Source organism: Myxine glutinosa, chromosome 11 (genome assembly GCF_964187855.1).
Source record: "Myxine glutinosa chromosome 11, kmMyxGlut1.1, whole genome shotgun sequence".
Taxonomy (NCBI): Eukaryota; Metazoa; Chordata; class Myxini; order Myxiniformes; family Myxinidae; genus Myxine; species Myxine glutinosa.
In genome coordinates this window covers 34,729,949-34,873,494 of record NC_136271.1, presented here as the reverse complement: position 1 = coordinate 34,873,494, position 143,546 = coordinate 34,729,949, and the positions used below count along the sequence as shown (strand labels likewise).

The following is a 143,546-nucleotide window of genomic DNA, read 5'->3' as shown; positions in this document are numbered from 1 at the left end:
CCTTTGAAAGATTGATGGAACATGTACTAGGCGGCATGCCATGGCAATCATGCCTGGTGTACCTGGATGACGTCCTAGTACATGCCAAAACGTTCCCCCAGGCAGTAGCTAATTTGGACCAGGTGTTCGGGTGCCTCAGACAGGCAGGGTTGAAGCTGAACCCGAGTAAGTGCACTTTGTTTGCAAGAGAGGTGGCCTATCTAGGTCACGTGATCGGCCGCGAGGGGGTAAAAACGGACCCAGAAAAAATTAAAGCGGTAGAGGCGTGGCCCGCACCACGTACCATCAAGGAGGTGCGGGGATTTTTGGGACTCTGCTCCTACTACCGGCGCTTTGTGGCGAAATTTGCGGAGTTGGCCCGTCCCCTCCACCGGCTTACGGAGAAGGGGACGCGATTTAATTGGACACGGGAGTGCCACGAGGCCTTCCAAAAATTGAAGGGGTGTCTAACATCCGCACCCCTTCTAGCTTACCCCACTAGTGACGGGACATTTACCCTGGACACGGATGCGAGCCAGGAAGGATTGGGCGCAGTTTTGTCTCAGACACAGGAGGGCGTGGAGAGGGTGATTGGTTACTATAGTCGGGCCTTAAGTAGGCCCGAGCGAAATTATTGTGTCACTCGCAAAGAGTTATTGGCTATGATGGCTGCCATGAACCATTTCCACCCGTACCTGTACGGGCGGAAATTTTTGGTTAGGACTGACCATTCCTCCTTGCAATGGCTCCTTCGGTTCAAGGAACCGGAGGGCCAAATTGCAAGGTGGTTGGAAAAGTTGCAGCAGTACGATTTTGATGTGGCCAATAGGGCCGGGAAGGCCCATGGTAATGCGGACGCACTCTCTCGGCGTCCTTGTCTGGGGGAAAACTGTAAATTTTGTGCGAGACACGAGGAGAGGGAGCAATTGGGCGATTCCGCCCCGATTCTCGTCGTCCGGGCAACCCGGGTGAGAGGGCCAATTTTGCCACTAACCGCGGACGAGGAATTTGGAGATTTGGCATGGAGCACGGCCCAGCAGGAGGATCCTGTCCTGGGACCGGTGTTCAATTGGGTCAAATTGGGGCAAAGACCAAAGGGGGAAGAGGTCACCCCCCTCGGGGCGCAAACAAAGGCGTATTGGGCTCAGTGGCAGACCCTGGAATTGAAAGGCAACATCTTGTATCGCAAGTGGGTGGAGGTTCCCTCTGATAGAACTTCCTGGCTGGTGATAGTCCCTGACAAATTCAAGAACGTCATATTGCAACAGGTGCATGGTACCCGCTCCGGCGGCCATTTGGGCAGGACAAAGACAATATCTCGGGTCCGCCGGAGGTTCTATTGGGTGAATATGGGGCGCGACATACAGGACTGGTGTCGGAGATGCGACGCCTGTTCTGCCAAAAAGGGACCAGCACGGAGGATGAGGGCCCCCCTTCAATTACATCAGGTGGGGGCCCCCCTTGAGCGGGTGGCTATGGATATTCTAGGACCGCTGCCCCGCACCCGCCAAGGTAATAAGTATATCCTCGTTGTAATGGACTATTTCACCAAGTGGCCGGAGGCCTATGCCCTCCCCAACCAAGAAGCAGGGGTGGTAGCACAGGCCTTCGTAGAAGGATTTGTATGTCGGCACGGGATTCCACAGGAGCTGCACACCGATCAGGGTCGAAATTTTGAAAGTCAATTACTAAAAGATGTGTGCAGACTCCTGTCAATTCGAAAAACCAGGACCACGCCCTTGCGGCCACAAGCTGACGGGATGGTGGAAAGGTTCAATCGAACAATGATCCAACAACTGGCATTGTTCACCACCACCCGTCAGGATGACTGGGACGAACATCTCCCGTACCTGTTGATGGCCTACCGAACTAGCCAGCACGGGGCCACCGCATGCAGTCCAGCGTTGCTTATGTATGGGCGGGAGTTACGGGCTCCCGCCGACTTGCTATGCGGTGCCGTGCCAGACACCACGGACACACCGCCGAGGGAGGGTTACGCACGTCACCTGGAGGAAGGCATGGAGCGGGTCCATGCCTTCGCCCGCCGCCAGCTCCATCTGGCGGGGGCCAAGATGAAGCGCAGGTACGACGACCGGAGCCAGGGGAGTCAATACGCTCCGGGGATGAAGATTTGGTTCTTTAATCCCCGGAGGCGGAAGGGAAGGTGCCCAAAACTCACCTCCCCCTGGCAAGGCCCAGGAGTCGTCCTGTCGCAAATCTGTGACGTGGTCATTAAGATCAAAATGGGGCCAAGGACCCCCCCTCGGATCGTCCATGCCGACCGGATAAGACCTTATGCCGGCGAGCAGGCGCCCTCATGGATCGCCTCGGCTCTAGATGCCGAGGCAGGACCCAGTACCTCTTGCGACGGGGGCTCGTAGCGTCAGAGGACTGGGGGGATGGTAGTGAGAGATGCCCGCTGTGGTGGGATGGCAACGCTGCCATCCCTCACAGAAGGTGGGGCAAATGCGCAATAGCTTATGGGGTGTATGGCAGTGAAAACTAGCCCGGGTGGGTTAGGATATTGATAGGGATCTAGCGAAGCTGACATTAGGTAACGTTAAGGTTAGTTAGTGACTGATACCTGTAGTGGGGACGCAGGTAGATTAGTGTGGATTATAATGACGTGGGAGCGCAATAGTTTAAAGGGACGACTGGGAAGCGCAAGTTTCAGAAGGGAGTAGTTAGCTGAGATGATGCCGTGTGTGTGAAGATTGAACAGGTGAGAATTGAACAGGTGTGATTGCACAGGTGTGCAACTGAACAGGTGAATGGACCAGTGTATGAGGGAGTAGTGGTGATTGCGTGTTGTGCTGACCAAATGGTCCAGGAAGAAAGGAGGGTGCAGGTGGCACCAGGTGTGAGGGCACAGGTGTGCAACAACAGGTGTATGTGGCTGTGTGGAATAAATGGTAGTGTGGAATATCTGGAGTATTGGAATGGATGGTCGTGGAGTGAGAATGGTGGAAATTGTGGAGTGGAGTGGATGGTGCGAAGGTGTGAATGGGGGAAGAGTGGACCCCCATCACGGATACCCGGGGCGGGTAGTGTAAGTGTTAGGTAGAGGGTACAGGTAAATTGTGGTTGGATATTGGCATCTGTGGTGCGGGTGACAGAATGGTATTTGGATGGGTGCATTAGTGTTGTGGAAATGGCTGGGCGTGTAGCCTGTTAGTGTGTGTAGTTGGTTGGGCGCTCCACCACTGTGAGGATGTCGGCCAGGTGAGGCCGCAGGTGGGCTCTGGGAGCCGGTAGTAGTTGTTGTGGATGGGGCCCGAGGATCCGGAGGACGGACCCGGGTAGCCCAGTGCCAGAGGGCACCGAGTGGGGTGACAGAGCCAGGAGGGGCCTGCCCCAGTTAGATAGGTTAGGGTGAGGAGCTAGGTAAGCTCGGGTGGCAACTACAGTGGTGGAGGTGTGCAGGTGGGTAGACCTGCTGGGAGAGCTACACGTCGCAGCCCAGAAATTGTGCGAGGGCACCGGGAGATGAATCGGGGGAGTGAGGCCCCAAATTGAGAAGCACCACAGTTTGGCCAATGGGAATTGGTTATTAGAACCCATAGTGTAAGTTGGCCAATGGATTGGCAGGGAAAGACCCCGGGTAGTGTAAAGTGTGTTAAAGTCATTTAGAAAATAGTTAGGATGAAGGATCTCCTCGCACCATCTGCATCCACTCACCTGAGGTGACAGGTACTCCACACCATGCCATGTTTTGATTATTTTTTATGATGCAAATGTTTGGATTGTGAGACGCATCATGACGTGGGTGTGACATTGTGCTTTGATGTTCCATCTCTGCCTCCTTATGAGGATTGATGACGAATTGGGTGATGGCAAATTTTGGTTAGAGGGATTGTGGTGACGAATTTGGTATAGGGGAAATATGGGGAAGACGTGACAGTAGTGACGAATTGGTAATGTGTAGATTTTGTACATATGGGGTAAGGGCAAGGGTAGGGTAGGTGACAGGGGGGGTGACGTACGGTAGGGACGAGCTTTCTCACTTCGCCCTCCGTACGCATTTCGCCTTGCATTGCCTTATTGACGTGTACCCTTGTGACCTTACCCCTCGCTCAATTGTCTTTCTTTTGTCTCCCACATGACCTGTGCACCATTGGGTGCCGAGGGGAGCGTGCGTGAGGTGGCCATTGTGCGCCCGAGATTCCCAGAACCAGCATGCATTGCGTTGATGTACCACTTTATGGACCGCTGTTCTGCGGCCAAGTACCACTTGATGGACCCCAGGTTCTGGGGCAGGGCACCTCTGTTGGAGACCGGCCATAGTGGCCAGGGAATCTTGCTTGCGGACCTCGGTAAGGTGGCACCTATGCCAAACAGGTGGACCACCCTTAGTTGGCCCCTGAGGCCCTAAATAAAAAACGAACACAAGTTGTGCTTTTTTATATTTCCAAGTAGGCCGCATGAAGCCAGAAGACGTCGGGAAGAACATCGGCCCAGCAGAGAAAGAGAAGACCACCACCAGTTGTTTTGTTGTGTTTATTAAGAACCATGGTGACTGCGCACCGAGTGGTGCTTTTGGTGCTTTGTGGTGCTTGTGGTGCTTTTGGGTGCTTTGGTGGTATTGGTACTGGTGCATCGATGCAATGCGTGCTGTCTCCTCCCTCCCAACAGGAATTTCTTTTTCTTGTTCCCTAAAAAGAAACAAAACAAAAAAAACACAGGTCCTGGGTTGCGTTGTAAATAAGAAATAACGTCATTGTAAATAATGCTCCCCACCGTAAATGTATAGTTTGAGAATAATTCCGTAATTCGGTTAGCTGTGGGCTTGAGTCTGTTAGACAGGGTGCAATGCAATAGGAGGACATACTTATTTGTGTTTTAAGATTGTCACACTCAGGGTCAGGTTAATTGTAGAGGGAATTACACCTACGTGTCACACTAAGTTAAAGTTTAGTAGGCCCGAGAACGGGACTGAAGAAAGGAGGGTGCAGTGTAACGGTTTTGAGAAGTGTGTAACGAATTTGAGAAGTGTAACGGTTTTTGAGAAGTGTAACAATTTTGGAGGAAGTGTAACGAATGTGAAAACGTTACAATGTGAACGTTACAAAAGTATGGTAACACCCTGGTAATGTAAATAATGGTCACAGCCGTCCTCCTAGTTAATTCCATGAAACTTACACGCAGGTCACGATATATTTTTTAAATAGTGTATTTCCTTATTCTATGTAGGCTAAATATGTGTTTCCCACTAGATTGACTTTGCATTGTATCAAACAAAATAAGCATAGGCCCTTGCAATTTCCCCAAACATCTCCGCTCTCCAAAGTTCCTTTCAAAAGGGTGGGAGTTGTGTTCAATCCCGCAAGCCGCCATTGCCCATGTGCTAATCTCGGAGAAGAAAGGCGTGTCTCCACCTCGTCATCGAGGGGAGGAGTGAGCCAGAGGGTCGAATGGCCAATCAGCACCGCGGTGAGCGACCCGGTAGGCGTGCCCTCACAGCCGGCGGCTTGATTCCGCCCGAGGTGATAAAAGCGACTGTAAGGGACTGCTTTACCAGATGACCTGGGAGATGAGCAAAGAGGCGGCACCAAGAGGAGCGGTGAGATGCGAAACGCTCCAAGCCAAAGAGGAGAGGTACTCGGCAAGGAAACCAGCTTTGGAGAGACGCGCTGAAAGGAGGGAGACGGCTCCACCACAAGTAGAGGAGCAGGTGTGCCGAACCAGCGCGTGACGTCTACAGCAGCGGATACGCGACGAAGGGTTTTCCCGCCAAAAACCGCGAGGAATTGAGAGCTGCTGCCTCCGACCTTGCCTCCCTCTCAAGCAAGCCACCTCAAGCCCTACCTGCCTGCAATATCCCCTGTGTAAGTGTGAACGTCCTGTCCTACTCGTTGTCTTGGGATTAAGTAAATTGAGTAGAATAAGCTAACGATGCACTGTGTGACTGCTTTTTCCATCCATTGCTTGTAAATAATTTTGGTCGCTCTTCCTTTTTGCTTGTGTGTGTATAATAAATCTGTTCTTCCTCCGTACTCTGTCTTTTTCTCTTTTCCTTCTCTTTCGGTCGCTTTAGAGGTTTCCCGATTGAATATCTGTGGGGAGATCTGGTCAACGTCGGGTGGAATCGGGTTCTAATCGTGGAGTAACTGTTCGGACGCGGTAATACGCCACCGCTCGGTCAATATAACATCTAAAACCGCATCTGTAACAATATATATATATATATATATATATATATATATATATATATATATATATATATATATATATATATATATATATATATATATATATATATATATATATATACACGAGGTGTGTTCAAAAAGTATCCGACCTTTGTTCATAAAAAATACTCGTATCCAGATACAACAAACTTATACTGATGTCTTTCAAAGTAGTCCCCTTGGGCTGCCACACACTTCTCCCAACGGTTCTGCCACTGTCGGAAGCAGCGCTGGAACGCCTCTTTTGGGATGGCGCGCAGCTGGTCCGTCGCATTCCGCATGATGTCTTCTCTGGACTGAAATCTGGTCCCTTTTAATAATAATTCATTTATAATAATAATTCATTTATTTTGTATAGCGCTTTTCCAGAAGCCCAAAGGCGCTTTGACAGAGTGGAAAACATAATGCATAACAATACATGAAAACAACAATTGCAAAAAGACAAGAATCAAGAAAACAAACAGCAGCGATATACGGCATATATATAAGACAAGAATCAAAAAGACAAGACAAGAATCAATAGGGAAATATTTAAAGCAAAAGGAGGGAGAAGGAGAAGAGATAGTCAGGGGTTAAATGCTGTGGGTTGAATGTTGAATGCAGCGTTGAACAGGTGGGTCTTTAGTGATGTTTTGAATGTGGTGAGTGAGGAGGAGTCTCTGATGGTGTGAGGTAGTGAGTTCCAGAGGGTGGGAGCAGCGATGGAGAAGGCCCTGTCCCCCCAGGATCTGAATTTGGTCCGGATGGAGGGGGTTAGGAGGTTGGTACCAGCAGAGCGGAGGTTGCGGGTGGGAGTGTGTCTGGAGAGGAGGTCAGCCAGGTAGGATGGGGCCAGGTTATGGAGGGCTTTGTATGTCAAGAGGAGGATTTTGTACTGGATTCTCTGGGGGATGGGGAGCCAGTGAAGCTTGTAAAGGACGGGGGTGATGTGGTCACGGGTCCGGGAATGAGTGAGTAGACGGGCAGCGGAGTTCTGAATGTATTGGAGTTTATTGGTGATTTTTGAGGGTGAACCATAGAGGAGGCTATTGCAGTAGTCCAGACGGGAGGTGATGAAGGCGTGGATGAGGGTTTCTGCAGCCGTGGAGGAGAGGGATGAGCGGAGACGGGCAATGTTTTTCAGGTGAAAGAAGGCTGACTTTGTGATCTGTTTAGTGTATTTGTCGAAGGAAAGGGTTTGGTCAAAGATGACGCCAAGATTCCGGATGTGAGGGGAGGTGGATACTGGGATACCGTCGATGTTGAGGGCAAAGTTATGGGTGGATTTTGTGAGCGTTTTTGGGCCAATGATGATTATTTCAGATTTATCACAGTTAAGCTTGAGGAAGTTGATTTGAAGCCAGGATTTTATTTCAGTGATGCAGTTTGTCAGGATAGAGTGGGTGTCGGTGGAGACGGACTTGGTGGAGATGAAAAGCTGGATGTCATCGGCGAAACAGTGGAATTGGAGACCATGACGGCGGATTAAGTGACCGAGCGGGGACAGGTAAAGGATGAAGAGGAGGGGGCCAAGAACTGAACCTTGGGGGACACCTTGGGGGAGGGGAGCAGTGGGGGATTTGCAGTTATTGATGGAGATGAACTGGCATCTGTCAGAGAGGTATGATTTAATCCAAGAGAGGGCAGTGCCGGTGACGTTAAAGGTGGATTCAAGTCGGGTGAGGAGGATAGTGTGATCGATGGTGTCAAAGGCAGCGCTGAGGTCGAGGAGGACGAGAATGTTGAGGTTGCCAGCGTCAGAGGAGAGGAGAAGGTCGTTGGTGATTTTGAGGAGAGCAGTTTCAGTACTGTGGTTGGAGCGGAATCCGGATTGGAATGTTTCATACAAGTTATTGGCAGAGAGATGATGTTTGAGTTGAGTGGCTACAGCGCGTTCCAAAACTTTTGACAGAAAGGGTAGGTTGGAGATGGGTCTGAAGTTGTTTAGGGTGTCAGGGTTTAGACCAGGTTTTTTTAGAATGGGGGTAACAGCAGCAATTTTGAGGGAAGGTGGGACGATGCCTGTAGACAGGGAGGAGTTTATTGTTGCAATGATAAGTGGAGAGAGAGCAGGGAGGGAGGCTTTGACAAAGCTGGAGGGGATGGGGTCAAGAGTGCAGGTGGCAGTTTTCATTCCTATGAGGAGTTCAGAGAGGTCAGTAGGAGAGATTGGGGAGAACCGAGACAGGGGATGGCAGGACAAGGGGGGGCAGGTGGTTGGAGGGGGAGCGGGTGCGGCGGTGGTCAAGCTGTTGTAGATGTTGTCAATTTTGCGTTGGAAGAAAGAGAGGAAGGAGATGCAGTTGTCTACTGTGAATGACTGGGTGGTGGTGTTCAGGGGGCGGAGGAGTTTGTTTATTGTCGAGAAGAGTGCTTTTGGGTTTCCGGAGCCAGAGTGGATAATTTGAGAGTAGTAGGCAGAGCGGGCGCGGGAGAGGGCATCTTTGTAGTGTTGTATGTGGTCCTTGTAGGCTTGGGAGTGAACTGTGAGACCCGTTTTATTGCGGAGTCTTTCAAGTTGGCGAGCACGAGTTTTCATCAGGTGGAGTTCAGGGGTAAACCAGGGAGCAGAATGGGTGAAAGAAACTGTTTTGGTTTTTACAGGCGCAAGCTGGTCAAGGCAGGAGGAGAGAGTGTGGTTGTAGTAGTCAGTGAGGTCGGAAGGGGTGTGGAGGTCAATGAAGGGAGAAGTGGACATTTTTTCAGAGAGGGTGGATGAGAATGAGGTAGGTGAAAGAGCGTTTAGCTTACGGAAGTTGATTGTGCGATAATGCCTTGGTGTTGGGGCGGGGATGTTGATGGTCAGAGTGATGGCTAAGTGGTCAGAGAGGGTGAGGTCGGAGCCATAGAGATGGTGCAAATTTAATCCAGTGGAGCAGACAAGGTCCAAAATGTGACCACGGATATGGGTAGGAAAGTCGACATGTTGAGTGAGGTTAAAGCAGGTGAGTAAATCAGTGAAGTCAGTGGTTATTGTGGAGTCAGTGGAGTCCATGTGGCTATTGAAATCACCAAGGAGGAGGATTGAGGGGGAGAGGGAACATAGCTGGGTCAGAAAGTAGGAGAAGTCAGACAGGAATGATGGGTGTGGTTTGGGAGGGCGGTAGACGACAGCCATGACTGACTGCGTGTGACCAGAGAGTTTTAAAGCCAGGTGTTCAAATGATGGAGCAGATGAGATGGAGATGAGGTTGGTCTTGATGTCTTGACGGTGGATAACGGCAATTCCACCACCTCGGCCCTCCGAGCGTGGTTTATTGACGTAGGAATATCCATTGGGTGTGGTGAGGTTGAGTGTGTAGTAGTCCAGAGGTTGTTGCCAGGTTTCGGTGAGACAGAGAAAGTCCAGTTTGTTATCCAGGATGTATTCGTTCAGGATGAGGCATTTATTGTTGAGGGACCGGGTGTTGAACAGGGTGAGCTTGATGTTGTTTTGAACAGCAGGGATGAATTCAGGTGATTTAGCCAGGGTTCGTAGGCAAGAGGTGCGATCGTGTGGGTTGCTGTGACCAGGTGCGCTGGGACGAAGAGTGAGAGTGCGCTGAGCCGACCAGAGGACGGGGATGGAGTGACCTGATTGCAAATAAACAAACTTGCGACCGGAGCCACGGTGAATGTACCTGGGTCGTCGGAGGAGTCCATTTGATTTGATGGCAGAGATGCATGATGGGGTGGAGCGGGTATTGAGCAGAAGAAGCCTTGCGGCGGAGTACTTCAGAGCCATGCCAGGCAGGAGCGAAGGGACGAGTACGAGGCCAAGGTCGAGGAGGCAAAGCGGCAAACGCAGCGGCAAACGCAGCGGCAAACGCAGCGGCAAACGACTGCAGCCGCTAATCAAGACCACAGCGGCAAACAAGGCCACAAGGCCACCGGCAAACAAGGCCACGGCCACAATCAACGGGAGCGGGCCTTTCGAATTCCGTATTCCGTACCATCAAAAGCAGATTCCGTTATCCAGCCGGAGAACACGCGGCACGTGCGGGTGTGAAAAGGCAGGACAGGTGTGAGATGTCAGGTCAGAAAGGTAGAAGCAGACCCTGTACATCCATCCAGTCGGAGAAGCGGCGAATATGCAACGCCAGCGTCCTCTCGCAACCGAACCCGGACCAACTTTTAGGGGCATTTTCAGCTTGGAGAAAAGCCAGAAGTCACACGGAGCCATGTCGGGAGAGTAGGGAGCCTGACGAAGCACAGGTGTGTTGTGTTTGGCCAAGAAACTCTATCAAATGTGAAGAATGGGCGGGTGCGTTATCGTGATGGAGCTGCCAATTGCCCGCTGCCCACAGGTCCAGCCGTTTGCGTCGCACAGCGTCACGAAGGCGACGCAGAACCTCAAGTACAACCACAAGTTTTCACTTCATTCCATCTATCTGTTTAAGAGCGCATTAAAGTCAAACAAACAAACTGAAACTTCTTGAATTATATAATTATAGTACTAGTGGGTACACCGGCCCTCCGGATGGTGGTGCCCTTCTCGAACAATGCGCATTTGGTGTTTCCCATCCTATCTATATATGGTCCTTCATCTTGGAGTAGTTATCAGGCAAAGTGATGGGACTGGCCCATCAGTCCTAGACTAGTTTTGCAAATTTATTAAAAAGAAAAAACTGAAATATCACATTGACATAAGTAGTCAGACCCTTACCTCAGTACTTAGTTGAAGCACTTCTAAAACTAAACGAAACTTTCTTTTCTAAACTTTCTAAAATCCTGTTTTCTCTTTGTCATTATGGGGTATTGAGTGTAGATTGATGAGGGAAAAAATGAATTTAAATGATTTCAGCATAAAGCTGCAACATAACAAAATGTGAAAAAGTGAAAGGGTCTGAATACTTTCTGAATGCACTGTATATTTGGAGTATTTTTGGAGCTTTGTAGTATCTTTGGAGTGTCCCAAAGGAGTATCTTTGGACTATGGAGCTCCTAAGATACTGTCGTGTGTCTATCCTGTAGTGAACACCGCAAGGCGACGGATGGCCAAATTAGCTTTAACTCTGAGGCGTTCAGTCAATGGCGGACCTTCTTTATACGCACGGGGGGGGAGGTAGGGGGGGGGAGGTAGGGTGGGAAAGGCCACGAGCGTTTACCTGTACGGGTCCGCAAGACGTCTTCGAACATGCGATAATTCCAAGCCGACACAGGATGTAAAATGTACAAAAATACCGGCTTTATTGAAGAAATGCCGGAAACAAAATAATGCACAATAATACTGAGGTTGCTAAATGGAACGTCCCCATACAGACTCGTATACAACACAAGGGGAAATGTAAAAGAACGAAAGTAAAAATGTGTGTGTGGGCACTTAGCTCTAAGTAAAGTGGCTCTTGAACCCCATCGGGAATCGTCCAGGCCCCGAGCGCGCAATCTGGGCACGGCACAGGCCCTGGCGGGAAGTAGGCCTCAGCACGCCCTCGTTCACTCAGCTGCGCTCGTCCTCGTCGTCCGCCTCACCAGCACCCACGTGTCCCAGTGCAAGAGCGCTATGAACTGTGGCTGCCCGGCACCAATGTTCCAACGCAAGAGATAATTGGCGACCGTTCACCTCTGGTCCACAAGCCGGGAGAAAGCCAAGAGCGCTCGTGAACTTTGACCATTCGTGGTGAAATCCCGAAGCAGAGAGAGATATAAAATCGTGACCGTTCTCAATGAATGTCCCTCGCTCAAGAGCGCACCGTATATGTGTCCGTTCGCTATGGAGGCCAGCCCGGAGAGGGTGATCAAACCAAAGAGACAAAATGTCGGGAACACGACCGTTCGCCACCAAACCCAGAAACAACAACAACAACAACATGCATTTTAAGGCCATTTTCCCTGCTAGAGCGGGGGTTAGCCTTGCGGTCCCCATGACAATCTTCTCCATTTTGCCCGACCCCTGATGCACTCCCACCTTCACCTCAAACTCACCACTGTTCCCGTCCTTCGTCCTTACAGCTGTGCGCGCTCTTTTGTACATTGCCATCACTACTCTGATCAACCATTCCTCCACTTCTAACTTCCTCAATGCCCATGTCAATACTTCGCGTGGAACCCTATCGAATGCTTTCTCCAGATCAACAAACCCAAGAAACAACTTCTTCCTCTTCTCCATGTACTTCTCCTGCAACTGCCTCAATAAAGAGCGCGTCTGTCGTTCCTCTTCCTGGCATAAATCCAAACTGCATTTCGTCGATCTTCACCTTCTTCCTTATCCTCCTCTCCAACACCCTTTCCAATACCTTCATTCCATGCTCCAATAACTTTATCGCTCGGTACGAGCCACACTCCAGAGGGTCACCTTTCCCCTTGTATAGAGGGACGAGGGTACTCAGCTCCCAAACCACTGGAATGCGGCCTTCTTTCACCACCAGATTACAGATCTCTGTCATTCTCTTCACACCCCAACTTCCTGCTGCCTTCAACATATCTCCCACAACTCCCGTCGGCCCTCCCGCTTTTCTACTCTTCATTGCTTTTATCGCTTCCTCAACTTCCTTCTCAGTTATCTTCTCTGCCGGTCCTAAAACTGGGTTACTCTCTATGTTGCCATCCCATTCATTCTCTGTATTCAACAGCATTTCCATATATCTTTTCCATCTTCCTTTAATTCCATCTGGGTCCACAACGATTTGTCCCACTTCATCCTTCAAGCAACTCACCCCCATCACATCACACCTCTCTTTCGCTATCTGCTTTGCAATCCTGAATACCGCTCTCTGACCCTCTTCCGAATCCAAGCGTTCTCCGAACATTTTCCTACATGCCTCCTGCGCCTTTGCTACCTCTTTCTTTGCAGCCTTCTTGGCTGCCTTATAACTTTCATGCTCTGCTTTTTCTGCTCCCGTACCCTTCGCCTTCTGCCACTCCTTGAACTTCTTCCTCTTCTCGTCTATCCTCTTTCCAACTTCATCATCCCACCACCATGTTTCCGAGTGCCTCTGTGGTCCTTTTGTCCATCCACATACCTCACCAACGGCTACCAACAAACTATCTTTCATTGACATCCAACCACGTTCAAGCTCAACCACATCATCCTCTACCCTACTCAGCCTCTCTTTTAATGCCTCCCTTACTGTCACCTCTTTCAACCTCCACACCTTCATTCTCGGTTGGTATAACCCAGCAAATGAGAGATAAAATGTCGGTCCTTCAACTCCTTTGTACTCAAGGCTCTGACATCATCCGACGACGTCTGCGTGTCCGCTCCTATCAGCTAGTGCCATCTCATCGCTCTTGGTGTCCTGACCAATCACTGCCCTTCGGAGCATGGCCTTACGGGCCTGCCTGCTTGATGTGGTGATGTGGCTGCTGGCAGCGCCAGCGGTATTGTTCAATGTCTTGTTCCGGTCGCTTTTATTTTGTGTTATAAATGCACGATTTCTTGCTATGTGTGCGTGCTGCATTGTCATAAGGAACAGAGGAAAAATAACAGAGGCCATTACATACAGGGGATTAATTAACCATAATCCCTAACTAATTAACATAACCCCACCCTTCGTGATGGGAACGAAGATACACACTTACACGACAAAACACTGTCTAAACAAATTTCCTACTTATGTACATGGGGGTTTCTTCTTCATGGCAGTCGGAGCACACTACCTAAACAATTCTACCTGGACTAAGGTAATCATGGCCTACCTACAAACATCACAATACTTTGGAGTATCTTTGGAGCATCTTTGGAGCTTGCCCCATGAAATGCCACAATAAGCTATTTATAAACGTTAAATGGCGTTTTGTCCAATAAGGATAAACCCCTTAGGGAGACGAGATATTCAATTAGTATTAATCAATGTTGTTTTGTAATAACATTAATATTAATAATTATGCTATTATCATTCGTGTTATCATGCCTCCGCTGCCAATGAAGGCATTATGTTTTCAGGTTGTCCGTCCGGCTGTCCGTGCATCCGTCTGTTCGTGATAAGCTCCCATTACCGCAAAAAGTTGAGAATGGCTGAAGGGATCTAAGTCAAACTTGGTACAGGCATGTATAATGATGTAAAGAGGAACTGATTAGATCAAGAGGCCATGTTAGGTAAAAATGCCGTTACCGCGATAACTTGCAAACCAATGATGGGATTTTGACCAAAGTTGGTACAAGTATGTATTATGATGCAAAGACGAGATTTTGGGGTCAAAGGTTAGTGTCTGCAATATGTTGTCATTACCACGATAACTTAAGAAGGGCTGAAAGGAACTAAGTCAAACTTGGTACAAGTACACATAATGATGCAAAGATGAACTGATTACCACCCCACCTAAGGTAGATGGAGATTATGTTTTCACCCCTGTCTGTTTGTCACTTGCAAAAATCGTAGATTTTTCAAGTGTATTGGTTGGTCTTGTGCATTATTCTGTCTGTCTGTCTGTCTTTCTGTCTGTCTGTATGTCAGTCACCTGCAGGTCACAATTTTCAACCGATCTTCACGAAACTTCACCAAATGGTAGAGTTGGTCATAAGCAAGAATACTATTGTTTTTGGGGTCAAAAGGTCAACATAGGCCAACATAGGTCTCCCTTCACACAAAGCCCGAAACAAGTGTGTGTCCACCCTCAGGAGAGCCAGGAAACAATATCTCTCCGTTCTCAAGACCGAACTCTCCTATCTGTCTCCCTCTTCCAAATCCTGGTGGCGTCTGGTCAAATCTGTTTCTGGTGTTTGTTCCCCTCCATCCCCTCCCTCACCTCAAACGGCTACACGGCTGACTCCGCACGTGAAAAAGCTGAATGCCTCAACTCTGTGTTTGCCTCTAAATCTTGTGTCCCAAACCCATCCCTCTCTGTACCCACCGTACCCAGTCGTACCCAGCTGCTCCTGGACTCTGTGTCCTTTCCTCCTGACAAGGTGGAAAAGTTTCTGTCAACCCTCGACTCTGATTCTGCAACTGGTCCTGACGGCATCAGCCCACGGGTCCTAAAATCATGTTCTTCCGCTCTTTCACTCTCTCTCTCTCTGTTCTCTTCACCCTCTCTTTTGCTCAAGGGCATCTGCCATCTGCTTGGAAATCAGCCAACATCACCGCTTTGCACAAAAAAGGTGCAAAAACAGATCCTAGCAACTACAGACCAATCAGCCTTCTCCCAATTATCAGCAAAGTCATGGAATCCATCATTGCTTCAGATATGAAATCTTTCCTCTTCTCCAATGGCTTGATCTCTGACCATCAATTTGGTTTCAGACCTGGTCACTCTACTCTGGACATGCTGCTTCTGCGTTCTCAACAATGGATGGAGGTCCTCAACGCCAAACAGGAAATTAGAGCTGTCTCCCTTGACATTTCACGTGCCTTCGATACGGTCTGGCACCCCGCTCTGCTCACCAAACTCTCCTCCTTTGGTATCCATGGAAATCTCCACGCATGGCTGGCGGACTTCCTCTCTAGTCGTAGTCAACGTGTGGCCCTGAATGGGTTTCTCTCATCTCCTCTTCCTGTTCAGGCTGGAGTTCCCCAAGGCAGTGTTCTGGGCCCTGTGCTTTTTCTGGTCTTAATCAAATCTGGCCTCCAAAGCCAGTTGCCGACTGGGCATCCTCCGTCGTGCGAAGTCCTTCCTTGGCACACCTGAGCTCCTCACCACTTACAAGGCTTTCATCCACAGCTCTATGGAATACTGCTCTCCCCTCTGTCCTGGTGCTCCTGCCTCACACCTAGCTCGTCTTCACGCTGTTGAAACCAAAGCGTTCAGAATCATTGGAATCTCCCACGATGAAGCTAACTCCAAGGGCCTTTCACTCACTCACCGCAGGCAGGTTGGTGGTCTTTCCGTCTTCTACCGACTCCTCTCTGGCCTTGCCCCCCCAGCTCTCTCTGGGCTCTGTCCCCCAAATATTCCTACAGGTCGCACAAGATCTGCCTGCAACCCTCTTGTGGTTAAACTGCCAAAATCAAGACTTTCTGCTCACCTTCACTCCTCTTTTCTCCCGCCTCTGGAACAAACTCCCTCTCTCTTCAATCCCACTCCACCCTCCAGGTCTTTAAAACAGCTGTTCACCACCATCTCTTATCTTCCCCCACCCAAAACCTTGATTTTTTCTACCCCCGCTAATTTCACCCCAAATCCTACACTTTTTTGAAATACCAACTTCTGGCCTGGAAGTCCTTGGTCTCCTTGTGTTTTATACCTCTTCCCCCCCCCCCCTTCCCACGCCTCCTCCCCCCAAGCCCTCTCCCTCCCACACTTCTCCCTGCTCTCAAATGTTGTGTTTGTGCGCTTCCCCTTCTCTCCCCATCTTGTCTTCTGCTACCTCTTTTTATATATTTTGTTTGTCTGGTTGATTTGTTTGTGAAATAAATGTTAGCTCTTTCACGAGCCTCGATTCAGTATACAAAAAAAAAAAAAAAAAAAGATCACCAACTTTGTCTATTTTCTAAAATCCTCAATTTTCACCGGTTGACTTGAAATTTGAAGGGGCTTTGCAAATATGGACACTGAATTCAACCACCAATTATTTTTGAAGTCATCATAGGCCAACAACTTATTTTAGGGATTTCGTAAGTATCGTGCTGTGCATGACATATTTCTTGTTTGTTTGTTTGTCTGTGAACAAGATATCTGAAAAAGTTGTGGACGGCATTTGGTGGAGAAGTTGGGTATGTGACAAAGACGAAATGATTAGATTTTGGAGAAGATCCAGATCCGGATCTGGCAAGTAGAATTTTTAAAGTGATTCTTCACAATTGGAAGATAGGGCCAAAAACGATATATCGCAGGATATGTCAAAAGGTTATGGACAGATTTGGACGAACCTTGGTGGAGAGGTTGGGTGTGTGACAAGACCGACTCAATTCGATTTTGGTGAAGATCTGAATATGGATTCGGATGCGAGTATTTATTTAATTTTTAACTGATTCTTCACCATTGGGAGATGAGGCAAAAACCGACATATAGCACGATATCTCAAAAAGTTATGGACAAGTTATGACTAAACTTGGTGGATGAGTTGGTTAGGTGACAAGAACAAGCCGATTAGAATTTGGTTCAGGTCCGAATCCAGATCCGGCCTATCAGTGGGATACAAAACATAAACTGTTCAGCCTGGCAGTGGTATGCGCTCAGCCAAGTGCCCTTCTCATTTGATTATGGGGACAAGAGGTCAAATGTCAGAGATCCCATTCGGTAAAAAAAAATTCTATTACTGCGCTCACTTGTGAACCAGTGATGGGGTTTTGACCAAACTTGGCATAAGTATATATTGTGATGAAAAGATGAACTGATTAGATTTGGGCAAAGGTCAGATGATTGAGATGATTAATTGATCAAGGCAAATACTCAATCGATCAAGAGATGGTGCAGAGTAAGCGAACTTAAGCTTTGAGGTTTTCATCTTGAGTACGTCGACAAAATATGTTCAATTATAATCTGAGTACGTCTGCAAAATATGTACAATTAGAATGCCAGCACGTTGGGATTTTGCTGGACATTCGTGGGATTTTGCTGGACATTCGTGGGATTTTGCTGGACATTCGTGGGGTTTTGCTGGACATTCGTGGGGTTTTGCTGGACATTCGTGGGGTTTTGCTGGACATTCGTGGGGTTTTCCCGGACATTCGTGGGGTTTTCCCGGACATTCGTGGGGTTTTCCCGGACATTCGTGGGGTTTTCCCGGACATTCGTGGGGTGTTTTCCCGGACATTCGTGGGGTTTTCCCGGACATTCGTGGGGTTTTCCCGGACATTCGTGGGGTTTTCCCGGACATTTGTGGGGTTTTCCCGCACATTCGTGGGGTTTTCCCGGACATTCGTGGGGTTTTCCCGGACATTCGTGGGGTTTTCCCGGACATTCGTGGGGTTTTCCCGGACATTCGTGTGGTTTTCCCGGACATTCGTGGGGTTTTCCCGGACATTCGTGGGGTTTTCCCGGACATTCGTGGGGTTTTCCCGGACATTCGTGGGATTTTCCTGGACATTCGTGGGATTTTGCTGGACATTCGTGGGATTTTGCTGGACATTCGTGGGATTTTCCTGGACATTCGTGGGGTTTCGCCGGACATTCGTGGGATTTTCCTGGACATTCGTGGGGTTTCGCCGGACATTCATGGGATTTCGCCGGACATTCGTGGGGTTTCGCCGGACATTCGTGGGATTTTCCTGGACATTCGTGGGATTTCGCCGGACATTCGTGGGATTTTCCTGGACATTCGTGGGATTTCGCCGGACATTCGTGGGATTTTCCTGGACATTCGTGGGATTTTCCTGGACATTCGTGGGATTTCGCTGGACATTCGTGGGATTTTCCTGGACATTCGTGGGATTTTCCTGGACATTCATGGGATTTTCCTGGACATTCATGGGATTTTCCTGGACATTCGTGGGATTTCGCCAGACATTCGTGGGATTTTGCTGGACATTCGTGGGATTTTGCTGGACATTCGTGGGATTTTCCTGGACATTCGTGGGATTTTCCTGGACATTCGTGGGGTTTTGCCGGACATTCGTGGAATTTTCCTGGACATTCGTGGGGTTTCGCCGGACATTCGTGGGATTTTCCTGGACATTCGTGGGATTTCGCCGGACATTCGTGGGGTTTCGCCGGACATTCGTGGGATTTTCCTGGACATTCGTGGGATTTCGCCGGACATTCGTGGGATTTTCCTGGACATTCGTGGGATTTCGCCGGACATTCGTGGGATTTTCCTGGACATTCGTGGGATTTTCCTGGACATTCGTGGGATTTTCCTGGACATTTGTGGGATTTCGCCGGACATTCGTGGGATTTTCCTGGACATTCGTGGGATTGTCCTGGACATTCGTGGGATTTTCCTGGACATTCGTGGGATTTCGCCGGACATTCGTGGGATTTTCCTGGACATTCGTGGGATTTTCCTGGACATTCGTGGGATTTTCCTGGACATTCGTGGGATTTTCCTGGACATTCGTGGGATTTTCCTGGACATTCGTGGGATTTTCCTGGACATTCGTGGGATTTTCCCGGACATTCGTGGGATTTCCCCGGACATTCGTGGGGTTTCCCCGGACATTCGTGGGGTTTCCCCGGACATTCGTGGGGTTTCGCCGGACATTCGTGGGGTTTCCCCGGACATTCGTGGGGTTTCCCCGGACATTCGTGGGGTTTCGCCGGACATTGGTGGGGTTTCGCCGGACATTCGAGGGATTTTCCCGGACATTCGTGGGATTTTCCCGGACATTCGTGGGATTTTGCCGGACATTCGTGGGATTTTGCCGGACATTCGTGGGATTTTGCCGGACATTCGTGGGATTTTGCCAGACATTCGTGGGATTTTGCCGCACATTCGTGGGATTTTGCCGGACATTCGTGGGATTTCGCCGGACATTCGTGGGATTTCGCCGGACATTCGTGGGATTTCGCCGGACATTCGTGGGATTTCGCCGGACATTCGTGGGATTTCGCCGGACATTCGTGGGATTTCGCCGGACATTCGTGGGATTTCGCCGGACATTCGTGGGATTTCGCCGGACATTCGTGGGATTTCGCCGGACATTCGTGGGATTTTCCCGGACATTCGTGGGATTTTCCTGGACATTCGTGGGATTTCGCCGGACATTCGTGGGATTTTCCTGGACATTCGTGGGATTTTCCTGGACATTCGTGGGATTTTCCTGGACATTCGTGGGATTTCGCCGGACATGCATGGGATTTCGCCGTACATGCGTGGGGTTTTCCCGGACATTCGTCCCACGTGGGATTCCCACATGGACATTCGTGGGGTTTTCCTGGACATTCGTGGGGTTTTCCTGGACATTCGTGGGGTTTTCCTGGACATTCGTGGGGTTTTCCTGGACATTCGTGGGGTTTTCCTGGACATGCGTGGGATTTCGCCGGACATGCGTGGGATTTCGCCGGACATGCGTGGGATTTCGCCGGACATGCGTGGGATTTCGCCGGACATGCGTGGGATTTCGCCGGACATGCGTGGGATTTCGCCGGACATGCGTGGGATTTCGCCGGACATGCGTGGGATTTCGCCGGACATGCGTGGGATTTCGCCGGACATTCGTGGGGTTTTCCCGGACATTCGTGGGGTTTTCCCGGACATTCGTGGGGTTTTCCCGGACATTCGTGGGATTTTCCCGGACATTCGTGGGATTTCCCCGGACATTCGTGGGATTTCCCCGGACATTCGTGGGATTTCGCCGGACATTCGTGGGATTTCGCCGGACATTCGTGGGATTTCGCCGGACATTCGTGGGATTTCGCCGGACATTCGTGGGATTTCGCCGGACATGCGTGGGATTTCGCCGGACATGCGTGGGATTTCGCCGGACATGCGTGGGATTTCGCCGGACATGCGTGGGATTTCGCCGGACATGCGTGGGATTTCGCCGGACATGCGTGGGATTTCGCCGGACATGCGTGGGATTTCGCCGGACATGCGTGGGATTTCGCCGGACATGCGTGGGATTTCGCCGGACATGCGTGGGATTTCGCCGGACATGCGTGGGGTTTTCCCGGACATTCGTCCCACGTGGGATTCCCACATGGACATTCGTGGGGTTTTCCTGGACATTCGTGGGGTTTTCCTGGACATTCGTGGGGTTTTCCTGGACATTCGTGGGGTTTTCCTGGACATTCGTGGGGTTTTCCTGGACATTCGTGGGGTTTTCCTGGACATTCGTGGGGTTTTCCTGGACATTCGTGGGGTTTTTCTGGACATTCGTGGGGTTTTCCTGGACATTCGTGGGGTTTTCCTGGACATTCGTGGGTTTTTCCTGGACATTCGTGGGATTTTCCTGGACATTCGTGGGATTTTCCTGGACATTCGTGGGATTTTCCTGGACATTCGTGGGATTTTCCTGGACATTCGTGGGATTTTCCTGGACATTCGTGGGATTTTCCTGGACATTCGTGGGATTTTGCTGGACATTCGTGGGATTTTCCTGGACATTCGTGGGATTTTCCTGGACATTCGTGGGATTTTCCTGGACATTCGTGGGATTTTCCTGGACATTCGTGGGATTTTCCTGGACATTCGTGGGATTTTCCTGGACATTCGTGGGATTTTCCTCGACATTCGTGGGATTTTCCTCGACATTCGTGGGATTTTCCTCGACATTCGTGGGATTTTCCTCGACATTCGTGGGATTTTCCTCGACATTCGTGGGATTTTCCTCGACATTCGTGGGATTTTCCTCGACATTCGTGGGATTTTCCTGGACATTCGTGGGATTTTCCTGGACATTCGTGGGATTTTCCTGGACATTCGTGGGATTTTCCTGGACATTCTTGGGATTTTCCTGGACATTCGTGGGATTTTCCACAAATCGGGAACCAACAGGAACCGATTCCCCCACATCCGCTGTTCTGACTTTTTCCAGGAACATATCCCCTGCGTGGTGTCTTACTGTATTTAAAAATAAAGTAACGAAATAAATATTTAGGTAGTAGACATAGTAAAGTTTATATAAATAGATAAAGTTTGTAAGTAAATAATTCAGGGCAGTATGTCACTTAGGGTTAGGAAACAAAAACGTGTGTCCCACGAGTTTTGGCTTCAATCCCCAAGTAATTTCACTTGCCTCATGCCCAGATAAGATTGCATACCCGTTGTAATGAAATCAATCTGAAATCTCTTTCCAATATATGAGACTTTATTGAAATCAATCTTCACTTATCCTACAACACAGAATAAACGTATCATTAGAACTACGAAGCAAAGAAATAAAAAGCATTCCTAACTCATTTGTATGCATGCAGGCAATTAGTAGCACCCCTTTAACCAACTCAAGAGTCCATGCACAGCGGTCATCTCAGCTCACAGCAAAACAGTAATTTCCCCCCTTTTCACACTCGGCGCTCTAATCTATCTATAATTCCAGTAATCTCTGTGTGTGTGTGTGTCTGTGTGTATGCGACCGCTGTTTCTCGACAACTACCGGTCCGATATACTTGAAACTTGCCAGGTATATTGCTGGGGACCCGAGGATGTGCCTTTTCAAGGTTTGAAATTAATCGGAGAAGTAGTTACCGAGCTATGTCCAAAAAACGATTCAACCAATCAGAGAGCAGCGAGCTATCACGTGTGCCGAACGTGGCGAACAGACTGTGCCTCGGACGGCACATTTGAGAGCGTATTCATTTATTTCACGTTGGCAAACTATGTTGGCGTTAAACTATGTTTTACAACTAATTAAAACTAATTTGCGATTCCTTCGCTTTCCTGCGCGTTTGTGCACGCTATGGCGATTTCTTTACCAAACTCCGCAAGCCGTTCGCTTTGGACCAAACCATTTCATGTAAATAGAGGGGGGGGATTGTCACCGTACTCGCAAGCCGTTCGCTTTGGCTTTGCGAATGGACCAAACCATTTCATGTAAATAGAGGGGGGGGATATAATTTTAGATATCTATATAGTACGGGCATGCCCTAGTATATATAATCACCTGCAAGTCGCACCTCTCAACCGAATCTTCTTCTTCCTTTTGCATCACACCCGTGCCTAATATAAAATAAATCCGTCCAGTCATTTTTGAGCGGAGGCCTAATACAGACGGATGGACTGACAGCACCCAAAATATAAGCCCCAAAATAGGCTGACCCTCAGTTAGGGGCTAAAAATGTATGGCTTATGTAGGTATCTTCATTTGAAGTCTTTTATTTATTGTTTTCCCACGTGTTTCAACTTACTGTGTTTGTCCCGCAGAAAAAACACTGTTCCTGTGATGCCTGAGTCTTCATGCTGGCTCCATCGTGACCTGCGTGTCCGGTTCATTGATCGCAGTTACAAAGGGGGCAAATACTACAACTGCAAGGTGTGTATATTGGGTGGAGATAACTTGCATTAACTTGCATTTGATAACTTGCATTGCTACTTTGATCTTCTCACTTCGATATTTTATTTTTATCAAAGTTTTCTGTTTATTGTTTTACAATACATAAATGTAAGAGTGGAAATGTTGTGTTGCTGTGAGTTAGAGGTTCATGTTCTCCGAAGTTAACTTCACCGACTGAAATTGATTCCCATCGTTTCTAGTATCTGTCAGAGGATCAATACGATCAATAAATGCGGATAAATACTTCTTTTTTTAAAAATAGTTTCACATGCAAGTTTAGCACATGCGGCTTTGTTAATCATTTCAAACATGCAGATAACGAAGCGCAATCAGGGAAAATGGCATTTTTATTTGTTGACATGTTGTCTTAGCCATGTTGATACCACCACACTGGTTGATTATTGTTTTTAAAGGTCCACAGACACAGAATTTTTTTAAAATGTGATTATATTGATTTTTAAGTGATAAACAAAGAACTGAATCTGGCTTTATATTGTCTAAAACATTTTGAGGTGTTACAGTTTAAAAAGGAAACCCGACGGGTTCCACCCCTAAATTCCAGAAAACCACGATAGTCATAACATCATCTGTGTGACGTAATCGAGGGAAAGGTTGTCTCAGCACGCAATGGATAATGACCGCACAACTCGCTTAATACTCGTCAGTGCATTTAATGAAGTTTTTTCTTGATCAAGAATCCTCTGATTATGACGATGGTCACTCATTATGTAGGATTTGTCAGACCGTATATGTATGAACCCGAGGTGGAAATTCGGAATGACATCGGTCATGAAATACCTCATGTTCACAACAATTGGGACGACGTCGAAGAAAGACTCGGCAATAACAACTGTTAGAGGAGTAAATCGTAGAGCTAGAACTTTGGAAATGTGGATTTGAGTGGTGGTTGATGTACCACTTCTCTGTAATTGTTGTAGTAACTACATCGGGCGCTCTGCTAGGCTGAACAGTTTACGTTTTGTATCCCACTGATAGGCCGGATCTGGATTCGGACCTGAACCAAAATCGAATCGGCTGGTTCTTGTAACATAACCAACTCATCCACCTGGTTTTGTCATAACTCCTCCGCACATTTTGAGATGTCATGCCCAGGTTTTTGGCCCCATCTCTCAATGGTGAAGAATCGCTTTAAAAGGTTTTAAAATTTTCGTGTCCGGATGTACACTAGACATATAGATGCTTATTAGCATACTGAATGGGACTATCCTCACAATGTGCATGTGGTGAGTTATGTACAACAGGTTAATTGACACTGATGGAACATAACTTTACAACCGCCAGGACAACAGTATACATACATGTGTTCATACATGTATACAACTGTATACATACATGCATAAATATAAGTTGATGCCGATATCATTATACTTGCATGTATTGAATAGGTGTATAATTAAATACTTGCATCTTTAAGTAAAGGGTTCATGGAACAAAGTTATTGACTAGCTGAAGTACCCGCCATTGCCAGGGGAGGGGGAAGGGAGGCGGGAGGGAGCGGGGATGGGGACAGATATATATAATCAGGCACACAGCCATGCAATCTCTGTAGACAAACATTGGTAGTAGAATGGGCTGCACTGAAGAGCTCAGTGACTTTCAACATAGTACCGTCGTAGGATGCCACCTTTCCAACAAGTCAGTTCGTCAAATTTCTACCCTGCTAGAGCTGACCTGGTCAACTGTAAGTGCTGTTATTGTGAAGTGAAAACGTCTCGGAGCAACAACAGCTCAGCCCCGAAGTGGTAGGCCACACAAGCTCACAGAACGGGACCGCCGAGTGCTGAAGCGTGTAAAAATCGTCTGTCCTCGGTTGCAACACTCACTACCGAGTTCCAAACTGCCTCTGGAAGCAACATCAGCACAACTATTAGTCGGGAGCGTCATGAAATTGGTTTACATGGCCCAGCAGCCGCAGACAAGCCTAAGATCACCATGCACAATGCCAAACGTTGGCTGGAGTGGTGTAAAGCTCGCTGCCATTGGACTCTGGATCAGTGGAAACGCGTTCTCTGGAGTGATGAATCATGCTTCACCATCTGGCAGTCCGACGGACTAATCTGGGTTTAGCGGATGTCATGAGAACGCTACCTGCCCGAATGCATAGTGCCAACTGTAAAGTTTGGTGGAGGAGGAATAATGGTCTGGGGCTGTTTTTCATGGTTCGGGCTCGGCCCCTTAGTTCCAGTGAAGGCAAATCTTAACGTTGCAGCATACAATGACATTCTAGGCGATTGTGTGCTTCCAACTTTGTGGCAACAGTTTGGGGAAGGACCTTTCCTGTTTCAGCATGAAAATGCCCCCGTGCACAAAGCGACGTCCATACAGAAATGGTTTGTCGAGATCGGTGTGGAAGAACTTGACTGGCCTGCACAGAGCCCAAACCTCAACCCCATTGAACACCTTTGGGATGAATTGGAATGCTGACTGCGAGCCAGGCCTAATCACCCAACATCAGTGCCCAACCTCACTAATGCTCTTGTAGCTGAATGGAAGCAAATCCGAAGCACGACGAGCACTTCCCACGTCTCCATTCCTCATCCCTCAGACCGGCAGTCTGCAGCCTCCTCACTCTCTGCAGACCTAGACAAAATCATAGACTGGTCAAACAAGTGGAACATGTCTTTCAGTCCTGACCAATCTCACACTCTTACTACGTCTCTCCGAAAAGACCGACTGGACAACCCTCCCATCCACTTTCTGAATAATCCTCTCCAAGAAGTTCTGTCACTCAAGCTTTTGGGTCTCACTATGTGCCATGATCTTTCCTGGGAAAACCACATTTCAAATCTGGCCTCAAAAGCCAGTCGCCGACTGGGCATCCTCCGTCGTGCGAAGTCCTTCCTTGGCACACCTGAGCTCCTCACCACATACAAGGCTTTCATCTGCAGCTCATTGGAATACTGTTCTCCCCTCTGGGCCGGTTCTCCTGCCTCACACCTAGCTCGTCTTCACGCTGTTGAAACCAAAGCTTTCAGAATCATTGGAATCTCCCGCAATGAAGCTAACTCCGAGGGCCTTTCACTTACTCACCGCAGGCAGGTTGGTGGTCTTTCTGTCTTCTACCGACTCCTCTCCGGCCTTGCTACCCCAGCTCTCTCTGGGCTCTGTCCCCCAAATATTCCTACAGGTTGCACAAGATCTGCCAGCAACCCTCTTATGGTTAAACTGCCAAAATCAAGACTCTCTGCTCACCTTCACTCCTTCATTCCTCTTTTCTCCCGCCTCTGGAACAAACTCCCTCACTCTCTTCAATCCCACTCCTCCCTCCAGGTCTTTAAAACAGCTGTTCACCACCATCTCTTATCTTCCCCCATCGAAAACCTTGATCTTTTCTACCTCCGCTAATTTCACCCCAGATCCACTTTTTTGAAATACCAACTTCTTTCCTGGAAGTCCTTGCAATGTCCTTGTTTTATACTTCTCCTACCCCCCCCCCCCCCAAGGCCTCTCCCTCCCACAGATCTCCCGATGTCCCTGCTCTCAAATGTTGTGTTTGTGCTTCCCCTTCTCTCCCCATCTTGTCTACCGCTCCCCTTATTATATACGTTGTGTGTCTGTTTGATTTTTTTTTTGTGTGATAAATGTTAGCTCTTTCACGAGCCTCGATCCTGAATACAAAAAAAAATAATCCCCGTAGCAATGTTCCAACATCTAGTAGAAAGCCTTCCCAGAAGAGTGGAGGCTGTTATAGCAGCAAAGGGGAGACCAACTCCATATTAATGCCCATGATTTTGGAATGAGATGTTCGACGAGCACATTTGGGTGTGATGTTCGGGTGTCCACATACTTTGGGCCATGTAGTGTATGTGTATATACATTTTTTTTGATATATACAGTACATATGAAATTGTGCTAATTTAGCCACAGAAAGGTACAAGTCCTTACAAATATCCTGTGCAATGATACCACATCCTGTTTTGAGATGGTGGTGAACAATTTGTGACCAATTTTAATGTTCACGACTTCACTATAGGAATCCTCTTCGTTCTGTGCAGGTTACTATAGAAGATGTTGTGACAGCAGATAAATGTGATTGTCGGACGGACGAAGGCAGGTTGCTGGAGGGTAAGGTGTTTAATCCATTATTTGTTTTCTGTACTAGCCATGCCTACCCGTCGCTTCGCTGATGGACAGCGTGTTGCACTTCACAAACGTATTGCATGTCTATCTGTGAATCTCAATGAAGATGTAAAATGAAGAAAAAAAGGACAACTTATAACACGTAATTATTGTTGCTGTAGTTGTTGTTTTTTGTGTGCTCCTTTTGTGTAGTATTATATATTTTTCTATTGTTTCAAGAGGTGTTACTAAATATTTTTTGTGCTCCTTCCATGCTTTCCTTCCTCCTTTCACGCTTTATTTTAAAGGGATTCTGCAATCGTACCATAGGAATCGCTACAATAAAGCTCCACGTCCTGCTCCTTCATCTTCCATCCTGAAAATACATAAGCAATTTAATTATATATAATTGAGATTAAACGGACACAAATTTTTGTTCCAAGTAAATTGATTATTAGCTTTCCGTACGAGAGCAGGAACCCTTTGGAATATAACGTGTTCCAAAGGAGCATATAACGGAACAGGAGCATTAGCCAAAAATGAAGCGGAAGCCTAGAAGAAATTAGTAGAAAGCTGATTTTTTGCACAGAGCTCCAGAATGTCATGTGGATACCCACAGTACAAAGTCCCACGAGTCCCACCTTGTGGCATTTTCAAAATTCAAAATGTCCACCGGTTAGACGGAAAATGCATAAATTGCGATAACTTCAGCCTAGAACCTCATAAAAGTATACTTTTTATGTCTAAATATATTTTTTAGCATCCTAGGATTTCAATAGAATATCTTTCAGTGACCCCAGATAATGATATGCAGAGATAATCCAAGATGGCCGACAAAATGGCCACCGCCGTAATGCGGTTTCTGAATAAGATTCATATTCTGCCATTCATTAACCAGGATCCATCTCAACCTGACTCCATCTATTCTGCTTTGTGTTTTGCCCAGAAGCTGTCTGAAAATTATGGACTGGGTCTTTGTCCTGTCACATTTGACCAACCCCTCTATATCAAGGCAGCTGAAATTGTGAAATCCTCTCACCCAGGTCTGAAGAATATTGTTGTAAGACTTAAGGGTTTTCATATACTCATGTCATATATGGGAGCAATTGGATATGTAATGGGTGGTAGTGGTTTAGAGGATCTGTGGGAGACCGTGTATGCTCCAAACACTGTGATTCATATGATGACAGGTCATGCATATGCTCGTGCACTCCGCGCGCATCTTTTGTCTTCAGTTGCCATAATGTCAAAATTACTTGACCAACCTGAATTTCTCAGTGGTGTGGATCTGCCCCATCTTAAGGCTATTCACAAAGCCCTGCTGAATGGGGAATGCCCCACGTCAAGTGTGGAAGATGAGGAATGTGTCAACCAGCTCAGTGATATCATGGATGCTCTCATGGTAAAGGCAGAAAAGCAAGGTAGAACCGGTAAACTATGGATTGAATATTTGAAGCAAGTGTCCATGATCAGGCGTTTCATCCGAGCAGAGCGCACTGGGGATTGGGACTTGCATCTGCAGGCAGTCAGTGAAATGATCCCCCTGTTCCATGCTGCTGGTCACCTTGCGTATGCTAAGTCTGCCCGCCTCTACCTTGACCAGATGAAAGACCTTGAAAGTACCATGTCTTCAGTGCAGTTCGATAACTACACAGAAAGAGGGTTCTTCACCATTCGACGGACAGAAAAGTTCTGGAGTGGCAATTTCAGCGACCAGACAATCGAACAAAATTTGATGCGATTGCTGAAAACATCTGTGGTCCATTCACGTGAGTGACATTCAGTTAACACGGTACTGTCCAAAACACTAGAATCAGGTTGGGATGACTGGGATCAAAGAGTTGGTCTGCTTTTGTGTCGTATTGTAATTAAATGTCAAATCCCCATGTGTTGTTTACCTCTTGCAGGCCTTGTGGTCACAATGTGAAACATTTTGCATTAAATAAAATAATAGCAAATTAAACTTATCATGATTTTGATGTTTTTTGCATTACAGCAGTGGCAATTTTGTCAGCCATCTTGGATTACATCTACATATCATTATCTGAGGTCACTGAAATATATTCTATTAAAATCCTAGTGTGCTAAAACATATTTAGCCACGAAAAGTGCACTTTTATGAGGTTCTAGGCTGAAGTTATCCATATTTATGTATTTTCCATCCAACCGGCGGCCATCTTGAATTTTGATAATGCCACAAGGTGGGACTCGTGGGACTTTATATTGTGGGCATCCACATGGTATTCTGAAGCTCTGTGCAAAAAATCAGCTTTCTACTAATTTCTTCTAGGTCCTAACCTAATGCTCCTGGGCTAGTGACAGATATGTACATGGACGGACAGACATTTCTCCTTTCAGTAATAGAAGATTAGTATAAATCTACGATGTCTTCATTTTCTTCTCCAGGTTTGTGTCAATTTACCAAGGTGGTTGGGATTTCGGTTTTTGTTTTTCACATTTTGCTATCATTTGTGCAGTTTGGCTGTCACATTTGCCTTGCACTTTCTTGTGAAAATCCATCACAAATACCAGTCCTCTGCCAAATGAGATTTCAGTATTTTGCCTCAAAATTGATGATTCATTTTCGTCTTTTTAAATTATTTCATTGATAACATCAAGAAAAGGGCCAGGTGTTTGGGTGTTTCATAATTGAATGTTTCAGTGTTTTTTTTTGGGTTTTTTTTGAAATTTAACTTTTTTGCACATGTGAATTTATCAAATAATTTGAATATTTCCAGCCTTTTATTTTTCTCTTCCCAAAATAATTCTTAATCTTTTGGAAGAGTTTTCACATGCAAATCACACTCAAAACAAAAAACAACAAACTTGACTTCAAACAAACTCAGCCATTGAACACAGCGGCAGTAACTTACATCAGACTGGATGTCGGTGGCACCATCTATTGGCAGCGTTTTTCTCTCAATAGTCGGCAATTTTTATGGAGAAATCTCACAGCCCTCTCCATGAGGATGCCATCCCACAGGGTTTACCCATGCTCTGTCCTCTAAATGTTGACAGTCAAGCAAGGAAGCGGCACGTACCATTTTTAAAGTCTTGTTACAATTCGGCCAGGGTTGGAATCGAACCGCTGTCTTCCCAGAATCAGAGCAGCCACTCTACCTATAATACAACATACAACAACATGCATTTTAAAGGCCATTTTCCCTACTAGAGCGGGGGTTAGCCTTGCGGTCCCCATGACAATCTTCTCCATTTTGCCCTATTTTCTGCATCTCTCCTTGTTAACCCCCTTGCCCGCATTTCTTCTTCCACCATCTTTAGCCAAGTCTTTCTCGGTCTTCCCCGTCTACTTCCTTCTACATTCATTTCCATCACTCTTCTCAACCAGTCACTTTCATCCTTCCTCAACACATGACCAAACCATCTCAACCTGTTCCTCTTCACAGCATCAATCACAGGCTCTATTCCCATCATCTTTCGCAATTCATCATTTGTCTTCCTCTCTCTCAACGATACTCCGCACATCCGTCGAACCATTCGCATTTCCACCCTTTCCAACCTTCGTTGCTGCTCTACGTTCATTACCCATGTCTCGCTCCCATAAATCATAACACTTCTCACACATGCAGCATACACCTTTCCCTTCAGCTTCAACGACACTCCCCTCATCATCAGCACGCCACTCAGTTCCCGAAACTTCTTCCATGCACATCTCACTCTAGCAACCGTTGCCGAGTCTGATCAACCTTCTCCATTCAGCATGTCTCCGAGGTAGCAAAATGTTTTCACACCTTCCAGCTTCACGCCGTCTCCAAGATCCAACTCAACATTTCCTCCATCTGCAGCTCCCTCTGTGCACACCTTACATTTGAATGTAGCTGCCACACTGGTTAATGACCCTCTCAGACCACTACATTTTTGATGAACCCACTCAGCGCACATTGTACATTGATTGGAGTTCACTCCGACACCCTTCCTACACACAGCACAGGGCCACTTCCCAGTTCTTTCCACCTCACCACATGCTTTACCACTTGCCATCACCTTCGTCTTTCCGATATTCACCTTCAGACCTTTTGTCTCCATACATTCCTTCCACTTGTTCATCTTTTCCTTCAGTCCATCCATACTTTCCGCAATCAACACCAGATCATCTGCATACAACAACTCCCACGGTAAACCCTCCTTTACGTTCTGAGCCAGCACCTCCATCACAGCTACAAATAGTAGTGGACTTAGTACCGACCCCTGATGCACTCCCACCTTCACCTCAAACTCACCACTGTTCCCGTCCTTCGTCTTTACAGCTGTGCATGCTCTTTTGTACATTGCCATCACTACTCTGATCAACCATTCCTCCACTCCTAACTTCCTCAATGCCCATGTCAATACTTTGTGTGGAACCCTATCGAATGCTTTCTCCAGATCAACAAACCCAAGAAACAACTTCTTCCTCTTCTCCATGTACTTCTCCTGCAACTGCCTCACAATGAAAAGCGCGTCTGTCGTTCCTCTTCCTGGCATAAATCCAAACTGCATTTCGTCGATCTTCACTTTCTTCCTTATCCTTCTCTCCAACACCCTTTCCAATACCTTCATTCCATGCTCCAATAACTTTATCGCTCGGTACGAGCCACACTCCAGAGGGTCACCTTTCCCCTTGTATAGAGGGACGAGGGTACTCAGTTCCCAATCCACGAATGCGGCCTTCTTTCACCACCAGATTACAGATCTCTGTCATTCTCTTCACACCCCAACTTCCTGCTGCCTTCAACATATCTCCCACAACTCCCGTCGGCCCTCCCGCTTTTCTACCCTTCATTGCTTTTATCGCTTCCTCAACTTCCTTCTCAGTTATCTTCTCTGCCGGTCCTAAAACTGGGTTACTCTCTATATTGCCATCCCATTCATTCTCTGTATTTAACAGCATTTCCATATATCTTTTCCATCTTCCTTTAATTCCATCTGGGTCGACAACGATTTGTCCCACTTCATCCTTCAAGCAACTCACCCCCATCACATCACACCTCTCTTTCGCTATCTGCCTTGCAATCCTGAATACTGCTTTCTGACCCTCTTCCGAATCCAAGCGTTCTCCGAACATTTTCCTACATGCCTCCTTTGCCTTTGCTACCTCTTTCTTTGCAGCCTTCCTGGCTGCCTTATAACTTTCATGCTCTGCTGTTTATGCTCCCGTACCCATCGCCTTCTGCCACTCCTTGTACTTCTTCCTCTTCTAGTCAATCCTCTTTCCAACTTCATCATCCCACCACCATGTTTCTGTGTGCCTCGGTGATCCTTTTGTCCATCCACATACCTCACCAACGGCTCCCAACAGACTAGCTTTCATTGACGTCCAACCACTTTCAAGCTCAACCACATTATCCTCGACCCTACTCAGCCTCTCTTTTAATGCCTCCCTTACTGTCACCTCTTTCAACCTCCACACCTTCATTCTCAGTTGGTACTTCACCCGCCGAGCTCTCCTCGCACCTTTCACCCTTATGTCGCAGACAACCAAGTGGTGCTGTGATTCAGCCTCCTCCCCCGGGATCACCTTTGTGTCCCGGAGGTGCCCCCTATCTCGCCTACGCACCATCAGGTAGTCAACGGTTGTCGTCGACCCACCTGACGTGTATTTTAACAAGCTTATTATCCTCTTTCTGGAACTGAGTATTACAAATCAGCTCCATCAGCAAACTCCAAAATCCTTTCACCTTCTCCATTTCTCACACCATATCCGTAACCCCCATGAACTCCGTCAAAACCATCCATACTCCTTCCCACATGTCCATTTAGGTCTCCTCCTACCACAACAACTTCCTCATCTTTCACGTTTTCCATCAGCTTCTCTATCGCACACCAGAACTTGTCCTTCTCTTCATCGCTTCGACCAACCTGCGGAGCATATCCCGAGATGACGTTCACCAAGAGCTTTCCAATCATCATTTTCACCATCATCAATCTATCACTCACTCTAGTCACACTCACCACACTGTCTAGAAACTCCTCAGAAAACAGGACACCAACACCATTCACGCCCTCCAGGCACCCTTGCCACATAAACTTGTATTTCTGTCCCTGCCTACCCTTCACCATTCTCACACCACTTCCCTTCCATCTCGTCTCTTGCACACAACATATGTCCACTCTTCTTCTGACAAATACTTCCACCACTTCTCCTGATCTCCCAGTCATTGTCCCTACATTCCATGTCCCAAACCTCAGAAACCGATCTCCACTCCGGGCTGTACCCTGCCCATATGTAGTTGTAATTGTCATGGTTCTCTTTCTGAGGCAATGTTTTATGGCCAGATGCCCTTCCTGACGCCAACCCTCTTAGTCGTCTCTTACGACACGCAGGGATACGGTGTACCTATTCTAATCCAGGGTACACACTGGGAAACGTTTAAAACATGGAAATTCTGGGGGGGGTGGGGGGGAGGGCGGCGTCAGCATCACGGCTGCGGTTTAAACATATTTAAATAATATTTAAACAAAACCATGAAAAACAATCTGGGAAAAGTCTCTAAGTGAGAACGTGGATTTGTGAAAGAAGGAGCAGAGGTGGAAGAAAAACGAGATATAGGGGGCGGGGCACAAGTCGAGACGAGGAGGAGAGCGAACAAGCACGTGTCCGGGAGGAGAGAAAGAATGAATATAGAATTTTTTTTGTTTGTTTATTTGTTTGTTCTGTTTTCAAAACGCTGGACAAAGGGTAAGATGTTCGTGAGAGGTAGGGGGGGAGAAAAGAAAATCAAAGAAACAAGCAAATACTATGAAGGAAAGAACCCATATTCACAAAACACTGACGTGGGGGAGGGAGCCTGGAGAGACCAGGCCGCACAAGGCGCGAACAAAAAAAACGACTAATTACACACAAATTTGCAACAACTACAAAACCAAAACCAAATAGAAACACACAATAACACATACACAACAAAATACCCAGCGGAAATTTGACAAAGAAACGAACGGGAAAACACTCAAACTTTGATGCCGTGGAGAGATCGAAGCAAGCCTCGTCGCTCGAGGGACCGGAAGTCCGGTTCTATGGTTCTACCTATAATGTCAGAGTATTATTTCCTGAAGTGGTATTGACATGTACATAGAGATGTCATTTTATTACCTCCTGATATCTTCAGTCCCCTACTATCCTCTTGGGCCAAACATCCCTTTTGCTTCTTTCCCTCATTCCCTGTGCATATATGTAAGTGTAAATGATCTCAAGTACATTAAACTTGTAATGGCCAAGTATTCTTTGAAGATAATGTGTTCTCATTTTATCTTTTCTGAACAATGAACTGCAGGAATCACAGAAGTGATGGTGGAGACCATTGTGCCCAAGAATGACACCGAGTCTATCCTGGTCGTGCTTGGGAAGTTCAAAGGAGAGGTACGTATCTTGGTCCCTACAAGAAAAAAGACATTTTGATTTAGTTCTGGCTGTCAAAAACATGGTTTTGGTTGGTTTTCTTTGCACAAATGTGAAGGACTGAAAACAATTTAAGCAAAAATTTGGTTGTTCCGTCGACTGGGTGGCTGTTGGGATTTCGGTCACCATTGTGATGACATTAGTTGTGTATTTCCACATAGCAGGATGGGATTCAAACAGGCTGTCATCTTCCACATGAGCAGGCTATGATGAAAAGACGGGTGAACATAGTGCAAAAACTCGTCGGAACGGGCTGGGGTGCCAACGCGGCAGTACTTCACACCTCAGCTATGGCATTGGTGTACTCAATGGCTAAATATTGTGCAACTTCCTGGGCTGCAAACACTCAGCCCAGGAAGTTGCACACTAAACATGTAGAGGCCCAGATGAATTACGCAATGCGTGTTATCACGGGAACTCTGAAATATACACCAGTAACCACCTTTAGAGGCCATTTTTCCCCGCAAAGCGGGGGTTGGCCTTTTTCGGGAACCGTGGTTGTTGTTGTTTTTCGGTCCCCTATTTGAAGCAATGTTTTACGGCCGGATGCCCTTCCTGACGCCAACCCTTTTTGCCGCCTTTAACGACAAACAGGGAATTACCAGTGAACTGGTACTCAATTAGCCGACCTCGGAAGGATGACAGGCTGAGTCAACCCCCCTGGCGTTAATTCAGCGATCGACCAGGATTCGAACCCAGGATCCTTGGATCCTAAGCCGGCACCCTAGCCGCTAGCCCAACACCAGGGATTGAAATATACACCAGTGCTGGACAATATAGCACCTCCCCCCCCCCCCCCCCCCCCCCCCCACCACTCTCAAACATTCACTGAGATGCACCTACATAGAGAGGTCATCCACACAAATGATAACCCATTCATAGAAAGCTATTGAAGCTTCCAACTCGCCATATGGTTTGTTTCTCAAAAACGTTTCTGTACATGTACCCAAGCCCTTGCAGGAGAAGAGTGCAGTGGCCTGGAGGAAAGTGTGGGATGAAATCACCGTTCATACCAATCATCCAATTTCTGACCGAGTCATCTGTGGGATGAAAGCTACTCGGTTTTGACCTGCCTAAGAAAATATAGAAGCCCCATAATCAGATGTGAATGAGACATGGTCACTGCAGCCACTGGATGCACAAGTAGCATAATTAGGAGTTCCACAGGATGTGACTGCAGCAACCCTGATCAAATTATGGACCACTTCACATTTGGCTCCTTAAGAACGTTAGATTGCCAAACAAAACTCAAACTGCTTGGAAAGATCATTTTGTTCCATAGTCCATCTTCACAAATATCTTTATCAAGATTGTACATGGCTTTTAACAATCCAAGGTTCATGTAAAAACTGGTCTATATGCAACATGCAGGTCATGCCCCCACTAAATGGTTGGTATTTCCTGTTGTTCAAAACACCAAATACTTTATTGCATTCGTGCTTCATGTATTGCGAGTTTGTGAATCGTTCAAAAACAGAACATCCAGGGAACACTGGCCTGGCTTAGCAAAGCATGTCATTTTTGTTGACCCCTCTCAATCATCATGGTAGACGTGAGCAATTGTAAGTGTTTTTTCTGAAACACTACAAATTTGCTGCTGTCAGAGCTGTTTCTTCCATCCATCCAAAGCAAGGTTTGCTCCATTTACAACAAGCTTACGATACATTCCCATTTTATTTTTTGGGATGCCTTTGACTCATGCATTATCATGACAGATGGGACGCCCAGATTAACATCCATCTGAGGGACGGCACACACACTGATAAATCACCCTGGCTGTCAAACACCGGAATGACAGTTTATAGCTGGGTCAGGATTCAAACCCAGGCTAGACAGCTTGCAGACGAATGTGCGGACCATTTGGTACATTCGTGCAAGCGCATTTGTCCTGAGGAAATTACACCTATTTTCGTCATGATAAAAGTGAAGATTTGCAATTTAATTTTGGACTACTTTATCACACTTCAAAAGTGTTTGTTTGTTAGTTTAGTTATATATCTGACTTGTGTAAATGTATTACAGGTATACCTCACTTAACACTGCCCCGTAAACCGCTGTTTGTCCTCGGGGATTTTTTTTTAAAGATTTTTTTTTATATATATGAAGAAAATCCATACCACGCAGCGCACCTGCCGTCATTAATTGTACTGTATTCACACACTGAGCTAATCAGCACTGTTTACTTTACCTCCATCTGTATCTGTCTGTCTCTCTGCCTTACAATACTGTATTTCCATGTTTTGTGAGCATTTTACTGCAAAGTAAAGTCTTATTTTACTGCAAAACAAAGACTTAATGTCTGCAAAGAAGCCTGCAAGTATTAGTGCTGGAAACCTGACAAAAGTATCGAGGAAAAGAATCACTTTGGATGTGAAAATGCAAGTGTTAAGGCAGATGAGCGTCAGGTGGAATTGGGTCATACTTTCAGGTGGAAGTAGGTGGAAGTTGGAAGACTTGGCTACGTAGACTATGAGAATAATTCTCAACAATGCAGACAAGATAAAATCTTCTGCCCATCCATCACCTCGTTACGTAACGAAAACAAAGTGAACTCGTTCAAGGAGCAGAGTAGGGGAGCGAGAGCAATATCTATTTTTATTGATGTTTGTATGTTGAGGAAATGTTGAGTTGGATCTTGGAGACGGCGTGAAGCTGGAAGGTGTGAAAACATTTTGTTACCAAGGAGACATGCTGATGGAGAAGGTGGATCAGACTCGGCAACGGTTGCTCGAGTGAGATGTGCATGGAAGAAGTTTCGGGAACTGAGTGGCTTGCTGATGAGGAGGGGAGTGTCGTTGAAGCTGAAGGGAAAGGTGTATGCTGTATGTGTGAAAAGTGTTATGATTTATGGGAGCGAGACATGGGTAATGAACGTAGAGCAGCAACGAAGGCTGGAAAGGGTGGAAATGCGAATGGTTCGGTGGATGTGCGGAGTATCGTTGAGAGAGAGGAAGACAAATGATGAATTGCGAAAGATGATGGGAATAGAGCCTGTGATGAATGCTGTGAAGATAAACAGGTTGAGATGGTTTGGTCATGTGTTGAGGAAGGATGAAAGTGACTGGTTGAGAAGAGTGATGGAAATGAATGTAGAAGGAAGTAGAGGACGGGGAAGACCGAGAAAGACTTGGCTAAAGATGGTGGAAGAATAAATGCGGGAAAGGAGGTTAACAAGGATAGATGCAGAAAATAGGGCAAAATGGAGAAGATTGTCATGGGGACCACAAGGCTAACCCCCGCTCTAGCAGGGAAAATGGCCTTAAAATGCATGTTGTTGTTGTTGTTATATTGATGTTTGTATGTACATATTTTATGTTTTTGATAACACGGTATGTACTTACTGATGGAATTATATTTTAAAAATATTCTTTTTATTCATAAAATTACATGTTTACCATCTGTATTACTGTTACCGATACCACAAATGAAGCCCTCATACATCAATCATACGTAATCTTACTATAATTCACCAAATGTCCGTCCATCTGTCTGTCTGTCTGTTCGAAGGTACTGTAAAAACTGCTGAACCGATCGCAAAGATATTTTGGGTGGATAATCCTGGGATCTCCAGGAGTAAAATAGGCTATTTAGTTCTCCCAATTTCAGCTTTGGTCTCCAGCATTCTCAGGTTTGGACTCCCGCATAACATTCGCGTTCGCATAACATTCATTGTTCTCATTGTGACTATGTTGCTTTCCCAGGTGCCACGCGATCGGTGCAGCTGTTTGTGCAGCACCCGGGAAAGCAACATGTCTCCATCGATCTTGCCAAGGCCGTAACAGCTATCGGCTGAAAATCCTTTTAACTGTTGATTTGGTACAGTTACACGTATCGGGAATTAGGTACACGTATCGGGAGTACATACGGTATCGCGATTGTGAATACGATTATCGATCACGATCATCACGATCATAGTGTATCGATCACGATTTGAAACACGATGGAATAATATTTACCGATATGAACAGTGATGTGGCTTTTATTGAAATTCTAAAGATTCTGTTTAGATTTTGATGATTTGCGTGTGATATGATTCAACAGATGTTTATATGAATCGTTTAAAATAAAAAAACTTTCAATTTCTGATATTTTGCCTTTTCATTTGGGCCTCCCAATTGAAGCCCCGCCCATAGGGCGGGTACCGTTGCTAGTGTAAGAAATAACGCTGTCGGGAACGCATCTCCATATATAAATAATGGTATTTATGACCTCTTTTAGCACATTTCCGATTCGTGCTCCTTTCTCCACAACGCATCCCGAGCACTAAACGATGTATTAATCTACCTTCATTAACATGCCAGCAATAGTGATCAGTTGCATCATTAATCATTGTGAACAGTCAGCAATTGTGCTTACAGGGATAAGATTCCCATCATAGAAATGTACACACAGGTGAATCGTGACTAAAACACTTTCTGAACTCAAATGAGTTGGGCAAATGCAGACTTAACCAAGTTACCTTTTTAGAATTGCCTAAAATTGGAATAAGGCCAGTGTGTAATCATGCCTGTCTTGCCACAAAACAGGTGGGCCATGTACTGAAAAGGGAGAAAAGCAGATGCCGGGCTGTCGTACAACTGGCACATGTTTCTGATTTGCAGACCTTCGACTACGACTGTATCTGCCATTACGTCGGTCACGTTGATGACTGAGGTGATATGCCCTCCCACACCTCCCCTCCCCCAAACACCCGGAGCATCACCAAACTGAGGTGATGCACAGCGAATCACCATGCTGTTCTGCACATGAACTGCTCAAATTTGAGGCAATAGCACATTGTGGGGTGCTGTACGTACTGCCAAGTGAACTTTCATCTTGATGTCCTTGCAGGCGTCGGCATTTATACCGTTCATATATAGGTCGAACAGTAGAAAGTCAACAATATGAGAATATGCCCAACGGAATTTTTCTTTTCCCTGTTATCAGAAAGAGATGTATACATCTTGTCCCTATTAAAACTATACAGGAATAAAATACAACACTCCCTCTGGAAATGTGCTTCTTCCTGCTTCTCATGATGAATTATAACAGTAAATGGTAATTGTACTGCACTTTTGTACTCGGATTTGCTCACGTGCTCTGTGTAAGTAACTTTATTTGTATCGTTTTTTGGTTACACAAAATGTTTTGTACAAGCACAACAGTGTCATGTATGGACCATTTTAAAGTAGTAGTACAACTGTATAGATGTGATCGCTTTGAACACGTGCCTCAATGCACAGGAGAAATTGTCCACGTCGTGTCTCGAAATTGAACTTTTGGACCTCCATACTCCCCACTCCTCCAACCAAGTCAGTAAGAAACTTTGCAGCAGGAGGAGGTTTCAAAATGATGATGGCTGCTACTAAAAAACAAGTTGTACATCGAAATTTCTACAATTATCAGTAGCCATGGCATTTTACCGTCACCCAGAAACGGGCAGCTCTTATCCCCAGATTACAAATTAGCGTAATAGCGGGTCCTGTTTTGGAGGGTGCGGAAGGCGTGGTCGGCACGACACTTGGTGGATGGGATGCACCCGAATGGCTCGAGATCGTTGAGGCAGCGCTGCAGGACTCTGTCAACGGAACTCTTCACCTCGACCCAGCTCACTTGCCTCACTGCCATGACGGAGCGCAGTGCGTGCCTTCGTGCACATGCCTGCACAGCATGGCATTTCAGGTGATTTTTGCAATAAGAAAGCTGTCATTCTTTACCCATTGTGCTGACGTTTTTGAAAAACAAAACTTAAAATAAAAAGGAAAATCTAAAGTTTTGGTCATGCCATGGTCTTCATGTTTGCATGTTATAAAAACGATAAGACCACTAAGGAACATGGAAATTTCATGTGAAAAGACGATGTATTTTCTCTGTTCAACAAAATATTGAATTGCAAGGCTTATTGTGTTTAAGGTAGCACTGCTCGCTTTTCCACAATTTGGCCAACCCATCTGAGCACATGATCCAAGATTCAGATTGCATAATTGTCCTTGTTCTGCATGTGATTTGTATCAAAAGCCCCATCCTCAGGTTTAGGTTATTGTTCAAACAAAATAATAAAATCCAATTCCATTTTAGCTCTTCCAACAAGACGTTTACCTGATGATGTCTTTTGAAGCCGAAGTTTAAACGAGAGAGCTCGTTGAAGAAGGAGCATTCGCCACTCAGATTTGCAGCTCGAATCTGTAATTTGAGAAGTCTATGAATAACACTTCTCCATATACACAAGTGGCAAAACAGAAATCCAACACTATAATAGGGTAATTCTAATCAAATATGGCTGAACAAATAACATCAGGTGGAGTAAGTGTCAGAACATTTAAGCTTTAGCACGGCGAATCACCTGATTTTTATTTTATTTTTTGTGGGGGGGGGGATGGCAGGGGGTTGAGGGTTAAACAACTGAGCCAAGAATATAGGGAAACAACTCGACAGGAAGTACAAAATTCTCACCTCTGAGCAGGCCAGATGGTCAATGCTTCCAAACCAGTCCACTTGGCCACGGCAGTGATCGTAGGCATGAATAAGTTCGTGGTTTACTATGCGGTTCATAAGCGATTGGTTCGATATCACATTTTTACATAACACCAGCTGAAACAAAGTTTAGATCAAGATATGAAATGCAATCGTGCAAAAAAACCATAACATCTGGCCCATTTCTTAATTAACAAAAGTTATTTTTAAAAATATACAAGGGTCATGCATGGAGAAGCTGTTACGTAATATGGTCCGGACATGGATATTAGGATTTTGAAGGAAATTAGTAGACAATTGGCATTGACTTATAGTATACTAGCCAAAAGTACCCGGCGTTGCCCGGGTTCTTTTTGAATGAATTTACTACAATTCAGCTTTTACTCGCGGCCGTAGAAGATTGACTACTATAATTCAGCTCAGCTTTTAATTGCGAAATGGGCCCAGCCCGGCTGAAGTGGTCTCGACCTGGCCACCTAGCCTATAACCTTCCAGGGGCCCGTCCCGACATTTTTTGTTTTAGAGGTTTACTCCTATCTTTCACCGTTCAGGAGATTAGCGCGTGCAGACAAACAAACAAACAAACAAACAAAAACTTTCTTTTATATATATATAGAAGATATATAGATGGGGTTCAACCCTGAGGTCCCAACATCATGAAACTTGCTGAGAGGAGCACCCTAAAGGTCATTTAAAATCGGTCTTTAAAGGCAGTTTAAGCTATAAATTCATTTCATTCAACACTTGCTTCCTGTTTGTTATTCCCATCGAAGCACTCTCTTCAGAATGTGCTGTTGTATGAGGGCATGTTGAAAAGAATGCCTCTTATAGTTTTTCTTCAAATAAGGGTAAATATATTTGAATGAAACAAAGCACAGTTCACACATTAGTTCTTCCCACCACTGGGTGCCAAGTTTCATGATTCTGACGCAAGATGTCTCGGTGCAATGTTAGTCAAGAGGGCAGCACAACATCAGTGCTGTGAAGCATGAAATGCTGGAAATGGGTGTCGGTTGCACCATTACGATCCTTTGAGTAAGAGGTGGTCAATGGAGAACCGCCACAAAAGATCACCAGGCGAACTCCGTCAAATTTTCATCTCTTCACCAAATAAGGAACACCGTCATGGAGAACATTTTTCTTCCGATGATAATAATAACTAGAGGTTCCAGGGAAGCAGAACTCAACTGAACTGACTGGACAACTTTAAAGTAGGTCGGGTCTCACATGCCAAGTTTGATGAAAATTCATCAATATATGTGGACGCTAGATTGTTAACGTCGTTTCAGAGCTGAAAAAATATACTGGCCTATGGCGGCCATTTTGTGACAGATCGGGTTGACATGCGACAGCAACCTACCTTGTGTGGTAAGAGTCTCAAACACCGAGTTTGATCAAAATCCATAAATATTTGTGGACATTAAAGTCTTAACGTCGTTTTGGAGCTGAAAACAATATGGCGGCCATTTTGTGACGGATCGGGCTGAAATGTAACACCAACCTGGTCCTTGGGGTAAGGATGCTGCATATCAAGTTTGATCAGAATCGGTTGATATTTGTGGTTGCTGGAGTGTTAACGTCGAAAAGCTAACGGACGACAGACGCCGGACGACGGAGGGTTCAGTATGTAATGAACTCAACTGGACGGTCGTCCAGGTGAGTTAATAATTGTATTTATTTAGCGCCTTTTGCCAATAGATAGAGGAGGCTGAATGTCGAGCTGCTCTGAAGCACTGATTAAGTCAGCAGGATGCAGCAGAACCGCTGTGGTGATTATGTTGAGAAATAGATGCATGATGGTAGAAAAAAAAGATTGATGTTAATGTCTTTCTTTGTTTCATTCAAATATTTGTACTTGTTTCAGAGAAAAACAATAGGAGGCATTACTTTTCAGCATGCCCTCGTAATAGTAGTAATAACAAGCGTTACGCTTAGGTCCCCCGTCGGTGAAGTGATGTGAGTTGACAAAGTGGAAGACGCAAGGCGGCCATCTTGGATTTTGACTTGGCGACCCAATTTTCAATGGCGGTCTCCCTGATGCGTAGATACACCCACACACCAGATTAGAAGTTGGTACTTCGCTTATTTTTCAAGATATTTCGCTCACAAGGTTCAGACATATATATATACAGACTTGGCATTTAATATGGAATTTTTTTTTTGTGGGGGTGAACTTACTTTTCAAGATGTCTTAGAACCAAGGTTCATTGGAATTATGTTGAAATTGTTCTAGATTTTGTTAATGTGACCTTTAAAAGAAACAAAAACCACATTTGACATTTCAAAACAAATAAATTGATCCTTGAAAGTGATGTAAACCGATATCGAACTCAATTCACGGACAGTACTGTGTTAAACTTCTGTACGTTTTCCAGAAGTATCTCTTTATTTTGCACATTAGCCAAATTTTTTTTTAACAAAAACAAAAGTTAAATTACGACTGGGATTACGGATAGTAAAATTACAGTTCAGTCCTTCGTCTAACCCCCACGAGCATTCAGGAGAGCACGTACACGTTGAGGGATGCTGTTCACGAGATTTGCCAAGGTTTGGACAGGAATCGCTTGCCATGCAGTGACAATAGCCTGCTGCAATTCACGCACAGAGGTCGGCTGCTGGTCCAAGTGGTCGATTTGACGTGTTAATTCTGCCCACAAGTTCTCTATCGGATTCATATCCGGGGACATGGCAGGCCACTCCATATGCTCTACACCACGGTCAGCAAGAAAGTGTTGGATCATGCGAGCACGATGAGGCAGTGCATTGCCATCTTGGAAGACAATGTTTCCTCGAAAGGCTGCATGAGCAAATGGAAGCAATGTTTCTTCCAGAATGGCCCTGTACTTGAACTGGTTCAGGTTTCCATTCAGAACAACCAGGTCAGTTTTGCCCCCTGCATGAAAAGCAGCCCAAACGGTCACCCCACCACCTCCAGCTTGGACTCTTGGCACTATACAATCTTTGTTGTAGGCTTCATGCACTTGTCTGCAAACTCGGACGTGGCCATCTTGACGATAGACCAGAAATCTAGATTTGTCACTGAAGATCACGTGATTCCAGTGTCCTGGCTGCCATTGACGGTGCTCTCTGGCCCACTGCAATCGGCGCTGGTGGTGTTGTCTGGTCAGGCGTGGCTTTCTCAGGGGACGCCTGGCACGATAGCCTGCTTGAACCAGTCGTTGGTTGACTAGCCTTCTGGATACAGGCACATTTGTCAGTTGCTGCCACTCAGACCTAAGCCGATTAGCTGACTTGGTACGGCCATTGCGGACTAACCGGTGCAGCTGGTGATCATCCCTCCTTGTGGTTCTGCGGGGACGTCCTGGCCTCAGTATTGGAGTAGGGACACCCCTCTGAGCATTTCGTTTCAGGATCTTTGACACCTGACCTTGAGTGATGCCATACTGCCAAGCAATAGCACGCTGTTTCATGCCGTAATTTCGTAAAGCCACCACTCCATGACAAACAGCATTGTCGAGTTGACGGACCATCTCCAGAGGAAGCGGCAATAACTTTTGGAGACGTGCAGCAGTTGTTTTCCACTAATACAGAACGCAACAACCCTTGTATACCCGACTGTGAAGCCAATCATCAAATGCACCTGTCCGTACATTTTGCCACGCCACCTGTGATATAATCCTGTTGACTTCTTGCTGCGACAGAATCAGTGACATGGTTCTTTTAACAAATAAATCACCAAAGTGTAAAAGAAACTCACCAGATTGATATACTGATTTAAGAAAGTAAACCCAAGTCAAGAAAAAAAAAAATCCATATTAAATGCCGTCTATATGGTGGCGGCCATCTTGGATGTTGACGTGGCGACCCAATTTTCAATATCGTTCTTCCTTATGCCTGGATACACCCACACACCAGATTAGAAGTTGGTACTTCTCTTATTTTTCAAGATATTCCGCTCACAAGGTTCAGACATACATGGCGGCGGCCATCTTGGATTTTGACGTGGCGGCCCAATTTTCAATAGCGTTCTTCCTTATGCCTATATACACCCACACACCAGATTAGAAGTTAGTAGTTCGTTTATTTTTCAAGATATTTCGCTCACAAGGTTCACATATATGGTGGTGGCCATCTTAGATTTTGACGTGGCGACCCAATTTTCAATAGCGTTCTTCCTTATGCCTAGATACACCCACATATTAGATTAGACGTTGGTACTTCGCTTATTTTTCAAGATATTCCACTCAAGGTTCAGACATACATGGCGGTGGCCATCTTGGATTTTGACATGGCGACCCAATTTTCAAGAGGGTTCTTCCTTATGCCTAGATACACCCACACACCAGATTAGAAGTTGGTACTTCACTTATTTTTCAAGATATTCTGCTCACAAGGTTCAGACATGGCGTCAGACATACATGGCGGCGGCCATCTTCTATTTTGGCGTGGGTTGCACCCACACACCAAATTAGAATTCGGTCCTTCGCTTACGCACGCACGCACGCCCGCATGCACGCACGGACGGACGGACGGACACACGGGCGGATGGACACGGACGGAGGGGAGAACCATAGTCCGCCTTTCGCTCCGCGGTGTGACGGGGGACAATTAACGCAGATCTATACTGAACACAATTGACATTTGCAGCAGCTTAGATTGGTGGAAACCTGATTGTCAATTGAAATTACCCTCTGTCATCTTGCTCTTCCACAAGCCTCGATGTTGATTAAAACAATCCCGCTTTAAATGATTAGTGTCCAAGGTTAAATTCTAGTTTTTGATCGCAGTTCAGCTGCGACAACTTGTCTTTTTTGCCTTGCGCTTCCCAATCATCAGTCGTTAGGAATTATATTATTCCGCAAGTACAATTACCGTACAGATATTACAAATCGGCTTTGTGAATAATACCTGGCAAGTTTCTGAATCGAATCCTCCAGCAACTTTCCTTGTACACTCCTCGCATGAAAAGTGACGTTCCTTAACCATCGGGCTGTGGATACAACGCATCATGTAACCTGGAGAGCCCGGTGAACAGAGTGTACCATCAACGCCGTTTCCAAAGTAAATAATTCGGAGCCTCTCTGTTTGTGCACTTAAGTTTGTGACGCTTGAATTAAGAGAAAATTGACAACCGGAGAATTTTACGCTCGGGTGTACATGTTACTCATTGACGGTTAATTCATGTTCCATTCATTAACCTCACAGCAAGAAATCTTTAAATTCTCCAGCATTCATTTTCTCTCTCATTTTTTCCCTCATTTGTTAGTTAATAACATCTTAGGTATAATGCAAGGCCAGGTTCATTCATCTTGTTGTGATACGAATGCAAGCTTACCAGCCTGCTTCCTTTAATGCTTCCAAAAGCACTTTTGCAATAGGGTCTGTAAGGTAAAGAGCAAATATAATCAACAGTAAATGTAATTTTCCTCTTAAACAGCAAGAATATTCACAGATAGTTCTCTTTAAAATCGATTACATTTTAAATTTGTGAATGCATATTCAACAAAATTGTGAGAACTGTAGAATGGAGAACAAAAGTAAAACCAACTCAAAGTTTATATATATATATATATATATATATATATATATATATATATATATATATATATATATATATATATATATATATATATATATATATATATATATATATAATTCATTTATTTTGTATAGCGCTTTTCCAGAAGCCCAAAGGCGCTTTGACAGAGTGGCAAACATAATGCATAACAATACATGAAAACAACAATTGCAAAAAGACAAGAATCAATAGGGAAATATTTAAAGCAAAAGGAGGTAGAAGGAGAAGAGATAGTCAGGGGTTAAATGCTGTGGGTTGAATGTTGAATGCAGTGTTGAACAGGTGGGTCTTTAGTGATGTTTTGAATGTGGTGAGTGAGGAGGAGTCTCTGATGGTGTGAGGTAGTGAATTCCAGAGGGTGGGAGCAGCGATGGAGAAGGCCCTGTCCCCCCAGGATCTGAATTTGGTCCGGATGGAGGGGGTCAGGAGGTTGGTACCAGCAGAGCGGAGGTTGCGGGTGGGAGTGTGTCTGGAGAGGAGGTCAGCCAGGTAGGATGGGGCCAGGTTATGGAGGGCTTTGTATGTCAAGAGGAGGATTTTGTACTGGATTCTCTGGGGGATGGGGAGCCAGTGAAACTTGTAAAGGACGGGGGTGATGTGGTCACGGGTCCGGGAATGGGTGAGTAGACGGGCAGCGGAGTTCTGAATGTATTGGAGTTTATTGGTGATTTTTGAGGGTGAACCATAGAGGAGGCTATTGCAGTAGTCCAGACGGGAGGTGATGAAGGCGTGGATGAGGGTTTCTGCAGCCGTGGAGGAGAGGGATGAGCGGAGACGGGCAATGTTTTTCAGGTGAAAGAAGGCTGACTTTGTGATCTGTTTAGTGTATTTGTCGAAGGAAAGGGTTTGGTCAAAGATGACGCCAAGATTCCGGATGTGAGGGGAGGTGGATACTGGGATACCGTCGATGTTGAGGGCAAAGTTATGGGTGGATTTTGTGAGCGTTTTTGGGCCAATGATGATTATTTCAGATTTATCACAGTTAAGCTTGAGGAAGTTGATTTGAAGCCAGGATTTTATTTCAGTGATGCAGTTTGTCAGGATAGAGTGGGTGTCGGTGGAGACGGACTTGGTGGAGATGAAAAGCTGGATGTCATCGGCGAAGCAGTGGAATTGGAGACCATGACGGCGGATTAAGTGACCGAGGGGGGACAGGTAAAGGATGAAGAGGAGGGGGCCAAGAACTGAACCTTGGGGGACACCTTGGGGGAGGGGAGCAGTGGGGGATTTGCAGTTATTGATGGAGATGAACTGGCATCTGTCAGAGAGGTATGATTTAATCCAAGAGAGGGCAGTGCCGGTAACGTTAAAGGTGGATTCAAGTCGGGTGAGGAGGATAGTGTGATCGATGGTGTCAAAGGCAGCGCTGAGGTCGAGGAGGACGAGAATGTTGAGGTTGCCAGCGTCAGAGGAGAGGAGAAGGTCGTTGGTGATGTTGAGGAGAGCAGTTTCAGTACTGTGGTTGGAGCGGAATCCGGATTGGAATGTTTCATACAGGTTATTGGCAGAGAGATGATGTTTGAGGTGAGTGGCTACAGCGGGTTCCAAAACTTTTGACAGAAATGGTAGGTTGGAGATGGGTCTGAAGTTGTTTAGGGTGTCAGGGTTTAGACCAGGTTTTTTTAGAATGGGGGTAACAGCAGCAATTTTGAGGGAAGGTGGGACGATGCCTGTAGACAGGGAGGAGTTTATTGTTGCAATGATAAGTGGAGAGAGAGCAGGGAGGGAGGCTTTGACAAAGCTGGAGGGGATGGGGTCAAGAGTGCAGGTGGCAGTTTTCATTCCTATGAGGAGTTCAGAGAGGTCAGTAGGGGAGATTGGGGAGAACCGAGACAGGGGATGGCAGGACAAGGGGGGTCAGGTGGTTGGAGGGGGAGCGGGTGCAGCGGTGGTCAAGCTGTTGTAGATGTTGTCAATTTTGCGTTGGAAGAAAGAGAGGAAGGAGATGCAGTTGTCTACTGTGAATGACTGGGTGGTGGTGTTCAGGGGGCGGAGGAGTTTGTTTATTGTCGAGAAGAGTGCTTTTGGGTTTCCGGAGCCAGAGTGGATAATTTGAGAGTAGTAGGCAGAGCGGGCGCGGGAGAGGGCATCTTTGTAGTGTTGTAGGTGGTCCTTGTAGGCTTGGGAGTGAACTGTGAGACCCGTTTTATTGCGGAGTCTTTCAAGTTGGCGAGCACGAGTTTTCATCAGGCGGAGTTCAGGGGTAAACCAGGGAGCAGAATGGGTGAAAGAAACTGTTTTGGTTTTTACAGGCGCAAGCTGGTCAAGGCAGGAGGAGAGAGTGTGGTTGTAGTAGTCAGTGAGGTCGGAAGGGGTGTGGAGGTCAATGAAGGGAGAAGTGGACATTTTTTCAGAGAGGGTGGATGAGAATGAGGTAGGTGAAAGAGCGTTTAGCTTACGGAAGTTGATTGTGTGATAATGCCTTGGTGTTGGGGCGGGGATGTTGATGGTCAGAGTGATGGCTAAGTGGTCAGAGAGGGTGAGGTCAGAGCCAGAGAGATGGTGCAAATTTAATCCAGTGGAGCAGACAAGGTCCAAAATGTGACCACGGATATGGGTAGGAAAGTCGACATGTTGAGTGAGGTTAAAGCAGGTGAGTAAATCAGTGAAGTCAGTGGTTATTGTGGAGTCAGTGGAGTCCATGTGGATATTGAAATCACCAAGGAGGAGGATTGAGGGGGAGAGGGAACATAGCTGGGTCAAAAAGTAGGAGAAGTCAGACAGGAATGATGGGTGTGGTTTGGGAGGGCGGTAGACGACAGCCATGACTGACTGCGTGCAACCAGAGAGTTTAAAAGCCAGGTGTTCAAATGATGGAGCAGATGAGATGGAGATGAGGTTGGTCTTGATGTCTTGACGGTGGATAACGGCAATTCCGACATCATCGACGACATCGATAACGGCATCGACGAATATATATATATACACAAAGAATTAAGTTAAGCACCCCCCCCCCCCGTTTTTTTACAACCTCGCACATTACAAGTTTGTTGTCGTCAAAACAGTGTAATATACCCATGATATTGCTGTATTTTCTGGAGAAGTGATATTATGGTCACATAAAAACATAACAATCATGCCGTTTTCAATATTTTATTCTGAATAATTTAAGGTGTAATTTTTTGGGAATTTTAGGCATATTTGCACCTCAATTTAAGTATGGAGCTATAGGTCCATCACGGACAGTGTGGATGACGTTTATGTTTTCTAACGTACAGTCATTGTTCTGAGAAGACCTCTAGCGATCTTTGCATCAATAACGTGTGTAGGACCCACGTGATCGGATCACTGACTCAACCAATCACTTTTTTTCACTTTGATCACTCAATTTCATCAATGGATAATTGCTAATGTCATACCAATCATTATTTGATCTCACATACCTTAGAATATATGCCAATGTATACATATACACAAAGAATATATATTAGGGGGTGCTTACCCTAATTCGTTGTGTAGGGGTGCTTAACTTAATTCTTTGTGTATATATATATATACGAGGTGTGTTCAAAAAGTATCCGACCTTTGTTCATAAAAAATACTCGTATCCAGATACAACAAACTTATACTGATGTCTTTCAAAGTAGTCCCCTTGGGCTGCCACACACTTCTCCCAACGGTTCTGCCACTGTCGGAAGCAGCGCTGGAACGCCTCTTTTGGGATGGCGCGCAGCTGGTCCGTCGCATTCCGCATGATGTCTTCTCTGGACTGAAATCTGGTCCCTTTCAGGGGCATTTTCAGCTTGGAGAAAAGCCAGAAGTCACACGGAGCCATGTCGGGAGAGTAGGGAGCCTGACGAAGCACAGGTGTGTTGTGTTTGGCCAAGAAACTCTATCAAATGTGAAGAATGGGCGGGTGCGTTATCGTGATGGAGCTGCCAATTGCCCGCTGCCCACAGGTCCGGCCGTTTGCGTCGCACAGCGTCACGAAGGCGACGCAGAACCTCAAGTACAACCACAAGTTTTCACTTCATTCCATCTATCTGTTTAAGAGCGCATTAAAGTCAAACAAACAAACTGAAACTTCTTGAATTATATAATTATAGTACTAGTGGGTACACCGGCCCTCCGGATGGTGGTGCCCTTCTCGAACAATGCGCATTTGGTGTTTCCCATCCTATCTATATATGGTCCTTCATCTTGGAGTAGTTATCAGGCAAAGTAATGGGACTGACCCATCAGTCCTAGACTAGTTTTGCAAATTTATTAAAAAGAAAAAACTGAAATATCACATTGACATAAGTAGTCAGACCCTTACCTCAGTACTTAGTTGAAGCACTTCTAAAACTAAACTAAACTTTCTTTTCTAAACTTTCTAAAATCCTGTTTTCTCTTTGTCATTATGGGGTATTGAGTGTAGATTGATGAGGGAAAAAATGAATTTAAATGATTTCAGCATAAAGCTGCAACATAACAAAATGTGAAAAAGTGAAAGGGTCTGAATACTTTCTGAATGCACTGTATATTTGGAGTATTTTTGGAGCTTTGTAGTATCTTTGGAGTGTCCCAAAGGAGTATCTTTGGACTATGGAGCTCCTAAGATACTGTCGTGTGTCTATCCTGTAGTGAACACCGCAAGGCGACGGATGGCCAAATTAGCTTTAACTCTGAGGCGTTCAGTCAATGGCGGACCTTCTTTATACGCACGGGGGGGAGGTAGGGGGGGGGGGGGAGGTAGGGTGGGAAAGGCCACGAGCGTTTACCTGTACGGGTCCACAAGACGTCTTCGAACATGCGATAATTCCAAGCCGACACAGGATGTAAAATGTACAAAAATACCGGCTTTATTGAAGAAATGCCGGAAACAAAATAATGCACAATAATACTGAGGTTGCTAAATGGAACGTCCCCATACAGACTCGTATACAACACAAGGGGAAATGTAAAAGAACGAAAGTAAAAATGTGTGTGTGGGCACTTAGCTCTAAGTAAAGTGGCTCTTGAACCCCATCGGGAATCGTCCAGGCCCCGAGCGCGCAATCTGGGCACGGCACAGGCCCTGGCGGGAAGTAGGCCTCAGCACGCCCTCGTTCACTCAGCTGCGCTCGTCCTCGTCGTCCGCCTCACCAGCACCCACGTGACCCAGTGCAAGAGCGCTATGAACTGTGGCTGCCCGGCACCAATGTTCCAACGCAAGAGATAATTGGCGACCGTTCACCTCTGGTCCACAAGCCGGGAGAAAGCCAAGAGCGCTCGTGAACTTTGACCATTCGTGGTGAAATCCCGAAGCAGAGAGAGATATAAAATCGTGACCGTTCTCAATGAATGTCCCTCGCTCAAGAGCGCACCGTATATGTGTCCGTTCGCTATGGAGGCCAGCCCGGAGAGGGTGATCAAACCAAAGAGACAAAATGTCGGGAACACGACCGTTCGCCACCAAACCCAGAAACAACAACAACAACAACATGCATTTTAAGGCCATTTTCCCTGCTAGAGCGGGGGTTAGCCTTGCGGTCCCCATGACAATCTTCTCCATTTTGCCCGACCCCTGATGCACTCCCACCTTCACCTCAAACTCACCACTGTTCCCGTCCTTCGTCCTTACAGCTGTGCGCGCTCTTTTGTACATTGCCATCACTACTCTGATCAACCATTCCTCCACTTCTAACTTCCTCAATGCCCATGTCAATACTTCGCGTGGAACCCTATCGAATGCTTTCTCCAGATCAACAAACCCAAGAAACAACTTCTTCCTCTTCTCCATGTACTTCTCCTGCAACTGCCTCAATAAAGAGCGCGTTTGTCGTTCCTCTTCCTGGCATAAATCCAAACTGCATTTCGTCGATCTTCACCTTCTTCCTTATCCTCCTCTCCAACACCCTTTCCAATACCTTCATTCCATGCTCCAATAACTTTATCGCTCGGTACGAGCCACACTCCAGAGGGTCACCTTTCCCCTTGTATAGAGGGACGAGGGTACTCAGCTCCCAATCCACTGGAATGCGGCCTTCTTTCACCACCAGATTACAGATCTCTGTCATTCTCTTCACACCCCAACTTCCTGCTGCCTTCAACATATCTCCCACAACTCCCGTCGGCCCTCCCGCTTTTCTACTCTTCATTGCTTTTATCGCTTCCTCAACTTCCTTCTCAGTTATCTTCTCTGCCGGTCCTAAAACTGGGTTACTCTCTATGTTGCCATCCCATTCATTCTCTGTATTCAACAGCATTTCCATATATCTTTTCCATCTTCCTTTAATTCCATCTGGGTCCACAACGATTTGTCCCACTTCATCCTTCAAGCAACTCACCCCCATCACATCACACCTCTCTTTCGCTATCTGCTTTGCAATCCTGAATACCGCTCTCTGACCCTCTTCCGAATCCAAGCGTTCTCCGAACATTTTCCTACATGCCTCCTGCGCCTTTGCTACCTCTTTCTTTGCAGCCTTCTTGGCTGCCTTATAACTTTCATGCTCTGCTTTTTCTGCTCCCGTACCCTTCGCCTTCTGCCACTCCTTGAACTTCTTCCTCTTCTCGTCAATCCTCTTTCCAACTTCATCATCCCACCACCATGTTTCCGAGTGCCTCTGTGGTCCTTTTGTCCATCCACATACCTCACCAACGGCTACCAACAAACTATCTTTCATTGACATCCAACCACGTTCAAGCTCAACCACATCATCCTCTACCCTACTCAGCCTCTCTTTTAATGCCTCCCTTACTGTCACCTCTTTCAACCTCCACACCTTCATTCTCGGTTGGTATAACCCAGCAAATGAGAGATAAAATGTCGGTCCTTCAACTCCTTTGTACTCAAGGCTCTGATGTCATCCGACGACGTCTGCGTGTCCGCTCCTATCAGCTAGTGCCATCTCATCGCTCTTGGTGTCCTGACCAATCACTGCCCTTCGGAGCATGGCCTTACGGGCCTGCCTGCTTGATGTGGTGATGTGGCTGCTGGCAACGCCAGCGGTATTGTTCAATGTCTTGTTCCGGTCGCTTTTATTTTGTGTTATAAATGCACGATTTCTTGCCATGTGTGCGTGCTGCATTGTCATAAGGAACAGAGGAAAAATAACAGAGGCCATTACATACAGGGGATTAATTAACCATAATCCCTAACTAATTAACATAACCCCACCCCTCGTGATGGGAACGAAGATACACGCTTACACGACAAAACACTGTCTAAACAAATTTCCTACTTATGTACATGGGGGTTTCTTCTTCATGGCAGTCGGAGCACACTACCTAAACAATTCTACCTGGACTAAGGTAATCATGGCCTACCTACAAACATCACAATACTTTGGAGTATCTTTGGAGCATCTTTGGAGCTTGCCCCATGAAATGCCACAATAAGCTATTTATAAACGTTAAATGGCGTTTTGTCCAATAAGGATAAACCCCTTAGGGAGACGAGATATTCAATTAGTATTAATCAATGTTGTTTTGTAATAACATTAATATTAATAATTATGCTATTATCATTCGTGTTATCATGCCTCCGCTGCCAATGAAGGCATTATGTTTTCAGGTTGTCCGTCCGGCTGTCCGTGCATCCGTCTGTTCGTGATAAGTTTCCATTACCGCAAAAAGTTGAGAATGGCTGAAGGGATCTAAGTCAAACTTGGTACAGGCATGTATAATGATGTAAAGAGGAACTGATTAGATCAAGAGGCCATGTTAGGTAAAAATGCCGTTACCGCGATAACTTGCAAACCAATGATGGGATTTTGACCAAAGTTGGTACAAGTATGTATTATGATGCAAAGACGAGATTTTGGGGTCAAAGGTTAGTGTCTGCAATATGTTGTCATTACCACGATAACTTAAGAAGGGCTGAAAGGAACTAAGTCAAACTTGGTACAAGTACGCATAATGATGCAAAGATGAACTGATTACCACCCCACCTAAGGTAGATGGAGATTATGTTTTCACCCCTGTCTGTTTGTCACTTGCAAAAATCGTAGATTTTTCAAGTGTATTGGTTGGTCTTGTGCATTATTCTGTCTGTCTGTCTGTCTTTCTGTCTGTCTGTATGTCAGTCACCTGCAGGTCACAATTTTCAACCGATCTTCACGAAACTTCACCAAATGGTAGAGTTGGTCATAAGCAAGAATACTATTGTTTTTGGGGTCAAAAGGTCAACATAGGCCAACATAGGTCTCCCTTCACACAAAGCCCGAAACAAGTGTGTGTCCACCCTCAGGAGAGCCAGGAAACAATATCTCTCCGTTCTCAAGACCGAACTCTCCTATCTGTCTCGCTCTTCCAAATCCTGGTGGCGTCTGGTCAAATCTGTTTCTGGTGTTTGTTCCCCTCCATCCCCTCCCTCACCTCAAACGGCTACACGGCTGACTCCGCACGTGAAAAAGCTGAATGCCTCAACTCTGTGTTTGCCTCTAAATCTTGTGTCCCAAACCCATCCCTCTCTGTACCCACCGTACCCAGTCGTACCCAGCTGCTCCTGGACTCTGTGTCCTTTCCTCCTGACAAGGTGGAAAAGTTTCTGTCAACCCTCGACTCTGATTCTGCAACTGGTCCTGACGGCATCAGCCCACGGGTCCTAAAATCATGTTCTTCCGCTCTTTCACTCTCTCTCTCTGTTCTCTTCACCCTCTCTTTTGCTCAAGGGCATCTGCCATCTGCTTGGAAATCAGCCAACATCACCGCTTTGCACAAAAAAGGTGCAAAAACAGATCCTAGCAACTACAGACCAATCAGCCTTCTCCCAATTATCAGCAAAGTCATGGAATCCATCATTGCTTCAGATATGAAATCTTTCCTCTTCTCCAATGGCTTGATCTCTGACCATCAATTTGGTTTCAGACCTGGTCACTCTACTCTGGACATGCTGCTTCTGCATTCTCAACAATGGATGGAGGTCCTCAACACCAAACAGGAAATTAGAGCTGTCTCCCTTGACATTTCACGTGCCTTCGATACGGTCTGGCACCCCGCTCTGCTCACCAAACTCTCCTCCTTTGGTATCCATGGAAATCTCCACGCATGGCTGGCGGACTTCCTCTCTAGTCGTAGTCAACGTGTGGCCCTGAATGGGTTTCTCTCATCTCCTCTTCCTGTTCAGGCTGGAGTTCCCCAAGGCAGTGTTCTGGGCCCTGTGCTTTTTCTGGTCTTAATCAATGATCTCTCTGACTCTCTTGAAAATCCTCTCTATCTCTTTGCTGACGATTCTACTCTGTGTCGCTCCATTCCTCAACCCTCAGATCGGCAGTCTGCAGCCTCCTCACTCTCTGCAGACCTGGACAAAATCAGACTGGGCAAACAAGTGGAACATGTCTTTCAATCCTGACAAATCTCACACTCTTACGATGTCTCTCCGAAAAGACCGACTGGACAACCCTCCCATCCACTTTCTGAATAATCCTCTCCAAGAAGTTCTGTCACTCAAGCTTTTGGGTCTCACTATCTGCCATGATCTTTCCTGGGAAAACCACATTTCAAATCTGGCCTCCAAAGCCAGTCGCCGACTGGGCATCCTCCGTCGTGCGAAGTCCTTCCTTGGCACACCTGAGCTCCTCACCACTTACAAGGCTTTCATCCACAGCTCTATGGAATACTGCTCTCCCCTCTGTCCTGGTGCTCCTGCCTCACACCTAGCTCGTCTTCACGCTGTTGAAACCAAAGCGTTCAGAATCATTGGAATCTCCCACGATGAAGCTAACTCCAAGGGCCTTTCACTCACTCACCGCAGGCAGGTTGGTGGTCTTTCCGTCTTCTACCGACTCCTCTCTGGCCTTGCCCCCCCAGCTCTCTCTGGGCTCTGTCCCCCAAATATTCCTACAGGTCGCACAAGATCTGCCTGCAACCCTCTTGTGGTTAAACTGCCAAAATCAAGACTTTCTGCTCACCTTCACTCCTCTTTTCTCCCGCCTCTGGAACAAACTCCCTCTCTCTTCAATCCCACTCCACCCTCCAGGTCTTTAAAACAGCTGTTCACCACCATCTCTTATCTTCCCCCACCCAAAACCTTGATTTTTTCTACCCCCGCTAATTTCACCCCAAATCCTACACTTTTTTGAAATACCAACTTCTGTCCTGGAAGTCCTTGGTCTCCTTGTGTTTTATACCTCTCCCCCCCCCCCCCCCCTTCCCACGCCTCCTCCCCCGAAGCCCTCTCCCTCCCACACTTCTCCCTGCTCTCAAATGTTGTGTTTGTGTGCTTCCCCTTCTCTCCCCATCTTGTCTTCTGCTACCTCTTTTTATATATTTTGTTTGTCTGGTTGATTTGTTTGTGAAATAAATGTTAGCTCTTTTCACGAGCCTCGATTCAGTATACAAAAAAAAAAAAAAAAAAAGATCACCAACTTTGTCTATTTTCTAAAATCCTCAATTTTCACCGGTTGACTTGAAATTTGAAGGGGCTTTGCAAATATGGACACTGAATTCAACCACCAATTATTTTTGAAGTCATCATAGGCCAACAACTTATTTTAGGGATTTCGTAAGTATCGTGCTGTGCATGACATATTTCTTGTTTGTTTGTTTGTCTGTGAACAAGATATCTCAAAAGGTTGTGGACGGCATTTGGTGGAGAAGTTGGGTATGTGACAAAGACGAAATGATTAGATTTTGGAGAAGATCCAGATCCGGATCTGGCAAGTAGAATTTTTAAAGTGATTCTTCACAATTGGAAGATAGGGCCAAAAACGATATATCGCAGGATATGTCAAAAGGTTATGGACAGATTTGGACGAACCTTGGTGGAGAGGTTGGGTGTGTGACAAGACCGACTCAATTCGATTTTGGTGAAGATCTGAATATGGATTCGGATGCGAGTATTTATTTAATTTTTAACTGATTCTTCACCATTGGGAGATGAGGCAAAAACCGACATATAGCACGATATCTCAAAAAGTTATGGACAAGTTATGACTAAACTTGGTGGATGAGTTGGTTAGGTGACAAGAACAAGCCGATTAGAATTTGGTTCAGGTCCGAATCCAGATCCGGCCTATCAGTGGGATACAAAACATAAACTGTTCAGCCTGGCAGTGGTATGCGCTCAGCCAAGTGCCCTTCTCATTTGATTATGGGGACAAGAGGTCAAATGTCAGAGATCCCATTCGGTAAAAAAAAATTCTATTACTGCGCTCACTTGTGAACCAGTGATGGGGTTTTGACCAAACTTGGCATAAGTATATATTGTGATGAAAAGATGAACTGATTAGATTTGGGCAAAGGTCAGATGATTGAGATGATTAATTGATCAAGGCAAATACTCAATCGATCAAGAGATGGTGCAGAGTAAGCGAACTTAAGCTTTGAGGTTTTCATCTTGAGTACGTCGACAAAATATGTTCAATTATAATGTGAGTACGTCTGCAAAATATGTACAATTAGAATGCCAGCACGTCTATAAAGCACGTACTATAAAACCACACAAAACAAGTGCTGATGAGGATCTGCCATCTCTGATTACTCTTTCTAGTTGAATAACGGCAAAGGAGGTTAAATTTAATGCAAAAAAGATGTGCAGGTAGAATAAATTTCGTGTTGATGATAAATTTGTTATATGTGAAATAATATGATAAATAAAATATTTATAACAATATCTGATAAATATATAAATAAAGATAGATATATGATATATATAAATGAATGAATGAATGATCGTTTTAAGGCCATTTTCCCCGCTAGAGTGGGGGTTAGCCTTGCGGGCCCCATGACAATCATGGTTCCCTGTTTGAGGCAATGTTTTTATGGCCGGATGCCCTTCCTGACGCCAACCCTTGGTCACGCTCTTCGATGCGCAGGGATACCTATTCCTGCGGGGTAGGGTACCTATTCGCAGGGTACCTATTCTAGGTACCCTGCGCAGGGTACCTATTCTGCGCAGGGTACCTATTGCGCAGGGTACCTATTCTAAACCGGGGTACACACCGTGATCATTTATCCCAGCAAGCTGGTACTCAATTTGCCGACCTCGGAAGGATGACAGGCTGAGTCAACCCCCCTGGCGTTAATTCAGCGATCGACCGGGATTCGAACCCAGGATCCTAGGATCCCAAACCGGCACCCTAACCGCTAAGCCAACACCAGGGATAAATTCAGAATAATATTCAACACCAGGGAATAATAAACATTCAGAGAGAGAAATAAAAGAATAGCTCCAATTATACAGGGCCAGGAAAACTACGTGCTGGCAGGAATGGAGATGCTACATGCTGGCAGGAATGGAGACATTCGGCAGCACACAAGTTTGAATAAGACACCTATAAAGGGGCTGTCACACCTTGACGATTTAGCCAGCGTATGCCAACGTATCAAAATTTATCTAAAACGCTGGCGTTCGCTGAACTATTGATGTTTTTTTTCAGTTTTGGGCGTATAATAGCGTATTCATAACGAGTTGGACGTATGCATAACGTATTAGTAACGTATACAGAACGTTTCGATAACTTATACCAACGAATGCTTAGCGTGTTGTCGGCGTTCACAACTTATGCCCAACGATAGTCTAACTTATGCATAGCGCGCGGCAGCGTATCGCCGACGATCACGTGGTGTAGCCTATTAAAAGGCTGCCGCTCGACGATTCAAATCATAACCGCACTAGACATCGAAGTGTCAACAAAAAAGAACATTTTTTATTTGTTGAATTGTACATGTATATTGCAAAGTGCATAATTGAAAAAAAGCTTTTTATACAATGTTCATTTCAAGAGGAATCTTACTGTCTCTGAGGTCCTTTATTGCCTGAACAATGCAGTAATACAAATATCTAAATCATCCTATCTTGCCACGGAACTGCGCCAGCTGGGGAGTTAACCCAGTGCTTGAGGAGATTCCTCTGTTTCTTTCCGTCCTTGGAGGCAGTGTTGGGGCCAGTAGCTGTCTGTGTATCCTCCAAGTGATGTCCCTCTCGCCATGCTCCTGGAACAAGGTCGTGGTTCTCATTCTCTGCCCGGTCAAGCTGCTGGTTCTGTAGTCCTGGGTACCTGGAATTTGAATTTGATTTTATTTACTTATAAAGCGCACCTATAATAAAAACATATATTCTAATGCGCTGTAAAATAAAAAGTAATATAATGATACATATAATATTTAAGGTAAATCATATAATGTTTATAAGCATAGGCTAAAAGTTAAATTGCATTGTATACTGTATAATATATGCTATGTAAACATGAATTACCTGGTCCTCATGAGGTTGTGCAGGATCAAGCATGCTTTGACAATGAGCTTGACAGTGGAGGGGTGATGCTGCATGCTGCATGGATGCTGCTCGTCCTTGTTACGGAGTTCCACCATGAGCTGGTCATACATGCCAAACTGCCGTCGCCTCCCGATCCATGGTCTCACCCAGTTCCTTCTCCTCCGTTCACCTCTTCTTCTCCTGGCTCTATTGGCACGCAACTGGTACAGTGTCAAATCGATGAGGTCATGTTGATGTTGGAGGACAGCTAGTAGGTATTCTCGTCTCAGCCTTTCCGGATCCTCCATCTCTCGGATGATATGGACATCTGCGCACCATGGAGTCTGGAACACTGACGGGTTCCTCCTGTGAACCCCATTTATACCAATTCCCCTAAACGCTGCCAATACGCCATTATACGGTAGCTGTAAGTTAGAAACACGTTCAGTAAGTTCTGTGGTCGTCCGGAAGATGTCAAATACGTCTACATACATCAATATGCGTTGGAGATACGTTACACATAGGTTCAAAGCACGTTACTCATAGGTTAGAAATAAGTTTCGGGTACGCTAGACATTATCTCGACGTATTTCGACTTACAAGTAACGTGTGTCAACGTGTGTCAACGATCGCCTAACGTGCCTACAACTTATGGCCAGCGTATGCGGAACGTGTGAGTCATACGCTGGCATACGTCGAGAAATTTTGTGCATGCACAAAATTTGTCGACGAGCTCAGCGTACTACGACGTATGCCAGCGTGCTTCAGCGTGCTCTTAACGTATACAAAACTTACCCATAACGTATTCGACGTGTGCCAGCGTATTCGCCAAATTTTTCATACGTCGGCATACGCTGGCTAAAACGTCAAGGTGTGACAGCCCCTTAAGTGAGGACTTCAACTTTTCCAAAAAAAGAGCAATTAAATAAATTGGAAAATGGGGAAGGGGGAGAGGAACTTTTTTGGACCCAACCTTCCCAACAATTATATATAAGGGCTTCGTTCGTGTATTTGGTTTATGCAGGTAAAAGGCCAAAACAAATGGGATGCCTCAATCGGCGACCAGCTCAGCCTTGACGTTGTGAAATCTGTCTCTCTGTGCGTGGATGTGCTCTGGCTCCAAAGATTTTCGAGGGAAGGAAGACAACAGCAGCAAGTCGAGAGAAGTATGCGTGATGAGCTTCACATTGACAAGGTTCTGATAGATGTGGTCGAGCCTCTGACAGATTACCTCGTCGTTGCTCATCAACAGGCGCACCGCGGTGAGAACTTCAGAGGACACTCTCTTCATAAACTTCCTCCCCGTCTCTTGAAGGGCCAGAGCAGCCAGGTGTGTCAAGACCTCGTCAAAGTTTCCCATTTTGCTTCGCATCAGCAGCTGCAGGTTGAAGCAAAGGGTTGTTTCCTTGGTATCGACGATGTCAAAGAACGTTCTTGCCTTTTCCATGTCGTCCTGTTGCAAAGCCAGAGCGATGGCAAAGCAGATCATCCTTCGTGGTGTTTTTTCCCTTTCCTGCAATATCTTCTCCATCAGAGTCAAACAGGACTTGTACGCCTCTGGTGTGTTCAGCTTGTAATAGATACCACACTTCAGGAAATTGGTAATAGATGACGACTTCCAACCACGGCTCTCCATCAAGCTAATAACATTCAGCGCATCTTCATAATACTTTTTCTCAAACAGGAAGTCCACAAGGATGTGATAGGATGCAAAATTAAAAAACAACACCAATTCAGGATCCATGATCAGGTCCAAAGCCTCCTTATGAAGGCCCTTGATGTATAAAAGCCGCATTACCACAGAGCCAAAGTTGAACTCTTGATTTCAGCCATCATTGTTCTTGTGATACCTTCGTGATACCTTCATCATTGTCCTGCACAAATGCTGCACATCTTCCTCGGTCTCACAACTGTGTAGCAACGTCAGCAATTCGGACTTGAGGATGACCTTATCCTTTGCGATCTTGTCATCGATGTAATTCATAAATTTACTTTTATCAATGTTGAAGTTGTTAAGCAAGTAAATCCTGTTCTGGAAGACTTTCAATCCAAGATATTCTTCACTGAGGAGGAACCTTCTTCCACAGTCATTCGTCATCCAAGGAACCCTTGGGATTTGTCTCCGAGCAAACAGCGCTGAGCACACGGCCCTCTAACCGGCCACATCGTACGGTTAACGCCGCCATTATTAATATATATATATATATATATATATATATATATATAAATATATGTAATATTATATAGAATTATACATAATATAATAATAATAATAATAATAATATATAAGAATTATATAGATATAATATCGTATATGTATATGTAAATATAATAATATATACAATGAATGATCGTTTTAAGGCCATTTTCCCCGCCAGAGCAGAGGTTAGCCTTGCGGGCCCCATGAGCTCATGGTTCCCTGTTTGAGGCAATATTTATATGGCCGGATGCCCTTCCTGACGCCAACCCTTGGTCACGCTCTTACGATGCGCAGGGATACGGTGTACCTATTCTAAATCGGGTACCTATTCTAAATATATTGTTACAGACACGACTTTGATGTTAAAGTGGGCCGAGCGGAATGGCCGTCGTGTCCGCACAAATTACCCGACTATACTCGACGTTGACGAAGCCGCGCCACGCTGGCTCAATAAGAAAAAGAAGACACCCGGCTGGATTACAATAACACAATACGACACCAATGTTTCGATTCTCAAGTATATTCGTACGGAAAAGGTTAGATTACAGGGGCTAGAGGTATATTACAGGAAGACAGGCACTTAGACACACTCTTATATTAACCCCGGACAGACGACAGACACACGGGACAACGGCTGACTCACACGGGGGTTTGATGGCTAGGAAAGGCAGGCAGTCGATGGCTCAAGGTGCACTCTTGGCTCAAGGCAGAATCGACTCGGTCCGGTCCAGAGATGCGGGGAGGTATCGTCGCGCTGGGGGTGGCGGTGGCTTCTCTCTCCAGTCTGGGGGCGCATCTGACGTCACATCCGGCGCGGGGCCGCGTATATCCGGCGGGGAGTGACACGCCCTCGGCTCGTTAGCTCCGCCTCGTGGAATCGGCACGTTGCTTCTCATTGGGTGCGTGCGGGGGGGGTTACTGGCTCCGCCCCTGACGAGGAGCTGACAGCCAGCCCCTTCGGGGTAACCCCGTGGAGCGCATGGTCTGGAGCTAATCGAGCCGGTGTGAGGACGCATCCTCCCCCGCTCCGCCGCCATCTCCTCTGTTGTTGTTGTAATTGTTGTTGTAGTTGTTGTTATTGTTGTTGTTTGGGGAAGAAGATGGGAGGAGGTATGGGAAAGGTCCTAAACTCACTACTGATGCCATATAATCACATTCTGGTGCAACGAAGAGTCATAATTAATGGAAACGAGGCCTTAACTGACATAGATTAAGAATAACTAGGAAGATGTCCGAAAGTTGTCTACGTGTGGTGCGGTGGACCTGGGCACGACATTTAATGGGGGAAGAAGGGGAAGGTCGGCTCTACTGATTGTTATTTACATGCAATGGGACTAGGGAATGGGGGATTGGGGAAAGTTGGGGAGTATTGGAGAAAATAGGGGAATATTTACAAGCGGATATGGAGGCCAAATTCCATATTCGCAACATTGCACCCTTCTCTACCCTCGGGGCGTCCCGACCCGATAAATTTTTACCTACTTTAGTGTGGCACGCAATGTAGTTCCCCCTACTATTAACTCTACCCTGAGTGCGACAGTTTTACAGATATTCACAAATGAGTAAATATGTCCCCCTGCGACGTTGCACCCTTCTCCTCACAGAAACACACCCACAGGATAACCGAATCCGGAAAGAATTCTCAAACTACACATACAGCCGGTAGGGAGCATTATTTACAAGACTACGCTGCTATCTACACTACGATCCAGGACCTGTTTTTGGAGGAACACATGCAGATGTTATGCATAGAGAGAGCGCGCTTGCCAACATCGATACACCAACCCACGAGTGCTCTGTGGCCGACGGCCTTTAATAACGTGCAGAGCACCCTTCCCGAGCATCAACAGCACCACCCCACCACCAATCGGTGCAGTCACCATTGTTCATTGGAATAAAAATAAATTCGACAACCCCTAACCCTGCAGGTGTCTCTTGCTCTTCTTGTGGTGCACTTGGTGGTAACTAAAAGTGGTTCACCTGTATGGCATAGGTGCCACGTTGACCCATAGGTCCATCCCCGGGTGGTGCTTGGCCGCAAACGAACTGCGGTCCATTGTGGGTGGCCACAAACATTGCGGTCCATATGGTGTATCGATCCCGGCAGCAAACAGCGAAAGTGCAGGCCCACAACTGCGCAGCCAGCACCTCTCTCTCCTCTCTCTCTACCCCAAAGCCAGATCCTCGGAGGTGGGAGACAAAAGAAGAAACAAGTGAGTAAGGTGGTAAGGGCGCAAAAATGCACGCAATGTAAGGTGATGCACACTGGGGGCACATGGGAACCAGGTGAGACAGGTACGTTCCTATCGTACGCCCCCCCCCCACCAGGTAACCTACATGGCCTCTCCCTTACCCCTTACTGCATCCACAAAACACAACACTACCCATAAACATCTACTTTACCAATCGACAAACATCCCTACTGTCTTCCCCGTTCCTCCCATAAACCAAATTCGTCTTCTCTCCCTCCTAACCAATCCAATTTGCCATTTTCAACTCTCATCAAAATTTGCCATCTCCAACTGCACATCAAAATTTGCCATCACCAATTCATCATCAGTCCCTCCTAAGGAGGGAGAGATGGAATCACCCCAATGTCTCATCCACGTCGTGATGCGTCTCACAAATCCACAACAATTCTCATTTCTGCAACACAAACAAAGAAAACACAGGTGTGGAGTCATCATCATCACCACAGGTAAGTGGCTGCGTATGGTGCGACAGGTTCTTCAATCCTAACTATTTCCTAAATGACTTTAACAACTTTACACTACCCGGGGTCTTTCTCCGGCCAAACCATTGGCCCCCTTACACTATGGGTTCTAAAAACCAATTCCCATTGGCCCGACTGTGGTGCGCTTCAATTTGGGGTCTCACTCCCCCGATTCATCTCCCGGTGCCCTCGCACAATTTCTGGGCTGCGGCGTGTACCTCTCCCAGTGGGTCTACCCACCTGCACACCTCCACCACTGCAGTTGCCTCCGAGCTTACCTGCTCCTCACCCTAACCTAACTACCTGGGGAAGGCCCTCTGGCTCTCTCCCCACTCCGTGCCCTCTCTGGCACTGGGCTGCCCGATCCACACCCGGGATCCTCAGGCACCCACTCACAACTACCGGCTCCCAGAGCCCACCTGCGGCCTCACCTGGCCGACATCCTCACAGTGGTGGAGTGCCCAACCAACTACACACACTAACAGGCTACACGCCCAGCCATTTCCACAACACTAATGCACCCATTCACAACACCATTCTGCAACCGCACCACAAATGCCAATATCCAACCACAATTTACCTGCACCCTCTACCTAACACTTACACTACCCGCCCCGGGTGCTCGTGAAAGGGGTCCACTCTTCCCCCATCCACACCTTCGCACCATGCACACCACTCCGTACCACTCACTCCAACTCTCTCCACACACCTGTACCTGCACACCTGTGCTCTCACACCTGGTGCCACCTGCACCCTTCTCTCCCCAAGCGCATTCGCGCTGATCCACACACTCACTACTCATACACTACTCCACACACCTGTCCAGTTGCACACCTGTGCAATCACACCTGTTCAATTCTCACAAACACGGCATCATCTCAGCTAACTACTCCCTTCTGAAACTTGCGCTTCCCAGTCGTCCCTTTAAACTATTGCGCTCCCTCGTCATTATCATCCATACTAATCTACCTGCGTCCCCACTACAGGTATCAGTCACTAACTAAACTTAATGTTACCTACTGTCATCTTCGCTAGATCCCTACACACAATATCCTAACCCACCCGGGCTAGTTTTCACTGCCATACACCCCATAAACTATAGCTCCTTTGCCCCCCACATGGGAAGGGTGGCAGGGATGCCATCCCACCACATCGGGGGTCTCTCACTACCAATTTTGCACATCAAATTTCAACAAATCAAAAATTTGCCAATCATCTGCCAATCACTGTACCATTACCAATCATCACTCTGCCAATCCTTTGCCAATCATCAAATTTTGTTTTTCTCTAATTTTGGGTCCAAAACACTAACCTCATCACCCAGTCGACTCACTAATACCTCTCGGTGCGCCAATCCCTGTCCAAAGCCCGGCTTCGTAAAGCCAAGCAATGGATGCTGGTTGTTCTGTGCCAGTGGCTGGCTGCATCCTGCCTTCGGTGCAGGGAAGGAGGTTTACCCGGCCCGAGATCCCACGCACCTTCTCGGCACGGAGCCATCCAATGTCCCGATCTCGACCTGCCGGAATTCCTCAACAAAAAGTGGTCGCCATGACGACTCTTTCTATCGGGCCGCCCGCTCCGCCTAGTGGAGCACGGACGTTCAAAGCGAGGCCCAGCACGGATCGCGCACGGCGGTCCTTTTGAACCCGCCGTGGCTCGGATCCCCGCTGGTTCTCGCGGCACGCGAAACCCGGCACGCACCGAGGGCCCGCTTCGGCTAAAAGTCGACCTAACCTTTAACCCGTTTAATGTCGATGCTTCACCTGCATGCTTACACCCCGCAGCCCGTTCCTTGCTCACACATCCAGCCGTTTCCATGCCCCTCGTACCTTTCCTTACACACCTCGGTACACCCATTCCACTCACCGCCTTGGTCACACACCTGACCACCGAACACTTTGGCACACACTCGTTGGTAGCACACCTCACCAATACACCTCTTCGCGCCCCCTCCTCGGTCACCTCCTCTGTGACAATCACAGGTGTGCTCTCATTCGCACACCCAACCACGTGCCTCACCACCAACTCCAGCGTGCATTCCCACTCACGCTCTACCATTCCAGGTGTGCATCCTTCCATCCCAGGTGTACATCCTCGCTCACCTGTCACAACTAACTCACGCTCCATGTCACTCTCACTACTTTCACCTCCATTCCTGACAGCGCACTCACCCTTACTCTTGACAGCACACTCTTTCCTCATGCACCTGTCCGTCACACACCTTTCTCGCGCACACTCTCCCGTTACACCCTCTGTAACACTCACCACAGCTGTGCATTCTTCCTTGCCTTTGACAGCGCACTCTTTCCCCATGCACCTGTCCGTCACACACCTTCCTCGCGCACACTCTCCCGTCACACCCTCTGTAACACTCACCACAGGTGTGCATTCTTCCTTGCCTTTGACAGCGCACTCTTTCCCCATGCACCTGTCCGTCACACACCTTCCTCGCGCACACTCTCCCGTCACACCCTCTGTAACACTCACCACACCGCGCTTCCATGTGCCCCCTCGCACACGCGCTACGACCGACTCACTCTCGCCAGCACCCTCACTCCTTGGCACGCACTTTTTCCTCACACACCCCAGAGTCGGACTTTCTCGCTCACCTCCTTTTTCGCACACCAGACCTGTCGCACACTTCACCAACGGCCTCTCACGAACACCCGGGTCCATCTCGACCCCCAAGCTTCTTAAATCCCCTGGCGCATCATACGCACGACCATATTGGTCACCACTTACACCGGGTCCTCTTCCTCTTCGCTTCTCCTCCATCACCTGCGAATCCCTCATCCGGTTAATGAGCACATCATCACGATCCAACCACAGACTTTGGACCAATTCTTTTATCTCCTCTTTTATCTCTTTCTTATCCCCTCTCCGTCGCTTCTTAATTTCGCTCATCCCTTCTTCCACTTCTTCTAATTTGTGCTTCACCTCTTTTATTCCCCGGTACGTCTCCTCAAGCTCGTCCTCCAAGGCTACCTTGACCGTTTCCATGTGCGTCCTCACCTGCCGGTCCTTCGTCTCCATTACCTCTATCACCTCGTCCAACCTCGTTGTCAGTCCCTCACGTACCGTCTGACACTCCCTCTTCGTCGCTATCAAGTCGTCTTTTAGTTCTTTCTGTGTCACTTTTAACCCTCCTAATACCGCAGTGTTCCTTTGAACCTGCTCCGTTAGTTCTTTTTGTCCCTCCGTCAGCTGTTCCACCTCCTGCGTCAGGACCTCTATGCCCCCCTGTAACTTTACAGTCCCCTTTCTCACCTCCTTCTCCATGTGCTCCTTACAGTGCCTCACCTCCTCGCGCACTCCTCCGACCTCCTCACTCACTCCTCTTCTGATCTCCTCTCCCATCACTTGCATCTCCTGCCCAGATGCCACCCTCATCTGCTCCATTTCCTCCCTGTGAGCATCCAGTTTGGTTTCTACCCCCATTCTGACCCCCTCTATCTGCTGCTCCATTTGTTTAACTTCCCTTTCCGCTTGGTCCCTCATGTCCCTCAATTTGCCTTCCATACTGTTTTCTAACCCCTCTAACCCATTTTTCACTTCTTTTATCCCGTTGTCTAACCCCTCAAAATTATTGTCTAACTTCCCAATTTTCTTGTCTAACTCCTCAAAGTTATTGTCTAACTTCTCACCGGTACCCCTCGCTTCGTCCCTCATTACCCCCATTTGGTTTCCCAAGTCATTCCTCAGGTCTTCACTTGTCTGGACCATGAGCGCCTTTATTTGTTCCATAAATAGGCCCCAATCCATCGGCGGCGCTGCTACGGTCGCGGGCGCGGTGACCAGCGAGGCGCCATTTTGTGCGTTTGCTACCCTCGCTGCTTCGCTCTCCTCATGTCCCTCATGTCCCTCAATTTGGTCCTGGACCGACCCTGCTTCACTCTCCCCTACCGGACCCCAGCCGTCTTGATCCGCCATAGCGCGACTTGCAAAATTCGAGTTTCGTAAAACAAAACAAATTTCGGCCGCTCCAAATTTTGACCAAATTTTTTTTTTTTTCCTCTATTCGTTTTTTTTTTTTTCTTCAAAATTTGGTCGGGCCTCGAATCTCACTCCCGACACCAATTGTTACAGACACGACTTTGATGTTAAAGTGGGCCGAGCGGAATGGCCGTCGTGTCCGCACAAATTACCCGACTATACTCGACGTTGACGAAGCCGCGCCACGCTGGCTCAATAAGAAAAAGAAGACACCCGGCTGGATTACAATAACACAATACGACACCAATGTTTCGATTCTCAAGTATATTCGTACGGAAAAGGTTAGATTACAGGGGCTAGAGGTATATTACAGGAAGACAGGCACTTAGACACACTCTTATATTAACCCCGGACAGACGACAGACACACGGGACAACGGCTGACTCACACGGGGGTTTGATGGCTAGGAAAGGCAGGCAGTCGATGGCTCAAGGTGCACTCTTGGCTCAAGGCAGAATCGACTCGGTCCGGTCCAGAGATGCGGGGAGGTATCGTCGCGCTGGGGGTGGCGGTGGCTTCTCTCTCCAGTCTGGGGGCGCATCTGACGTCACATCCGGCGCGGGGCCGCGTATATCCGGCGGGGAGTGACACGCCCTCGGCTCGTTAGCTCCGCCTCGTGGAATCGGCACGTTGCTTCTCATTGGGTGCGTGCGGGGGGGGTTACTGGCTCCGCCCCTGACGAGGAGCTGACAGCCAGCCCCTTCGGGGTAACCCCGTGGAGCGCATGGTCTGGAGCTAATCGAGCCGGTGTGAGGACGCATCCTCCCCCGCTCCGCCGCCATCTCCTCTGTTGTTGTTGTAATTGTTGTTGTAGTTGTTGTTATTGTTGTTGTTTGGGGAAGAAGATGGGAGGAGGTATGGGAAAGGTCCTAAACTCACTACTGATGCCATATAATCACATTCTGGTGCAACGAAGAGTCATAATTAATGGAAACGAGGCCTTAACTGACATAGATTAAGAATAACTAGGAAGATGTCCGAAAGTTGTCTACGTGTGGTGCGGTGGACCTGGGCACGACATTTAATGGGGGAAGAAGGGGAAGGTCGGCTCTACTGATTGTTATTTACATGCAATGGGACTAGGGAATGGGGGATTGGGGAAAGTTGGGGAGTATTGGAGAAAATAGGGGAATATTTACAAGCGGATATGGAGGCCAAATTCCATATTCGCAACAATATATATTTATCTATATATATATATCTGTGCAGCGTCTGTCCTGTGTTGTCACTGAACTACTTTCTCAAACTTTTGTGAAATCGTACCAAACTTCTGGTATGCACATATCTATCCCGTCGGTATGTCCTAAGGGTACTTTTTTGGAAAAATCTTCCAATCCTTTTTTTTTTTTGAATTTTTTGGGGAATTTTTTTTTTTCAACTTCAATTGTTTATAAAAAGTAATATCACGTATATTACAAATACATTTGTGCAAAATAATTGTTTGAGTTATGATTGGTTTAAACCATGACAAAACGGCAACTCAGGGACAGTCATTTATCTCTACATCTACACATCTGGGTGGTGTCTGTGTTGTCACTTAACGACTCCCTCAAACTTTTGTTTCCGTGGTTGTGAAGTGTTTTTAATAACGTTGTGGTGGTTTTGAATCACGTGGTGGTGAGGTATTTTGAATTATGTGGTGGTGAGGTGTTTTTTAATGACGTGGTGGTGAGGTGTTTTTAAATCACATGGTGGTGAGGTGTTTTTAAATCACATGGTGGTGAGGTGTTTTGAATTACGTGGTGGTGAGGTATTTATAATTACGTGGTGGTGAGGTGTTTTTAATTATGTGGTGGTGAGGTGTTTTGAATTAGTTGGTGATGAGGTATTTTGAATTACTTGGTGGTGAGGTGTTTTTAAATGATGTGGTGGTGAGGTGTTTTTAATTTTGTGGCTGTGAGGTGTTTTTATTACGTGTTTTATGGCTGTGAGGTTTTTAATTTCGTGGTGGTGTGTTTTTATTACGTGTTTTATGGCTGTGGCGTTTTTATTAGTGTTTTATGACTGTGAGGTGTTTTTATAACGTGTTTTATGGCTGTGAGGTGTTTTTATTACGTGTTTTATGACTGTGAGGTGTTTTTATAACGTGTTTTATGGCTGTGAGGTGTTTTTATTGTGTTTTATGGCTGTGAGGTGTTTTTAATTTCGTGGTGGTGAGGTGTTTTTATTACGTGTTTTATGGCTTTTCGGTGTTTTTATTACGTGTTTTATGGCTGTGATGTGTTTTTAATTTTGTGGTGGTGAGGTGTTTTTATTACGTGTTTTATGGCTGTGAGGTGTTTTTAATTTTGTGGTGGTGAGGTGTTTTTATTACGTGTTTTATGGCTGTGCGGTGTTTTTATTGCGTGTTTTATGGCTGTGAGGTGTTTTTAATTTCGTGGTGGTGAGGTGTTTTTATTACGTATTTTATGGCTGTGAGGTGTTTTTACTTTCGTGGTGGTGAGGTGTTTTTATTACGTGTTTTATGGGTGTGAGGTGTTTTTATTACGTGTTTTATGGCTGTGAGGTGTTTTTAATTTCGTGGTGGTGAGGTGTTTTTATTACGTGTTTTATGGCCGTGAGGTGTTTTTATTACGTGTTTTATCGCTGTGAGGTGTTTTTAATTTTGTGGTGGTGAGGTGTTTTTATTACGTGTTTTATGGCTGTGAGGTGTTTTTATTACGTTTTTTATGGCTGTGAGGTGTTTTTATTCCGTGTTTGATGGCTGTGAGGTGTTTTCCATTTCGTGGTGGTGAGGTGTTTTTAATTTCGTGGTGGTGAGGTGTTTTTATTACGTGTTTTATGGCTGTGAGGTGTTCTAAATTACTTGGTGGTGAGATGTTTTGAATTACTTGGTGGTGAGGTGTTTTGAATTACGTGGTGGTGAGGTGTAATCGTCCCAAACTTCCAGTCTGCACCTGCCCCTCCCCTATGTATGTGCTGGGGGGTTCTTTCTTGAAAAAAAAACATTCAACCTAAATCTTCAACCTAAATTGCCTATTAAAATGTAATATCACAAACACAACAAATACATTTGTGCAAAATAATTGTTTGTATTATGATTGGTGGAAATCATGACAACACAGCAACTCGGGTACAGTCATTATCCTCAGCTAAAATAAGCCCGTTCCTCAGTAACGACGCTTGGTGAGGCGAGCCAAGCTAGTATATATATATATAATTATATATATATATATATACATATATGTATATGTATATATATAGAATTATACATAATATAATAATAATTATATATATATATATATATATATATATATATATATATATATATATATATATATATATACACAGTGCGTATCAAAAAAAAAGTAATCCGAATTCAAGGGGTTAATATGCAAAGGTTATTTAGTTTGACAATTCACATGTGGTTTACCAATTATGAGGAGATCCTCAGCTTTCCATTGATGCCTTTCATGCATCATTGCTGTCACACATGACCGAGTACATGTTCATTGAAAATGACAAGTTCAAATCGCATTTTTACAAGTTTGGCTAATCGGTGCAGGACAGTTTGAAATGGACGCATTACTTGTCGACTGCCAAGTTGATTATGTAAAATTGTTAAGCTGGTCTGGTAATCGTCGGTTGCGTCATCCTTTGTTTAAGATGGGTATTTAAGATGGGCCTACAGTGTATGGGTTTAGAGACAGTCTGAGTCATTGAAAAGATGGTTCAACTTACGACTGAACAGCGGACCTTCGTGGTTACAACCTTTCACCAAACTGGAAGTTTGCAGCGAACTCGTGATGAGTTCAGGGAACGTTTCCCAGAACGGGAGCCTCCAGCAGCCAAAACCATCTGGGCGAATGTTAGAAAATACCAAGAGTATGGCAATAGCCTCAACCACAACAAGGAGAATTCTGGTAGTAGGCGCACTGGGCGATCGGAAATAGAACATTGCAGCAGTAAGGCAGCAAGTTTTGGAGCATCCTAGGGATACCAGCACAAGACAAAATGGGACGGGATTGCCTTCGGCAACATTCAACCGAATCACAAGACTGGACCTCCACCAACATCCATATCGGATTCACATCCGGCATCAACTTACGCCAGGGGATTTTGCCAGGTGGCTGGTGCTTGCCAGATGGTTGATAGCACGTTGCGAAGCAGATGTCAATTTCCTGCGGTATCTCGCTATCGGCGACGAAGCTGCTTTTGCCATGGACGGCAAGGTCAATACCCATAATGTTCTTGAATATGCACTGCCAGGACAACCCCCGGAATTTAATTTTGACACCAACATGAATCGACAAAAGTGGACTGTTTGGTTGGGACTTTGTGGAAGTGGTCAGGTGATCGGCCCATTTTTCTTTCAAAGGAATGTCAATGGTAACAGGTATCTGCAGATGATCAATGATGAAGTTTTACCGCAGCTGGAGGAGAACTTTGAGCGACAGGTTTGTGGTGTTTTCGGATATCTCTGGTGGACCCAAGACAGTGCCCCAGCACATCGTCTTATCGCTGTCTGAGATCGACTGAGGGAACTCTTTGAGAACCGAGTCATCGCCCTCAACCATGCAGTGGAATGGCCGCCAAGATCACCTGATCTCACACCATGTGATTATTTCCTTTGGAGACATTTAAAGAACAAAGTGTTTGTAACTCCTCCCTGTGATCTTGACGAATTGTAGGGCCGTATTCGACATGAAGTGGATGCTTTGTGCAATGACCCGGCTATGGTGAGACGAACAGTTCAGGGCATGCTCCGCCGCTGTGAGCTTTATGTTGAAAGGGGAGATGGACATGTTGAAGGTGTGGGTGCATAAAGGCCAATCATTCCTGAGAAAAGTTCACATCTGACGTTCATTTTGCACCAATTATCCTGACTTGCATCGATTAGCCAAACTTGTAAAAATGCGATTTGAACTTGTCATTTTCATTGAACATGTACTCAGTCATGTGTGACAGCAATGATGCATGGAAGGTGTCAATGGAAAGCTGAGGATCTCCTCTTAATTAGTAAACCACATGTAAATTGTCACAATAAATAACCTTTGCATATTAACCCCTTGAATTCGGATTACCTTTTTTTTGATATGCACTGTATATATATCATATAATATGTATACAATATAATAATAGATACATGATTTGAAAAAAAAAAAATATATATATATATATATACAGTGGTACCTCGGCTTACGAGTGCCCCAACGTACGAGTTTTTCGGGATACGAGCCGTCGCTCGGGCGGTTTGTTGCTTTGGGATACGAGCCGAGATCCGATGTACGAGCTCAAAAAATTTATTTTTTTGAATTTTCCGGTTGTGGCTTCCGGTTCCGGTCACGTGGTTATCTTGCCGTGAAAGCATCTCTGCTTGGATATAAAACATGCAATCGTCGAAATACATGAGCGAGGAATCTCCTTGCTCCAGCCGGTGACGTCATCGGCGGGGATCCCCGCCTCCAGAGTGGCTGGTCACGTGACCGCCAAAGCGTGTCGCGCGTGCGGGTATAATGAGCTACACCTGTGGATCACGTGACCACGGAAGCACGCCTCGCTTGAGAGGCATGGCTTTCGGTTTGCGTTTTGCTTTATAAGGCGCGATAAATGGGCTTTTGAGTGTTAGCGGTTCATGGCGTTGACGGTTCATGACGGTTCATGACGGTTCATGACGGTTCATGACGGTTCATGACGGTTCATGACGGTTCATGGCGTTGACGGTCAAAAACCCATTACATCAATTTTACCAGGCACTGTACAGTAAGTACAGTGGACACCAAATGCACGGTGGAAGGCTAGAAGTAGAAGATCGTCCAAGACAAGTGAGAATAAGCCATACTTTGGAGATGACGTCATTCGCTGGTCCGATAACCAAAGATGTGGTATAAAAAACCAGGTGAGCTAACAATGCAGCAATGAAGGAATTCGGCCAAGGCACCGGCACACAACGACCTACCTACATCGAAAGACTCAATGCCAATGGTGACAGAAGCCAAGACGGCCGGCTTAAACACCGCCGAAAGACCACGGTGTACCAACTTACGATGCAGAACATCTTGCACTTAATATGATGACAACAGGTGCCATCCTCTGACGTACCATTACAGGTACAGGTACAGTACACGTGAGCACAGAGCAAAAGTTCACTGAAACCGAGATTAAGAAAAAAGAAAAAACACCTCGTGGTCCGTGCTCGATATCCGAGTTTCAATCTTTTCAAACACATGATGCTCTCGGTCACGGTATCTCCTGCGAGCTGCTTCTCCTTCAACCACACAAACAACAACTTCTCCATATCTTCATGGATAGAGGTCCGGAGCTTTGAAATAATCGTAACGCCCTTGGCTGGCGTTATAGCCTTTATGGACTCCTTCTGCTTCAAAATCGTACATATCGTAGAAGGAGTACGATCGTACTGCCTCGCCAAGTCGACAACACGCACACCTCACCTGGCATGCTCTTCTCCTCTGCTTAATAAAACCAGTTTATTTCTTTACATTCTCTTGTATTATGTACAGTATATACGAGGTCGTGCTTGTTTATACATTATTTGTTATTTATAAAGTACATTTTTGTTATTTAAAAGCACCTAACAAAAAAAATTGGTGTTTTTTTTTTGAGGCTGGAACGGATTAATAGCATTTCAATGCATTTGAATGGGAAAATTTGCTTTGACTTACGAGCGATTTGGCTTACGAGCTCCGTCACGGAACGGATTAAACTCGTAAGCCGAGGTACCACTGTACATATATATATATACATATATATATATATTGCAGTTATGAGAATAAAGGAGAACCCCCCTCGTAGGTAGACGCACCACAACATGTAGCCTCGCTGTAGTATAGTTATTTCTTCGTAAATGTAAGGTAGTCTCCTTTCGTGTGTTAATTTTGCATTGAGTAGGCCAGTGAGTAGGCCTCAATTGGGCTAGCATGCCACGTGCTCGGCCTGAACAAGTCTGGCAAGGCCGAAGGGAGGAGCTGCAGGGTGAGTGGCCGGTAAGCAACGAGCCGCCAATCAGGGCTCGAGGGGAGTGGCTTACCACTGCGACGAGAGATGGGGCTTGGAACATTCGAGTAAGACTCTGGGGCGGACCCATAAAACCCTTCCCCGGGGCCCCCCCGCCTCAGTCGGAGAGGGAGTGCCCCAGAGAGTGAGAGTCGAGGAACATTCGAGACGCGCAGCCCATGAGTCGAGTCAGTTGGGGTATCAGAGAAGTACGAGTGAGAACCGCAGCAGAACGAGTGGGTTGAACTGTTTGCAATAGTACACGAACTTTCCCTGTGCCCCGCGCTCTGCGCTGTATTAATCGCGCTTGAGAAGGCGACCTGTTCCGGGCCACAGACGCGCGATCTCCTCCTGCCTGCGTTTCCCTGCATACGTGCCGAGACCGCCAGAGGGCCACGCCGGGCGAGCTGTCCCGGAGCGACCGACGCCAAGGCGCGTTTGGCGCGCGAACTTCCTTTATTCTTCTCCCCGTGTGCGTGAGTGGGCCCTGTGTCTGGGCTTTAAGTTAACATTGTTTAAGTGCCTGCTCTATGTCTCTTCGAATCACTGTACATAATAATAAATCATGTTCTTCCTCTGATTTGACCGTTCCCATCCCTTCCATTAATTGGCCTAGCATAGTACGAATAGAACCGCTCGAATCGGGTTCAATAGAAATAACGGCACGAGTCACGTGATACGCACACTGCTCGGGCGTACTCGATTAAGCGTGGCTTGTGCGAGGTCCGGTCCCCGATTTCATGGCAGCGTGGGTCAAAGGTACATGCAGCGTCGACCCGATACCCTTTTTCACGCTTGCCTTGCTGCGGAAGTGGCGATTCGCACTCGTGGACACGAAGACCCAAGGGGAAAAAGGGGTTTAATCCCCCCTTTTGTAACGTGGACGGGCTTCGGGAGATCCGCAACAATATATATATATATATATATATATATATATATATATATATATATATATATATATATATATACAGTGAAACCTTGACTTACGAGTTTAATTCGTTCTGTGACCGAGCTCGTAACTCAATTTGCTCGTTTCTCAAATTAAATTTCCCCATTAAAATGCATTGAAATGCTATTAATCCGTTCCAGCCCCCCAAAAACCACACCAATTTTTTTTGTTACGTGTTTTTAAATAAGAAAAATGTACTTTATAAATAACAAATAATGTATAAACAAGCACGACCTCGTATATACTGTACATAATAAGCGGCGTTATGCGCGCTGCTTGTAAACAAGGAGGAAGCGGACAACGCGGTAATTTGTAAGAGTCTTTATTCAAGAGCTCACTGTAACACTGGCACGCTCCGGGCTGCGCGCCCGGTGTATATCCTGAGGCCACGCCTACCCTTCGGCGTGGCCCCCGCCCACTTGGTGCGCGGAATGATGTCACCACGCCAGTGAGCTTCCGTGTCCGACACAATGTAAAGAAATAAACTGGTTTTATTAAGTGTATTTACCTTGAAGATCAGACGAAGATGCTGGCGGAGGTGGAGGAGATGACTTTTGCCTTTTTCTCCACACTTTCCTCGCTTTCACTTGCAGGGCGTTTCAATAAAAACCTGTCCAACGAGGTTTGTTTCTTCCTCCCTTTCAAAATGTTTCGATCGTACTGCCTCGCCAAGTCGACAACACGCACACCTCGCTCATGTTTTTCGACGATTGCGTGTTTTATATCCAAGCACATCATCCTCTTCTTCTTCTCAGTACTGCCCTTGGCACTCAATTTCTTAGGACCCATGGTTAAAACTAAGAAATTTTCCAAATTAACAAAAATGCGAAAACAAAGCAGCAGCGATATACGGCAGAGATGCTTGCACGGCAAGATAACCACGTGACCGGAACCCACCTGGTGGCGGGTGGCGTAAGCTCGTAACTCAGATCTCGGCTCGCATCTCAAAGCAAAAAACCGCCCGAGCGACGGCTCGTATCTCGGAAAACTCGTAAGTTGGTGCACTCGTAAGTCAAGGTTTCACTGTATATATATATATATATATATCTATATATATAAAGTAGAGTTGGCCTCTATCTATGATCTCTAAGATCTCGAGAACCCGTGGACGGATTTGCGAGCGGAAAGTACTGTTCGACTCGGGATGGTCCCAGGAATGTCACGGAGACATAAAATTTAAAAAATTTCGGGTTTTAAAATTAGCGCATAATTAGCACTAGCAGAAGAGAGAGGGATTCGAAGGGAGGGAGCGCAGCGCTTCTAGCGCTTCTGACTACAGCACACCTTAAAATTAAAAAAACTTCGGGGTTTAAAATTAGTGTGTTACGCGTAATTAGCGTCTATCTATATCTATATATATAAAGTAGAGTTGGCCTCTGTGTCTGTATCCTCTACAATCTCTAAGATCTCGAGAACCCGTGGACGGATTTGCGAGCGGAAAGTACTGTTCGACTCGGGATGGTCCCAGGAATGTCACGGAGACATAAACATTTATAATCACTTGCTAGCGAATAAATAATAACGCATAAATACCTTTCAGCAGCGCGTAAAATAATCTTTCGTTTCAAGTCACTCTCACAAATAGCTTTCCGGAAATGACGGGTCGAAGTGGTCGAGCTGTTAGCATGACGCCTTATCTTTTCAGAGTCCGGGGTTCGAATCACCCCTCTGACATTTATTTTTCGCTTTTATCACGTCCTTTCCCGCACAATTTTTGGGACAGATCCCGTTGAGTGTTTTATTAAAGTTATTGTTTTGTCATTTTCTTATTGTTTTCATGTTTATTTGGCTTGAAACAAAAAAATTATGCCGCCGTTAGGCGTTATGACATCCGATCATAATGCAGCTAATTAGCTTCTAAAAACCAAGAGTCTGGCAATATAGAAACGCTCTGGCACTGTAGACATTTATCTGCCATGCGGTTTCAATATTCGATTGGTAAAGTTCTACAACACAATAAACTATACTAGCGTGTTTTTATTTGCATAATTTAACAAGCCGCGTACAAACTCACTACCGTCTATCTCATATCAAGTTTTAAAGTGTGTCTTACTTTGCATAATTATAGATTCTGCCAATTTCTGGTGTCGACAACCACAGACTAACGTCTACCAGTGTCACGTTTGTTTTAATTTGCATAATTTAAAAAGCCGCGTACAAACTCACTACCGTCCATCTAATCTCAAGTTTTGCCCGCATACAACACCACTACCGTCTACCGGACCGCCTGCAACCCCACTACCATTAACCAGCCCGCCGGCAACCCCACTACCGTCTACCAGGCCACCTACAACACCGGTAACAGGTGAGTTAACAATATTAACTTCTATATATATAAAGTAGAGTTGGCCTCTGTGTCTGTATCCTGATCTATGTATGATCTCTAAGATCTCGAGAACCCGTGGACGGATTTGCGAGCGGAAAGTACTGTTCGACTCGGGATGGTCCCAGGAATGTCACGGAGACATAAACATTTATAATCACTTGCTAGCGAATAAATAATAACGCATAAATACCTTTCAGCAGCGCGTAAAATAATCTTTCGAAGGGAGGGAGCGCAGCGCTTCTAGCGCTTCTGACTACAGCACACCTTAAAATTAAAACAACTTCGGGTTTTAAAATTAGTGTGTTACGCGTAATTAGCGCTAGCAGAAGAGGGAGGGAATCTAAGGGAGGGAGCGCAGTGCTCCCTCCAGCGCTTCTGTTAGCGTAATTAGCGTATTTCGGAACGTTAATTTTTCAACTTCATTATTCGGAATCAGTACGTCCCAGAGAACCTTCGTAACGTTAATTTTTCAACTTCATCCGATTGACATGGGACCAACGGCATGTGACAAAGAGTGAAACATACAGGCTACATTTATTTGACGACAATGAGTTCCGACTTCCGACCTCGGTGGGATGACAGGCTGAGTCAACCCCCCTGGTGTGAAGGGGGAGGAGGAGGGGAGGGGGAAGAGAAGGGGAGGGGAACGAGGGGGAAGGGGATGGGAGGGGGGGGAGGGGGAGGGGGGGAGGGGGAGGGGGAAGGGGGAGGGGAGGGGGGAGGGGAATGGGGGGGGAGGGGGAGGGGAGGGGCCCTTCTTCCCCTGGGCACCCCCGCACCCTTCCCTCCCCCCTTCCCCTCCCCCCCTCCCCCCCCTTCCCCCCTCCCCCCCCATTCCCCTCCCCTCCTCTTCCCCCTCCCCTCCTCCTCCCCCCTCCCCCCCCGTTCCCCTCCCCTCCTCTTCCCCCTCCCCTCCTCCTCCCACTCCCGTGCAAAGCCGGGTACCTCTGCTAGTATATATATATATATATAAATATATATATATATATATATATATATATATATAATATTATGTAGAATTATACATAATATAATAATAATATATAATAGTTATATATATATATATATATATATATATTATAATAATATCGTATATGCATATAATTATAATATAATAATATATACAAGATCTAATAAATATATAAATAATACATGGTAAATATATAAATAAAGATAGATAGATAAATAATAAATAAAAGAAGAAAAATATAATAAATATGATCACTTGATCCAGGATTTATCAGTAATCTGTTCCTGATCCTGTACAAATACAATCACAATGGGCTATGGTATAGGTTCGTGTAATGACGTCACCAAGAGCAATATGACTCACTTTTCAGCGCGACCTGCAGCATATTCTCGCACTTTAGTTGATTATTGAACAGTGTTTCAGACCACGAAGCAGGCTTATCCTTTCGCTTGAACCTCTCGGGGAAATACTGGTAACCCCGAGTGTCACTTTCAAACGTGGGACTATATGTGCAAGTCGGTTCGGCCTGCGAATCTGCGGACTGCGAATCCCGACTAGGCTGCCCACGCTGCTCATCGGTCGCGGCCATGTTGGGTCAGAGGGTCGTCGCATTTTCGCCAAAATCGGGATTTCACAAAAAAAACCCAATTTTACTCCTTCATATAATTTAATATTTTAAACGTGACAGAAACATATAATTCTCTTCATATATCAACTGAAAGCAACCTGTAAGCTCAATTACTTCGGGATAAACTTTTTGGACGGTGTATGTCCGCAGGTGCAACAGTTTCTAGGCAGAATTTTATTGCGCGTACATTTTTTGTCATTTCAAAGCGCAATTAAATCATGAAGTACGCGAATGGGTCGTTGTGGAAGTTATAGGTCAAAAAAAATTACTATAGTATACGTGTGTTCATCGCTTTTTCCTCAGCTGAGGTAGGTTTCCTGTTTGCCAGGTGAGAGTGTGTGGTCCCTCAGTTTGTGCAAGTGCTCATGTCTGCAGAGATCCAGAATTTCGAGACGCAGGCGGCCATTCGGCGGAACGCCGAGGAGGTGCAGCATTTTCTGCGGGATCTTCAGACTTTGGAGGAGGATATGAAAAGGAAGGAAGTGCAGCTGCTGAGAGGAGCCGGCGTGGAACCCTCGGTGAGATTATCAATTAGCGATGAAGTTGTTTGTACAAATGTCCAACGTGTGGTGGTTCAAAAAGCCTCAGGCTGGGGTTAGTGTTATTAATATTAGTGTTATGACTCGAGGGTCGTCATGGTGGTCCCAGGGAACTGCTCGCCACGACCAAGTCGCAAGGATGGTCGAGCGGGAACACCTCTTGCGCCTTCGGGTGTCAAATTTGGCAAAAGGGGTTTTTGTTTTTAACTATTAAGGTTCATTCGTTGGGTTTGCGGCCTGTGATCAATGCAGAGTCCGTGGTCATCAACTTGCCTGGATCCGAGCTTTCCTGACATTAGCATTACAGAAGATGATATTGGAGCCTTACACTTACAGAAGATGATATTGGAGCCTTACAGATGCTTATATTGGAGCCTTACAGATGATTATATTGGAGCCTTACAGATGATATTGGAGCCTTACAGAAGATGATATTGGATCCTTACAGAAGATGATATTGGAGCCTTACAGAAGATGATGTTGGAGCCTTACAGAAGATGATATTGGAGCCTTACAGATGATTATATTGGAGCCTTACAGAAGATGATATTGGAGCCTTACATAAGATGACATTGGAGCCTTACAGAAGATGACATTGGAGCCTTACAGAAGATGACATTGGAGCCTTACAGAAGATGACATTGGAGCCTTACAGAAGATGACATTGGAGCCTTACAGAAGATGACATTGGAGCCTTACAGAAGATGACATTGGAGCCTTACAGAAGATGACATTGGAGCCTTACAGAAGATGACATTGGAGCCTTACAGAAGATGACATTGGAGCCTTACAGAAGATGACATTGGAGCCTTACAGAAGATGACATTGGAGCCTTACAGAAGATGACATTGGAGCCTTACAGAAGATGACATTGGAGCCTTACAGAAGATGACATTGGAGCCTTACAGAAGATTAAATTGGAGCCTTAAGATTATATTGGAGCCTTACAGAAGATTATATTGGAGCCTTACAGAAGATTATATTGGAGCCTTACATAAGATTACATTGGAGCCTTACAGAAGATTACATTGGAGCCTTACAAAAGATTACATTGGAGCCTTACAAAAGATTATATTGGAGCCTTACAGAAGTATGATCAGACTTGTCTGATGTCATTTAAGCCCAATAATTGTAACATTTTGAGGTTCAAACCAACTCGTAATCCAATAGGCACTGAATATTCCATACACAGCATCCCTCTCCAGCAGTGCAGCTCCATGAATACCTTTGAGTTATCATAAATGAAGACTTTAAATGGACGATTCGTATTGACGCAATTTAGAGGAAGGCAAACCAGCAACTGGGACTCATTCGCGCAATGCCAGAGAGATCTCAAAGTCCTTCAGGAAAGCTGCCTACAAATCCCGAGTCAGATGTCATGTGGAATACTGCTCAAGTGTTTGTGAACCACCCCCACCCCCGCCCCCGCCCCCGCCCCCGCCTCCGCTTCCACCACTCCAAACCAGACATCCAGGCTGAACGCACACCTCCACCAGGCTGAACGCACACCTCCACCAGGCTGAACAGTTTATGGTTTGGATCCGATTGATGCAAGTAACGATGAGGGGTAAGGGATAATGCAAAGGGTGGACAAGATGAATACATTAGCAAAAAAATTTGGGAGGAGTGGGCACTGGTTTAACAGGTGTAGAAAAGATCATGGTTTTGGATGGGGATGAAGGGTGGATGATAACTTGAGATGATGGTGAACAGCTGTCTTGAAGACCTGGCGGGAAGAATGAGACGGAAGAGTGTCTGGAAGGTAGTTCCACAGGTGCGCGGGTGGGGGGGGGGGGGGCGGCGGGGTGGGAGACCGGAATAAATGAGTGGAGGTGAGTTCTGGATTTAGGCATTTTCACAAGGAGGGGATTGCTGGCGGACTGGGTGCGGCCTGCAGATACCTGGGGGGGGAGGGAGGGGGGCAAACACAGAGAGGGCAGAGGGTGCAAGTGTTGATAAGATGCCACCAGGTTTTAGAGGGAGACAGGTTTGAGAGTTCAGTCTTGAGAGTAGAGAGATATTGTTTCCTGGCTCTCCAGAGAGTATACACTTGTTGCGAGCTTTGTGGAATGATCTGAGGTTGTCTTCAGTTGGATTTGCATTCCAGGAAGAGAATGTAAGTTGTTTTAAAGCAACTGCCTCACCACAGGTTTCTGAAGAAGAATTCCAAGGCTAAATTAATATCAGCAGCGGTGGATATAGAAGACTAGTCCTGATGTGTAAAAAAAAAAAATTCGTCCAGGCTCCCTTCAGGGCCCTCCAAAAATACCTCCAGGCTCCCTCCAGGGCCCTCCAAAAATACCTCCAGGCTCCCTCCAGGGTCCTCCAAAAATACCTCCAGGCTCCCTCCAGGGTCCTCCAAAAATACCTCCAGGCTCCCTCCAGGGCCCTCCAAAAATTCGTCCAGGCTCCCTCCAGGGCCCTCCAAAAATACCTCCAGGCTCCTCCAAAAATACCTCCAGGCTCCCTCCAGGGCCCTCCAAAAATACCTCCAGGCTCCCTCCAGGGCCCTCCAAAAATACCTCCAGGCTTCCTCCAGGGCCCTCCAAAAATACCTCCAGGCTCCTCCAAAAATACCTCCAGGCTCCCTCCAGGGCCCTCCAAAAATACCTCCCAAACATTTTATACGGGAAGTGTGAATGCAGAAGCACGTCACATGTTATGAACGGCAAATACTCTGGGTCCACGGATGTGGACACGATGGATGTTGAGGTTCGACTGTAATAGATGTGTATTAGTGTATAAGCACCAATTCATGTTTTGGGGGACCGTACTCTGTTATTCCCATTGATTTCTATTACATCTGCAGTTGCAACCATATATTCTCTCAATACCACTCACCACATCCTTGTGACGGAGACACTAATCTGTATTATAAAAGGAGCTGTGTCTGTCTGTCGTGTTATAACTTGAGAGCGGATTAACGGATTTCAATAAATCCAACTATGGTGGATTCGGGTAACTCCCAGGAGTGTTTGTGATCCCAATTTTTTTTTTTTTATGGGTACATGGACAAGCGTGTCAAAACTGCAAATGCCAACACTTGACGTTGATTATCCCAGCACGGTAAGCTGGATCTCCCAGAAATCCTTTTTTTTTTCTTCCCCCATAGATTAGCCTTCGCAGCACAAAGATTGGTATTTCCGTCAGCGAAGCGACGGGTCTTATATTCTTGTAACTTGTAAAATTATTTGTAACCGTTAGCTTTATGCATTATAATCTTTTTATTTATTTGATTGCCTCCCGGTATTTCCAGAAGTTGCCACCAGTGAGAAACAAGGACTTCAAACAGAAAAGAAGAAAGAAGCAAGAGAGTACTGAACAGAGAAAAGATGGACAGAAACGCGAGCCCAGGATTGAAGCGTATGATTACCAGGCCTGGGACAAGTTTGTGGTAAGTTTGTAGCAAATGTACCACTTTAGCTCAACATATTTATTACTATTAAATTATCAAATGGTTATTTTGTCTCAAAATTGCTCAGACAGATGAAAGACCTATGAATTGTTTTTCTTTTGGTGGTGGGAAGGAGGGCGGGGGGGGGGGGGCATGCAGGCAGAATACAAATATTATCTCACTCCTCCCTGCACACGTGCAATCGGGATAAATTCTGAGCCAAGGTGCAGTAAAACGAAAGACTTGTCTTCCGATTTGTGTTCAAAATATAACATTCCATTTAAGTAAGTTGTTCCTCGATCATAAACCGATGGGACAGACAGACGGACGGACATGCACCAGTTGCTTACTCTTGCTTTTCACTTCGTGTGCGCGGATGACCTTGCCGTCCCTTATCGTATGTTTAGGGCTGGCAGGATAGCCGAGGGCCCTGGAGGTATGCACAGTCACCTGGATTATAATCTCGACCCAGCTATAAGCTGTCGTCCTGGTGTTTCGCGTGCAGTGTAATGCATCAATCTGTGCACCGTCCCTCCTTGTCTCTTGGAAGAATGTTTCCAGAAAGTAGCTAGTAGTCTTTGTTCCACATTAAAGATCCCACAATGTCCTTCGTGTAGAGTAGGTGTGTTGTTGCCTGCAGCCTTTGCCAAATTTCAATTTCTTGCTTTAACCTACAAGGGAACCGTATTGGCGGCATAAGCGTGACTCCAGCAATGACTTCTTTTCACCCTCTTCTAGTGAAATTGCCAAAATCACGACTCTCTGCCCACCTTCACTCCTTCATTCCTCTTTACTCCCGCCTCTGGAACAAACTCCCTCACTCTCTTCAATCCCACTCCTCCCTCCAGGTCTTTAAAACAGCTGTTCACCACCATCTCTTGTCTTCCCCCATCCAAAGCCTTGAACTCTTCTACCCCCGTTACTTCACCCGAAATCCACTTATTTATTATTTTTTTTGAAATACCGACTTCTTTCTTTCCTGGAAGTTCTAGCAGTGTCCATGTGATTTATACCTTTCCCGCCTTCCAATGCCTCCTCCCCCCAAGCGCTCTCCCTCCCAAGCCCTCCCCCTCCCATGGATCTTCCGTTGTCCCTATTCTCTGCTGTTGTACTTGTGTGCTTCCCTCTCTTTCCCCATCTTGTCTCCCGCTCCCTTTATTGTATGTTTTGTGTGTTCGTTTGTCCCTTTTTTGTGATTGATGTTAGCTCTTTCATGAGCCTCGATCTTGTAAAGAAAAAAAAAACAAAGACAAACCCACAGCCATGTGCTGCATACAAAATAATAAAACGTTTGACACGAGACATTAATTTGTTTCCCGCTATTGTAGCTCAGAGTACAACATTGTAAGGAATAATCATGTTTACTTTGATTATTGTTATTATCCGATGTTAAAGAACCATATCGATATTGTAGCATTTTTCCTAACAGGACAAGGCATTGGTTGAACTAGAAGAAGAAGATATGAGTGATTCAATGTCCCCAGAGGCAAATACTGATGTCGATGAAGAAGATGCAGCGGAACAAGATGGTGATGTACAGGATGGTGATGAGGAAAGCAGAATGGAGCGTGAGCGGAACAAGCAGCAAGCTTTGCTTGAAAAAGACAAGGTATTTTTTTTATGACTCTGCCCCCGAAGGTGGCCGGAGGCATTATGTTTCCAGGCTGTACGTAGGTCCGTCCGTCGGTACGGGCTAAACCTCTTTTTTTTCTCAGCAACCACATGTCCGATTGAGACTAAACTTTCAGGGTAGGAGTGAAACCATGCAGATTTTTTTTTAATGATAATTGTGATGTCATAGGTCACGTGGTATGTATGGCAGCCATCTTGGATTAAACACAAAAAAATTAAAAAAAATTCTTTCTCGGAAACTGCTGAATGGAAAAATTTGAAACTTGGCACATTGTCCAAAAAAAAGGCATTGTCAAAAACAAAAAAAATGGTCACATGGTGTGGCAGCCATATTGGATTGAAGGAAAATATTAAATAATTATATCTCTGAAACCGCTTGCTCTATCAACATGCATTTTAAGGCCATGTTCCCTGCGAGAGCGGGGGTTAGCCTTGCGGTCCCCATGACAATCTTCTCCATTTTGCCCTATTTTCTGCATCTCTCCTTGTTAACCCCCTTGCCCGCATTTCTTCTTCCACCATCTTTAGCCAAGTCTTTCTCGGTCTTCCCCGTCCTCTACTTCCTTCTACATTCATTTCCATCACTCTTCTCAACCAGTCACTTTCATCCTTCCTCAATACATGACCAAACCATCTCAACCTGTTCCTCTTCACAGCATCAATCACAGGCAATATTCCCATCATCTTTCGCAATTCATCATTTGTCTTCCTCTCTCTCAACGATACTCTGCACATCCATCGAACCATTCGCATTTCCACCCTTTCCAGCCTTCGTTGCTGCTCTACGTTCATTACCCATGTCTCGCTCCCATAAATCATAACACTTCTCACACATGCAGCATACACCTTTCCCTTCAGCTTCAGCGACACTCTCCTCCTCATCAGCACGCCACTCAGTTCCCGAAACTTCTTCCATGCACATCTCACTCGAGCAACCGTTGCCGAGTCTGATCCACCTTCTCCATTCAGCATGTCTCCGAGGTAGCAAAATGTTTTCACACCTTCCAGCTTCACGCCGTCTCCAAGATCCAACTCAACATTTCCTCCATCTGCAGCTCCCTCTGTGCACACCTTACATTTGAATGTAGCTGCCACACTGGTTAATGACCCTCTCAGACCACTACATTTTTGATGAACCCACTCAGCACACATTGTACATTGAATGGAGTTCACTCCGACACCCTTCCTGCACACAGCACACGGCCACTTCCCAGTTCTTTCCACCTCACCACATGCTTTACCACTTGCCATCACCTTTATCTTTCCGATATTCACCTTCAGACCTTTTGTCTCCATACATTCCTTCCACTTGTTCATCTTTTCCTTCAGTCCATCCATACTTTCCGCAATCAACACCAGATCATCTGCATACAACAACTCCCACGGTAAACCCTCCTTTACGGTCTGAGCCAGCACCTCCATCACAGCTACAAATAGTAGTGGACTTAGTACCGACCCCTGATGCACTCCCACCTTCACCTCAAACTCACCACTGTTCCCGTCCTTCGTCCTTACAGCTGTGCGTGCTCTTTTGTACATTGCCATCACTACTCTGATCAACCATTCCTCCACTCCTAACTTCCTCAATGCCCATGTCAATACTTTGCGTGGAACCCTATCGAATGCTTTCTCCAGATCAACAAACCCAAAAAACAACTTCTTCCTCTTATCCATGTACTTCTCCTGCAACTGCCTCACAATGAAAAGCGCATCTGTCGTTCCTCTTCCTGGCATAAATCCAAACTGCATTTCGTCGATCTTCACTTTCTTCCTTATCCTCCTCTCCAACACCCTTTCCAATACCTTCATTCCATGCTCCAATAACTTTATCGCTCGGTACGAGCCACACTCCAGAGGGTCACCTTTCCCCTTGTATAGAGGGACGAGGGTACTCATTTCCCAATCGACTGGAATGCGGCCTTCTTTCACCACCAGATTACAGATCTCTGTCATTCTCTTCACACCCCAACTTCCTGCTGCCTTCAACATATCTCCCACAACTCCCGTCGGCCCTCCCGCTTTTCCACTCTTCATTGCTTTTATCGCTTCCTCAACTTCCTTCTCAGTTATCTTCTCTGCCGGTCCTAAAACTGGGTTACTCTCTATGTTGCCATCCCATTCATTCTCTGTATTCAACAGCATTTCCATATATCTTTTCCATCTTCCTTTAATTCCATCTGGGTCAACAACGATTTGTCCCACTTCATCCTTCAAGCAACTCACCCCCATCACATCACACCTCTCTTTCGCTATCTGCTTTGCAATCCTGAATACTGCTTTCTGACCCTCTTCCGAATGTGAAATTTTACAATACCATCTAACACCATTGTTGCATATAGTTTGAAAATGATGTCATTGGTCACGTGGTTTGCAGCCATCTTGGATAGAAAAACGAACCTTATCCGATCGACACAAAACTTCACAAAAGTGATCCCCTACCCATTCATGTGCAGAGTTTACATTTTTAAGGTCATAGCTCACGTGGTGTGGCAGCCATATTAGCTTGATCGCCGATATTTAAAAAAGTCCCTTCTCTGAAACCGCTTCATCGATCGATGTGAAACCTGTCATGGCTGGTGAAAATGTGATACTTGAGAACAGCTGAAGGGATTTAAATCCAACATGTTTATTTTTAGGACAGTGAACGAGGGCATCAAACCGTTGTGGGACTATGCGGAAGCATATTGGTGACAGTCGCATTGCTCTCGTTTTTATTGTGAAACGTTTTACAAGATCTGAGATATATTTTTACAGGATCTGAGTCTCATTAAAGAGCTGCAACACAAATCTCACAGACACTTGCAGACAAGTACTTGAGACAACACTGATAAACTTGAGACTTCATACAGACTTGGCATTTAATCTATATAATAATAGCGTAAGGACTCGACTTTGTTATCCCTTTTACGCCGCACCCAGTGACCCAGCATGCCCACGGCACGAATGGATTTACGATCTACGAACCGCGCTCTTTGTTTATCACGTACAGCCATACTCGAAAAATCTGAATTAGCCGATGTTGGGGCCCAAAAGCATCCGATTAACTGCCGATACGACGCCATCGTATTGGCGTCTGCTGGGCGAAGGCGAAGCAAGCCGTCCGCTGATTGGACAGGCGAAGGCGAAAGCAAGCCGTCCACTGAGTGGACAATCCAGAGCATGCATTTGTGCCGGTGTCGGCGATCGTTGTTCATATACGCACTCTTCATTCTCATCCTTCTTCCTAACTCTTACTCGGACAAGCAAATCCCCTATGCCATCCATAATGGTACACTCTATCCATACACCACATCCTCCCTTCCGTGGATGTTCCACGGGTTTCGGCTAGTATGGAATATTGTTTTTGTGGGGGTGAACTTACTTTTCAAGATGACTTAGAATCAAAAGTTCATTGGAATTATGTTGAAATGATTCTAGATTTTGTTAATGTGACCTTTAAAAGAAACAAAAACCACATTTGACATTTCGAAGCAAATAAATTGATCCTTGAAAGTGATGTAAACTGATATCGAACTCAATTCACGGACAGTACTGTGTTAAACTTCTGTGCCTTTTCCAGAAGTATGTCTTTATTTTGCACATTAGCCAAATTTTTTTTTAACAAAAACAAAAGTTAAATTACGACTGGGATTACGGACAGTAAAATTACAGTTCAGTACTTCGTGTAACCCCCACGAGCATTCAGGAGAGCACGTACACGTGGAGGCATGCTGTTCACGAGATTTGCCAAGGTTTGGACAGGAATCGCTTGCCATGCAGTTACAATAGCCTGCTGCAATTCACGCACAGAGGCAGGCTGCTGGTCCAAGTTGTCGATTTGACGCGTTAATTCTGCCCACAAGTTCTCTATCGGATTCATATCCGGGGACATGGCAGGCCACTCCATATGCTCTACACCACGGTCAGCAAGAAAGTGTTGGATCATGCGAGCACGATGAGGCCGTGCATCATCATCATGGAAGACAAAGTTTCCTCGAAAGGCTGCACGAACAAATGGAAGCAATGTTTCTTCCAGAATGGCCCTGTGCTTGAACTGGTTCAGGTTTCCATTCAGAACAACCAGGTCAGTTTTGCCCCCTGCATGAAAAGCAGCCCAAACGGTCACCCCACCACCTCCAGCTTGGACTCTTGGCACTATACAATCTTCGTTGTAGGCTTCATGCACTTGTGTACGCACTCGGACGCGGCTATCTTGACGATAGACCAGAAATCTAGACTCGTCACTGAAGATCACGTGATTCCAGTGTCCTGGCTGCCATTGACGGTGCTCTCTGGCCCACTGCAATCGGCGCTGGCGGTGTTGTCTGGTCAGACGTGGCTTTCTCAGGGGATGCCTGGCCCGATAGCCTGCTTGAACCAGTCGTTGGTCGACTAGCCTTTTGAGGCACATTTGTCAGTTGCTGCCACTCAGCCCTAAGCCGATTAGCTGATTTGGTACGGCCATTGCGGACTAACCGGTGCAGCTGGCGATCATCCCTGCTTGTGGTTCTGCGGGGACGTCCTGGCCTCGGTATTGGAGTAGGGACACCCCTCTGAGCATTTCGTTTCAGGATCTTTGACACCTGACCTTGAGTGATGCCATACTGCCAAGCAATAGCACGCTGTTTCATGCCGGAATTTCCTAAAGCCACCACTAAATGACAAACAGCATTGTCGAGTTGACTGACCATCTCCAGGGGAAGCGGCAATAACTTTTGTAGACGTGCAGCAGTTGTTTTCCACGAATACAGAACGCAACAAACCTTATATACCCGATTGTGAAGCCAATCATCAAATGTACCTGTCCGTACATTTTGTCACGCCACCTGTGATATAATCCTGTTATTGACTTCTTGCTGCGACAGACAATCGGTGACATGGTTCTTTTAACAAAGAAATCACCGAAGCGTAAAATAAACTTACCAGATTGATGTACCGAGTTCAGAAATTAAACCCAAGTCAAGAAAAAAAAAATATTCCATATTAAATGCCAAGTCTGTATAAACAGTCGCTGACTTTAAGAAGTGACACAACTTCCTGGGACGCCATATTTGTGACTTTATTTTTCTCTTCTCAGGCAGTGGGGCAATACAACAACAACAAAAACATGCATTTTAAGGCCATTTTCCCTGCTAGAGCGGGGGTTAGCCTTGTGGTCCCCATGACAATCTTCTCCATCTTGCCCTATTTTCTGCATCTCTCCTTGTTAACCCCCTTGCCCGCATTTCTTCTTCCACCATCTTTAGCCAAGTCTTTCTCGGTCTTCCCCATCCTCTACTTCCTTCTCCATTCATTTCCATCACTCTTCTCAACCAGTCACTTTCATCCTTCCTCAACACATGACCAAACCATCTCAACCTGTTCCTCTTCACAGCATCAATCACAGGCTCTATTCCCATCATTTTTCGCAAGGCAGTGGGGCAATGAAGGAGAAATTACCCTTCCCCGTCGGATGCCAATCCATGTGGTTTTTTTCCATGCTCTATCTAAATGCTGTGTGTCAAGCGAGGAAGTGTTGCATACCATTTTCAAAGTCTTTAGTATTACTCGGCTTTTTGACGTAGCCCATTTGTCTATATCCGAAAACGTTATTAAAGTGAAGTAACTTGTTTATCCATTGTGTCAAATTCCAGTCAGCTGAGTCAAAATGGAGTCAGCAGCAGTGAGTTTTAAGTGAAATTCACTTTATTGTGGGCCAACAAAATAGAAGTTGGTCAAAAAATGAAGCCAACATTGCTGTTATGCAATTCTGCAATCTCTATCAATATGATGACCATGTATGTCATGATGTCTGTGATTATTGCTATGCCTTCTCAAATGGCTTCATGCATCATCACCCAACATCATAAGCCTAATGAACAGTATCTGTCAATTGTGCTTCTGGCATCTAAATTTCCTACCAATGTACAACTATCGGAGACGTATCTTTGCAGTGGTTGTACCCCCCAACACAAGTCTGGGACAAAATATTCCCCATTTTTCGCTGCTGCCCAGATTCGTCAGGGCAGTGCGGTCATGATCAGAGTGCCCCCTGGACTGACCCTTTCCCTCTTGTCCCGTCTCTCTCTCTCTCTCTCTCTCACTCTCACTCTCACTCTCACTCTCACTCTCACTCTCACTCTCACTCTCACTCTCACTCTCACTCTCACTCTCACTCTCACTCTCACTCCCTCTCTCTCCAACTCTGCCGTGACCCTGACTTCATGAAGGTGGTGGGGTACAACATCCTGGATTTGGGGCATCTCTCGGTCACTCCTGTGAGATCAATTGGCTGTCTCTGTGCCGCGGCCTTGTTTGAGGATACTGTCCAGGGCTATACAACAACTACCAAAGTTTATTCCATTTGTTTCGGTCAAAAGTAGACTTTTATCAAAAGCCTTTGCTATGCCGGATAACGTTCTATCCTTCTGGGGTGCCGCACTTCAAGCCCAAATATCACCGGATTGTTGTTTTATGTCGCTTTCATCCTATTGAATGCCACACCATCCCTTCAGCCATCCTTGACTGGTCTATCCATTAGTAACATTTTGAGGCAATATTTTCTTAGTTTTTATTTTTCTACAGTGTCTAAGGCCTCCGAGAGAGAGCGGACGCTCTAATCATTACGCTATTCAGTCATTGTGAATGAGTGAATTAAAGACACAAATTCATTTCGATTAATACAACCACTGAGCTTGGGAAAGTGACTAATTCCCAGAGCTCTGCGAACCAGCAATGCCATTTTTATGACCGTGTTTCTCCATGCTGAGCAGGGCAACTAAGGAGAAATGTTCTCCTCCCCATAGACGTCAATCTTTGGGGTTTGTCCGAGCTCCATTCTTTAAAAGCTGAGCGTCAAGCAAGGAAGCAGCACGTACCATTTTAGGTCATCTCACGTCGATTCTCGAAGAGATTAATTTATAAAATGAGCCATGATGTCCGGATGTCTGTCTGTGTGTCCGGTCATTAACTTTTTGCTATTTTTGCTTCTCCCTTATCACCAGGCTGATTGTTCTGAAACTTGACACATGAATACAAGACAGTAGCCGTAGCCCGCACAATCGCTCAGGTTTAGATTTTTTTTAAATTTCCGATCATGGGAGCTCACTGCGGGGGTTACCCCCTGAAACATCGGATCCCTACTCATCCCTTATTTATCCACCAGTTCCTCTGAAACCTGATACAGCCCTTTTCAATATTAGGTTTCAATTAAACCTGATAGATCAATAATAGGTCAACATAAATTGTAGTTTTCAAAATTTCAAAATCACAGACTGGGCAAACAAGTGGAACATGTCTTTCAATCCTGACAAATCTCACACTCTTACGATGTCTCTCCGAAAAGACCGACTGGACAACCCTCCCATCTACTTTCTGAATAATCCTCTCCAAGAAGTTCTGTCACTCAAGCTTTTGGGTCTCACTATCTGCCATGATCTTTCCTGGGAAAACCACATTTCCAAGCTGGCCTCCAAAGCCAGTCGCCGACTGGGCATCCTCCGTCGTGCGAAGTCCTTCCATGGCACACCTGAGCTCCTCACCACATACAAGGCTTTCATCCGCAGCTCAATGGAGTACTGCTCTCCCCTCTGGGCTGGTGCTCCTGCCTCACACCTAGCTCGTCTTCACGCTGTTGAAACCAAAGCATTCAGAATCATTGGAATCTCCCGCGATGACGCTATCTCCGAGGGCCTTTCACTTACTCACCGCAGGCAGGTTGGTGGTCTTTCCGTCTTCTATCGACTCCTCTCCGGCCTTGCTCCCCCAGCTCTCTCTGGGCTCTGTCCCCCAAATATTCCTACAGGTTGCACAAGATCTGCCAGCAACCCTCTTATGGTTAAACTGCCAAAATCAAGACTCTCTGCTCACCTTCACTCCTTCATTCCTCTTTTCTCCCGCCTCTGGAACAAACTCCCTCACTCTCTTCAATCCCACTCCTCCCTCCAGGTCTTTAAAACGGCTGTTTACCACCATCTCTTATCTTCCCCAATCCAAAACCTTGATCTTTTCTACCCCCGCTAATTTCACCCCAAATCCACTTTTTTGAGGTGACTTTTGACATCTTTCCTGGAAGTCCTTGGTGTCCTTGCGTTTGATACCTATCCTGCCTCCCTCCAGGCCCTCTCCCTCCCACACATCTCCCGATGTCCCTGCTCTCAAATGTTGTGTTTGTGTGCTTCCTCCCCTTCTCTCACTATCTTGTCGACCGCTCCCCTTTTTATATACTTTGTTTGCTTGTTTGTTTGATTTGTTTGTTTGATAAATGTTAGCTCTTTCACGAGCCTCGACTCTGTATACAAAAAAACAAACAAAAAAACAAAACAAATATATAAAGTAGAAATAATTCAATGTCCTCTCCGTTGTTTTACAATGAAGAGTTTTAATGCTCGGAGAGGGAATCTGGCTTTAACAAAGGACATGCCAAAAAAGTACCAAAAGACATCAAAAGAACCAAGTACAGAAAGTGACGAACCTAGCCAGAATCTCTCTAAATCCCCTTCTGAACTCAGCCTTTAAATAGCTTTCTCACACAAAGAAGTGTGGTGGGGTGAACTTTAAAGTACAGAAGCAGGGGGCGGGGAGGGGTGGAAAGGTGGTCCAGGAGACCTTGAGGCGATAATCATTTGTGGGCTCCATGTTGTATGGGCCGAGGAGAAACTCAGCCTATGAGGAGACCCCAGTCTGTTACCGGGACAACAACAAAATTCCCCAAGGGGTGAGTTTCCCAGAAATTAACTGTAAACATGTAGTGGGGGCACCCAGCGAGTGAATTTTTTTTTTTTTTTTTTTTTTTTTTTTTTTTTTTTGTATCCTGAATCGAGGCTCGTGAAAGAGCTGACATTTACTTCACAGACAAACAAAATATATAAAAAGAGGGAGCGGAAGACAAGATGGGGAGAGAAGGGGAAGCACACAAACACTTGAGAGCACGCAACATTTGAGAGCAGGGAGATGTGTGGGAGGGAGAGGGCTTGGGGGGAGGAGGCGTGGGGAGGGGGGGTGTGGGAGAAGTATAAAACACAAGGACGTCCAGGACAGAAGTTGGTATTTCAAAAAAGTAGTATTGGGGTGAAATTAGCGGGGGTAGAAAAGATCAAGGTTTTAGATTGGGGAAGATAAGAGATGGTGTTGAACAGCTGTTTTAAAGACCTGGAGGGTGGAGTGGGATTGAAGAGAGTGAGGGAGTTTGTTCCAGAGGCGGGAGAAAAGAGGAATGAAGGTGAGCAGAGAGTCTTGATTTTGGCAGTTTAACCATAAGAGGGTTGCAGGGCAGATCTTGTGCGACCTGTAGGAATATTTGCGGAACAGAGCCCAGAGAGAGCTGGGGGGGCAAGGCCAGAGAGGAGACGGTAGAAGACGGAAAGACCACCACCTGCCTGCGGTGAGTGAGTGAGAGGCCCTTGGAGTTAACTTCATCGCGGGAGATTCCAATGATTCTGAACGCTTTGGTTTCAACAGCGTGAAGACGAGCTAGGTGTGAGGCAGGAGCACCAGCCCAGAGGGGAGAGCAGTATTCCATTGAGCTGCGGATGAAAGCCTTGTATGTGGTGAGGAGCTCATGTGTGCCAAGGAAGGACTTCGCACGACGGAGGATGCCCAGTCGGCGACTGGCTTTGGAGGCCAGATTTGAAATGTGGTTTTCCCAGGAAAGATCATGGCAGATAGTGAGACCCAAAAGCTTGAGTGACAGAACTTCTTGGAGAGGATTATTCAGAAAGTGGATGGGAGGGTTGTCCAGTCGGTCTTTTTGGAGAGACATCGTAAGAGTGTGAGATTTGTCAGGATTGAAAGACATGTTCCACTTGTTTGCCCAGTCTGTGATTTTGTCCAGGTCTGCAGAGAGTGAGGAGGCTGCAGACTGCCGATCTGTGGGATGAAGAATGGAGCGACAGAGAGTAGAGTCATCAGCAAAGAGATAGAGAGGATTTTCAAGAGAGGCAGAGAGATCATTGATGAAGACCAGAAAAAGCACAGGGCCCAGAACACTGCCTTGGGGAACTCCAGCCTGAACAGGAAGAGGAGATGAGAGAAACCCACTCAGGGCCACACGTTGATGCTTTGCCTTTGTTATTCTACTCTTCCACAAGCCTCAATTGCCTGTATTTAAAATTACCTGAATGACATCAAAGGCCGACCTTGAGATAACTTGGACTACTTTTCATCTGGACGTGAGAGAGAACGCTGTAGATTTAAAACCGAATTCATTATTATTAAGTTTGCCTATTACGTAGCATATACTATTATACATGATTAAGCTATTTTAATAGTTAATCTATTCAAATTACACTATGCATATTTTAATTGATCAGATCAACGGTATGGTGAGGCTCCTGTGTAGACAAAATTTTAATACTGGCTAGCTTTAATGTTTATTTATTCACCCAGGATACAGTTCACCATACTTCCAATGGGCGAAGTTTGTGAAAGTGAAAGAGCGGAAAGTGAAAGGCCTTATAGTTTAAGCAATGTCATGGAGGCTCATTGTAATTGCATAGAATTAACAGCAATCTTTGTCTTTTTTTTTTGCTGTCCATAGTCACAAAATATGGGTCATAAGGTCAGAAGGTGACTTTTTTTGTGGACCTGTTTTTCCATCGTTTTATTTGCTTCCTGCTCATTTCCTTCCTGGCTTCAAATGCTGATGAACTTGGGAAATTGATGCTGTTCAGCCAATCACAGTGCTGGTAATCACATGCTGGGTGTTGTTTCTACAGGGAAATGACTATTTCAAGCGATGTCAGTACCAGGCAGCCATCGAGTGTTACTCGAGGGGAATGCAGGCAGACCCAGAGAACCCACTGCTACCAGCTAACAGGGCTATGGCGCTGCTGAAACAACAGAAGTAAGTGTATCAGGGCATTGTATCTCAGGATAAGTGGCTTCGTTTTTTGTTTTTTTCCCCTGCCAGCAAATTTAGCCAACACAATTATAGTTTTTATGACGGTCCTTGCCTACCTTCTACACCTGGAAACTTTTTGGCTTTTTGGCGAGAGATTTGTAATGGCAAATATATCCACTGCTATGGTCTGTACGTTGTATTGCATTCTACTCTGTAATCCTTTTAGCTTTCTGGCCATCCACATTATAATAAGGCAACAGTTGTCAGGCCGGCCCAGTTACCTGTTCCGAATCTTGACAAACCACTGTCAAAGTGGTCACACCAGGCCACCAGTTTGGACACTCAAAGCTGGTTTGTGGGCCTGTTTACCATGCCACCATACTTCAGTGGAAAGTGTGAGCCGGCTAAGCGACATGCTGGTACTCCCTCACACCCGGCACCTAAATGGCGGTACGAGTGGTTTCCATTCCCGGATGCGGGGAGCTTTGTACAGATGCTAATCGTCCCCAACCCGATCTGTCCTTTAACGAACGATTATTTACTATTGCAGCACGCGATCCAGGGCAACTCAAATCACTCAGACCAAGTGATTTCGTGTGTGTATTTATTAAATAAATGGGAAGGGAAACCAAGGCACACGAGAGTTATTTACGCAGTTTATTTACACACGAAATACACGTGTGGACCTGTTTTTCAGTCGTAAAAGTTTCAGTTTCCTTTTTATCAGTCGTTTCAGTATCATTCAGTCGGTAGATTATTAACGAAGTAAACCTGAAGGCCTCAGGCACACCACAGAAGAAAGGACCAGTGAGAATTGACGAGACGAGAAATAACCCTAGTGGTTGTTCCAGCCTTTTTTCAGTTGTAGGCCGTGTGGTTGTTGCATGGCTGATAAATCAATCCCACTCCACCCTCCAGGTCTTTAAAACAGCTGTTCACCACCATCTCTTATCTTCCCTCATCCAAAACCTTGATATTTTCTACCCCCGTTAATTTCACCCCAAATCCTCTTTTTTGAAATACCAACTTCTTTCCTGGAAGTCCTTGGTGTCCTTGTGTTTATACTTCTCCCACCCCCCCCCCCCCCTTCCCACACCTCCTCCCCCCAAGCCCTCTCCCTCCCACACATCTCCCTGCTCTTAAATGTTGTGTGCTCTCAAGTGTTTGTGTGCTTCCCCTTCTCTTGTCTTCCGCTCCCTCTTTTTATATATTTTGTTTGTCTGGTTGATTTGTTTGTGAAGTAAATGTCAGCTCTTTCACGAGCCTCGATTCAGTATACAAAAAAAAAAAGGAATGGCAGCATGTCAGACTCCCCAGCTCTCCTGAATCTTGTCCGGCCGACAACGGAAACAACCCAGGCTGGACCGCAGTTAACCTTCTTTTGTGATGTTTGTGAGTCCCCCGGGTTCTCCTGGCTGGAACTGTCCACTTCAAGTGAAGGCAATTATTGGAACGTGCGCGTGACCTTCCACACCGATGTCCAAGGTGGAACTGTTCACACCCCTGGTTTCCCCCCACCTTTATCCCGTCTGGCTACGATCTGCCTCATGACATTGCTCCGCCACATCTGCCAGCATTGGTGATTCAAACCCGCCTTTGCACCAAGACCCACCTTCGTGCACATCCTTGTATTTCTACCAAAAGGGACATATAAGACAGATAACAGAAAGATGAAACTTTATAGGAGTTCTTGGGGAAAGCGGTTTTCAACATGAAAATGCAGGGAAGGGAGACCAATGCTTTCTATAAAAATAATGACACATTTCTTAATATAGTCATTTTACCTCACTCTTGTGCTAAACATGCACAATAGAAATAACGTGTTATGCTACACAATATTAACCCTTGAAAGAATTTCTGCACCAATGTGCTACTTAAGAGATTTACTTAGTGTAAATATCTCTTGACTCGCTGCTGTCTATGCTCCCTTCTGTGGTTTCAGAGTTCGTCAGGAATGGCGAGTGATTGCTCGCATGCACCTTATACTCACCTTGCACTCGTTTAGGGCGAGTAATTTGTCACTTTTTTTTTCTTTTTTAAAATATATTCAGTCAAGGCTCGTGGAAAAGCTTGTGCACTGAATGGATCACGATGCAACAGGGCAGAGGGGAACAGTAGGGAGAGGGGGGGGGGGTGGAAACACCAACAGTGGAGTTGAAAGACGAGATCGTGGCAGACTTGCACAAACAATGGGTGTGGGGGAAGAATGAGGTGGCAGGAAAGGATGCATGGGGTGGATAAGATGGATACAGAAGGAAACTTTCAGGAAGGAAAAACGGTAAATTTGGAAGGAGGAGGGCTTGGGGTGAGGTAATGAGGGTAGAAAATATCATGGTTTTGAATTGGGGATTATTTGAGATGGTTGTGAACAGATGTCTTGAATACCTGGAAGGAAGAGGAAGATTGAAGATAATGTGGAAGTTGGTTTCACAGGCGGGGAAAAAAGAGGAACGCCTCCATCCAAAAAATATTTTCTTTATTTATTTGGCCTTTAGAATATAGTCAGTCAAGCCCCAGCCTGGGCCACTCTGCATTATTCTGTAAATGTAATTTTCTTGAGAGACCACAGGGCGATCCCATTTCATTCTGTAATAATATGTGTGTGTACAAGCTTCAGCCTATGTCTCGTTAGATCAATCGAGATTTGCTTCAGTCATTCCGATAAGGTAATTTTTTGGATACAAAGTATAGAATTTATAGTACATATTCCAAAAGTTCTGTTAAGATATTTTATATTAATTGGTCATTGTGTACAAATGTAAGCAAAGATAGAGCTCGTAACCTCAACTTGCGTCGTAAGACAATTGCATGTTGTGGTTGTTTTGTGCAGGTATGTGGAAGCTGAGGTAGACTGCAGCACAGCCATTCTGTTGGACCCCTTATACCCAAAGGCATTTGCACGACGTGGCATGGCGTGCTCTGCCCAAGGACGACTGCAAGAAGCATGCAAAGGTCAACATCTCATCATGTCATTCTTAAACGACTCTTTTATTCACAAATTCGGCATTTATATGCTCTTGAACAAAAATTTTCTTTCGCTTGACCTGCATGCCAAATATAATCGTTTTTATTTTATATACCCCCCCCCCCCCCCTCCAGCCCCCCATGTCCAAAAAACATCCATGTCCAAAAAAAAAAAAATTACAGCTCCGCCGACAAAGTCGCCGGAGGCATTACTTTTTCAGTGTGTCCATCTATGCATCCATCCGTGCAGATAACTGAAGGTTCTCTATGTTGAAACTGATCAGTGGCGTTTTCAAGAAACGATTGTAGACAAAATTAGTAATGGAAACGCTTTTGGGGGAATTGTGGAGTCTTATCGTTTCCAGCCTTTTGCGAGCGATTCAGACAAACATGGTGTTGGTGAAGATGAAACGCTGGTCGCATGTTCACTTCAGATTATCGGGGATTTTGTATTAATTGATCGGTTATATTACTCCAGAAGATATATGACATGACACAGCACGGACACAATACGGATCCTCTCTCAATTGTGGCAGATAACCACAAGATCTACAGCCATCTCTGTTCTTTCGTAACAGTGCTCTGTTAAAACAAAAGCGAACATTTTGTCGGTCAGATCCACACTGAGGACAAACCTCTTCCAATTTCTGGCAAACTTAGAGGCTTTCGGCCATTGGTGTAGCATGAAATCAACTCGGTTTGTATTGCTACAACTACCAAGGACACATCGATTACACATTTTTGTAAAGAAAATCTAAAAGTATTCTCTGTTTGAGTTTCATCGTACCGCGATGTAACTCTTAGGGCTTAGACAGTACGGATATGGCGGGTGACTTCCGAGTGTGACGTCATGGCTAGATTTGAAGACGTTTTCGACTTTAATCACAAAATTACTTTGTAAATCGGAAAAGGACATATCTATTTTGTAGGGTATCAAGGGATAGATTGGCGTTAGGTGGTCTGAGCATTTGGGTTCCCCGTTAAGCAAAATCGAATCAATTCTTCCCCGTCACATACTCAACCTGTCCACAAAGTTTCATCTGAATCCTTCCATAATTTTTTGAGATATTGTGCTATATGTCATTTTTGGGCCCATCTCTTAATGGTGATGAATCATTTTTTAAATTATTGGATCCGGATACGTATCTTCATCAAAATTGAATCCAATTTGTCCTTGCCACACACCAAACCTGTCCACTCAGATTCATCCGAATCCTTCCATAACTTTTTCAGATATCCTGCTCACAGATAAAGAAACAAACTGACAGAAAAACAGGGGTGAAAAGGTAACCCCCATCCACCTACAGTAGCAGAGGTAACAATAGTCAGGTAGAGACATGCAGGAACTTCCTGTAGAACGAAGAATTCTGTTAAGCAGATAATGTCAGGTTTATTAGCAGTGGTTTGGATAGTTTACTCTAGCAGCAGTGGTCTGTCAGATTGGAGCAGGAGCCTCGGATTCTGGATGTTTGTATTGTTTGGAACAGAAAAGGAGACTAGTTTGTCAGGGTGGGTGAACGTCTGGAGGGGTAACATGGAATGGGGTGTAGAGAGACATCGAGCAAGTATGAGGGGCAGGGCAACCCCCGGAGGTCAAGAAGGTAAGGTAGGCCTAAACAACAGAAGCAGACATACAATATCAAAATAACCAAACAGGTACGTAACAAACATAGCAATGAGCACACGATACAAACAACAATGAATGGAAATGGAGAGAAATTTGGAGCGGTATACTGCACTTTGCTTTGGAAGCAGATCACACGAAGATATGAAAAGCTACCATCACCATGAACTGGACCCAGAATATTGGCCAGATGTGTTCCAGCACTTTGAGGAATGTTCATGTGGCAAAAATGAATAAAAGATTACCAGAATGCAGTTTAAACATTCCTGATTGTCAAATTATTGGGACAGGCTATCGGAAAGGTGCTTGGACATCTGACACGATGGCTAATGCATTTTGTTTTCTTCTCACACTCTTTAACAGACTTTGAAATGGTGCTAAAACTTGAGCCAGGAAACAAGCAAGCATTGGCAGAGCTTGATAAGGTCTTAAAGGTACTCGTGCACCAGAGACGATGCTCTTGTTTCTGGGTTGTGTTTTTTTTTATGCATGGTCAAGGCTTGTGGAAGAGCAAGATGTTAAATGTGTTAAATATGTTGTGCTTCTGCCATCACATCACATTGTATCCCTTATGCGTTTCTCATTACCCCATGCGCATAGCGCAAAGTGTGGGTAAGCAATTGGGTCTGTCTGTCCGGTTTAGCAATAACTTGACTGAATTTGGCAAAATATATGGAACCTCGTCCTGAGCATACATGCACACAGAGGGGGGAGGTAATTATTTTTTGTCTGGCAGTCAAACAAAATTGAAAATCATTCCAAACAGGAAACTTGTTTTTTTTTAGGGAAGTCATAAAGGACGCAAACAACGGGCATGAATAACTAATTTAATGTGTTAACTAAAGTTGTGTAAAAGGCCGTGCATCAATGGAGCTTCATTGCTGCAATGCCCCCTGGAAAAAGTTTTTTTTTTTTTTTTTTTCCCCCTACAGCCTATAAATCCTTTATTTTATTTCTATTGAATTATATAATTATATACTTAAAGGCTAAGCCCTGCTCCAGCGGGGAAAAATGGCCTTAAAACGATCATTCATTCATCATTCATATTGAATTATATACTTGAATCTTGGCAATTTCAAAAACCTTCCATTCAGCAGTACTTGGAAAAAATATTACCCCATTTTATCCTATCTCAACCAATCAAATTTGCCACTCATGCTCCCAGCGTTTGGGAATATTGAGATTCGGCCAAAATTGTTGCTCGTAGAAAATATAGATCGTGCTTGGAAGCACAAAGCAAGAGTTGAAAAGATCCTTCCTGTGTCGTTTTCTCAAGACTGTGTGGGGGGGTAAGGTGTTTTACGAACTCAAGTTCTTACTATTTCTGGTGGTTAATGCAAAAAAAATTCACATTTTAATTGTGATTCTATCTTATAATCCATATTCCAGGTAGTTATAATCGTCCTGCATTCACCTGGTAGCATATCTTTGCTCTTGCCACATCAAGAGTGTTTTGAATGTATTGAGACTGATTTTGCACCACTTCTGAGTTCAACATTGCTCACTCTACATATTATTGAGATTTGTACAATAATTGCTTTTTTGTTTGCAAATATCGACTTGTGCAGCTACTTGGAACAAAACAGGCAAACAATGACATAATTTGGCAATGTTTGGTGATTGCAATGCACGTGAGACGCATCCAGCACAACCGACAACGCAAAGAGTAAAATCGTTATCAAAGTGAAAATAATCAGGGTAAATTATATTTCAGCAAGGAAGGTAAAGAAACTTCATTGCAGTTATTCTGGAAAGGATGACTTACAAAGATGCAACTCCTCCCCCTGATGTGATAATTCCAGCATGTGGGTGGAGGAATTGAATGATCACAGCAGGGGTTAGTCTGGGAAAATGTAGGCCAAGGTGTCGCATGATATTGAGGGAATATTCCGTGTTGATATTCATCAATATTGCATACTGCAGTACTCGAGGCAATTCAGACAATGACGTGAGGAGTGGGTACACATAACAGGGAATGTGAACATCACAATGATTGATATTCATGAGCAAATGATCGTTCAGAAGTCCCCAAACTTTTTCTCCTTTTTTTTTTTCTTCAATAAAACGTTGTCAAAACAAGCCGTTGATGCATGGTTGAACTGGAGCATTTTTTATTTTATTTTAACTCGTGTTGGATAGTGCGGTTGTGCTTCAGTTAATGGTGTCATTGTGTTGAAGGAGCTTGGAACTGGAGAAAAGGGGTTAAGTGAGACCGATGTTAAGCAAGCAAAAACCCAAGCCAAGGACCTGTCACAGGAAGTCACAGGAAGAGCCATTCAGCCAATTAGCAAGCCAGTCCATCTACGCTCTCAGGCAAGTTATTTTATTTATTACTTTATTTTCATAAATATTATTTATTATTACTTTACTTTATTATTATTACTATACTTTATTATTACTTTATTACTACTACTACATTTTCATATTAACCATTTGGTAATTCATAGTTACATTGTGCATAGCTTGGAATAAATGTAAAAATGACTCTTGACTTCAGTTTGAGAACTTTGGACCCTTATTGGAAAATATATGAGAAAATAAAAGAAAAATCCAAAAGCCAGTGCTTTATTAACTCAACTGGACTATGTCCAGCTGAGTTTTTGTCGACACCCAGTGTCCGTCGTCTGTCGTCTGTAAACAATTCGACGTCTATGCTCTAAAAGTCACAAATGTTGATGAAATTTGATGAAACTTGTTATGCAGCATCTTTAAGACATAAACTAGTTTGGGATTGCATTTGGGCGTTGCACGCCCAAAAATGTGAGCGGCAGGGCGGCCATATTGAAAAATCAATTTTTGTCATATATTTTTTGCACATATAAACTATATAGTTTGTGGTTCTATTATGCATATTCTAACCATATTGATATAGACCAGTTGAGTTCAGGTTCCCTGGAATCTCTCGAGTTTTGCTTTTGACATTGGTTGTTTCGTATGCCAACAGTATAGCTCAGATGTTGCCTATTTGTCAAATTCCTTTTCTAGTGGACTGTCAATTATTTGTATTGTACAACATCCCCATGTTGTACATGTTATGGTGTTTCCGTGCTCGTTCTCTGGCGAGATTATAAATTCCCTCTGTGTGCGGTTGCCACCTTGCCCTCGATCTTTTCCAGTGTACAACCAGTAATGGTCCCACAATGCTTCATGAATGGTGTTTGTCCAACCAGATACTTGATGATAGGTGAATCCTATGACTCAGATTCCGAGTTGGTTGATGCAAATATTACGGTTTCACCTTGAGCTGAAGTTGAAGCTGTCAGAATATTCCGAGTAGCCATTTGTAGTTGATATGTACCCAATGCCCCATGCCTGGACTGCTATGTTATCCAAGAATGTGCAACTTTGATCATTGATTGTAGTCTATCATTATGAAGCATGATATTCTTAAATTGAGGGGATTTATTATAATACTTTATTAAAATTGCTAAGCCTTTTGACGAATTCCTCCTTTTTCGCTTTAGCAACCCCTTCGGATAATTGACGTACAAGAGGTGGAAGAAGATCCTCAATTTCCTGGGCAGAAAATTATGGTAAAACATGTTTCCGAGAATGAATTGAAGCCATCTGAAGAGGATGTATGTGACACCCACAAGGACATTGCCGCAATGCCTCAAAGTGGAGTTGTGAAAAACACAGGCACACAGCGAAGAGGAGGAACAGGTGTGGGTGGGGCCGCGGCAGTGGAAGAAGCAACAAGATTGTTGAACGTGACTCTGCCACCCACCCCACTCAATGCCTTCCAACTAGAAGCAGACCTCCGCAAACTACGCAGTCGGTCTGACATGTCACACCGCTATCTGAAGGTGTGTCCAAATGCAAATGTGCCCTCGATCCTATGACTCATATGTATATGAACAATCATATGTATATGAACATATGAATCATATGTATATGTACATATGTATATGTACATATGTACATCATATGTGTACATATGTACATCATATGTGTACATATGTACATCATGTGTACATATGTACATCATATATGTACATATGTGCACATATGTGTACATACACATATGTGTACATATGTGTACATATGTACAATCATATGTACATATGTATATGGATGTATAATGTATATGAATCATATGTATGAACAATCATAAAACATATGTATATGTATATAAGGAAGTATGTATATAAATTTCACAAATCGTAATCAACAGGTGGAAATACGTATTTCTGCAGTGTATGAAAAACTGAGATACTGTACTGCTTATGAAACTGACATTGTGTGTGCTTGCATATTTTGCAGCAAATAGAACCAACGACACTCACAAAGATCTTTCAGAACTCTCTTGAGCCAGATGTGCTGTACCAAATCCTGTACATCATGGAACAGTCATTCATTGTGTATGTTCTCTTCATCCTACTGTTCTTGTATGGTAATTTTACCTTTCAGGGTGGAAACATCAATTTTTTATCTTTTTTCAGCAGCTTTTATTACCAGAAGAATGCCCAAGGGTTGATTCATTTTATTGTTTTTGAACTATTATTGATAAACTGAACACCTTAATCAGATTTGATTATGAAGTACTACCTTCAAAGTTGACCTTTTCCCCCTTTTTTGTACAGTCAAGGCTTGTGGAAGAGCTAGAACACAGAATGGAACAGGATGCAACAGAACAAAAGGTACAACAGAAAGAGTGGGGATGCCAACAGCAGGACCGATGGACAAAATAGACAGACGGACAAACGATGGATGCGGGCGGATAAAACTGAGGGTGCAAAGAATGCATTGGGTGGACAAGATGGATACAGAAGAAAACTCAGGAAGAAAAGACTAGAAATTGGGGGAGGGAGGGTGTTGACTGGGGTAGAAAAAAAATCATGGTTTTGGATATGAGATGGTGAACAGTTGTCTTGAAAACCTGGAGGAAATAATGAGATTGAAGGGAATGTGGAAGTTGTTTAGTTGCGGACAGTTCTCTCTAACAAGCCCACGGCACAAAGACAGCCAATCTATCTCCCAGGAGTGACCCAGAAATCTCCCACATACAGTATGGTGTACCCCTGCCTTCACAAAGTCAGGGCCATGAGAGAGAGAAGAGACGAGGAAAAGGGCCAGTCCGTGGGTACAAATCGGCATGCTGACTGTGACCACACTGACCTGACAAATCTGGGCAGCAGAGAAGAATGGAGAAGATATGGCTCCGACTTGCAACCACCGCGAAGAGGGTCCCCGAATAGTTGCAGAATGTGGAGTTGGTTCCACAGGTGGGGAAAAAGAGGAATTAATGAGTGGAGGCGAGTAGTGGTTCTGGAATTTGGGTGTTTCACCAGAAGGAAGTTGCTGGTAGATCACATACATCCTACATAAACCTGGGGGAGAGAAGGTGAGAATATGGAGAGGACACCGTAAGACCAGAAAGGAAGCGGAAGAATACAGAGACCACCGACTTGTCTGCGATTGCAAAGTGTTGTGCCCATCCAGGTGGGAAAGTTCACAGATTGAGTCAGTCCCATGGAGTCACAGAAGTCCTTTGCTGCAGTACCATGGCTGGTGAGAGAGGTACCACTGTCGTGGCAGTGATTCTAAGGATACCAGAATAATGAGTATTTTCACCCCGCGATACCCTCCCAATCCTCTGGGGGGCAGTCTAAGACCGTAAATTACATTTCCACTACCTGCCAGACGATGTCCGCCTGGGAGGTCCGAACGAGACGGGAAGCAGACGTCCCAGCCGTGCTATGTTCTCCCTGTGGCCTTGTCCCCTCCCCGAGGCTCCTCACTGTCTGGACCACCTCTTTGATTTCTCAGAGGGGGGGGGGGTGAGGGGGGGGGGGGAACATGTATAATGACCGGCTTGACGGTGAGAACTCTAAGATTTTCGGTGGATGGCCTCGAGGCGCTTCCTTGTGCATTGTACGCATCACGATTTGCTTCTTGCTAATGTGGGTCGTGTGCCGGGAGCTGCCGTCTTGGCGCATGGACTGAGAATATCCGTGCACGTTTATTAATAATTTCTATAATAAACCTCATGTACTACAGTTCCAATGCCTCCTGGGGTCCTTCCTGGGGTTAAGGGGGAGTGGGGGGGCTGACTGCTGCCCCCACACCAACACCCAGCCAAGTTGCATGGTGACAATTGAAATCCCCACAAAAAAAAAAAAAACTTTAAAACTGGTAATTACTTCATCTATCTATGATTGCTCCTTCTTTTCTTTTACTCCCCATTTCAATCTTAAGAAAATGAAGCATTAAGCAGTAATTGCAACTTTAATGAATCCCCCAGTAATTTGGTGAGACGGCTACATTGTGTCCATTGGTTGAAAAGCATCCATGATGTTACATGTTTCACTGCTGATGATGGACCCACAGCTCAGAAGTTGAACTGAAATGCCACCTCATCCCTCCCATCCCACCCCGATCTTTTTCAAGCCATGAAGAACCTGCGCTCACTTTTGCTTTCATGCAGAACCTGTCAGAGGTGTCACGCTTCGACATGGCAACCATGTTCATGGAGACGAAAGAAATTTGTGGTGAGGAACTATTGTTGTAATAATGTACATGAATAATGTATAACATTTATGAAATGTGTAAAACTGCAGTACGCTCTTCTTAAGATGAATAGGTCCTTCCCTTTGATCATTCACTTTCATCAGTATTTGTCCTCACTAGGATTACACAAAAAGACGAGAAAGAGCAATCGGAGATTTCAGATCCTCGCCAGGACCTTTTTGTGTGTCTTGGTGTGTTTGTGCTTGCTTTGTCCGGTGATGATGCATTGACAATGTAAGGTCATGTTCATACAGCGGACAAACAGACCTTTTCGGTTTTATTGTTTCGATTCACGTTGCAATTGTATGCGTTTTAGACGTAGTCATGTACTGTACTTTCTAGAGGTGTGCACATTAGAATAGTACATCCTTTATCGACACACTCACATTGATTTACTCACATTCTAATTAAAAAATACTTTATAGACATACTCCCATTGTACATGTAGAAAAAAGGCTGTGCATACACACCTTTTTCGAAATTCCATCTAAGAGCAAACATCTAGTCAACAGTCTATCTTCTTTTATAAAACCATCCTGTTGTTCATTTTCTTCTTCATCATCTGCATGATCCGGTTTAGCAAAATGTTCAAGAATACTTTACTTGGAACAGATAACTTTATTCCACGATAATTTTTGTATTCCTGTCTTCCTTTTTTTTTTGTATACAAAGTCGAAGCTCATGGAGGAGCTGGAACATAGAACGGATCAGGAAATAACAGAACAAAAGAAACACACCAACAGCAGTGTTGAGGGACAAAATAGAGGAGAACAGAACAGAGAAAAGTCTTTAGTATGACTTGAACCGGTCCAAACTGGATGGGTGTTTTTAGGAGATACTATCTCCTTACTGGGATGAGGGGAGTGTCGTTGAAGCTGAAGGGAAAGGTGTATGCTGCATGTGTGAGAAGTGTTATGATTTATGGGAGCGAGACTTGGGTAATGAACGTAGAGCAGCAACAAAATAGAAGGCAGTTTAAAACAGCTGTTCACCACCATCTCTTATCTTCCCCCATCCAAAACCTTGATCTTTTCTACCCCTGCTAATTTCACCCCAATTCCACTTTTTTGAAATACCAACTTCTGTCCTGGAAGTCCTTGGTATCCTTGTGTTTTATACTTCTCCCTCCTCCCCCCCCCCCCCCCCCTCCCACGCCTCCTCTCCCCAAGCCCTCTCCCTTCTACACATCTCCCTGCTCTCAAATGTTGTGTTTGTGTGCTTCCCCTTCTCTCCCCATCTTGTTTTCCGCTCCCTCTTTTTATATATTTTGTTTGTCTGGTTGATTTGTTTGTGAAGTAAATGTTAGCTCTTTCACGAGCCTCGATTCAGTATACAAAAAAAAAGAAAAAAAAAGTCTTGCACAAATAAGGGATGTGGCGAAGAATGAGGATTTGGGAAGAACAAGGGTTATAGAAGGAAAGGCTGGAAATTTGGAAAAAAAAGTTAGCTTGGGAGGGTTAATAGCAGCAGAAAAGATCTTTGTTTTGGATTGGGGATGATCTCAGAGGGTGGTGAACAGTTGCCGTGAAGATCTGGAGGGAAGAATAAGAATGAAGAGAATGTGGAATTTGATTCCACGGGTGGGAAAAAGAGGAACGAATGAGTGAAAGTGAGCAGTGATTCTGGAATTTGGGAGTTTCACCAGAAGGGGGTTTCTGGTGGACCACATGTGCCCTGCAGATGCTTGGAAAGGGCAGAGGAGGATTTGGACCAGAAAGGATTTGGTAAAAGACAGAGAGACCAACAACCTGAACCTGTCTGTGATGTGAAAGAGAATGGCCCATCGACTCAGCTTCATCGCAGGAGGTTCCAATGATCTTGAAGGCTTTGGTCAACACGGCATCAAGCTGAGCAAGGTGTGATGATGTTGTAGCAGCCGAGAAGGGAGAACAGTATTCGGTCAAACTGTAGACAAAATCCTTGTAGGTGGATTAGAGTTCAAGTGTACCAAGGAAGGACATTGCATGATGGAGGATGTTCAGTCGGCGACTATCTTTGGAGGCCAACTTAGAAATGTGGTTTGCCCGCAAGATCATGACTCATAGTGAGACCCAAAAGTCTGAATGATTGAACCACTTCAAGAGGATTACTTGAAAGGAGATGGGAGGATTTACTAGATTTCAATGTTGAGATGTCAGGATTGAAAGACATAAGCAGAGTTTGGATAGTAAGGCAGGATGCCAGACTATCGAAAGCTCGATTTTAATTTTTTTTTAATACTTGGGCTAAGGTTCGTAATAGAGCTGACACAAGACAAGCATTTAACACAGCCACTGAGCATGGGGGAAGTGCCGTTATACTCTCGATGTTACACGTTATACTCTTCCCCGGATACCCTGGGTACCAGCGACGTCATAACAATGGCACCGCTTTTCTCACCGTACTCAGTGGGGCATTTCCTCAAGAGGAATTTTCTCCTTCCCATGGTTGCCAACTGATGCGGGATTGTCAGTTCTCTATCCTTTTCAAGCAAGGAAGCAGCACGTACCATTTTAAAGTCTTTAGTATGACTTGAACCGGCCCAAACTGGATGGGTGTTTTTAGGAGACACTATCTCCTTACTGGGATGAGGGGAGTGTCGTTGAAGCTGAAGGGAAAGGTGTATGCTGCATGTGTGAGAAGTGTTATGATTTATGGGAGCGAGACATGGGTAATGAACGAAGAGCAGCAACGAAGGCTGGAAAGGGTGGAAATGCGAATGGTTCGACGGATGTGCGGAGTATCGTTGAGAGAGAGGAAGACAAATTATGAATTGCGAAAGATGATGGGAATAGAGCCTGTGATTGATGCTGTGAAGAGGAACAGGTTGAGATGGTTTGGTCATGTGTTGAGGAAGGATGAAAGTGACTGGTTGAGAAGAGTGATGGAAATGAATGTAGAAGGAAGTAGAGGACGAGGAAGACCGAGAAAGACTTGGCTAAAGATGGTGGAAGAAGAAATGCGGGCAAGGGGGTTAACAAGGAGAGATGCAGAAAATAGGGCAAAATGGAGAAGATTGTCATGGAGCGAGACATGGGTAATGAACGAAGAGCAGCAACGAAGGCTGGAAAGGGTGGAAATGCGAATGGTTCGACGGATGTGCGGAGTATCGTTGAGAGAGAGGAAGACAAATGATGAATTGCGAAAGATGATGGGAATAGAGCCTGTGATTGCTGCGTTAACGCAAGGCTAACCCCCGCTCTAGCAGGGAAAATGGCCTTAAAATGCATGTTGTTGTCAGTCTGTCTGCCTGTGATAGGTTTTAGTTTCCGCATTAACTTGATTACGGCTGAAGGGATCTTAGTCGAACTTGGTACAGGTATGTATAATGATGTAAAGATAAACTGATTTGATTTTTGGGGCACTGTTGTTAAAAAAAGAAAAGAAATCCTGTTGCTGCGATAACTTGTGAACCAGTAATGGGATTTTCACCAAAGTTGCTATAACTATGTATTTTTGTGCAAAACAACAAACAACAACAGGCATTTTAAGGCCATTTTCCCTGCTAGAGCGGGGGTTAGCCTTGCGGTCCCCATGACGATCTTCTCCATTTTGTCATATTTTCTGCATCTCCCCTTGTTAACCCCCTTGCCCGCATTTCTTCTTCCACCATCTTTAGCCAAGTCTTTCCCGGTCTTACCCGTCCTCTACTTCCTTTTACATTCATTTCCATCACTCTTCTCAACCAGTCACTTTCATCCTTCCTCAACACATGACCAAACCATCTCAACCTGTTCCTCTTCACAGCATCCATCACAGGCTCTAGTCCCATCATGTTTCGCAATTCATCATTTGTCTTCCTCTCTCTCAACGATACTCCACATACTGTGGAAAGATGAACTGATTTGATTTTGGGGTCAATAGGTCAGAGGTCCCGTTAAGTAAAAACTATGTTGCTGCGTTAACTTTTGAACAAGTGATGGGATTTTGACCAAACGTGATACAAGTATACATTATGATGAAAAGATGAACTGATTAGATTTCGGTGTCAAATATCAAAGTTCAGAGGTCATGTGAGGTAAAAATGTGATACTTGAGAACAGCTGAATTGATTTAAATCAAACCTGGTACAAGCATGTATAATGATGTAATAATGTTGGCGGAGGCATATCGGTCGATGTCGAAGAGTGCCTTTCTTGTTTATTTCTCGACCTCCAACTGAACAAAATGCTGGAGTTTCTCTTCTATAATCACTGTGGTTCTCTCTGAAACATGTTAGTTTGAGTTGATTCCAAGTACACTGATTTACCACGATTTCAATCTGAGATGGATTACAGGAATGTGGTGCCTCCAGATTGCTGGGAAGGTTCAGCAGTTGAGTTTAATGTACCGCTTGAGAGTTCACATGAGAGAAAGGTACCCCACCAATTGCAAACTAACTTGCACTTTCCCCCATTGTTGTGCAGTTGCCAAGGCTTTGCTTGACCATGCTGCATCATGTCCCACTGTGAATACCACAAAACTCATGGAGCTGAGAAAAAAATACAGAGTTTGATCAGAATAACTCACAGCACCTACCTGCAATGTGTGAATGACCACGGACCTGCACTATGGCTCGATCGAATGTCACCACGGAGGATTAAGCCTCAAAGTCGTGTTCCGCCTGGATAGCTCTTGGACATTTTGCGCCCAAAATGAAGTGTTTTTGTTCTTATTATTAAAGGTTTTTGCAGAAAAATTAATTGTGTAATTATTAGGTTGTTTGTGTTCCCCCTCTGAGCTGTTGACTACATTTGAAGCAAGTGAGGATGCAATGTTGGTCTCCTTGATCTTCTCTACCGGTCAGGTGAAGTTGGGTTCGTATCAAAAAGGATTCTAACCAAATTTGCTACGTAGTCATGCAGAGGTGATATGCCTCATTTATGATGTACATTTGCTAATTTTAAACATCTTATTTGAAGAACAGCTTGTGAAGTGATAAATGCAGATGTTTCAGTGTTTACCTTAACTGTTTGCACTGTTTGTTCAAATGTGGATTATGGTGTGCATGCGTATTGCATCCACAAAGCCTTTGGAGAAATATAACTTTTACATTTTTTTTTTTCCTCTTTTTCCAGTTCTTGAAAGGTAACTTTATAGTCATCTCCCACATTTCCTCATAAATTAGATATTGTAAGTATTTATTTTGGAATGTGTTCCTATAGGCCATCCTGACAGCCCTATCCTGCAATTCCTCTGGCAAATTTGTCAGTTTTGGCAAAACACCTGATCACCGCATATTGCTTGAACTGTATAATCTGTTGAATCTAATGCAGATCACCTGGTCCGTCTGTCCGTCCAAAATGTGTTTGCGCTCATATCTCAAAGGCTATACCTTGAAACTAGCTCAAACTTGGAATATACATCGGCCAATACATCTATTTATTGGCTTTCAAAACTAAATTCAAAATCTGCGTTTATTTAGGTGGTTTAAGGTGGGGGTGGGGGAGGTAAAGAGTTTGACTCCCCTAAAGACGTATTTGCTGTCTTTTCCGAAACTACACACACAATTTTGATGGCCATAAACTTGGCCATAAGCTTCATATCTGACACCTGATGGTGCATTGACCACATCAAAATCTGCCCTCATTACGGTGGTCTACAGAGGCGTTTAACCCTCCAAAATAAGTATTTGCTCTCTTCTCCCAAGCTACACACACGATTTTGATGGAACCTGGCTACAAGCTTCATATCTGATGCCCAATGAAGGTATATTGACCCCATCAAAATATACGTTCATTAGAGGGGTGTATGGGGGAGGAGGATTTTTTTTTTTGAATCATTTTATATATCGTTCTTGGCCCCATTCTTCAATGGTGAACAATCACAAAAATTTAAAAAGCTCTCAAATTCAGGTCGTTACCAAAATCGAATAAATTCGTCCTTATCACACACTCGTTCTGTCCACCCCAAGTTTCGTCCGAATCCGTCCACAACTTTTTGAGATATCGTGATACATATCGGTTTGAGCTTGATCATCACTCAATGGTGAGGAATCCCTTCTTTTTTTTTTAATCTCGGATCCGGATATGGATCTTGACCAAAATCAAATCATTGCATCCTTGTCAAACATTTCGAGAACCTGTCCACTAAGTTTCATCCGATTCTGTCCACAACTTTTTGAGATATCGTGATTTTTTTTTTTTTTTCCCCCGACTCTTTGGTAACGAATCACTGAAAAATTCTACTATCCGAATCCGGATCTTCACCAAAATCTAATCATTTCGTCCTTGTCACATACCCAACCTCTCCACCAAATTTCGTCCGAATCCATCCACAATTTTTTGAGATACGTGCATTATGTTGTTTTTACCCCATCTCTCAATGATGGAGAATTAATTCAAAATTCTCCGATCCAGCTTCACCAAAATCTTCACCAGTGCGGAGAACCACATGAATGTGGGTTCATGGTGCCAAAATTCCTCCATGAGGCTTCATTTTTCTGTTTTTATTTTAATGAATGTTGGGGGGTTGGGGGGGGAGTAGGGGAAGGGGTTGAGGAGTAAGGGGGGAGGGGTAAGGCTCATAGGAAAGGATGAAGGAAATTCTGTCTATACCCCCAAGTATACTACTACACGAGCCTGGGAAGGAGCGGACCGTTCCCAGACCTCACATGAAAACATACAGCACCACAAGGGAGCCATTGATCATGTCAGACAACGAGGTCATGACCGGTCACTACCCGGATCAAGTGGCTGAACTGCATGTTTTATATGACACAAAGGTGGACCTCGTAGAGCACACGCCCTTCTGATCCATCCCAACGTTTGTGCTTTATTTTCCTCTCTGTACCGTCGCCATTCCTCTGTTCAACGTCCCATCAAGCTCACTCAAATTTCCCTTATTGTGGATTTCTTTTGAGCAATTCTCCAAAAGGGAATAGTCGAATAACTTTCCTTTTAATCATCTTCAATTCTATGTCTACACGTCCTTAATGACAAAAAGGCTTTGGAAAATAATGTATTTGCCATAAGCAATCAGCTTGCTATGGCTTGCCAAGCCAGCCGTTTTTGGGGGGGGGGGGGGGGGTTTGTATACAACATCAAAGGCTCGTGTAAGAGCGAATTAATGACAAAATAAAGGGAGCGGGAGACGAGATGGGGAGAGAGAGGAGGAAGTACACAAGTACAACATTTGAGAGCAGGGACATCGGGAGTTCTGTGGGATGTAGAGGGCTTGGGGGGAGGAGGCGTGTGGTTGGGAGTGGGAGAGGTAAAAAAAAAAAAAACACATGGACACTGCTAGGACTTCCAGGAAAGAAGTCGGTATTTCAGAAAAATGGATCTGGGGTGAATTAACAGGGGTAGAAAAGATCAGGGTTTTGGATGGGGGAAGACAAGAGATGGTGGTGAACAGCTGTTTTAAAGACCTGGAGGGAGGAGTGGGATTGAAGAGAGTGAGGGAGTTTGTTCCAGAGGCGGGAGAAAAGAGGAATGAAAGAGTGAAGGTCAGCAGAGTCTTGATTTTGGCAGTTTCACGAGAAGAGGGTTGTTGACAGATCTTGTGCAACCAGTAGGTGTATTTGGGGGACAGAGCACAGACAGGGCTGGTTGGGGCTAGGGAGGAGTCGGAAGAAGACAGAAAGACCACCAACCTGCCTGTGGTGAGTGAGTGAAAGGCTCTCAGAGTTAGCTTAATCAGGGAAGATTCTGAAAGCTTTCGTTTCAACAGTGTGAAGCCGAGTTAGGTGTGAGGCAGGAGAGCACCAGCCCAGAGGGGAGAACAGTATTCCATTGAGCTGCGGATGAAAGCCTTGTATGTGGTGAGGAGCTCAGAGGTGCCAAGGAAGGACTTCACGCGACGCAGGATGCCCAGTCGGTGACTGGCTTTGGAGGCCAGCTTGGAAAAGTGTTTTCCCAGGAAAGATCATGGCAGATTGTAAGACCCAAGAGATTGAGTGACAGAACTTCTTGGAGAGGATTGCTGAGAAAGTAGATGGGAGGGTTGTCCAGACGGTCTTTTTGAAGAGACATAGAGTGTGAGATTTGTCAGGATTGAAAGACATGTTCCACTTGTTTGACCAGTCTGATTTTGTCCAGGTCTGCAGAGAGTGAGGAGGCTGCAGACTGCCGATCTGAGGGATGAGGTATGGAGCGGCAGAGAGTGGAGTCATCAGCAAAGAGATAGAGAGGATTTTCCAGAGAGTCAGAGAGATCATTGATGAAGACCAGAAAGAGCACAGGGCCCAGAACTTTGGGGAACTCCAGCCCTAACAGGAAGGGGAGATAAGAGAAACCCATTCAGGGCTACACGTTGACTACGACCAGAGAGGAAGTCCTCAAGCCATGCGTGGAGCTTTCCATGGATACCATAGGAGGAGAGTTTGGTGAGCAGAGCTGGGTGCCAGACTGTATCGAAGGCACATGATATGTCAAGGGAGACAGCTCTAATTTCCTGTTTGGCATTGAGGACCTCCATCCATTGTTGAGACTGCAGAAGCAGCATGTCCAGAGTAGAGTGACCTGGTCTGAAACCAAATTGATGATCAGAGATCAAGCCATTGGAGAAGAGGAAAGATTTTATATCTGAAGCAATGATGGATTCCATGACTTTGCTGATAATTGGGAGAAGGCTGATTGGTCTGTGGTTGCAAGGATTTGTTTTTGCACCTTTTTTGTGTAAAGCGGTTGTGTTGGCTGATTTCCAAGCTCATGGCAGATGACCTTGAGCAAAAGAGAGGGTGAAGAAAACAGAGAGGGTGAGATAGAGCGGCAGAGCAGGATTTTAGGACCCGTGGGCTGATGCCATCTGGTCCAGTTGCAGAATCAGTCGAGGATTGACAGAAACTTCTCCACCTTGTCAGGAGAGAAGGACACAGAGACCAGGAGCAGTTGGGTTTGACTGGGTAAGGTGGGAACAGAGAGAGAGATGGGTTTGGGACACAAGATTTTGAGGCAAACACAGAGTTGAGGCATTCAGCTTTTTCACGTGTGGAGTCAGCTGTGTAGCCGTTTGAGGTAAGGGAGGGGATGGAAGAGGAACAAACTCCAGAAACAGATTTGGCTAAACGCCACCAAGATTTGGAGGAGGGAGACAGGTTTGAGAGTTCAGTCGAGAGTAGAGAGATAGTGCTTCCTGGCTCTCCAAAGGGTAGACACACACTTGTTCCGAGCTTTGTGAAAGGAAATGAGATTTCCTTCAGTTGGATTGGCCTTCCATGAGGTGAAGGCAAGTTGTTTCATGGCAACTGCCTCACCACAAGCTTTAGTGTACCATGGACGGGAGGAAGGGTATGACGACTAAAGACGAGATGGGATCAATCTGTGCATGAGAGAGAGCAGTTTACTTTGGAAGAATTCCCAGGAAGAGTTGATGTCAGAGGCAGTACAGATGGGAGACCAGTCCAGATCATTGATGGTTGATTGAAGACTGTGCCAGTCGGCCTGAGTGAAATACCAGACTTGTCAGCGCTGAGGAGGCTCTCTGAGAATGGCCAGGGAGATGTCAACTTTAACAAGAAAATTATCAGGAGAACCGATTGGTGCAGAAGAAGAGCAGCAGACATTTGCAGGGAAGTTAGTCATAACCAAGTCCAGAAGAGGAGATGCTCCATTGACTGAGATCCGGGTCGGGAAATTGACAGATTGTGTCAGTCCCAATGAGTCGCAGAAGTCCTTTGCTGAGGTGCCACGGCTGGTGAGAGAGGAACACACACCCAGCCAGCTGGCATGATGACAGTTGAAATCACCACATATGAAGAAGAGGGAGTTGGGATGAGTCGATAGAATTTGGCCCATGGTATCAGACAGCGAGATGTAGATTGAGTCATCACTGTTTGGTGGACGGTACAGAACACGTATGAACAAAAGGTGGGAGCGAAGGGGAAGCCGTAGCCTCCTGGGGGTGAGGTGGAGAGAGGACAGTGCAGGGAGAGTGAGGAAGAGTTTTTTTTTAATCAGGATAGCAACCCCACCTCCAGGACGAGGCTCAGGTCTATCATACCGGAGGAGGGAGTAACCAGGGAGAGATATTAAGGAATCGGAGACATCTTGAAGTTGGAAAGTTTCTGTTAAGCAGATCAAGTCTGGTTTGTCAGAAGCAACCCGTAGGGAGAGATCAATCAGGTTTGAGCAAAGGCCCCGGATGTTTGAGGTCCATACCGTTAAGGAAGGGGGAGCATCGGATTGAGGACAGGGGAGGGGTAGGGTAAGATGAGGAAGAGGAGGAGAAGTAGGGAGAGCTGTTGTTAGTGTGTCAGAGATTTCAGAAGAGCTCGGAGAAAGGGAAGGATGATGACAAAAGGTTTGATGGTGATTGGATGAGGTACAGTAAGGTGTTGTTTAAAAGGGGGGGTGGGGGGTGTAGAGCAAGGAAGAAGGTTGGAGGAGATGGAGGTGAGAGTTAGAAGTGGGGAGGGTGCTTTGAGGAGGAAGGGAGATCTCGATCTCGTTTGAAGAGGGTAGGATATCTCGCGAGATCTTGATCGGGGCGGTCACGGATTTTCGAAGCTGTTCCACGATCTTCACGCACGCTCGAAGCTAAGTCATTGTCACATTTGTATTCTTGTCTAAACTGTTTATCTTACGTGTGTGTACCTTTTAAGTGTCCCTCGGAAGTTTTATCGGGGTTAATCTTTCATACCTGTAAAAAATAGTCGAGTATCTCATGCCGCGCGCGGCCACGCGGCCGAGTTGTTGAAGCTTCCGACCTGGAGGCTTGGTTTCTCTCCGGGCATCCAAAGTGGTTATTTTTTCATTCGTGTGTTTGTCAAATTTCAACTCGTTACTTTATCGTCCATGCTTTATTGTTTGTTTATAGTTAGTTTTGGTTTGAATTTCCTGTAACTCGTAATTAATTAATCCTGTTCTGCGCCTCGTGTGCGGCCTTGTACCCCTGTCGGTGTTTTTTTTTTTTGTTTGTTTTGTTTTGTTTTGTATACAAGATCGAGGCTCGTGAAAGAGCGAACATTAATTACACAGAAAGACAAACCGACACATAAAACATATAACATAGGGAGCGGTAGACAAGATGGGGAGAGAGGGGGAAGGACACAAACACAACATTTGAGAGCAGGGACTGAGAGACATGGAGACATGGAGAGATCTGAGAGAGGGCGAGGGCTTTGGGGGGGGGGGCGTGGGAAGGGGGCAGTGGGAGAGGTATAAAACATATGGACACTGCCAGGACTTCCAGGAAAGAAGTTGGAATTTCAAACAAAGTGGATCTGGGGTGAATTAGCGGGGGTAGAAAAGATCAAGGTTTTGGATGGGGGAAGATAAGAGATGGTGGTGAACAGCTGTTTTAAAGACCTGGAGGGAGGAGTGGGATTGAAGGGAGTGAGGGAGTTTGTTCCAGAGGCGGGAGAAAAGAGGAATGAAAGAGTGAAGGTGAGCGGAGAGCCGAGATTTCGGCAGTTTAACCATCAGAGGGTTGCTGGCAGATCTTGTGCGACCTGTAGGAATATTTGGGGGACAGAGCACAGAGAGAGCTGGTGGTGCAAGGCCGGAGAGGAGTCGGTAGAAGACAGAAAGACCACCTACCTGCCTGCGGTGAGTGAGTGAAAGGCCCTCAGAGATAGCTTCATCGCGGGAGATTCCAATAATTCTGAAAGCTTTGGTTTCAACAGCGTGAAGCCGAGCTAGGTGTGAGGCAGGAGCACCGGCCCATAGGGGAGAACAGTATTCCATTGAGAACAAGTTTGTTAAGTTTGTTAACTTAAGTCCCCTACATCGTGTTTTGCTTGGCTCTCAGTTTTTCCCTTCTACACCAAACGTAATACTCTCTGTCTAACGTTTTAAATCCCCACCCCACCCCACCCCACCCCCCCCCCCCCCAAAAACAAACAAACAAAAAAAAAACATTTATTTTTCCTTTCTCCACGTGTGCCGTTGTCTCATCCTGTACTTTCTGTCCAGGTGTATCGCGGTGCTTTTCGCCCCGCCCCCATTATCTCCTTGCCATCCACCTTTTGCCCTGTTCACGTGACTCGTGGTGGTCCCTCTCGGCCCTCCCCCCGTTGGTATTTTGTGCATATAAGATTGTTCACGGTTCTGTTTAAATATTATTTTAAATATGTTTAACCTTTCCCCTTCAGTGGTTTATTCAGTGGTATATTACAACACGCTGTTTTTCTTCCTATTTAAAAGGCTTTTCTCAATTTCCTCTCCAACTCATTCCACGTCAAAAAAAAGAAATTCAATATCTTATACGTCTCCCTCACTACATGGTCTAAATTCACATTCATTCCATCCCCCCTCCATCGTTCTGAATCGGATTGCTAACTTGAAAATCGCAACAAACCCAATTTGTTATCAATGTTCGTCTTTCATTAATCATCCACTTTCTAAACTCCCCCTCTTGCCCCTCCCCTCCAAATCCCCCCCCTTACACCAACACTCCTAAACTCCCCCCTTTCCCCTCCACTCTTAAACTCCCCCCTTGCCCCTCCACTCCTGAACTCCCCCCCTGCCCTTCCCCTCCTAAAGTCCCCCCTTGCCCCTCCCCTCCAAATCCCCCCCCTTGCCCCTCCACTCCTGAACTCCCCCCTTGCCCTTCCCCTCATAAACTCATCCCTTGCCCCTCCCCTCCAAATCCCCCCCCCTTGCCCCTACACTCCTAAACTCCCCCCTTGCCCCTCCACTACTAGACTCCCCCCTTGCCCCTCCCCTCCTAAACTCCCCCCTTGCCCCTCCCCTCCTAAACTCCCGCCTCACTCCTCCCCTTCAAAACTCCCCCCCAACTCCTCCCATTCAAATCTCCCCCCATACCATTCCTCTCAAATTCTCCCTCCTCAAAGTTGCCTCCTCCCCACCTCGTCTCCCTTCTATCTCATGCCTCCACCCCCCCCAACCTTCTACTGTCCCATGCCCCCCCTCAAACAACCCCTCACTCTGCCTCATCCCTTCACCACCAAACCTTTCATCCTCCTCATCCTTCCCTTTCTTGGAACTCTTCTGTAATCTCTGACACACTATCAACTGCTCTCCCTACCTCCCCCTCTCATCCTTCATCTTACCCTACTCCTCCCCTCCCCTGTCCTGTACCCGATGCTCCCCCTCTCTCTTCTTTAACGGTATGGACCTCAAACATCCGGGGCCTTCGCTCAAACCTGACTGATCTCTCCATACAGGTTGCTTCTGACAATCCAGACTTGATCTGCTTAACAGAGACTTTCCTCCTTCAAGATGTCTGATTCCTCAATATCTCTTCCTGGTTACTCCCTCTTCCGGTATGATAGACCTGAGCCTCGTCCTGGTGGTGGGGTGGCTATCTTTATCAAAAACTCTCTTCCTCATTCTCCTTGCACTACCCTCTCTCCTCCTCACCCCCAGGAGTACCTCTGGCTACAGCTTCCTCTCCGCTCCCACCTTTTGTTCATATGTGTTCTGTACCGTCCCCCAAACAGTGATGACTCAATTTACATTTCACTCTCTGACAACATGGACCAACTTCTATCCACTCATCCCAACTCTCTCTTCCTCATATGTGGTGACTTCAACTGTCATCATGCCACCTGGTTGGGTGTGGGTTCCTCTCTCACCAGTCATGGCACCTCAGCAAAGGACTTCTGTGACTCACTGGGATTGACACAATCTGTCAATTTCCCGACCCGGATCTCAGCCAATGGAGTTTCTTCTCTTCTAGACTTGGTTATGACAAACTTCCCTGCTAATGTCTGCTGCTCTTCTTCTGCTCCAATCGGTTCTTCTGATCATGTGCTTGTCAAAGTGGACATCTCTCTGGCCATTCTCAGAGAGCCTCCTCAGCGTCGAAGAGTCTGGCATTTCACTCAGGCCGACTGGGACGGGCTTCAAGCAGCCATCAATCGTCTGGATTGGTCTCCCATCTCCACTGCCTCTGACATCAATTCTTCCTGGGAATTCTTCCAAAGCAAACTGATCTCTCCCATGCACAGATTTATCCCATCTCGTCTTCAGTTGTCTTACCCTTCCTCCCATCCATGGTACACCGAATCTTGTGGTGAGGCAGTTGCCCTGAAACAACTTGCCTTTGCCTCTTCGAAGGCTAATCCAACTGAAGGCAATCTCAGTTCCTTCCACCAAGCTCGGAACAAGTGTTTGTCTACCCTCAGGAGTGCCAGGAAGCACTATCTCTCCTCACTCAAGAACGAACTCTCAAACCTGTCTCCTTCCTCCAAATCCTGGTGGCGTCTGGTCAAATCCGTTTCTGGTGTTTGTTGCCCCTCCATCCCCTCCCTTACCTCAAATGGCCACACAGTTGACATCGCACGTGAGAAAGCCGAATGCCTCAACTCTGTGTTTGCCTCTAAATCTTTAGTCCCAAACCCATCTCTCTCTGTTCCCACCTTTCCCAGTCGAACCCAACTGCTCCTGGACTATGTGTCCTTCTCTCCTGACAAGGTGGAGGAGTTTTTGTCTAACCTCGACTCTGATTCTGCAACTGGACCATACGGCATCAGCCCACGGGTCCTAAAATCCTGCTCTGCCGCTCTATCTCACCCTCTCTCTGTTCTTTTCACCCTATCTTTTGCTCAAGGTCATCTGCCAGCATCCTGGAAATCAGCAAACATTACCGCTTTACACAAAAAAGGTGCAAAAACAGATCCTTTTAACTACAGACCAATCAGCCTGCTCCCAATTATCAGCAAAGTCATGGAATCCATCATTGCTTCGGATATGAAATCTTTCCTCTTCTCCAATGGCTTGATCTCTGATCATCAATTTGGATTCAGACCAGGTCACTCTACTCTGGACATGCTGCTTCTCCTGTCTCAACAATGGATGGAGGTCCTCAATGCCAAACAGGAAATCAGAGCTGTCTCCCTCGACATATCACGTGCCTTTGATACGGTCTGGCACCCAGCTCTGCTCACCAAACTCTACTCCTATGGTATCCATGGAAATCTCCATGCATGGCTTGCGGACTTCCTCTCTGGTCGTAGTCGACGTGTGGCCCTGAATGGATTTCTCTCATCTCCCCTTCCTGTTCAGGCTGGAGTTCCCCAAGGCAGTGTGCTGGGCCCTGTGCTTTTTCTGGTCTTTATCAATGATCTCTCCGACTCTCTGGAAAATCCTCTCTATCTCTTTGCTGATGACTCCACTCTCTGCCGCTCCATTCCTCTTCCCTCAGATAGGCAGTCTGCAGCCTCCTCACTCTCTGAAGACCTGGACAAAATCACAGACTGGTCAAACAAGTGGAACATGTCTTTCAATCCTGACAAATCTCACACTCTTACTATGTCTCTCCGAAAAGATCGACTGGACAACCCTCCCATCTACTTTCTCAACAATCCTCTCCAAGAAGTTCTGTCGCTCAAGCTTTTGGGTCTCACTATCTGCCATGATCTTTCTTGGGAAAACCACATTTCCAAGCTGGCCTGCAAAGCCAGTCGCCGACTGGGCATCCTCCGTCGTGCGAAGTCCTTCCTAGGCACACCTGAGCTCCTCACCACATACAAGGCTTTCATCCGCAGCTCAATGGAATACTGTTCTCCCCTATGGGGCTGGTGCTCCTGCCTCACACCTAGCTCGGCTTCACGCTGTTGAAACCAAAGCTTTCAGAATCATTGGAATCTCCCGCGATGAAGCTATCTCTGAGGGCCTTTCACTCACTCACCGCAGGCAGGTAGGTGGTCTTTCTGTCTTCTACCGACTCCTCTCCGGCCTTGCTCCCCCAGCTCTCTCTGTGCTCTGTCCCCCAAATATTCCTACAGGTCGCACAAGATCTGCCAGCAAGCCTCTGATGGTTAAACTGCCAAAATCTCGGCTCTCTGCTCACCTTCACTCCTTCATTCCTCTTTTCTCCCGCCTCTGGAACAAACTCCCACACTCCCTTCAATCCCACTCCTCCCTCCAGGTCTTTAAAACAGCTGTTCACCACTATCTTTTATCTTCCCCCATCCAAAACCTTGATCTTTTCTACCCCCACTAATTCACCCCAGATCCACCTTGTTTGTAATTCCAACTTCTTTCCTGGTAGTCCTGGCAGTGTCCATATGTTTTATGCCTCTCCCACCCCCTTTCCCATGCCTCCCCCCCAAAGCCCTCTCCCTCCCACAGATCTCTCGATGTCTCCATGTCTCTCGGTTCCTGCTCTCAAATGTTGTGTTTGTGTCCTTCCCCCTCTCTCCCCATCTTATCTACCGCTCCCGATGCTTTTTTTTTATGTGTCGGTTTGTCGGTTATGTGTCGGTTTGTCGGTTTGTCTTTCTGTGTGATAAATGTTCGCTCCTTCACGAGCCTCAATCTTGTATACAAAAAAAAAAAAAAAAAAAAGGGTGAGAGGAGAGAATTGGAGAAAAAATGAGGGGGGGGGGGGGGTTTGGAGGGGGAAGGGGGGAGTTTGGAAATGGAGGGGTGAGGGGAGAATTTAGAAGGGGAGGGGTGAAAGGGGAGTTTGGGAGGGGAAGGATGAGTTTGGATTTTAGAAAGTGTTGGACGATTCATGGAAAACGAACATTTATTGCAAAATGAGTGTCTTGTCATTTTCAAGTCAGATATCCGTTTGAGAATGCTGGAGGATGGGTGGAATGCAGGTGAGTTTAGGGAATGTAGGAAGGAGGAACTGGAAGAGATTGAATTTTTATTTGAAATGAAGAGATTTGGTGAGCAACTCGAAAACAACCTTTTAAAGAAGAAGAAAAAAAGTGTTGTAATATACAACAGAATGAAACATTTCAGGGGAAAGTTTAACCATTTTAAAACTAAGCCGTGAAAACTATCGGGAAATTCCCTAAATGAGAGCATGAAGGATTAGTAAGGAGGATTAAGGATTCCAGCACAGGTTCAGAAGCAGGAACAAGGATAGGAGATTTACAGAAAGGAGAGCAGAGAACGAAGGAACAGGGAGGTGCACAAGCAATATGTTAGTACGGGAGGAGAGGCCTACTTGTTATATTATTCGTTAATATGTTGTTGTTTTTTAGGTTGGGTGAAAGTGGATCAGAGGAAGAAGGATAAAGTTGTAGAAGTATGGTGAGAACTGGAATTGGAAAGGTGTCTTTTGGCTGGATAGGATTGAATTATGAAGGAATGAGAGGGAAAAAATGGGTGGGGCGAAACACGTGGTCGAAGAACGAATTTTATGTTATTCGTTAATATTGTTGCGGATCTCCGACGTCGGCTCTCCCCTTATCAAGAGGCAGGTTAATCCCCTTGTCCTTTATCTGGCCGACGTGATCCTGGGGGTTATAACGTCCTTCCCGGGCAGCGTTAGGTAGGGTTTTTAGGACTAGGGATTCGCTATTACCTAAGTACTAACACTGACTGAAAACGAGGGAATAAATCCCGCCCGAATCACGGATATTGATAGAATAGGCCGAGCGGATAGCAATCCGTGATCCGAGCTGTTAACCACTGACTAGACCCGATTATAGTGGTTCCGAATCGTGCCACGCTTATCCAATTGAGAAAAGACTAGGACTATCGAATTTAGAAAGAAACCAGGAAGGACAAGGTGATTTATTAACAATGTACAAAGAAGAGGAAACGAAAGAATGCACATGGAAAGAGGAAGAAAAAGTACACAGGGCAGCCTTAATAACAGTCTTATTCTATTCCCTGGACACGGGCCCGATCACTCTCCGATTCGGTCTCAGACGCAGACTCACGCGGGGATGTAGAAGGTAGGGTGGAAGGTCCGGCGATGGCGTTCAGGTTCCGGTCCTCGACCCGTACCAGGCGATGATGGTGGACGGCAGACAGCTCTCCGAGTAGCGTCGGCGTGAGCGGACAATTATTGTGTCGGGGAAAGGTCGGTAAACTGGCGGTTATACGAAGCGCTTTTCACACACGTCCTTCCAAAGCAGCCGCCTCAATCAAGGCTCATAACGCGAGTTCTTGCAATAAGTCGTTACGCTGTGCTTTAGCGCGCTCTTCCAACGAGTCCTTTTACCATCTCTCCACTCTCTCTTGGCACGAGTCCCCTCAACAACGCGCTCGCCCCCTCAAGTCCTCTCAACCATGATAAGTTCTCTCGAGTCCTTTGTAATGAGTGCTGCTGCGTAAGTCCTCTCCGCACAGTCCTGTTTAAGGGCTTTGCGTGCACGGTTTTATAAGCCAAGCCAGCGAACGCTCTCGAAGCCCCAACCACGCCCGGTCAGGCGATCTCACCTTAGCCCTGATTGGCTGGTGATGGCTTACCGGCTCCGCCTTGATGGCTGTTTGACGTGGCCGCACCTCCATCCTTGCGCTCCGCCCCCCTTTTCGGGCCTCACCTCGTGGCTTTTGGGCTGGTTGGAGCGGAAGCCCAAGGGCAGCGAAGGCTGCTGGCCAAGGAGCGTAACAAATTGGGAGGGCTGATGGGGCACAGACTGGAGAGCGCTTAATGGCGTCGATTGGAGGGAGGCTGCAAAATGGACGAGGGGCCTACTCTTATTTGTTTGACACAACGCAGATGCAACTACTGGACATGGCCTTATCTAAACACATATTATGAAATAACTACCGTCCTAAGGTGACCTATGTGTTGCATGTGGCCTATCTGTGGGGTGCAACCTTTAACCTTTAATGATGTTATCTGTTTGGGTTCTCAAAACCGCAACAATGTTTTTTTTTTGAGGTTGGGTGAAAGTGGATCAGAGGAAGAAGGATAAAGTTGTAGAAGTATGGTGAGAACTGGAATTGGAAAGGTGTCTTTTGGCTGGAGAGGATTGAGTTATGAAGGAATGAGAGGGAAAAAAACGGGTGGGGTGAAACACGTGGTCGAAGAACGAACAAAAACGGGAAAGAGAAGGATATTTGATTTATTATTAGAAAAAACATTAGAAATTGTGGGCGGTTTTAATTGATGGTTGATTGAAGATTGTGCCAGTTGGCCTGAGTGAAATGCCAGACTCGTCAGCGCTGAGGAGGCTCTCTGAGAATGGCCGAACAAAATGGCCGATCGGATTTTAATTAATTAGAAAAAACTGAGGGTAAGATCTTCGGGAAAGTATTGGGTGAAAAAAGACTGCAAAATGGACCACAAAAGAAAGTAAATGGACCACAAACGACCACCGAGAGGAAACGATAAAGCCTCGAGGCCTGGAAAACCAGGCCTGAAAACGCGGCAGAACAAACAAACGATTATACACGTGTGCGTGATTTACACCGAGATTAACTGGAAACACACAGCAGGCACTCACGCCGTAATATAAAAATACAGTTTTGAGAAAAATACAAATGGTAAAAAATTCTTAACTTTAGTAGCGTGGAGAGCTTGGAAAAACACACAACGTCAACGGTAAAACCGGAAGCGCTTCAAAACCAGACGCTTCAAGCGACAAAGCCGTTCCTTATAAACCGTTTCTTTGGAGTGCTTGCTTGAGTGTTTAAAATCAGGAGAGCCACTTGGCGAGTGCTCTGTAAGTTCATTGACGTGGAACACATCTGCAGACCTGTGGGAGGGTCACACAGTGTTTCCAAGCTTTTAATCTATAAATTACTATCGATTACAGTGTTTGTCATCGATTACGATGGTAACTGCAGAAAATATTCGAATCCTGTCCGTTCTTATTGGTTAACAGTGGGTGCCAGTGTGCGTCAACAGATGTCTGCAGTCCCCACCACTGATCTCTATTGTACAGACGGTTCCGGTATTAGAGATCAGGTGCCGGTATTACAGAGATCAGTGCTCAAGATACAACAAGCTGGGTTCAAATAAATAAAAATCCTTTAGATTTGTCTATCACGTCCTCATGTCCCTGTCCCAACCCCAACATGTAACAACTCTTCAACCAGCTGTATCAAGGGAGGTGCAAAGCGCCCCTCCGTTATATATGGGATCGTTTTTCTGTATGCAACTTTAACATGGGTACTGAAAATTCGTTTCTCGGCTTCAACTGGATGAAATTGGCTGCAAATCCCAGAAGTAAATACGTCGTTGTACGTCGAGGTAATATGTTCCAAATTTCATTAACATCAGTCACCGCATTGTTGAGTTTTAGTAAGAAAAACCTCGAATTCGCGTTGGTGTCTGTCGATGCGTCCTTTCGTCTGTCCGTCCGTCCAAAATGTGTTGGCGCTCATATCTCAATGGCTATACATTGAAACAGGCTGAATCTTGGAATATTCATCGGCAAATACATCTAATTAATGGCTTTCAAAACAGATACAAAATCTGTGCTCATGAATGAAGTCTTCAGGTGGGGTGCGGTTTGAAACGGCCCAAAAATATGTACGTGCTCTCTTCTCCAAAACTACATACACATTTTGATGAAACTTGGCTATAAGTTGCATATCTGATGTCAAATCCGAAGATGTATTGACTGCATAAAAATCTGCATTCATTAAGGGGTTTCCTGGGGAGAGAGGATTTGACCCCCCCCCCCCCCCCCCAAAATAGGTATTTGCTCTCTTCCCCGAAACTACACACCCAATATTGATGAAACCTGGCCACAAGATGCATATCTGATGCCAAATGAAGGTGTATTGACCGCATCAAAATCTGTACTCATTATAGGGGTTTACGGGGAAGGAGGAAGGAGTTTGACCCCCAAGATAGGTATTTGCTCTCTTCTCCGAAACTACCCGTACAATTTCAATGGGACTTTTTTTTTCTTCTTTTTTTTGTATACATAATCGAGGCTCGTGAAAGAGCTAACATTTATCACACAAACAATCAAACAGACAAACACACAAAGTATATAAAAAGGGGAGCGGTAGACAATATGGGGAGAGAAGGGGAAGCACATAAACACAACATCTGTGAGGGACATCGGGAATGTGTGGGAGGGAGAGGGCTTGGGGGGAGGCGGCGTGGGAAGGGAGGGTGGGTGGGAGAAGTATAAACACAAGGACACCAAGGACTTCAAGGAAAGAAGTTGGTATTTCAAAAAAGAGGATTTGGGGTGAAATTAGCAGGGGTAGAAAAATCGAGGTTTTGGATGGGGGAAGATAAGAGATGGTGGTGAACAGCTGTTTTAAAGACCTGGAGGGGGGGAGTGGGATTGAAGGGTGTGGGGGAGTTTGTTCCAGAGGTGGGAGAAAAGAGGAATGAAAGAGTGAAGGTGAGCAGAGAGTCTTGATTTTGGCCGTTTAACCATAAGAGGGTTGCAGGCAGATCTTGTGCGACCTTTAGGAATATTTGTGGGACAGAGCCCATAGAGAGCTGGAGGAGCAAGGCCGGAGAGGAGTCGGTAGATGACAGAAAGATCTTCTTGATCACAAAATTGATCACAATCGTCATCGTCCATGATGTACCAAAGTTTGTTCATGGCATTAAATATATCAGGGTCTGTGGGGGGTTTGAGTGACTGTTACCCTTGATCCAGGTGAGCCTCAGGACCCCCAGTCCAATTTTTGCTTGGCTCATAGCGTGATCCCCAAAAAGTTGGGCATATAAAAATTTGGATTCGGATATGAGAATTATTTAATTTTTCTTAAGTGATTCTTCTCCATTGGGAGATAGGGCCAAAAACGATACATAGCGGGATATCTCAAAAAGATGTTTTCCACAGTTATGACTGTTCCACAACTTTTTGAGATATCTTTTCCACAAACAGACAGACTAGAAATCGGGCAGAGACCGAGGACTTGCCGGAATGAAAAATATGGCGGCCGAACGACGTGACCGATGACGTCATCATTATTTGTTTTCTAAAGTAATTTATTCCTAGATTGTGCTCAAGAAATTTCATCTTGATCGGATGAAGTTTTGTACTTGTCGAATTATGACGTCAGAATAGAGGCACCTATGACATCATCATTAACATATTTTATTCCCCATGGAGAGTTCTTTACAATGAGCCATGTCTCAATTTTTTCTATTGAGCACTTTTGGAGATATGGAGGTGCAATTTTTTGGGGGGTTTTCCAAGATGGCGGCCGAACCACGTGACCGATGACGTCATCATTATTTTTTTTTCTCCACCAGTTTATGCCGACATGGCGCTCAAGGAATTGCATCTTGATTGGATGAATTTTTGTACTTGTCGAATTATGACGTCATAATGGAGGCCTTGGGCCTAGAGAGTTAAAAATTGGGCACAGTCTATTCCAGGGCAAGGCAAATATGTGTGTAAAGTATGGCGATGCTATGTGCAACGATGTAGACGTAGTACTGCGCGCAAAGACAGACAGACAGAGAAGCAGACAGACAGACAAACCAACCAACCAACATACTTGCTGGAATTATATTCCGGCAAGTAACAGAGAGACAGACAAACCAACCAATATACTTGCCGGAATCTTTTCCGGCAAGTAACAAACGGGTGAAAACATAACCTCCATCCACCTTTGGTGGCGGAGGTAATAATCCTAGCAGTTTTAATAGGTATTCCTCGATATTGTATGTGGAGGAAACCCCATAACAAAAGCACCCCAGATAAATTGGGGGGTAGCATGCATAAATGCAAACCAAATATTCCCTCTAAATGTAAATTTGGCGAGTTTAGGCTAAAATACACCTTTTATAAATAAAAACATAGGGGCAATACACCTGGACACTCACCTGGTAGAATAAAGCAGTATACTACATTGACGAAAGGTATTTTAAACCAATTTCAATGGTTGCTAGAAGACAGGCTGCATGTACCATCATACGAACGTAATCATAAGAATTTAAACAAACAAACAAACAAGAAGACGTCATGCGGAGCACAATACATGCAAAATCCGCCCCCCACCCAAAGAAAAAAAATTCCATTGATACAGAAAATTGTCCATTTCATCAAGATTAAAATTGACAATCTTGATCAAAGCTCGGATCAACAGGAAGAAAAGTGACGATTTTTCAGATGAAAAATGATTTTGGAAGGTTGACCTTGAGTTGACCTTTGACGTTTTGACCTCAAAAATAGTTAGTTTCCCTATTTAGTGACTCAATGTGCAAATGCTGTTCAATTTTCAAGTCAATCGAATGAAAATCGAGGATTTAAAAAACTTGGCCTATGCTGACCTCAAAAATAGTTGGTGGTTGAATTCAGTGATTATATATGTAAATCCTCTTGGAAGTTCAAGTCAATCAAACGAAAATTGGTGATTTTAGAAATTCAGCCTATGTTGACCTTCTGGCCTATGTTTACCTAAAATATAATATGTGGTTGAATTCAGTGAGCAGATATGCAAGTCCTCTTCAAATTTCAAGTCAATTGGATGAAAATTGAGGATTTTACAAATTTGGCCTATGTTGACCTTTTGACCTATGTTGACCTCAAATATACTTGGTGGTTGAATTCAGTGACCAGATATGCCAGTCCTCTTCAAATTTCAAGTCAATCGGATGAAAATTGAGGATTTTAGAAATTTGGCGCATGTTGACCTTTTGGCCTATGTTGACCTCAAAAATAGTATGTTTCCCAATTTAGTGACTCGATATGCAAATGCTGTTCAATTTTCAACTCAATCGGTTGAGAATTGACAGCTTTTTAGATGAAAATTGATGACTTTTAAAAATTTGACCTTGAGTTGACCTTTGACCTTTTGACCTCAAAGATAGTTCATTTCCCAATTTATTGACTCAATATACAAATGTTATTCAATTTTCAAGTGAATCGGATTTAAAATGGCGATTTTAGAAATTTGACCTCCAGATGACCTATGACCTTTGACTTCAAAATCAATAGGCTTCTCAATTGGGACGACCTAGACAACTTAGTGAAGTTTCGTGACGATCGGTTCGTTTTGCAAGTAAAAATAACTATTTTTCAGAGAATTTTGAAGTGATTTTTTTACCACCGAGTGAAAGGGCCAACAACGATACACAGCACGATATCTCAAAAAGTTATGGACGAATTATGAGAAAACTAGGTGGATGAGTTGGTTTGGTGACAACTGACTAGAATAAACCGATTCGATTTTGGTTCAGGTCCGACCTATAAGTTGGATAGAAAACAAACTGTTCAGCCTGGCAGATGATTTGCCATTGCCTTAGTCAGGGCAGGAATTTGTAACTTGTTCAGGATACCGGTGATAACTCGCCTCTATTGGCGAAGGACACCGTGGGATCTTTAACATACACTAACCAATGATAGCAGACGGGACACCCGGCTTAACGTCCATCGGACGGACGCACACACACTGATAATTCACCGCCATGACAGTATATGTCCATCTATCTTTGCCGAATAAGTAAATATTCTTTCGTATCGGGTTAAAATCTCAAAGCAGTCAAAAACCTTCGAGATCAAGTTCAATACACAAACAAAACACATAAATGCACAGGCCTACCAGGTAGGCTACTATGAGGCACCTGGCACAGAAATGACGATGAAGTTGGTTTCCATCCCAGTCGCCTCACTCTGTTCTCACACAATTTCCTTCTTTGGAATTTGTGGGGAATTTGTGCATTTTGAATCCAAACAAAATGGCGTACACTGCCCACGTGACCAGAATTTAAGGGACACGCCATGTTGTGACTTGTAATAACTCACACTATTATGACATCACTTCCTGGGATAGTATTGTTGCGGTTTTTAGAACCCTCACTTGTAAATAATAATCCCTTGTAAATAATTCCCTGTAAATACTCCCATTTGTTAAAGGTTAAAGGTCGCACCCTAGTTAGTCCATATTGCAACATGTAGCTCACCATAAAACCTTTAGTTATTTCCTTAATATGTGTTTAGGTAAGGCCATGTTCTCATTAGTTGAATCTGCGTTGCATTAATCAAATAACATAGGCCCTATTCTGTACATTTTACCACTCTCTCTCAAATTGGTGTTCCTCGCTTTTGGTTGTTCGCTGCCTCGCTCCAAACGCCATTAAGCACGCAGTCAAGCTGGAGAAGAAGGGCGGAGCGCCGGAGAAGGCGTGGCCCCCTGTCAACTGGCCGTCAAAGGTGGAGACAAGGAGCCCTCATCAACCAACCAGGGCTGAGGTGAGCCCGCCGATGGGCGTGTCCCCATGAACCACGGCTTGATCGCGAGCGTGTAATATAAGTGCTAGCGCAAGCCTTTTCACAGAGTTGAGTTGGAGTAAGAGAGAGTCACGGAGGCAAGGAGACAGAGACTCGGGGGAAGGCGCAAGGTACGAGTGAGAAGGCTTTGCTGGGGAACTCCTTTTTGCATGAACTGCACGACCTGTACGAGAGAGAGAGAGTGGTCGACGTAGTACGTACACGTCCCAGATTCCCCCGCTATATTCGTAAGGTCCGGTCGCGCGCCAACGCCACGAGGGCGCCTACCGTTCTTCGCCGCGGACCTGGAGCCTGGCCCGGAGCGGATCCCCTCGCTTGGACAACCTGCCTGGACCTTCCTCCCCTACCCATGACCCTTCCGTGTAAGTCTGTTTGTTTGTCCTGGGGTATAAGTTAAGCATGCATGGTTAAGCTTGCTCTGTGTCTTCTTCTTCTTCGCCTTGTACCTCCTCCCCTTTTGTTTCCTCTTCGAGTTTTTGTACGTACTTAATAAATCTTTGTTCTTCCTACCTTTTGGTTTCCTCTCCATCCGATCGCTTTAGTGATTTCCCTAATTGAGTACCTGTGGCACGATATCGGAACCGCTCAGAATCGGGTTAGTCTTTCTGCTAACGGCTCGAATCACGGATTGCTAAACCGCTCGGCAATTTCCATCTGTCCATGGTTCGAGCGGGAGTTATCTCCCTGCTTTGCGGAGAGATTGGCACTCAGGTATTTGGGACTCCATTTTGACCAATCACCCTGGCCAATCTTGACCGCAAAGGAGCGTTATAATTTCCAGGATCGGGGGATGGCCAGCTTAAAAGACAAGGGGATTAACCCCCCCTTGGTAACGGGAGTGCCGAACCCCGAATCCGCAACAGTATCTTACTATAATTCACCAAATGTCCATCCGTCCGTCTGTTCGAAGGTACCGCAAAAACGGCTCAACCGATCGAAACGATATTTTGGGTGGGTAATCCTGGGATCTCCAAGAGTAAAATAGGCTATTTAGTTTTCCCAATTTCAGCTTTGGTCTGCAGTATTCTCATGTTTGGACTCCCGCATAACATTGACGTTCGCATAACGTTCAATGTGGCGATGTTCTTATTGTGACGATGTATGTGTTCACGATTGTGTTTGACGTGACGGTGTGAACGTAATTTCGTAATATTTTTCGTTTCGTAATCCTTTAATGAATGTTTAATGAACGTTTAATGTTGAATGAACGTTTAATGACCTTCGATGTCCGGGGCCGCACACGCGCTACACTGGACGGGCCAGCATGTACCTTGCCCTTCGCCGTCAGGCTCGGGTAAACCGCTGAGCCCCATCCATGATGGGGACTGGGGCTTGAGACAGTGTCCTTCATTAAAAGTATAATAAACGCTGTCTCCATCGATCTTGCCAAGGCCGTAACAGCCGTAACGTTTAATCTCTACATGAGAGAATTCCACATTGCCATTTGCGCGGTGAATATGCTGACAGATCGCTGTCTCCATCGATCTTGCCAAGGCCGTAACAGCTATCGGCTCAAAATACTTTTAACTGTTGATTTGGTACAGTTACACGTATCGGGAATTTGGTACACGTATTGGGAGTACATACGACATAGCGATTGTGAACACGATTATCGATCACGATTCACGATCATCACGATCATAGTGTATCGATCACGATTTGAAACAGGATGGAATAATATTTACCGATATGAACAGTGATGTGGCTTTTATTGAAATTCTAAAGATACTGTGTAGTTTTTGATGATTTGCGTGTGATATGATTCAACGGATGTTTATATGAATCATTTAAAATAAAAAAAACCTTCAATTTCTGATATTTTGCCTTTTCATTTGGGCCTGCCAATTTGAGCCCCGCCCATAGGGCGGGTACCGTTGCTCGTCTTGCTATAATTCACCAAATGTCTGTCTGTCTGTTCGAAGGTACCGCAAAAACGGGTGAACCAATCGCAAAGATATTGTTGCGGTTCTGAGAATGTACATATACGATCATTCAAGGTTAAAGGTTTGCCCCCATAGTTAGTCCACATGCAACACGTAGGCCACCTTAGAACATTAGTTATGTCATAGTATATGTGAGAATAAGGCCATTTCCAATAGTGATGCCTGCGTTATGTAAAATAAATAAGAGTAGGTCCCTTTCATTTTGTGGCCCGCCCTCCAAACCGACCTCGTTGGGCAGCATCCATCCTGCGACCTGATTCAGCTAATCCACCTCCTTTGCCAGCATCGTTCGCTGCTCTTGGGTTTTCGCTCGAAACCAGCCAGATGCCATTAGGTAGGCCTGGAAAGGGGGGGGGGGGCTAGGTCGGGGTGTGGCCACGTCAAGCAGACATCAAGGGCGGAGCCGGTAAGAGCCAACAACCAACCAGGGCTCGGGTGAAATGGCTTGAGGGGCGTGGTAAGAGCGCGGCTGGCAAATTCCAGAGGGTTTGCTGGGCGGTGCTATATAACCGCGCACAAAGCCCTTCGAGGGGACTGGCCAGAAGGAATATATGAGGACTCGTTGGAAGGTTGGATTATTGAGGACTGTGCGGAGAGTACTCGCATGTTTGGGCTTGCGCATTGTAAAGAGGACTGGATTGTGCAAAGAGGCCTCGTGAGGGAAACGCATTAAGGAGCGCGTTCGAGCTGCCGATTATTACGTACGCGGTTGAGCCGCGAGTATAACCGCCAAGCCAGCCTACCTTTCGCCCGCATTCCGCCCTGTAATTGTCCGCTCCGCGTAAATGACATGGGGAGAGTTCCTGGCCGCTGCCGCCTGACCATCGCCTTCACGGTACGATTCGAGGACCGGAGTGAGCTGCCTGGACTCTATCATCCCCGGACCCTCAACCCAACCTTCTACATCCCCATGTGAGTGTGTCTGTGTGTGCAGGCCCGTTTGTCCAGGGATAAGTTAAGACTGTATAAGCTTCACTGTGTGTACTTCTCTTCCTTCCTGTACAAATTGTAATAAACCAATCTGTTCTTCCTGTTTCTTCCTAATTCGACCGTATCAGTCTTTTACTCCATTGGGTAAACGTGGCACGATTCGGAACCGCTCAATTCGGGTTTAGTTCCTGTTAACAGCTCGGATCACGGCTCGCTATCGCTCGGCGTTTCCACTACAACCGTGGTTCGGGCAGGGTTATTTCCTTGCTTCCTGGGAGGCTTTGGTAATTAGGTATTAGGAATTCAGCCTACGACCCTACCCAACGCTGACCGGAAGGAACGTCATAGCCCCGGATCACGTCGGCTAGAAAAAGACAAGGGGATTAATCCCACCTTGGTAAGGGGAAAGGCCGACGTTGAGATCCGCAACATTTGGTGTCAAGGAAGTGGGATTGGACCCGACGTGCGCCTAACGCACTTCAAATTACGAGCGGCCGAAATTTTATTACAATCCAAATTGAAATCGTGCCATGGCTAGTCAAGATGGTCGGATGCCGGTGGGGGTAGAAGATGAGGAGGTAGAGTCATTAGAATCAACCCAGGACCCCTGGGAATAAGTGGGAGAAATGGAGGATACAATTGATGAGGGTGCAGCAGCAGAGGTGGCAGGGGAAGAAAATGGCGGCGCCTCGCACATGGCGACGAGGGCCGCGCCCGCTGCGCAAGTGGGGGGGGGGGGGGGTAGACATACAAGCCTTCATGTCGCAAATCATGAATGGATTGAAAAAGCTAAATGACAAATTGGATGCCCGGATGGCAGAGTCAGAAAAGAACATAGAAAAAATGAGGGAGGAATCCAGGTGCGATATGGAAAAATTGGGGGAAGACATTGGGCGCGAGTTGAGCGAAGAGGGCACATTGGTACGCGACGAAGTAACGCGATTTGAGGAACGCGTGGAAAGCGAGGTGGAGCAAAGTGCCGTTAAGTGGACCGGTATAGAAATCGCGACTCGGGGTGTGGAAAAGCCGATGGCCGCCGAAGTGGAAAATTTTCTTTTATGTGCGCCAGCGGCCGTCGAGCTTAATAAAGACAAAAGAAATTATAGTTGAAATTGGGGTTGAGGAGATGGCAGATATAGGAATTAAATGGTAGAAAAAGATGGAATGCACGCAAAGTCTGTGTTCGCATCGTGATGTTGTGCTGCCTAACCCCAATGAGAATTTGCAGGCGCTACTGCGGAAAAGGGTCCCGTAGGTAAGTAGGGCTGTGTATGGCGCGAAAAGGTTTGGCGCGAAAACATTTTTCGCGCGCTTGGGATCGCGACGTCACCTGGGCGCTCGTTGAATGTCCGTGGTGCGCTGTGTGAAAGCGAATGGCGCGCGTGTGAGGAAAAGGTGTGCGCCGAAGCACGAGTGTGTATCGGAAAAGTGTGAAACCGAGAGTGAGAGTGAGTGCACAACGGAGTGTATGTGTGAAGAGTGTGACACAGAGTGTGAGTTGGCTGAGGAGAGTGTGCGAGAATGCACACCAGAGCGTGTTGGAGAGGGTGTGCTGGGATGCACACCGGAGTGGGTGATTGGGTGTGCAATAGAGTGCACACCTGTGAGTGTTACGGAGTACGTAACAAAAGAGAGTGTGCCAGGATGTGCGTGAGAGCAGTGTGTAATAGAGTGTGCGAGTGGCGTGAGTGCACCTGAGTGGTGTGCACCTGAGTGTGGAACGGAAGAGTGCGCACGAGAGCGTGCGGTAGCAGAATTAAGGGAGTGTATGGGATGTGTGAGTATGGGAAGGGTCACGTGGTGTGAGAATGCGACTCGAGCATCGACGCAGACCGGGGCAGCGTTTAGGGCGACGTACAGCCAACGCGAACTCTCGGGGTGTGGTGTTCTTTGTGTGCTGCGGGGGCCGGCGAGGATCGTTGCCGTGGCGGTCTCGCAAGGAGCGCCGTGCACGATTCGGGCCGGGCCCCGACCTGTATGGTCGGTGCTGTGCCGTGGCACAAGGGGAAAACGGCACGATTCCAGGGGAGGAAGGCCAGGTCAGACCTTCGCCCCCTGGCGGGCGTGGTGCTCCGGCCGGGGAAGGTTGGGTCATCGTGCCGGAGACCGGAAGGCTCCGCGCCGAGATGGTGCCTGGAACCTCGACCCAAGTATGCCTCCTCCCCAGAATCGAAAATGCCGGACGGACCCAACCAACAGGAGACAGACCACCCGTATGCATTGCTCGGCGTTTCGAAGCCGAGCTGTAAAAATGTATTTCCACCCCGAGAGGCTCGAGTTTAGTGGACAAATGGCGATAGTGATGGCGAATGGTAGTTTACCATTCACCTCACATTCTGGGGCACATGAGCTTTAGTTTATGGGGTTGGCAGTGTGAACTAGCCGAGGGCGGGCTAGGATATTGTTAGGGACTTAGAGATGACCATAGGAGACCAAGATTTAAGTAGGGACATTTGTACAAGTACAGGGGACGTAGTCAGATTAGGTGGATGTTAATGACGAGGGAAGTGCTTAGTGTAAGGGAAGACGGGAAGCACGAGTATTAGGGGAAATAGTTAGTTAGATGATGCTGTGTGTGTGTAGTAGTGTGGAGAAATTGTGTGTGAGTAGGCGGTGAGCTTCAGGCGGAAATGAGGAATTGAATGGGAACCACTGTGGATGAACTTGGTGAAATGAGGCATTGGTCCGGGATGACCGGAGAAAATGTATGAGTGGTGTATTGAGGATGTGTGTAAGTGTGTTGAGTGATTGACTTGCATGGCGTGCAAGTGAGAATACTGAGTTGTGTGGAATAAATGGTGTGGAGTCGATGGTGTGTGGAATGAGTGCTGTGGAGTGCATGGTGCGAAGGAGTGGATGGGGGAAGATGGACCCTTCACGAATACCTGGGGAGGGTAGTTTAAAGTTAGGTCGAGGGAGTAGGTAAATTGTTTGGATATTGACACCTGTGGTGCAGGTAGTAGCATGTTGTTGCTTTGAGGGGTGCATGAGTGAGTGGAATGGCTGGGCGTGTGGGCTTAATTGGTGAGTATGGTTAAATGGGCACTCCGCCACTGGTAGTTTGTCAGCCAGGTGAGGCCTCAGGTAGGCTCTGGGAGCCAGGTAGTGTTCAGTGTAGAGTTCAGCGGGGCCCGAGGATCCGAGAGAAGGACCCGGGTAGCCCAATGCCAAAGAGGGCATCAGCAGGGTGAGAGAGCCAGGAGGCCTTCCCCAGTTTAGGGTAGTTGTGAGGAGCTAGGCAAGCTCGGGTGGCGACTTCAGTGGCGGAGGTGCGCAGGTAAGTAGGACCTGCTGGTAGAGCCACACGACCCAGCCTCGAAATTGTGCTAAGGCACAGATAGAAAAATTGTGGGAGTGAGACCCCAAATTGGAAGAGCACCACAGGGAGGGTCAATGGGAATTGGTTTTTAGAACCACATAGTTTAAAGAGGCCAATCAGATTGGCAGGGCAAGATCCCGGGTAGTGTAAGGTGAGTTAATGTCAATTAGAGGATAGCTAGGATCAGAATCTCTTCGCACCATACACATCCACTCACCAGGGTGACGGAACTCCACACCAGGTTTTGCAGATGATTTGGAATGAAAGACGCATCATGACGTGGGTGAGACATTGTGTGATATTCCATCCCTTCCTTCTTGGGAGGGATTCGGAACGAATTTGGCATAGAGGGGGGATACAGAAAAGACGAGACAGTAGGGACGGAATTTGTAAACGAAGTGTAAATACAGGGAAGGGCAAGGGTAGTGTAGGTTGACATGGGGGGTGACGAACGGCTAGGGACGAGCTTTCTCCGCTCGCTCTCCCGCGCCCCTCATGTTGAATTGCCTTGTGATTGTGTGTACCCTTGCGCCCTTTCCTCGCTGACTCTCTCTGCTTTGTCTTTCCTCCCCACCCATGGACCCATATCTTTTGTTGAGGGGAGTGTGCAGGTACCCTGAGCTGTGCGGCTGCACCTTTGCGCTGCACCCTGCTACCTGTTGCCTGCACCAGTACACCTGATGGACCACACGTTCTGTGGCCTGGCACCTTTGCTTGAGCAGACAATTGCTGCAAGCATTATCTTGTGCCCTGCGGACCACTGTTTTAAGTGGCATCAAGCCAAGCAGATGGACCATAAGATGGCCCTGCAAATCATAAATTTAAAAAACGGACACGGTTTGTGCACTTTTTATTATTCCAGTGTGCCAGGAAAAGCAGATCTCCAAGTTTATTACGGCACACCGAAGAAGAATACGCAGCCAAGATACAACAGCCCAGCAGCCAGCACAAGACATCATGATTATTTTGAAATGTGATTGTGCATTTATTGATGACTGTGCATTTTTATGATTGTGCATATGGCTGTATGGTGTATTGGTGCAGTGCATTCTGTGTTTCTCCTTTTCAAAATTTCTCTTCTTTCCCACAAAAGAACAGGTCCTAGGTTGTAGTATTGTAAATAATTAGTAGTCTTGTAAATAACATGCTCCCCACCAGCTTTATGTATAGTTTGGGAATTCTTTCCATAATTTGGTTAATTGTGGGCGTGAGTCTGATAGTTAGTACACAACGCAGTAGGTGGGACATATCTAGTGTTTAAAACTGTCGCACACAGGGTGTTAGAGTAAATGTAGAGGGAAACTACACCTAAGTGTCACACTAATTAAAAAGTAGTCCTGACCCTTGCATCAGAACCGGTTTGGCTCACGTGTGTGGGTTCGGCTCGGGGACGAGCCTGGCGAAGGAGGGGTACAGTGTTGCGGTTATGAGAATGTACATGTACCATCATTAAAGGTTAAAGGTTTGCCCCCATAGTTAGGCCACATGCAACATGTAGGCCACCTTAGGACATTAGTTTTGTCATAGTATATGTGAGAATCTGCGCATGCGCAAGATTGGAGGTCACGTCTATTCAAAGCTGTCCCTGCTCGCACGCTTTCGAAGTGAAGTAATTTTTCGCAATTGTGTTTTTGTCGAAACTGTATCTTTCTTTCGGTGTATGTACCTATTGGGGTGTCTTTAATAGGATTCACGGTGTTGGTTTTTCATACCTGTGTACAGAATCGTCGGTTCTTTCGTGTCACGTATTCTGAGGCCTAGTGTAGTACTAGTGGGCTACCGTGTCCGACCTTGGCTTGAGGCTTTGTTTTTGTCTCAGCGGTTCTTCGATCGTGCTGCAATCACTTTCGGTCTCTGGTTTTCCCAGTCTTTTCACCCCATACTTCCTTGTTTTAAAATCTCCTCAAAAAAAAAACCAAATTTTTTTTTTCCTTCTCTGTTCTTATCCGTTTGTTCGTTCTTATTTGTTCATTCGTTCTTCGACCACGTTGTTTGTGATCACGTGATCACGTTGTTAAAAAATGTTTAATCTGTCACCTGAAGAACTGTATTCTGTCGAATTCTATAACACCTTTTTCTTCTTCTTATATAAAAGGATACTTTCGACTTGCTCACCAAATCTATTCATTCCAAAAAAAAATTCCATCTCTTATAGTGCATCTTTCATTCATTCCCTAAACTCTCCAGCACTCCATCCTCCCTCCAGCGTCCTCAAACGTATTTTTGACTCGAATGTCTCAAGAAACTCATTTTGCAATAAATGTTCGTTTCCCATTAATCGTACACTTTTCAAAATCCAATCTCACCCCTCCCCTCCAAATCTTCCCCATCACCCCTTCCCTCCAAAACTTCCCCATCACCCCTTCCCTCCAAATCTTCCCCATCACCCTTCCCCTTCAAAACTTCCCCATCACCCCTCCCCTCCAAATCTACCCCCTTACCCCTCCCCTCCAAATCTTCCCCATCACCCATCTCTTTCAAATATTCCCCCTTGCCCCTCCCCTCCAAATCTTCCCCATCACCCATCCCTTTCAAATCTTCCCCCTTGCCCCTCCCTTCCAAATCTTCCCCATCACCCCTTCCCTCCAAAACTTCCCCATCACCCCTCCCCTCCAAAACTTCCCCATCACCCCTCCCCTCTAAATCTACCCCCTTGCCCCTCCCCTCCAAATCATCCCCATCGCCCATCTCTTTCAAATCTTCCCCCTTGCCCTCCCCTCCAAATCCTCCCCATCACCCATCCCTTTCAAATCTCCCCCCTTGCCCCTTCCCTCCTAAACTCCCCCCACACCCGTCCCCTCCGAGACTCTCCCTCGCTCCTCCCCTCCTAGACTCCCCTCTCACCCCTCCTCCTCAAAGCGTCCCCCCGCTTCTTCCCCCTTCCAACTTTCACCTTCATCTCCCTCAACCTTCTGCCTCACTCTTACCCCTCCTCAAATAACACCTCACTGCGCCTCACCCAATCACCATCAAACCTTTTGTCCGGCCGATTCTTCCCTTTCTCCAAGCTATTCTGAAATCTCTGACACACCTTCAACAGCTCTCCCTACCTCTTCCTCCTCTTCCACATCTTACCCTACCGCTCCCCCCCCCCCCCCCCCCTGTTCTGTATCCGATGCTCCCCCTTCCTCTTCCTTAACAGTATTGACCTCAAACATCCGGGGCCTTCGCTCAAACTTGACTGATCTCTCCATACAGGTTGCTTCTGACAAACCAGACGTGATCTGCTTACAGAAATTTTCCTCCTTCATGATGTCTCTGATTCCTTGGTATCACTCCCAGGTTACTCCCTCCTCCGGTATGATAGACCTGAGCCTCGTCCTGGAGGTGGGGTTTGCTATCTTTATAAAAAAAACTCTCTTCCTCACTCGCCCTGCACTGCCCTCTCTCCACCTCACCCCCAGGAATACCTTTGGCTACGGCTTCCCCTTCGCTCCCACCTTTTGTTCATATGTGTGTTGTACCGTCCACCAAACAGTGATGACTCCATCTACATCTTGCTGTCTGATAATATGGACCAACTTCTATCTACCCATCCCAACTCTCTCTTCCTCATATGTGGTGATTTCAACTGTCACCATGCCAGTTGGCTGGGTGTGGGTACCTCTCTCACCAGCCATGGCTCTTCAGCAAAGGACTTCTGTGACTCACTGGGACTGACACAATCTGTCAATTTCCCGACCCGGATCTCAGTCAACGGAGCATCTTCTCTTCTGGACTTGGTTATGACTAACTTCCCTGAAAATGTCTGCTGCTCTTCTTCTGCTCCAATCGGCTCTTCTGATCATGTGCTTGTTAAAGTGGACATCTCTCTGACCATTCTCAGAGAGCCTCCTCAGCAGCGACGAGTCTGGCATTTCACTCAGGCCAACTGGCACGGTCTTCAAGCAGCCATCAATCATCTGGACTGGTCTCCCATCTCTACCGCCTCTGACATCAACTCATCCTGGGAAGTCTTCCAAAGTAAATTGCTCTCTCTCATGCACAGATTTATCCCATCTCATCTTCAGTTGTCATACCCTTCCTCCCATCCATGGTACACGGAATCTTGTGGTGAGGCTATTGCCCAGAAACAACTTGCTTTCGTCTCCTGGAAAGCAAATCCAACGGAAGGAAATCTCATTTCCTTTCACAAAGCCTGAAACAAGTGTGTGTCCACCCTCAGGAGAGCCAGGAAACAATATCTCTCTGTTCTCAGGACCGAACTCTCTTATCTGTCTCCCTCTTCCAAATTCTGGTGGCGTCTGGTCAAATCTGTTTCTGGTGTTTGTTCCCCCTCCATCCCCTCCCTCACCTCAAATGGCCACACGGCTGACTCCGCACGTGAAAAAGCTGAATGCGTCAACTCTGTGTTTGCCTCTAAATCTTGTGTCCCAAACCCATCCCTCTCTGTCCCCACCGTACTCAGTCGTACCCAGCTGCTCCTGGACTCTGTGTCCTTTCCTCCTGACAAGGTGGAAAAGTTTCTGTCAACCCTCGACTCTGATTCTGCAACTGGACCTGACGGCATCAGCCCACGGGTCCTAAAATTCCTGTTCTTCCGCTCTTTCACTCCCTCTCTCTGTTCTCTTCACCCTCTCTTTTGCTCAATGTCATCTTCCATCTGCTTGGAAATCTGCCAACATCACCGCTTTGCACAAAAAAGGTGCAAAAACAGATCCCAGCAACTACAGACCAATCAGCCTTCTCCCAAATATCAGCAAAGTCATGGAATCCATCATTGCTTCAGATATGAAATCTTTCCTCTTCTCCAATGGCTTGATCTCTGATCATCAACTTGGTTTCAGACCTGGTCACTCTACTCTGGACATGCTACTTCTGCTTTCTCAACAATGGATGGAGGTCACGATCTGCCATGATCTTTCTTGGGAAAACCACATTTCCAAGCTGGCCTCCAAAGCCAGTCGCCGACTGGGCATCCTCCGTCGTGCGAAGTCCTTCCTTGGCACACCTGAGCTCCTCACCACATACAAGGCATTCATCCGCAGCTCAATGG

At 45.8% G+C, this 143,546-nt stretch overlaps 3 protein-coding genes and 1 pseudogene across 8 annotated transcripts; 2 read left to right on the top strand and 2 right to left on the bottom strand.

Moving 5' to 3' along the window:
- The first annotated feature begins 22,562 nt into the window (after positions 1 to 22,562).
- On the top strand, positions 22,563 to 40,103 carry LOC137418458 (G-patch domain and KOW motifs-containing protein-like). Of its 3 annotated transcripts, none has more exons than XM_078786560.1 (4): positions 22,563 to 22,855; positions 26,893 to 26,962; positions 34,228 to 34,313; positions 38,054 to 38,440. In XM_078786560.1, the coding sequence occupies exons 1-4, from the start codon at positions 22,661 to 22,663 to the stop codon at positions 38,129 to 38,131; spliced, it is 429 nt and encodes a 142-aa protein (XP_078642686.1). In that variant the 5' UTR covers positions 22,563 to 22,660; the 3' UTR covers positions 38,132 to 38,440. The 3 variants fall into 3 exon arrangements, with proteins under 3 accessions (XP_078642686.1, XP_078642685.1, XP_078642687.1); XM_078786559.1 differs by lacking the exon at positions 38,054 to 38,440 and adding an exon at positions 38,879 to 40,103 and having other exon boundaries at positions 22,692 to 22,855; XM_078786561.1 differs by lacking the exons at positions 22,563 to 22,855; positions 26,893 to 26,962; positions 38,054 to 38,440 and adding exons at positions 27,762 to 27,999; positions 38,879 to 40,103.
- ATP23 (ATP23 metallopeptidase and ATP synthase assembly factor homolog) lies at positions 39,430 to 80,269 on the bottom strand. 2 transcript variants are annotated; one of them, XM_068104517.2, is made up of 6 exons: positions 79,918 to 80,174; positions 46,102 to 46,147; positions 45,675 to 45,756; positions 40,785 to 40,922; positions 40,431 to 40,514; positions 39,430 to 39,992 (listed from the first exon to the last, which is right to left on the bottom strand). In XM_068104517.2, the coding sequence occupies exons 1-6, from the start codon at positions 80,141 to 80,143 to the stop codon at positions 39,789 to 39,791; spliced, it is 780 nt and encodes a 259-aa protein (XP_067960618.2). In that variant the 5' UTR covers positions 80,144 to 80,174; the 3' UTR covers positions 39,430 to 39,788. The 2 variants fall into 2 exon arrangements, with proteins under 2 accessions (XP_067960618.2, XP_067960616.2); XM_068104515.2 differs by lacking the exons at positions 39,430 to 39,992; positions 40,431 to 40,514; positions 40,785 to 40,922; positions 45,675 to 45,756; positions 46,102 to 46,147 and adding exons at positions 58,882 to 59,252; positions 59,450 to 59,777 and having other exon boundaries at positions 79,918 to 80,269.
- LOC137418104 (pentatricopeptide repeat-containing protein 2, mitochondrial-like) lies at positions 59,892 to 61,594 on the bottom strand (annotated as a pseudogene).
- Positions 80,270 to 80,363: 94 nt separating the features above from the next.
- Positions 80,364 to 112,664, top strand: RPAP3 (RNA polymerase II associated protein 3). 3 transcript variants are annotated; one of them, XM_068104073.2, is made up of 11 exons: positions 80,364 to 80,700; positions 83,978 to 84,115; positions 85,545 to 85,724; positions 96,421 to 96,548; positions 99,376 to 99,497; positions 101,497 to 101,567; positions 103,312 to 103,446; positions 104,730 to 104,939; positions 105,397 to 105,494; positions 107,524 to 107,624; positions 112,029 to 112,664. In XM_068104073.2, exons 1-11 carry the CDS (start codon positions 80,548 to 80,550, stop codon positions 112,115 to 112,117), a joined length of 1,425 nt encoding a protein of 474 aa, XP_067960174.1. In that variant the 5' UTR covers positions 80,364 to 80,547; the 3' UTR covers positions 112,118 to 112,664. The 3 variants fall into 3 exon arrangements, with proteins under 3 accessions (XP_067960174.1, XP_067960172.2, XP_067960173.2); XM_068104071.2 differs by having other exon boundaries at positions 80,373 to 80,700; positions 104,598 to 104,939; XM_068104072.2 differs by having other exon boundaries at positions 80,407 to 80,700; positions 103,315 to 103,446; positions 104,598 to 104,939.
- The last annotated feature ends 30,882 nt before the right edge of the window (positions 112,665 to 143,546 follow it).

Bases quoted from the DNA above. Each gene is read 5' to 3' on its own strand.
- RPAP3 (XM_068104071.2), top strand. From the start codon at position 80,548: ATGTCTGCAGAGATCCAGAATTTCGAGACGCAGGCGGCCATTCGGCGG. The intron at 80,701-83,977 runs GTGAGATTATCA...CGGTATTTCCAG, and splicing joins GAGCCGGCGTGGAACCCTCG to AAGTTGCCACCAGTGAGAAA. The intron at 85,725-96,420 runs GTATTTTTTTTA...TTGTTTCTACAG, and splicing joins CTTTGCTTGAAAAAGACAAG to GGAAATGACTATTTCAAGCG.
- LOC137418458 (XM_078786561.1), top strand. From the start codon at position 27,783: ATGGCCGACAAAATGGCCACCGCCGTAATGCGGTTTCTGAATAAGATT. The intron at 28,000-34,227 runs GTCTGAAGAATA...AATGAACTGCAG, and splicing joins TGTGAAATCCTCTCACCCAG to GAATCACAGAAGTGATGGTG. The intron at 34,314-38,878 runs GTACGTATCTTG...GCCACAAAACAG, and splicing joins TTGGGAAGTTCAAAGGAGAG to GTGGGCCATGTACTGAAAAG.
- ATP23 (XM_068104517.2), bottom strand. From the start codon at position 80,143: ATGGCCGCGACCGATGAGCAGCGTGGGCAGCCTAGTCGGGATTCGCAG. The intron at 46,148-79,917 runs GTGAGTCATATT...TTTACCTTACAG, and splicing joins GCTGCAGGTCGCGCTGAAAA to ACCCTATTGCAAAAGTGCTT. The intron at 40,515-40,784 runs GTGAGAATTTTG...CTCAAATTACAG, and splicing joins ACCATCTGGCCTGCTCAGAG to ATTCGAGCTGCAAATCTGAG.